Source organism: Desmodus rotundus, chromosome 10, assembly GCF_022682495.2.
Source record: "Desmodus rotundus isolate HL8 chromosome 10, HLdesRot8A.1, whole genome shotgun sequence".
Classification (NCBI taxonomy): Eukaryota; Metazoa; Chordata; class Mammalia; order Chiroptera; family Phyllostomidae; genus Desmodus; species Desmodus rotundus.
The window spans coordinates 25,744,940-25,886,982 of NC_071396.1; the positions used below are offsets into that span (position 1 = coordinate 25,744,940).

The following is a 142,043-nucleotide window of genomic DNA, read 5'->3' on the forward strand; positions in this document are numbered from 1 at the left end:
CAAGATCTAGAGCACCTTCACAGGGAATAAAAGTTTCGGTAGCCCTCAGCCACAGGAAAAGATAAGCAGTATCACTCAGAACAGGAGTAGTACAAATGAAAGCCAAACGGAGATGCTGCTTTTGGCCTCCCGGGGGGGACAAAAAGACAAAAGCGTGGGAAAACGAGGCGGCTGGAGAGGCTCTGAGCAAGCAGATGCTCTCAGATACCGGAGGTGATTGTGCCAGAGACGAGATGCAGCAACGTCCGCCAAACCACAGCGCTTGCTCAGTCTTCGACTCCACAATCACGTGTCTAGGAATCCAGCTGAAAGGCACGCTTGCCAGAATGTGCAAGGATGTGGGCCAAAGGGTATCATCATTGCAGCACAGAGCAGACTGAGCCCGAGCCCACGTGTCAGAAGAGCAGGAGGCTGACTATACTTCACGTACCATGAAATGGTAGGAAAGGAGGAAGCACTGGGCAGTGGTTATGTTAGTTATGTTAGGGTTGGCAGGTTATTCTCTCTCTCCTTTTCTAAATTGATTTTGAGAGAGAGAGAGAGAGAGAGAGAGAGAAACATTGATTTGTTGTTCCACGTATTGTGGTTGAGCCTGACTGGGAATTGAACCCACAACCTTGGCGTATCGGGACGCCGCTCTCACCAACTCAGCCACCTGGCCAAGGCTGTCTGTGTTCTTCTCTAGACTTCTGTATTTGCTTAAAAAAAAATTTAATCATAAAATGTTAAGCACTGCCCTCCCCCCTTCCCTCTGAAATGAGCCCTGGGGGAAGCTCAGTAGATGATTTGGGGATTATTCACCCCAAGGACCTCTTTCATTAAATCAAACACCTGAGCATGGCTTGGGCCTCTTCAGGAACCGACAAGGGCCCTCAGCGTAGGGACCACTGAGGGTTTCCAGAGCCTGAAAGCCATCGCTGTCTGAGACGCGCACCTGGCCGCTCCACAGAGAAATATTTTGTTGCTGTCCCAGTCCCTTCCCTCTATTCAGTGTATGAGCCCGGCTGCCCTGCAGGCTCCCACTGGCTGCAGGCACTGCTGTCGGCATTGGCCAGGGCTGTCTGCACACGACCCTGTGAGACCAGCTGGCTGTGGCTCGCTCTAGCTCTCACTTTTCAGCACTCCACAGCCACAAAGTCTGTCTTTCCGGGCCCCTCGGCAGCAGTGCCCCAGGGAGAGGACATTGCAAGCTTCGATGGGACTGTTCTACACCCCTTCAACAGCCCAAACCTGCACCCCACCCCCCACGCAACTCTAGAAAGCAACTTTGCCAACACATCAATCAAACGAAACAAGATTGTGTTTATAAATAGAAAAGTGCCAGGGGAGTTAACTGCTAATCAAAGCAGGGGGCAGGGGGGTGTCATATAAAAATGCCAGCCACATACTTTCACCACCCTGAGATTTTTAATTCCTATAAAGGCTGGCTTGGCTTAGAGCTTGGTCCTCCCACCTCGTCACCAGTGTGAATAAACATTTCCATTCCTGCCCAAATACCTTTCCCTCATGCTTCCTAATTCTTTATGTCCTCCCCCAGCTCAGGAGGAAATACAAGGTAACAATGTTAGCATCCGAGACGAATTTCCCTTCTAAGGCTTTAAAAAATTTTTTTTAAATATTTTTATTGATTCCAGAGAGAGAGTGAGGAGAGAGAGAAACATTGATTGGTTGCCGCCCTCATGAGCCCGGATTGGGAACCGAACCTGCAACCCAGGCATGTGCCCTGACCAGGAATTGAACCCGGGACCTTTCGGTGTACAAGGCAATGCTGTAACCAGCTCAGCTACCCAGCCAGGGCCCAGCCTTGTGATCGTGGTGGTTATTACAGTGTGACATATAGTAAGCACCTAGTAATTATTTACGCACGTTGTGATATAGTTGTTGCCTGGCCTGGCTGACCTGGAGAAAAATCCTAATAGGACTCCAGCCTTCTTGGAAAGCAATTTTTCTTTCTTATTAGACAATAACTTTCCTCTCAACAATTCCTTCAAACGGCACAATGTTATCTAGATCTACCACCAATCAATCAATTTATTATCTATCATATTTTCCCAACTGTAAATGCAGTTACTCTGTGAGGTAAGATGGCATGTCCCCATTCCTCCCCAGCCCATCCCCTCACAGCCTGGCCATAGCAACAATTTCCTCGATAAATCACCTAATGAATAAATTAATCTTAAGTAATAACTTAATCTTAGGGATTGCTAGAGGTTGAATTGTGGCCCCCACCCCCGCCCTGCACCACCAACTCATATGTTGAAGTCCTGACCCCCCCGTACCTCAGAATGTGGCCTTGCTTGGAAATAGCCACAGAAATTGTGACCCATTAAGTTATATGAGGTCACACAGAGCAGAGGACCTAATCCAAGGGACCTGGTGTCCTTACGAAAAGGGCAGTTTGGAGACAGACACTTCCCTGGGGAGAACACCCCACCCCCTGAAGATGAGGGCAGACCTGTACCCAGGGGGACATCCGAAGGGGTTGGCAAAGCGCCGCAGTGAGGAGGGGGCCTGGGACAGAGGCCTTGGCAGCCCCGGAGGGAACCAGCCCTGCTGGATGGCACTGGATCTCGGACTTCCGGCCCCCAGGATGGAAGACAGCACCTTGGTGCTGCCTCAGCCCCCCAGTTTGCGTGCTTTGTTCCCCCCGGCCTAGCAGACTACTGCAGGGAATGCTCCCTTCTACGCTGTTCGTGTCGCACGAAGGAGGCCTAACACGTATTGTTACCACCGTCTTCCACTTCCTTTTTCATGCATCATGGAAATAATGTAGGAGATTGAATATCTTTCTTCACCAGCACATTCAATACCCCCTCATTAAAAAAAAAAAAAAAATAGCTGTATAGCCCTGGCTGGCATGGCTCAGTGGATTGAGCACCAGCCTGTGAACCAAACGGTCTCAGGTTCAATTCCCAGCAGGGCACCTGCCTGGGTTGCGGGCCAGGTCCCCAGTAGGGGGCACATGAGAGACAACCACACATTGATGTTTCTCTCCCTCTCTTCCTCCCTCCCTTCCCCTCTTGCTAAGAATGGATAGATAGAATGTTTTAATAAATAAAGAAATAGCTGTATAGTATAAACATATCTTTTCTCTGGTACAATGTTATTCCCCTTTAATGTGTTAGGATGTTAGGGTTTCATAGCACAAGAATATTAATGTATGGAGTTGATATTGTCCTTTGGGGCTTCTGGGTTTTGTTCTGATTTAGAAAGACCTTCCCATGACAACATTGAAAACATAGTATAATTTCTGTGATATTTTTTATTTTAAATAAGTTTAAATAATCAATCCACCTAGAATTTAGTTTATGGTGTGACATTAGAATTTGGGGATCTTTTATCCCCAAATAATCAATTTTTTCAATGCCATAAACTCAGTAGGTCTTTCTTCCTTCGATGTGAAATTTCACATTTACCCCAGACTAAATTTTCATACATACAGAAATTTGTTACTGGCTCTTTATTTTTGTCTCTGTTGCGCATGCCTGCCTGAAAGTGCCAGAAATCTACCTTTAAGTGGCATCTATTAGGATGCGTACGCCCCTTTTTGGCAGTGAAGTGTACAGTGTTTGTGTGTGGGTGTATCACTTGATATTCAAACATTACGTGTTAGTCATGAAGCATAATGATATGCATGAACAACTGTTATCAATCACTGCAAAACAAATTACCCAATGTGGTGGCTTAAAACAACGACCATCATTTCTCCTCTCTGAGTTTCTCTGGGTCAGAAATTCAGAACCCACCTCGCCAGTGGTTCCGACTTGGGGTCCTTCAAGACCGTAAGGTCCACCCAGAAGCTGGCCAAGGCTGCATCCCCTGAAATGTGTGACTGGGGCTGAGGGGCCCACTTCCGGGTGGCTGACAGTGGGCAGGAGGCCTCAGCAATTTGCCACATGGGTGAAACATCAAGAGTCACACACATGAGGGACCTCACAGCACGGCAGCTCAAGTGACTGAGAAGGAAGGCAGAAGCTGCGGTGTTTTATGACCAGGCCTGGGAGGTCGCTCACAGACATTTCCCAGGGTCCCATCGCTCACACACAGCATCTCCATTCAGTGTGGACGTGGGGGGCTGCCCCAGGGGTGATGGCGGTTACTGGGGGCCACAGCATCGGACACCCATAAACCCACCGCCCAGGCCATGCCCCTAACTCACATCTACCCCGGGCATCCTCTGTTATCCCAGAGCCCTGCTCCCCTTTGCTATTTATCATTCCACCCTGCTTTTTTAACGTAGGCAAAAAAAACTTTGTCTTTTCACCCAGAATGGCTCATGCTGCCAGGCCGGCTCTCAGATTTGGGGCTTCCTCAGCGGATCTGTCTGGAGAATTCATCTTTTCTCAAAGTGCCTAGGCTACGTAATTATAAAATGTATTTTCCTATATTTATTAGGCTTCCTCACCAACCCTCTCTCAGACATGCCTTGCGGGCTTCTCAAGAAACTTCTTTCATCTTCTAAAGATACATTCCCAGTTTCCTAGCACGAGTAGATGTTTATCCTTTACAAAAATATCTTGTCTCGTGAAAGGGAATTTAGTTTGGAGAAGAGCTGAATGATTGTGTTCAGGCAGGCGTCCTAAAGTGGAAGTCGTTACTTCAGTCTCCAGAACTTGCCATTTCTTGGATTTGGGACATTACCATGGATTCAGATCACTGGATCATTAGCCAATTAATCTAGCCTGATTTTTCACAGCTCTCTAGTCTGATAATTTTTAAATGACTCTTACGGCCTTATTAATTAATGGACGGCATCTGTGCCTCATTTTATACATGACAAATTCCAGAATCTCTTATGCTTTTTTAAAAAAATCAGGGACAATTATGCCTTGGCCAGTAGCTTAGTGGGTTAGAGCATCATCCCAATACACCAAGGTTGCAGGTTCGATCCCCAGTCAGGGCACATACAAGAAGCAACCAATGAGTGTATCACTAAGTGGAACAATTAATCAGTGTTTCTCAATCTCTGTCTCAAATCAATAATTTTTTTTTAATTATAAATTAAGGACAATCACAAGTGTAAACATTGGGCAAATGTTGTCTGGGTAAGATGCTGCAGAATGTGATTCTTACCCATTCATGGGCATTTACTAAGCCAGCTTCACCCCATCAAAGGCGCTGATTCTTAGCCCTGGCTGGTGTAGCTCAGTGGATTGAGTGCGGGCTATGAACTAAAGTGTCGCCAATTTGATTCCCGATCAGGGCACATGCCTGGGTTTTGGGGCAGGTCTCCAGTAGGGGGTGTGCAAGAGGCAACCACACATTGATGTTTCTCTCCCTCTTTCTCCTTCCCTTCTATCTAAAAATAGTGGAAGCAGCACAGAACTGCTGCCACGAGAAAAAGTAACTTCCAGAGTCTCTCTCCCATGCCCTCTACCTGCAGAGGATGGGAGTCACAGTTGGCCTCAGCTGGGAGTCACAGGTAGCTCCTGACAGTCCCCCAGTGTGGCCTCTCCTGTCACGTTGAGACTTTGCTTGATGTTGAACAGACACCTCAAACATTACATGGCTTCATGCTGGCTCAAAGGACAACTTCTAACCCCGCCCCCACTCCCCACCCCGCGCCAGGTCCAGGAGGGTCTCCTTCACATTGAAGATGAATCTCTTGCTCTTGGGGACAAAGGAGGGTCAGCAGGTCCTCCTTTTAGCTCTGGCTGTTTCTCAAGCACCTTTAATTCAAAATAATCAATAATTTGCCCACGTGGCATATTTTAGTGGCGTGTCTGGCTCCACTTCATCCCAAAGTGATTAACTCAACTCTTTTTAAAATTGATTTGAGAGAGAGAGAGAGATTGTTCCACTTATGTATGCGTTCCTTGACTCATTCTTGCATGTGCCCTGACCAGGGATCGAACCCGCCACCTTGGCATATCTAGATAGCGCTCTAACCCACTGAGCTACTGGGCCAGAGCCTCAATTTTTGACTGTCATCCTCGACCCACCACTTCTTTCTCTCATGCGAACATTCCCCCCCACCTTTGGCCAAGCCTGCTGAGTCTACCTGGGAAAGTGCTTCCAGTTTTCCACTGCCCATCACTGCCAGGACTAAGCCCCTTTCCAGTTCATTCACCTAGCGGTTCCCACGGCCCCAAACCCATCTTCCACTCAAAGGGAAACCAGACCCTCATCTCGAGCTCTGCCCGGGGCAACCCACGGCTTCCTGTTGCATTTGGAGCAAATCCAGAGGCCAGCTCCTTCCAAAGGCCACAGCAGCCTGTCCACTGGCCCCTCTGCCTAGGGCCCATTCTGGTCATGCTCTTCTCCACCCATACAGAGCTGCTCTGTGACCCCAGACAGCCCTCCCTCTGCAGGGTCACCCCTCTGAGCTCAGACTCAGGCCCCAGCCTCCCAGCGCTGCCTCTGGCCTGCCCCTCCCCTTGCCTCTGCCTTAGCAACTCCCTTTTGCAGCTGCCTGGCTGTCTCTGACTTGGTTTCTTGAATGGGCCACCGTGTCCTTCCCCCACTGCTGTGGCCTCTTCCTGCCTCCCTGCCTGCTGCTTACGCAGCAGCCCATGAGCCTGGCCAACAGCTCCAAGACTGCCCTTGTCCCACAGCTAAAGGCTAAATCTGAGCCCCTGCAGTCTTCGTCTGTGCTTCCCACTGCCTGGGCCTGAGACCCACTGTCCCCCCAGACGTCTGTGTGGCTCGATTTCTTAGGCCTCTACTCAGGGCTGCCTATATCACAGGACACTGATTGTGCTGAGTGTGGTGACAAGGGAGTGGCTTCCCCACACGACACACTTTTCTGTCACCAGCCCAGCTGCCTACAGCACTGGTCCACCCTGACATGACCCCGGGGTGGGCAGGGAGTGGGCAGGGGTCAAGGGCTCCGTCCCCCCACTTCAGGGGCCAATCACAAGTTCAGGTCGTCACCTGTGCTGTGACCAACAGGGATATAATTGGAGGATCCCATGTCCCCCTCCTCGGGTTCCAGTAACTTCCTAGAGGGACTCACAGGACTCAGAGATAGGTCACCTACAGGACCATCAGTTTGTTACAGAAGGCTGTCCCTCAGGAATGGCCACGTGTGAGGAGACGGGTGAGGAGCTCCCAAACCCGCCCTGAGCCCACGACTCTCCATGTGGCAGCTCTTCAAATCCTGTTACACGGGCATGATCCATTACATCATCGTCTTTGGTGATTGATTCAACCCTCCCAGGAGGTCAGGGGGTGGGACGGAAAGTTCTAAACCTCTAATCACCTGCTTGGTTCCCCTGGCAACCAGCCCCCATCCTTAGGTACCTGAGGACCAAAGGTATACTCCTTACCACGAATCACGATACCACACTGCCTCTTCCTACCAAAATGTTAGATCCACGTTGTCGTGGCTGGTTCTCCCGCATGTCCCCAGGACCTGTGACAGGCCAGGCACACAGGAAATGACGAATAAGTATTTCAGTGTGAAAGTGACTTGCCCAGGGCCCCGTGGTGGGACCTCCTTAGAGCTCAGTGGTGCAGATGGCCAGCCCAGAGTCCATCCCAGCCTGCCCTGGCCCCGGGCAGTCAAGAGTATCCAAGTTCAGCTGGCAGAAAGCACCCAAGCTCAGTCCCCCATGGGGCAGTCTAAGGAGGTTCTCATCCCACAGCCCGTCGGTCAGAGCAGAAGTCATTCCACGCGGGTCAGTGGATCGTGCAGTGTGGAAACCCTCTAGAAGGCTGGCTGAGCCAGGCTGCAGCGGGGGAATGGGGCCGGCGAAGAGCTGGGTGGCAGGTTCCAGCCCTGAGAAGCAGTGTGACGCGTGGAACCTTAGAACCTTCGAGCGGAATGCGGAGGGGCGCGAACAAGGCCTGTTCTGAGGGGGGTAAGGAGACCTCTCACCCTGGGGCTGGGCTGGGCGTGGTGGGGGTGGAGTGAGAACTGCCAGTTGGTGCCAGTCCCCTGAGGGCCTCAAGGGACCTCTGCGGAGCCAGCCTTCGACTGTGTAAGCAACGGGGGACACGTGGGGCCTCCAGGGTAAGAACGTGAAAGGGTCTTGTAACCACTTGGGCAACACGCAGACTGGCTGAAGCGAGGAGGCAGGGAGGCAGGCAGATGCATCCAGAGGCCCCGGGGCACCCTGGGGATACCCGCAGGGACGCAGGAGCCAGCAGACCCCAGGCCTCCTCACTGGGTTGATGATGGAGGGAAACCAGGGAGGCTGTGGCCCTTCACGCACTGCTATCCTCAGTCTGGGATGCCTGCTGGGATGTCCGCTGTGAGATCTGATTCCCTTCTCTGGAAAGGCAGGGACTTGGGCCAAACCTTCCTCTGCTCTGGGCCTCCGCACACCAACGTCACACCCCTAGGAACGGCAGGGGTTAGGGAAGCTGGACCTGGGGCGTGGGTCATTTTCTTAGTAACTGACACTCTCCCCTCCTCACGCTGGATTTTGGTAAACACTGCGGTGTGTGGCACAAAGCTCCCGGTAGTGATGGGAGACCCTTGCATGGCCACTGGATGGGGTGGGAGACAGGGTACAGGAGGTGAGGGCCACCCCCAGAGAGGGTCAGGGCCACGTTAGAAAAGTGACTTATCAGCAGGTACCCTGGGAGGGATTCCAGGCCCGCAGGGGCTGTGGGGCTGCTGAGATGATAGGGGGTCCCCATGTGGGAAGAGAAATGAGGTGCTGGGCTGTCCTGGGGATGGGGGGAGGAGGCCGACCACTCCCTCAATCCAGACTGGTACCCCAAATTGTGGCTTTTGCCAAAATCCCCAGCCATGGTCTCCAGGGCAATAAATCCCAGGGCAATAAATCCCTGTGTTTCATTGATACACTCATTGGTTGCTGCTTGGATGTGCCCTGACCAGGGATTGAACCCGCAACCTTGGGAATCCAGACGATGCTCTAACCAACTGAGCTACCGGTCAGGGCTCATCTCTGTACTTCTAAAGTGGGGGGCTCTTTAAAGTGGGGGACCTAACCTCAGAGCTGTGGCACAGCTGCAGGCTCTTACTCTGGGACACAGGACCCCCTCACCCCTTCTGCCATGCGGGCACATGCTCCACACACTCCCCTTCTCTAGCTGCCCGTGAATAGTGAGGAGAGTCGTTGCCTCGACAATCATTTCCGTCACTTGTGAGATACTCTCCTGGTCCCTCCTCTCTTCCCAACATGCACCCTAAATTCCCTGTCCCTGTCCCGGTCCGGAAGCCCCCTCAGCCCCACAGCACACAAGGGCTATTCTGTCCCTCAAAGTTTACCCGACAGGAAGAGAGGCCGCCTTTGCCACAGCTACACACTCTTCCCTTAAAAAAAAAAAAAATCGTATTTGGAGAAGTAAGGAAGGCGGCATGCTTATGGGAAGGAAAAAGTCTACTTCATCCAAAAAGTGAATCTTCAAGCAGGCGGAGGCGAGGCAGGGGTAGGGAGGGGAGTAGAGGGAAGGCGGGGCACGGCGCCCGCTGGGGGTGTCCCCGGAGCAGATGGCCTGGGTAGAGAAGGTATGCGTGAGTCATTCGGATTCCCGTTCTGGCTGATTCCAGGAGGGGGCTCCTAACCCGGGGTCCCCAGCTCGCGCCCGTCCAGGAAGCCGGGCTGCCCGGGAGGAGCCTGGTCTCCGACCCTCTGCAGCGCCCCCTCTCCGGCCGGGGTCCGCGTGCAGCCACATTGGCGCGCACTGGGAAACGAAACTGAGCCGCTCTCAAGTTTGCTGCCGGGCTCTTTGTGCTTCCCGCGTCCCGCGGGGCGGGGCGGGCGAGCGGCGGAAGCGGCCTCGAGCGGTGGGGCGGGGGGGCGGGGGGCGGACTGGCCATGGGCCGGGCGGGGCGCGCTGACCGTCGTCTCCGTGCGTCCTGCAGGCGTGGAACCCGCGCCGCCGCGCCCCGGCCGCGGGCGATGATCACCTAGGAGGCTGGCGCGGGCGGGCGCGAGCGGCGGAGGAGAGGGGCGCGGCGACACGCGGCCATGGAGCGGGAGCCGGCGGCGGCCGAGGAGCCCGCGCCCCCGGGCAGGCGGCGGCGGCGGCGGCGGCGGCGGCGGCGCCGGGAGGGCAGGACGCGCACGGTGCGCTCCAACCTGCTGCCACCCCCGGGCGCCGAGGACCCCGCGGCGGGCGCGGCCAAGGGCGCGCGACACGTGGCCGACAACCGGCTCAAGACCACCAAGTACACGCTGCTGTCCTTCCTGCCCAAAAACCTGTTCGAGCAGTTCCACCGCCTGGCCAACGTGTACTTCGTGTTCATCGCGCTGCTCAACTTCGTGCCGGCGGTGAACGCCTTCCAGCCCGGCCTGGCGCTGGCACCAGTGCTCTTCATCCTGGCGGTCACGGCCTTCAAGGACCTGTGGGAGGACTACAGCCGCCACCGCTCCGACCACGAGATCAACCACCTGGGCTGCCTCGTCTTCAGCAGGTGAGCCGGTGGGCCGGGCAGGGGGCCCTGGGTGGGGGTGGCCAGGAGAGTGGCTGGACTCTGGACAGAGTGTCTGGCTTCGAGGGGCCGGCGGGACTGAGAGAATGTTGCGGCGCCGGAGGCCCCTGTGCGCTCAGGGATGAGGAGCAGGAATCTTTTGATGCTGGGGCGCACGGGGTCCCCTGACCCGAATTGTCACTCAGACCTCGCCTCTGAGCCAGAATGACCCCAAGGCTGGAATCCAGGGCTGCTGGGCGTTCTCACCCTCAGCCGCTCCCGCCTTATAAGTAAAAAGGAGAGAAATGTATTCCCAGGCGCCCTGGCCTGAAAGTTCCTGCCTCTCTTTGGCCAGACTCCGTGGACCAGGGCGTTTAATAACTGTAACAACCAACGCAGGAATGTAAGCCTCAATCTTCGGTGGCATCTCATTTCAGGACAGCAGAGTGAAAGTGCCACCAGGTTCTGCTGCGGGGCACACGCTGGGTACAGGGCAGGGGTTGTCACAGCGGCATCTGCGCCCCGACCTGAGCTGTGAGCCGATCGCCTCACAGGCCTCAGCCCAGAGTTGGTTCTTTGATTTTCTTTGCCTTAACTCGTTTCCAGATGGAAAGACTGAGGCTCTAGAAGATTGGTGCGTCATGCCCATGGTTAGTACCAGGGAGCATTACCCCTCCTCTCTGCCTGCACCTCCCCAGAGGCCTGTCCAGGAGGCCCGCTGTCCCTTTTTCCTTTATTCCCACCTGAAAGGAGCCACTTGGCTGCAGGTCCGTTCAGGAGCCCACCTGCAGGCCATGCCCCTCAGGGAAGGGCGTGGTCTTAGCCTCCCTGCAAAGCTCAGCCGCATCTCCCTCCTGGTTACTTGGCTTGAGTCCTGGTGTATCAGCTGATAGGAACCTCCAAGGTGGAGGACGTGAGTTTTGTCACCTCCCTCATGTGCGAAGGGGCTCTAGGAAGTCCCTTGCATTCTCTGTGTCAGACTGTACCCTCCACTCCAAAAGATGGGGGTCGCAGTTGTTCATGCCTACTAGCATAGCTTGCAGCGGTATCCAACCTTTTGGTGTCTCTGGGCCACCATGGAAGAAGAAGACTTGTCTTGGGGCCACCCATGAAATACATGCAACACATAATCACAAAAGTCATGTTTTAAGTAAATGTACAATTTTGTGTTGGGCCGCATTCACAGCCTTGCTGGGCTGCATGCGGCCCACGGGCTGCAGGTGGGACACCCCTGATTGGAAATGAAGACCATGAATATCTCTTCCTGCCTTTGAGTACCTCCAGCCCTCCTAGCCATGCCACGTGGGCTTCATGTGCAAACAGAGGCTCAGAGAGGTTCTGTAGCTTCCCAAGGCCACACAGCTGCTGGGGAGCGGGCCTGGAATTTGAACCAGGTCTTCCGAGCTGCACAGCTTTTCCGATATTCCTGCGCTGGTGCTTCTCCAGTTTCTCTAAGACTCACTGGAGAGGCTTGTTAAAACTGACAAGTGTCAGGCTCCATCCCCAAGGGTTCTGACCTGGCTCTTCGGAGACTGGGCCCAGGAGTCGGAATCTTTGATTCACACCCAGGTGCTGCTTCTCCGGCAGCTCCTGCCTGGAGTAGTCGGGGCGCCCAGGTAGTCAGCATACATGACGTGGCTGGACAGGGCTGTGGGATTTCCTGGCTGCTGTTCACCAGACGCGTGAAGCCAAGAAGGGAGGGGGGACCCCCCTAACACAAACGTCCTCAGTGTCCCCCGGGGCAGGGACTCCAGGCAGCTGGGTGTGTGCCTTCTGCACCCAGGTTTCAGTCTTCACACATGTACCACTTCCTGTTACCACCCAGCCAGCCGCTCCCGTGGCCTCCTTTTACAAAGACTGGGGCCTCAGGAAATACACTTCATTTTCTTTCACTTGACAAAGCGCTTTCGAACCAGTGTGTCTTTGACCCTTATGGCAGCTGTCACTCCCCACACACGCCGGTGGGAAACCTGAGAACGGGGACCCAGGGTAGTTGTCTTGATTCTGTGACCTTGAAAGTCTTCCTGAGGCTTTGAAAGCTTCATCTTCCTGTGGGACCACACCTGCCCAGCATCTCTCCTTCCCGCTCTGACCCGACCTGGGTTCTCCAAGGGTCCAAACAACCCTCGGGGCAGGTATTCAGGACTAAGGGTGCTTTCAGGAGCTCCTGACACCTCCCAACTTCCAAGTCAAATTCCTCAGATGCTTTCCCAGGGAGAGACAGCCTTCTCCCTGGGCTGGGTCCGTGGGCGTGTCTGCCTAAGTGACAAAGGGGGAGAGAAAGACCATCTGGGGGCCGGTCATCCCTTCCCAGAAGCCAAGTCAAACTCCTCCAGGCCCAGAAAGTCTGACTTCGGTGGTGTGTTCAGGGCTGGGCTCTAGGAGACGGTGTCTGAGCCCTGCCCTGTCCTCTAGGGACAACAAGTGACTTGTGTACCTGTGGCAGGCCAGGCCGCTTGTAGCTGCCTCCCAGACCCTGCCCGGTGGCTCGGTGCCCTGAGCTAGTTGTCACGGAGCCAGGCCACAGAGATGGAAATGAGGAAGCTAGGTGTCTCGAGGAGCTTACCTTGGGGACTGACTGCACCGTGGGGTGTGTCTGCAGGGAGCCCTGGCCAGCCCCTGGTTGCAGGATGCAGGGAGGAGAGCCTTTGCAGACGAGGGCATGAGGCGGAAGACCAGGGAGGATGTGGACAGAGACCGTGGGAAGCCCGGTTGCAAACAGTCAGTGTCTATTCTGTGTCATGCCATTGCCTTGGTGGGCATACAGTGGGCTGTTCCGTCAAAGCCGGGGGACGCGCAGATGAGAGCGCCCTTTGGCTGGGGCAGCCTTGGCCACTGACACCATCTCTGCATGGTGGCTTCTCCCAGGCAGTGACTGTTTATGCCACTGTAGCCTGACATGGTGTTTCTGATCTGTGTGGGCTTTGGGTCCCCTCTCCGTGGGAATCCCCCGTCCAGCTGGCTAGAGATTCGGCCTCTCCAGGCCCCACCTGCGGCCCTGCCGCTGAACCTCTGGCGGTGGGAGCTGGTGTCTACATCTCGGCTTCATTCGCACCCGGGGGTTCGAGAAGCTGCCTTCTATTTCCACGGCCTATGTTTAGGAAGGTTCTCTGAGCCCTGCCCAGTCGGGGGAGAGAGCACCGTGAGTGATCCTGGGGGGTCAGGTCCAGCCTGCGTCCCCCACCTGGTGGGGGGGGGGGTCAGCCTGAGTGTCCCTCGGCTGTGGTGTAGCCTGTGGGGCAGGTGGGGAAGCCCTTTTTGGTCACGTGGACCTCCTGGGAAAGGCTGGTGGGAGAAGCCACCTCCCCACGGGCCACAGGTGGAAAAAAAGGGGGCATCTGAGTCGGATCCCACCCACCCCCAGCCCTCCTGATGCTCCCAGGCAGGGGGTTGAGGGGGATGGGGCTCAGGTTTCTGTTGTGGGGGGGCTGGGACCTCCCTTGACTGATAGGCTGCAGCCTCCGGGGGATCAGGCCGGCAGGGTGGATGAGCAGCGAGTGACCGCTGGCCCAAGGCTGATGAGGCTGGAAGAGGAGAGGGACAGGAACAGGGTGGCTCTGGTGGTGGGAAAGTGGAGAACAGTCACCGGAGGACATCGATGAAGAACTGGGGGGACGTGCGTCACGGAGAGCACCATCTTGCGCCTCTTTAACCTCAGGGGCTAGCCGGGAACCCGTAAACCAGCAAACCTGCCTCTGTGCCCAGAAGCAGGCAGCCTCTTGGAAGTGCCCCGGGCTGAGGGGGGCTGGGCCCAGGCCTGCCCAGTGGGGACCCTGCACAAGCCCCTGCCTCAGTTTCCTAACTTGTTAAGCAATTGCTGGGCCCAGGTCCACACACCCCTCCTGGCCTTGATCCCGTGGCCCCAAGAGTGGCCAGCATCCTTGTGCCCCCGCCTGCCTGCTCCCTCTGTCCCAAGCCCCGCCTGCATTGCTGTGTGATGTTTTCCCTTTGGCTTCAGGAGCTTCATGTTGACACCTATCTTTCAGTGCCCCCGAGAGTATGGGGACAATAGCGTTTGTTTGTGAAGTAACCCGCAGTGACTTTGCCCTTGACCTTCTGGGCTCCAGATGTGGATGCGAGTGTGGCACCTTGTGCCCTTCATCACCTTTGGGGAAAACAGGCCGTCTGGGGCGCTGTCCTGCTTATCTTGGAGTGACTGTCCTTCTCGTCCCTGCCCCTTCCTGTGATTCTCAGTTTGTTTCCCAGGCTCCCCGGGGTTATCGCTCCAACCTGCTGGATTGCCCTGAGCTTCGTGGGTGTTGTTTTTTTTTTTTTCCTTTATTCCCAGAAGAGCCTGAAATGAGACCCAACAAAGTTCCCCTTTTGAGGTCTGTTCCTATCTCTGCTCTCCTCTCCCGCCTGCCCTCCCTTTGCTGGAGAGCCCTGGGTCCCTCCGGCCAGCAGCAGCGCGCCTTCCAGCGGGAGGCTTGGCGTCTCTGTGTCTCTGGGACTAAAGGACTTGCACACAAAGACATCAGGACAGGACCTGAGACATGGGGACACGCAGGGACCAGATAGGTCCTTGGGTGTGCCGGGCCTGGGGTATTGCCATTCACGTGGTTTTTGGAAATAATTGGTTTTTGATACCTGTCATGTGACTTGTATGACTTGGCCCACGGGGTGCAGCTGTAGCAAAAGAATCTTTTTCTTCCTAAACACTTGATTGCCCTCTGAAGGTAGGCCTGGGGCTAGCTTTTTTTTTTTTTTTTTTTTTTTGGTTTCTTTGTTTTTAATCCTCACCCAAGGATATGTTTATTGATTTTAGACAGAGGAAGGGAGGGAGAGAGAGAGAGAGAGAGAAACATTGATGTGAGAGAGAAACATCGGTGGGTTGCCTCCCGTACATGCCCTGACCAGGGACTGAACCCTCAACCCTTGCTTGCACCCCGACTGGGAATCGAACCCGCAACCTTTTGTTGCACAGGACGATGCTCCGACCAACAGAGCCACCCAGCCAGGGCCGGGCTGTTGTTTTTATTGCCGGTGTGAGCCAAGCATTGTATATGTTCCATTCTGTCTTAACTCCCCAACAGCCCGTTCATTCTCACGTCCCCATTTCACAGATGAGGAATTGGAGGCTTCCACACCCCGCCGCCTGCCTGTCAGGAGCCGGCGGTGCCGGACTGGACCCGGTGGTGTTCTGCTCTGACCCCACCTTCGTAGTTTTCCTTCTGCTGGTCCCCACCACTGCTTCACCCCCACTCCCATGCCCACCAAGAGCACTAGGCTTCATTTTTTAATTCAAACATTTAAAATTGCATTCATCTCAAAAGATGTTCTCATTTCCCTTGTGCCTTTAGGTATGAGAAAAGGTTTTTTCTTTGTGATGAGGACTTTTAGGGTTTCCTCTCCTCCAACCATGAGCAAATACCACACAGCCCTGTTTGATCCGGTCGCCATGTCATATAGGATGTCCCCAGGACTTATTTGGCTTTTTTAAAAGATTTTATTTATTTATTTTTAGAGAGAGGGGAAGGGCGGGAGGCAAAGAGGGAGAGAAACATCAATGTGTGGTTGCCTCTCACATGCCCCCTACTGGGGACCTGGCTCGAAACCCAGGCATATGCCCTGACTGGGAATCGAACCGACGACCCTTCGGTTCACAGGCTGGCACTCAGCCTGCTGAGCCACACCAGCCGGGGCCCCAGGTCTTATTTATCTTACAGCCGGAAGTTTGTCCCCTTTGACTGCTGTTATCTAGTTCCGCGACCCATCTACCTGTGGTAATCACAAATCTTCTCTGTTTTTCTGGGGGTTTTTTGGGTTTTTTTGGTCGATACCGCATAAGTGACATCATACAGTGTATCATTTACTGTCTGACTTATTTCACTTAGCATCAGGCCTCGTAGAGGCACACATTTTGTCACCAATGGCAGGGTCTTTTCTTCTGTATGGCTGAGTAATATTCCATTGCAGAATATTAATATATCATGTGAAATCATGTGAAACAGACACATCACTCGTCCATCAGCAGATGGAGTTGCTCACCTGGCTTGCTCACATGGAGCGGATGGAGTTGCTCACATGTCTCGGCTATTGTAAATAAAGCTGCAATAAGCACGGGGGTGCGGACGTGTCTTTGAGCATTTTAGTTTCCTTTGGACAGATACCCAGAGGTGGGACCGCTGGACCACGGGGTCGCTCTATTTTTAATGTCTGGAGAAACCCCTATACTGTCCCATCAACAGGGACTGCCGTTTCCTTTCCCCACGTCCTCCCCAAAGCCTGTCACCTCTTGTCTTTTGGATGGTGGCCATCCCCACAGGCGTGCCATGGCACCTCATTGTGGTTTTGACTCCCTGCTTGCTGATTAGCGATGTTCAGCATCTTTTCATTCATATGTTCTTTGAAAAACGTCTACTGAGGTCCTTCGCCCAATTCTGGATTGGATCAGAAACCTAGCTGTTTGTAATGCCGCTCCTTCATCACTTTCTGTGACCTTCGAGGCCCAGCGTGCCTGTCACCACGCGGGGGTCTAGCTGGGTTCTCACCCGGTGGCCGTTTGCTGTGGAAATCCTGCTTCCACAGGTGGCGTCTCTCCTGGAAGGGGCAGGCGTGTCCTAGGTGGTGGGGGCCTGCCTGCAGGCGGGACACAGAGTCATCACAGCAACTGCTGGTCTTCATGGTCCTTGATGCTCCTGGCCAGCCACCAAGTGTTCGGTGATGGCCTGGACCTGCTCTGGACCTGGACAGTCCCCATGAAGAACTGCCCTGTCCCCAAGGCCCTCATTGAAAAGCGCTTTTTGGAAGTCCATTTAAAGTCAAAGCTTACCCACGTTTCCGGACTTCCCGACTTGGGGATTTTGAGAAGGGGCTCCGTGCCCTTCGCCGTGGGGTGGCCCGGCTTCTTGTTGAGTTTCCCCCACAGGGGACCCCCACGCACTTGTTTGTAGGGGGCTTCTCTTGCTATATATAGTGCATCGAAAGAACTCAAAGGGGGCAGACGGAGAGGCTATTTTGATTTCTGCTGTTGTAGACTCCTCCCAGCTTGGCGTTCCAGGATCGTTTTGCATGTTCCCAGAATACAGTTTGTATACATAGCCCCTGGCATACCCTCTGGTTATTTTCCCACCAGGGACCCTGGATTTTGAACCACTTTGCCTACCGACCTATTTTCGTTAGGTAATAACGAAGTCCTCTGCTCATTCGAAGTGACTCCGAGACCACCGAAACCTCTCGGTGAGGCTGGATGCCGGGCAGGCGGCGGCGGTCCTCAGCCCTGTCCCCTCATTGGAGCAGGAGGGAGGACAGCAGCTTCTGAGGTTGACACGATGCGCAGAAAGGCGGAGCAGAGCCAGCCAGGCCAGCAGGGGTCTGACCAGGTGCGCCGCGCTCGTTATTATGTCTGTTTCTGCTATGGTTGCTACCATCTTTTGGTCAAAATGTTTCTTAATATTGCTACGCCAAGGAAGTCCTACTTCCACCTGAAGCAAAGCCATTTCTGTCACTGGGCCTGTGTCCCTTGACTATGGGTTAAGAGACGGTCTTTGAAACGCAGTTTCGAAATAGGGAAAACATCCCATCGCTAAGTTTGCAAACCCCTGATAAGCCAAAGATACCCTTAGGTGACTCATCACTAGAAAAGCACTCTAGGGAAATGGTAAAACTAAGGCACTGTTTGTTTATTCGAAAGCAGCGTTGGTGTATTTTATAAATCCAGGTGGATTTGGCAAATAACCTTGTTTTTAAGCGTCAAGTGAGTTTAATTCATTGACCCATGTCGTGGTGTCTTTGGAATTCTCAATTTCACTTATCAACTGCTATTTAAAAAAAAAAGTAAAGTGTTTGGTTTTCTTTTTTTTTTTTTTTTTTTTAAGATTTAGTTATTTTTAGAGAGAGGGGAAGGGAGGGAGAAAGAGAGGGAGAGAAATGTCGATGTCAGAGAGAAACATCCATCGGTTGCCTCAGAAAACAGCACGTTCCACAGATCAACCCAGGAAGACAGGAGGAGGAAGCAGCTTGTGGCTCTCGGGACGCCCTCAGATCTGCCCCTCCCTGAGCAAACGAGCCACGGTTACACGCAAATCCACGTGGTTCGTTTCAGACAAGCAAGGGCCACCAGCTTCCCTCTGCATTCAGCCGTCTTCAAACACACGAGGCATTTGTGGACTCCCTGAGAAAGAGTGCGTTTGTTAAACCGCCTGAACACTTACCAGGAAGGGCTTGCAGATCGTGATGCGTTGGTAGAAACCTAGGCGGTGACGTTCATTCACACTGTGCCTGGCGTCATCGCCCTCCTTTTCCCGTTTGATTCCTGTGGCCATGACAGGTGACAGTCCAGTCTGATGCGTGTGCCTTTTCCTGGTGCGTCCCTGGCATGGTGGCTTCTGCTGTCACATGTTGCGTGCACGATTTTGGAAAGAAAATCGTGGCTTTGAAGTGCAATGGGAAGTTTGATTTTTCATGCTGAAATTAGGTGGCCAGCCGTCTGTCACCCCGTGGTGAGCGCGCTGTGGCTGGGCCCTGAAGCAGTCACGGGGCTGAGAAGTGGGAGCGGGGCGGAAATTGTTATATTGATTTTTAGAGAGAGGGAGAGAGAAACATCGGTTTGTTGTTCCATGATTCCTTCATTCCTTGGTTGCTTCTTGTACGTGCCCTGACCGGGGATCGAACCCACAACCTTGGTACATCCGGCTGTTTCCCATCCTGCTGATTGCTCTGTGAATTGCCTCATGGGACTTTACGGGGATTCCTTCCCTGTGCCACCACCCGCCTGTGGGGCCAGGAGAAGGGCATGTGGACCAGCTAGGGAGCTGTGTGTGACTCTTGGCCCTGTCCCCAACCAGCGCACACGGTGACATCTTAAATCTGCTCTGGCACCGTCGGTCCTGTGCCAACCTCATCTTTTTCTTGTCTGTGTTGCTTGGACACCCAGGGCCCTGCTGACCGTGGACAGATGTCCCCTCCCAGGACTAGCTACTTCCTAGAGATAGTAAAGGCCTCACCTGTGAGTGTACCTGTCACGTGCTTACCAGCCAACCCAGAGCCCTCACCCCCAAATGCCCCTTTATCGGGCTCCCACACCCAGGGCCACTGTCCTTGCCCTCATCACCCCAGGGCCGTGTACCGGACAGCTGGGACAGCCCCTGTGCCCCAGAGCCACTGAAATTACTCCGTCATTCTCACTGTGTGAAGCTGAAGGTCCCATGGGAAGAGGCTGGTTTTCACTCTGCATTTTAAAAGCTTTCAGGAACACAGAAATTGTTACCTATTTCCTTCTGATTACCCGAGAACTTAAGTTTCATTAAAAATAAGACATCCTCAAAGTGAGTATATCAGGAATGTGAGCTCAGGTCGAAAAACATCTCTTCGAACTTCATGCCCCTGGAGCGGATCTTTGGTTCGGAAGACCCCTGAACGTGCCTTTTGTCTGTGTCTTGTGTGAACTTGAGGTTGCTATTGACGAGGCTGCGCTTTTGTAGAGGGTCCAGCTGGCCCAGCTGGGTGGGAGGCGGCGAGAATCCCAAGTCTCCTTATCTCAAGGTCGTTTCCATGGAATGACAGACTCTTGTCTCGCCCCTTGTTTTGAAAACGTTCAAATTGCTATGGAATGACAGAGGGCCAGCGGGGAATAATAAGCATTATCGAAGCGTACGACCAAGGCAGTTCAGTTCCTGTGCGCTTGGGGACGTCTCGCCGTTTGTTGCTGATGTTTGGGCTCCTCCCTGTCATTGGGTGGGATAGTCCAGGAATGTGTCAGCTCTGCTTGATGGACTGCGACAGAGGTTGATTGATTGGTTGAGTGAGAGAGAGAGAAATACCCGTCTGTTGTTCCACTTATTGATGCATTCATTGGTTGATTCTTGTATGTGCTGTGACGGGGAATCGAACCCGCCACCTTGGCATGTTGGGATGACACTCTGACCAACTGAGCCACCCAGCCAGGGCCACAGAAGTTTCCAGGGTGATGGGGCTTTCACCCCGTTGGGAGAGGGTGATGTTGTCGTCTTAGGCACACACCGCAGAACTGGGCCCGGAGACCATGGGAGGAGGGGACAGAGCCAGGGACGCCGGCCCTTCCCGACAGTGCTTGCCTGTTGGGCGTTCTGGAATTCCGAGTTTCTTGTATCCACCAGCAAGAGCTTTGAGAAATAGCTTCTAGGATGCGGCATGGGATCTGTGGTGATAGCCGTGGGCGTGGTGTGATTTACCCAAATGGCTCAAATGTTAGGGTTTCCCGTTGGGTGGCCACGCACGTGGCCTTATTTTGGGGGTGAGCTCCCCTTGAATTTCCACAAAGGACCTTTTCTATTCTGCGTCCTGGGTGAGCTCTGAAGGGATGGGGATCCGGGAGGCTGAGGGAGGGGGGTTGAGAGAAGAGCATTCGTTCAGAGATGTCTAAAAGAGCCGCGTGTGTGTGCGTGTGCATATGTGTGTACGTGCGTGATGTTGCCCACAGGCTCTGCCGGATATTCACGGGGATGGAGGCTCGGTGGAGGGCGCCTGGCACCTCCCTTACATGTCTTGGCAACTTCCTGTGAATCTATCATTATTTCAAAATGAAAAGTAAAAAAAAACTCACTTCTGTTATGCAGTACCGTCATTATTAAATAAGCAAGGGGGTCACAGAACATCAATGTGTGTGGCGCCTGGGCAATGGGGAGGGGGCTGCCAGGACCCCGGTCTGAGGAGGGAGCCTGGCTGTGCCCCCCACCCACCCCGGCAGGACTCTCTGTCAAACGGCCCCCGCCGGTAAGCCTGGGAGAAAAGACGCACCTTCATTTTTCTGGGGAGACAGAGCCTCCGAGGCTTCCCCGTTTCGGCACCAATGATGTGCTTGGGAAACTTGTGGTATGGGTGTGGCCCTTGGCGTATAAACTGTGTGAATCACTGCATTTAAGGACAAACACACGATCTTATTGCAGGCCTGACTTTAAGGAGACTTGGTCCTCTGGTTAGAAGGGATATTCAAAAGGCTTGGGGCTCTTAGCGTAAGTTAATGCCTGGCAATGCCCACCCGTATTTTATTTTAATGTGCCTGCATCTTATGAGGGATTCAGGTGGTTGCAGTCGAAAGGGACGCACTGAGCGCATGCCCTGGAGTGTGTTCCTGTCCTCCTCTGAACCCTGGGAGTGCCCCGGCCTTTGCCTCTGAAATCGGGACTGTGACTGGATCCCGAAAGACAGCCACAGTCTTCTAGAAAGAGTGGGGATTGCATCAAAGTGCACTGTTACGTCATAGCTGACACCTCAGTAAAGATGCATTTTTAACCCATTACAAGAAATGGATACTGTAGAGAAATACTGCAGTGTTCCAGAATGTTTCTAAATAAACAAGCCTGGGGTCAGAGATAGTCACTCCCACGAGACAAGGCAGGTGTCTCCCGACCCTGTGGGAAGGTGGGACAGTGTTCAGTGGGAAAGGCTTCTGAAAATACACTGACAGCTGCCCTGGCTGGGTAGCTCCATTGTTTAGAGCATCATCCCAATACTCCAAGGTTGAGGGTTCGATCCCCGGTCACAGCACATACAAGAAACAACCAATGAATGTATCAAAAATAAGTGGAACAACAAATCAGTGTTTCTCTCTCTCTCTTCCTCTCTCTAAAAATCAATGAATTAAAAACAGCTTTTTTAAGATACACGGATGGTTCACCCTAAGGAGGGGCTGCTTCTAGAACTGAACTGGTACCTGGACTCATGCCCGCCCTTTCCCGCTCACTCTAGGGAACAAACTTTCCGGGAATGCCACAGGCAGCTGTGTGACCAGGAGCCTGAACTCACAAAGGGACGTGTCCCTAATAAAAGCAAAGGATATGGTCACCACCCTAAGTCACCTCAGAAGGCATTTAATGTCAAATCACTGTGTTGCCCCCCTGAAACTAACACTGTATGCCAGCTATACTTTGATTTAAAAAATGAATTAATTTTTTAAAAAGCGGCGAGGGACGACGATGCGGAACGAGTTTGAGGAGGCAGAAAATCAAAACTTGATGTTCAGCTGAGTTCTGACACACAGTAATTGGTTTGGTGACACGTGCTGGAGAGGGTGGGGTCACGGGCAGGCAGGGGCCAGGCCCAGAGGCAGCGCCCCGGATGCTGGACTGCACATGGGCTCCCTGGCCGTTCACACGAGCAGCATGGCTGGGGAGGTTCCAGCCAAGAGTGGCCGTGCCAGGGCTATGGCTTGTCACCGCATCTCCTTGAAGAACGTCTGGCGTGTTTGCTGCCCGGCTCCTTTGGCTCCGACAGTCCCGGGCACTTCATTCGCTCTGGCTCCAGGAGCACGTGCAGGGTGTCTGTCCGCTGCCTGTGTCTCGTGCCTGTGCCGTGCAGGCAGGCGACCGAGACGAGGGTGACCACGTCCTAAAGCCTCAGGCCGCCAAGGGGCTCACTGCTGAGTAATAAGGACTGTACTTTAGAGTGTGTTGATGGCACACTGAAAAACTGAACTTTCCCAGTTTCTGTCCCAGTGAAGTCTGGATCAGGTCACACCAATTCCTGCTGAAGCTCGGGGAAGCGGGGAAGCCAGACCTGGACGGGGCACGCACTTCCAGAAAGGGGCCATCCTGCGGGGCAGGTGCTATGCCATGGACAGGCCTTCTGGTCGACCCCGAGGCTGGGCAAAGGGGTCTTTCACGCCGCTCTCAGGAGCGCCGGTCAGAAGGAACTGCCCCGGCCATCTGGCCTTGGGTAGCCGCAGCTGGTCCAGCATGACCTCAACTTAGCTCGGCTAATATCTGCAAAGACCCGTTTCCAAATAAGGTCAGGCGCCGAGGCTCCAGGTGGACGTGAGTTTTGTGGGATGTTGTCCTTCCTTCCTTCCTCCCCTCCTCCTTCCTTCCTTCCTTCTCTTCCTTCCTTCTCTTCCTTCCTTCCTTCTTCCTTCCCTCTTCCTTCCCTGTTCTTCCCTCTTCCTTCCTTCCCTCCCTTCTCTCCTTCCTTCCTTCTTTCCCTCCTTCCTTCCCTCTTTCCCTCCTTCCTTCCCTCTTTCCCTCCTTCCCTCCTTCCCTCTTCTTCCTTCCTTCCTTCCTTCCTTCCTTTCTTTCTTTCCTTCTTTCTTTCTTAGGATTCCACTTTGATGCTGAATAGTGAGTTACTAACAAAAGAAGGTTACGTGGCTCTTCAGAAATCCATGCCAATGCATGTTTTCTAGATGTTTCCCCCAGAGCGGGCAGTGAGGTGGTGCCCACGGGAGCCTCTGTGAGTGCAGACACTGTGTCCTGTTTTTGGGTGACATCTTCCCATGCCTGTCACCATGCCTGGCCCATCACTGGAGCTCAGTTAGAGTTTGTGGATAAGGAGAAACTCAGAAAACATAGTACATTAATCCATACAGAATTTGGGGGGAAATATACTTGAAGACACTAACTGATTGCCAAGAACTTTGAGACTGTTGTTAGATCAACACCGGTCATTTCAACTCTGTGAGCCGCAGCCAGTGTGGCTCAGTTGGTTGGGCATCATCCTGCAAACCAAAAGGTCGCCGGTTTGATTCCCTATTAGGGCACATGCCTCGGTTTCCGGTCCGGTCCCCAGGCAGCGGTGCCTACAGAAGTACCAAAAGCAACCAGTAGATAGATGTTCCTCTCCCTCTCTTTTTCCCTCCTTTCCTCTCTCTAGAGTCATAAACTAAAAATAAAATTTAAAAAAATGAACTCTGTGAAAGCTTGACTTACTCATCTCTGCCCACTGAACATCCAGAGAATTCCCAGCTGTGGGGCCTTCCCCTGCGAGGAGCTGCCCGCCCGCAGTGTTCCCTGGAAAACGCCCTTCGGGAGAGACACTGTGTCCGTGAACAACGCCAGCCTGCCTCCGAGGCAACATCAGCAGGCAGAATTTGTTACAGTAACAGCCCCCTACCACGAGGAGGACCTCGCGTGGCAGGAGCCTGAGGCGGCCCCAGCCACACACGCCTTTGGGATGACTGGGCTCCTTGGAGGGGACAGGGTGTGGGCAGAGATGGCAGAGATTCCAGACATTGAGACGGAGTGGAAGGGGTGTGGGGCCAGCCCGTCTGCGGAGGGTGGGGCCGGGTGGCATGGGGGGAGCTAGGTGGGTGGCTGGGAGTTCTGTTTGCATTTCATGGCGATTCGTCACTCACCCCAAATATAATTTTGGCTTTGAGTAACGCGGATGGGCAGCCAGATGAGAGAAGCGTGCACAGCCCGAGGCTGTGAGGCCAGAGCAGCCTGAGAGCCCTGGGACCCTGGTGTCTTTTGTGAGTCTGAGGACCTGGATGGATCTCTCCTAATCGGAATAGTGATTGCCATATGCTGTTCAATATTGAAAGTGACGCATGTCCCAAAGATATTTTTTTTAAAGGTCTAATCACTGCAGTGAAGAGAAAGAATCTTGACGTGGCAGGCCTTCCTGGGACAGCTCTGGGCTGGGAAAATTAGCTCTAATCCTAGAGTTTTGGACTAAAGAGCCCCAGACCACAGAGAGAAGGAGCTTAAAGAAGAAAATAACAAAGTTGCCCCTTTTCTGCCACTCAGAGATACTGTTGCCGTGGTGTGTCTAGAGTTCTGTATTGTTCGTCACTTCGATATGTTTCCTACGTCAAGAAATATTCTGCAAAAATAGGATTTTTTAAAAGATTTTATTTATTTATTTTTAGAGAAGGGAAGGGAAGGAGAAAGAGAGGGACAGAAACATCAGTATGTGGTTGCCTCTCGCGCGCCCCCTACTGGGGACCTGTCCTGCTACCCAGGTGTGTGCCCTGACTGGGAATCGAACCTGCGACCCTTTGTTTCACAGGGCGGCGTTCCATCCACTGAGCCACACAAGGCAACAAACTTTCTTTTACTTTCCCAGCATGCAGGTCCGCCTGTGATGAATTCTTCCCATTTTTCTAAGCCTGAAAAAAACTATATTTCCTTTGTTTTCAAAATAATATTTTCACTAGCTGTAAGAGTGTAGGGGGACATTTTTTTTTCTTTTAGTACTGAAAGGCACTGCTTTTTTTTTTTTTTGTGATCACGCTGATCTTTGCTTCTCTGTGTATGCAGGAATCTCTTTGTTCTCTGTTTTTCTGATTCTCTCTGTCATTGATCTGAAGCAGTTTGAATATGATGAGCCTGGATGTCATTTTCTTCTCGTTTCCTTTGCTTGGGTTTTATTGCGCATTCGGAATCTGTGGTTGTATAGTTGTCCTCAGATTTGGGAAAATTTGGGTCGTTATTTCTTCAACCGTTTTCCTCTGCCCCACCCACAGGCACAAGTAACAGACACATTAATTAGGCTCCCACGGGGTGACTGACCCCTTTCTCACTTCCCCCCATTTTTTGAAATCTTCGTTTCCTATTGAATAGTTTCTATTGCTGGGTATAAGTTCACTTTTTTTTTTTTTTTTTTAAACAAGATCTGATCAGCCTTTAATGCCACCGAGTGTGTTTTTCATCCCACACTTGGTGGTTTTCAACTCTTCGCGGTTTGATTTGGGTCTTGATTTTTGAAATGCCTTCCCCAGCCTTAAAGATGTCATCTTTCCTGAATGCAGAGGTTACAGTTATTGGAATGGTTTTCACGTCACATTCATTCTGTCGTCTGCATCGTTTCAGGGTCTGTTTGTATTGGTTGGTTTTTTTCCTGCTTCTTTGTGGGTTATTTTTTCCTGGTCGTTTTTTACCTCAACGCTGTTGGATGTTGCTGTGTTCCTGGAAATACTCCTGAGCTCCATTCTCAGTGCAGTGAAGTTCTCAGAAGCAGTTCGGAGCCATCGAGTCTCATCCGTGGCCTTTGGGAGTCAGGCTGCATGCAGCTTTCTGTCTGGGACTTGCCGTCTCTCCGGGGCGGAGCTAACTAGCCTCATCATTTCACTCTACCTGGTGCGCCGTGAAGCAAGAGATAGGGTACCCAGGATGCTGAGCCCATGGCTCTTCCTGGACCCCCACGAGCTCCAAGATCTTTGCTTTGTTTTCATTTCAAGTGGCTCTTTCCCTGGCCGTGGGGGACCCTCTGATGACCTCCAGTGTTTGCCTGCTCTCCCTGGGTCTCCCCAGTCTGGGACTCTGCCCTGTAAGCTGTGGCTGCCTTTTCTGCCTGGACGCTGGGCTCTGTCGCCTCCCCTGGGGAGGCCTGAGGCTCTGCCTGGTCCCCATCCTGCCTGCAGCCTGCTGATGTTCTCCAGACAAGTACAGGGCTCCCTGTCCTTGTTCCCCTCGGCTTCTGCTGTCCAGATTCTGAAAGGCATTTTTTTAAATGTATTTTGGCCCCGGCCAAGTGGCTCAGTGGGTTGGAGGGTCATCCCAGACACCGAAAAGCTGTGGGTTCGATCCCCAGTCAGGGCGTACCCCTGGATTGTGCATTCAGTCCCTGGCAGGGGCACGTAGGGGAGGCAACTGATCAATGTTTCTCTGTCATATCGATGTTTCTCTCCCTCCCTTCTCCCTCTCTAAAAACTGATAAACATATACAAGTGAAGATTTTTAAGAAATGCATCTTGCTTCTTTTAGAAAATGCAATTATAGCTTGCAGTGTCTAGAACTCCAACTCAGGGAGAGTAGTGTGTGGCTGCCCTTCCACAGCCGAGAGAGGAGAATCGTGCATGATGTCAGACCTGTGTGTGCCCCTGTGGTCCAAGAAAAATAGAGACAAGCCCAGTAACCAAAAAAGAGCTTGTTTGAATTTAAGGTGGAACAAAATGAGTATTTTTTCCTCTGTGTTCAAGTCAGGTCGATGGCAGATAAGGGGGGAGACTTTGATACCACGGGCCGAGCATCCTGCCAGCCCAGGGCCAAACACAAGTGTTCTTGGAAAAGGTTTTCTTTTGGGGGGGTGGGAGAGGGGAGGGTGCTGCGGGCATCCTTGTTATGTTCCTGGCCTTTGAATGAAAAGAGAAACTTATTTATTTGTGTAGTAAGGTTGCCTCACAGTGACTAAGCAGCTGCGACAGAAGCGAATGCTCCATACCCTGCGCGCCAAAGCAGGAAGAAGCGAAGCTTTGTCCTCGGCCTGGGGCTGGGACCCGCCGGACAAAAGGGTTCTGTGACCCGGGAAGAGCAGAGCGGGGCTCCTGTTTCCTGATGTGCTATTTTTAGGTGTGGTTGATTCCACGCTCCTCACGGGAGAGCTGTCGAAAGGGTCAGACACGAAGGAAATGTTACCCACCCCCCAAAAAAAGCTGAAACTCAGAGGCCCTTTGGTTTTAACTGCTAGGCTCCAGGGTCTTCGAGGCCACGTGGGACCTCGTCATCTTGCTGTGTCTGCACTCTGAGCGTGGGTGCATTTCAAGGGCTCCCAGGGGCTGAAGCACAGAGCATGCTCTCCTGGGGCCTGTGTGACGCGGTGTGCTGCCCAGTGGCACTCTGCCTGCTGCCAGCTTCCAGACCCATGCCTCAGTTTCCCCAGCCACCGGGCGGGGCTTGCGGAGCGGAGGGCAGCACGACGCAGCAGGTGGTACTGACACGGAGACTGGGGGGGCCGCCCACAGTCAGGCTGGGCTGGGTGCGAGCAGGCCCCCCCAGTGTCTGAAGGCTGGAGTGTGGTGTCCCTTCCCTCCCACAGGGTTACGAGGGTTTTCATTTCCTCCCTGGTCAGGGGTCAGATCCCTTTTCACATCTGACTGGTCTGGCCGCAGACACTTGAGACGGGACATAGGGCCTCTGGTAGGAGCTCCTCCTCTTTGGGTTGGGTGACCTGTCTGTTTAAAGTCGCAGCAGGCCCCCCCATCTGCGGACAGTGTCCCCAGGGGGCAAATTGGGGCACTCCCAGTGTGTCGCACTGGTTCCTTTAATCTGTCTTCCCTCTTGGGCATCGTCTCCTGCTTCTTGGCTTCTTCCTCTCCTTTCCTGCCCCAGCTCCACTTCATGTCTTCTGTCCTGGGGGGCCAGCGACCCGCCCTCAGCAAAGTCCACCTCGGTCTTCTTCTTCCTCTTAGTCCCTCAATTCTGAGAGCCTGCAGGCGCCCAAGGCTGCCTGAGTCTGCGGGAGATGTCCCCACACCTGCCTTCTGGGCCCTGCGTGTCCCTGATGCTGAAGGTGGTCCCCACACACTGACCCACCGAGCACTTGTTTTTTTCTGGTGGTTAATGGGTTGTGACCAATCTAGGGAAGTGAAAATGCCCACTGAGGCCCTGGCTGGGTGGCTTCATCAGTGGGAGTGTCAGCCTGTGCACCATAAGGTTGTGGGTTCCATCCCTGGTCAGGACACATACGGGCGGCAACCGGTTGATGTTTCTCTCTCTCTCCCCCCCTCCCACCTGCCTCTGTCTCTCAAACCGTGGGGTGAGGATGAGAAAACACGCCCACTAAAGTGTTGTCAAGGTGGCCTGTCACCCCTGCTGGACATCACGGTCGCTGGACCTCCCTGCCACACAAACACAGTCACCAAGCATTGGGATCTCAGATCAGGGCGCTGTTCTTTCCGCTCGACTTCGGATGAGATTGAGGTCAGAGTGAAGCCTTCCTCTTGGCTTCCAGCCCCAGTTTACGGGTCTCTGCAGCCCCTCGCCTTCCTGGCTCTGGCGACACAGTGCCAGCTGCCCCGTGGTCCCGCCCGTGAACTCCCAGATCTGGTACTTCCTGCGGGAGGTTTTGGCATCAGACCGCAGGCCGCCCTTGCATTGCGCATCCTGCCCAGGGCCACCTGCCCAGTTCCCAGGCGGTGCAATGTGGAGTTTGTGCCCATTGTGGGCAGGTGTAAGGCAGAGCCCTGGAGGTTTAGTTTGGCTGCTCTTATCTCTGCCCGTCTTTCTCCGTGTATTTTTAACTTTTGCAAACAGTCTTTGTGCCCAGAGCCCTCTGGCATCGCAGCACTTTGAAAAGAAAGAATTAGGTGCATCAGTGTCCAGTGCCCATAACATCCTCAGGTTTCAGGGAACCAGGAACTAAGCCGGCGGCGAGGGGATGGGCCCGGGCCGGCGGCACTGGAACTGCCCCTGAGGAGCTGCGGGTGCTGAGCGCTGAGGCCACATCGGACCCTCCAGGTCAGATCCACAGCACGCTCACCTGAGCCTTCCTCCCCGCTCCATCGCCTGGCAACCGCCTGGTTTTTGTGGCAGCTGTCTTGCTGGTGACAAGGGACTGGAAAGTTGGGGACACTCGACTCTCACCGCTCCCCTTCTGCTCCCCAGTGGCTCACCAAGCAGCCCTCACAGCTGCGGGGGGAGCTCATTCATTTGGCAGAAATGTGGGTTGAGGTAAAAGTCATGGTCAGAACTGGAGACAAACATGTGCCTGCCCTTTGGTTTTTTCTGGAGAAAGGATGAATTATGGTTGGAATGAGCGGGCATGTGTAGGGGGGAGGAGAGAACAGTCTAGGGCAGTAGTTTCCCGGGCCCGGGGAACGAGTGAGAAGTCGCTGGTTCCTCGGGCGGCCTGGAGGACGTTTAATCTTCTGAATTCGAGACTCACCACCGTCCGTGGGTCACTGGTGCTTCTCAGAACAGGAGCAATAATGAAGGCGCATGACTTGGGAAAACATCATTCGAAATAAACAGCACATGAGCTTCTCATCCTTAATTCTAAAATACCTTTTCTCCATAATTCTCTGTGTGGGAATTGCTGGCTTTCTTTTTTTTTCCCTCTTTGATTTGAGGTAAAGGTAGAAACTTGTTTTCATGAAGCAAACTGTGAAATGTTTGAAGGAGGTGAACTCAGGAAAGTAGCCCAGCTTGCTTGCTTGCTTTTTTTTTTTTTTTTTTTTTTGAGAGAGAGAGAGAGAGGGAAAGGGAAATATCAAAGAGAAACATCGATGTGAGAGAGAAACATCAATCGGTTGCCTCCCATAGGTGCCGCAACTGGGGATCAAACCCGCCACCTAGGTATGTGCCTGACCAGGAATCGAACCCATGACCTTCTGGTGCACAGGATGACACTGCAACCCGCTGAGCCACACTGACCAGGGCCCAGCCTTTGTTGTTTATGAACCAAGTTAGCATTGCCTGCGTCCTGCCCCTAGAAGAGACGCATGACCCTCCAATCTGTGGCCCAAGAAGGTGATGAATAGAACTACATGCCGCATTTGTTGGGTTTTCATCTGAGGCTGACTTGTCTTTAATGCACTGTCTTCCCCAGTAAAACCTATGAATAGCCCATTCATTCCTGTTCTAGCTTGGAGATGATGCAAAGGTTGGGTCCTTTTTTTTCTTTCTTCTTCTTTTTCTTTTTCTAAATGCCACCATTGAACTAATCGTGAGAAAGGACTTTGTCTTTTAAGGAAAGTGACGTCTCTTCTCCTGGGTCCCCAGCCTTAGGCTTCCAGAATGAACAAGAAGCCCTACTGTGGGCGGTCGTTTCAGCCCCTGGTGAGGTCCTGGCTCCACGGCCCGTGTGTGGCCGGGGAGACCAAGTCCCCCTGCATGGTGGCTCCGTCATTCAAAAGCAGGCTTGGGAGTATCGTGGAGTCTCCAGCAGGTTCGCTGGTTCAATTTCCAGTCAGGGCACATGCCTGGGTTGCAGGACAGGTCCCCAGTAGGGGGCGTGCAAGAGGCAACCACACATGGATGTTTCTCTTCCTCTCTTTCTCCTTCCCTTCCCCTGTCCAAAAATGAATAATTTTTTATTTTATTTATAAATATTTATTATTTTATTTATATATTTATTTAAAAAAATAAAAAACACGCATTTACGCACCCAGCCTGCTGAACATCACGGGTTCGCCCAGCCCACCTTAAACGTGTTCAGACACTCACTGAGCCCTCAGGTGGGCGGAATCATGTCACACAAGGAGCACACTGTAGGGCGTCGGTTTGGATGCCTGGGACCTCGGGGCTGATGGGAGTGGCACTCGCTGTGGTGGTCCAGCATCCGGACGGAGTATCTGCCGCGTATCTGTGGCCCCCCAGCCCGGCAGCGGTCCGGCATTCAGAATTCCAAGTACGCTGTCTGCTGAGCTCGTATCGCTTCTGCACCAATGTAAAGCTGAAAAATCCTAAGTCGAACTGTATAGAGTGAGTTAGGGACCGTCAGCCTTTAAAAGGGAGTTCTTCCTTTTCCCCATTCCCACCTTGCTGTTTTCCAAACCAAGAGTGTCTGCCTCCCCAGGGTTCATGGCAACTGAAGCAAATCTAAACCGCCAATGCTCACAGTTCCTAAAGTTCCTATCATACTTGGGCTTACACTTCTCAAAGAAATTTGACACACAGCACTTATTTGAGGGCGCGTATTCCCTACTCAGCAAGTGCCGCTATGGCTGGAGCGCCTCCGATTTGCGTCTCCGGGACAGTTCCAAGAGGCGGACTCGCCCCGTCCTCAGCCACGTTTTGCAGACAGGGTGCCTCACGTTCCCGTCCACAGATGTTAGATGCTGAGCCGGGCGCATGGGTGACGGCAGAGGTGGACTTGAACCCTCGCTGTGTGTTTTAGGCTCATGCTCTTTCCAGTCTGCTTGGACGCCTCCCTGTCAGGTGTCCGTGGTGTCTGTACCCACATGCACGGCTCGGTGCATGCACGTGCACCCCCCCACAGGTATGCACACAGATGCACAACACTCACATGCATATGCCACACGCACCATATGTACATGCATGCATACACCACACATGCACACATGCACCGATGACACTTGTGTACATATACCACACACAGTCACACACACACATGCACACACATCTTGCGCAGTAGCACGGGGTGGTGTGCGAGGCGCGCATGCCCAGATCTGGGAGCAAAGCCGTTGCCCCAGTTCCTCACATGGAGAAGCTGAGGCCTGCGGAGATCGGGCACTGCCCAGCGTGGTCACGACTGAGCGCATCCACCCTCGGGTTTTCTGAGTCCCCTGTCTGGCTCACCGGGTGCGGCTGGCTGGCATGTCCGTGGTGAGCCGTCCTGGAGACACATACAGGACAGCAACTTGCAGCGGAGCCTTGGGAACCCATGTACTTGGGGGGAGTACATGCTGGAAACACAGGCTCGTGGGACTAGGGACTGGGTTTTGCCTGCCTGGGATCAAAGGGCCGCCCAGGAGTGGCTCAGCCCTGAGGGACCAACCCAGATGGAGCAGCCTATTGTGCTTGTCACTCTCTTTGAAGGCCCCCTGAGAGTGGGCAAGTCAATGGTACGTCCTTGTGCCTCAGAAGAGAGAGAGGAGCCAAACCCAGAGGCGGTGAGGACGCGGCAGGCCCCCTGGCTCCCCGCTGTGTTTAGCAGCTAGCGTGTGCTGGGAGAGCCACCAGACACTTGCTGAGTAGATGGCTGGACGGATGGATGGACGGATGAATGAATGCACACAGAACGAGCCTAGCTGGCAATGTGTAAGCCAGGCATTGGCAGGAACAGTGTGATAGAAGTGTCTGAGAGACAGGGAAGGTGGGACCCCATACTTCACGGGTCCCCAGCCCCCTGGGCTGCACAAGCAAGCAGGAGGTGAACAGCCGGCGAGCCAGCAAAAGCTTCACTCGCATTACCGCCTCAGCTCCACCTCCTGCCACCCCATCCCAGAAGTCTGGAAAAATTGTCTTCCACAAAACCAATCCCTGGGGCCAAAAAGGTTGGGGACCACTGCCACATAGGACATAGTACCCCAACCGCCTTCCTGCTAAGGAGTCATGTGCTCTCAAACCCCCAGAGATGGCCGTATCCAGGGATCAGATGAGGGGGTATTCCTGTGGCCTGGCCTGGCCTTGGCCAGGAATTACCACCCCTCACAATGACCCCTCGGTCATGGGAGCCCAGGTGAGAGCTGAGTGCTGGGTGAAATGCCACCAAGTGCTAGCCACATCCGTCTCATTTATAAAATTCAGCTTACTAACTTCGGTTTGTGGTTTGTTTCAATTTTTTTTATTTTTTATTTACTGATTTTTTTTTTGAGAGAGAGAAACATCAACTTTTTGTTCCACTTACTGATGCATTCATTGGTTGCCTCTGGTATATGCCCTGACTGGGGATCGAAGCTACAACCTTGGTGGATCAGGACAACCCTCTAACCCATTGAGCAACCCGGCCAGGGCTGCGATTCCTTTTAGAATCAGGGGCTCCTCAGAGACGTCCACGCCCTAACCCTCTGAACCAGTGACTATTTTAGGTCACATGGGAAAGCAGGGTTAACGTGGCTTATTAAATGACCTTAAAATAAGGAGCTTATCTTGGATTATTATTAAGGTGGTAATAATAGTCTTACACGGACCTTACTGTGTAAGAAGGAAGCAGAAGGAGGGGATGTGAGAGACGCCACTCAGAGAGAATGTCGTGGCTGACATCCTTGGCTTTGAAGGTGGAAGGAGAGGCCATGAGCCAAAGAATGCGGTTCTACCCTTGAACCTCCAGAAAGGGCCGCAGCCCCCCGAGACTTGACTTTAGCTCGGTGAGGCACTCTGACCTCCCAAACGATAGCATAGCAAATCCGTGGGGGTGATGAGCCTCTGAATGTGGGTGACCTGCTGCAGTAGCTATAGAAAAAGGCTCACGGTTCTCGGGATTTGACTCAGCAGACTGTCCACAGAGCTGGCGGGCCTGTGAGAACCTGCGTGGGCCCTCGTGGGCGCCGCCACCACGGCGTTCAGTTGGAAAAGCGAGCCCTGGGTCCGAGATGCTAAGACAGCCCAGTCTGGACTGCGGGGCACAGGCCATGACAGTGTTTCCACGGCGCCCTGTGCCCAGTTGCTGTCCTAAGAAGGAAAGCATTCAGATGGATCACTTACAAATAAGGCCTTCGTCCAAAAGCAACATTTTCCTGACTTAAAACAGGAGAAAAATTGAGAGAGTCTCTCTGGTGAACAAAGATGGCTTTGTACACGGTGCCGAGCGTATGCAGACCACATGCCCGCATCCCGGGGAGCGCGTGTTCCCTGCACTGGTGGCAGACAGTGGTGAGGCCCCGCCCTTTGGAAGTGGGGAGGATTCAGCCCCCGGCCCCAGGGCACCGTGGCTAGCTCGCGCCCTGGGGTCAGGCAGTTATCAGAGCGGTGCAGTGACGACGGGGATTTACTGTACGTGGCTGTGTTCAGCTGGGCACGTCGCGGTTCACGGGTTAGCACGGGGTTTCCCCAGGGGGACTGTGGCGCCGTCCTGCCCGGTGGTGGGAAAGGACAGCGGGCCAGGCGAGCCTCAGGGGGCAGCCGCAGCAGGAGCAGGAGGCTTCCCGGCGCTGAAACATGTGTGCACTGAAAAGAAGGCTGTTCTGTGCCAGAGTGAAAAACTGTCCCAAGATGAGCACGCTGCGGCTGGGTGAGCAGGGAGCTCAGGATGATACCGGTCAGCACCCCCAGGCTGGGTGCTTGCACCTTCCAAGCACCCGAGACTCCTTCACAGCAGCTGGCAGCCCATCACCCACTCTCCGCTGCGCCCACCACACCCCCACGAGGCGGGTACTGTCGCTGTTCCACCCACTTTGCAGATGGGAATGCTGAGGTTCAGAGACAAGACTGGCTGCGGAGCTGGTCCGTGCCCACCCTGAGGTTGTAGCCTGAGGGTCTGTCCCCTGCCTGGGCTCCTTTATGCAGCTCACCTGCCTCTTGTCATCCGTGCGCCCAGGAACCCCCGAGTGTTGCCCAGGTGCCCCGCTAGCTGCACATGAGCTCCGGCCTCGGGGGTGCAGGCTCGGCGGCCCCCTCAAATCCCAGTGTGTGCGCGACAGCTGTGGGTCAGAAGCGTGGGCCGAGTCCCCAAATGCACCCTCCCCCTTGCGAGGACGCTGGACGGACTGCCCTCCTCCGCTGATGGGGTTTGGGGGGCGCTGACACCCCATAAGGGCTTTCTTTTTCTCAACTTAGTTACCTGGAGGTAAACACATTTTCCTGGAGCAACTCACCAAACCCCGCGCACAAGGCGGAAGCCCCAAAGGGGGTGACAGCGGTGGGCAAACAGTCTCCAGTGTGGTCCCAATGCTGGTAATAAAATAAGACAGAGAAAAAGCCAATGAGATAAGAAGAAGGTGGTTCAGGTGGTCCTCGTGAGGGTTAGTTTTGGAGATTAAGTGGGTTTCGCACACTTTTCCACACTGAACTGATCAGGGCTCAGGGTGCCAGCCCATTGGGACTGCACCTTTGGGGGTGGCCACCCTGCGATTCTGAGTGGGGGGGCAGGTGGTCACAGAGGCAGGGACCGGGCTGTGACCCCCTTGGCCTGGAGAGTGTTATTTTGTTCCGTTCTTGGTTGTCACCCCAGTGCCTGTGGCACTGGAGGCTGCAGGCTGCCCCACCCGATGGTCATCTGACACTTTGCAGGAAGCAGAAAAGCCTTTTTTCTCCTGCGATTGGAATCTTCTCATTGTTCGGTGCTTCCTTCCTGTGCCCCCTCCACCTTTCTCAGGACGGACAGGCCCCGGTAGGTGACCTGACCCCCCCCCAGCACATTCTGAGAGTCATTGTGGTTCCAGGTGTCCACCCAGTCACCGCATGGGCATTCGGGGTAGGCGCCCTTTTCTGTGGTACAGGAGGTGGTGCAGCTGGGGACCTGTCTGCCCGTTAACCAAGTCCTGTCCCAGACTGTGGCACTGACATACTTCTCCAGGGTTCTCTGTAATTTTAGAGAGAGGGAGGAATGCAGAGAAGGAGAGAGAGGGAGAGAAACATTGATTTGTTGTTCCACTTACTGATGCATTCATTGGTTGATTCTTGTATGTGCCCTGACTGGGGATCGAACCCACAACCTTGACGAATCGGGGGGGCAGAGGTTCTGACCACTGGACCACCCAGCCGGGGCTCCAGGGTTCCATCCTGAAGAAGCATAAACCCAGGTTGGCCACAGCCACGGAAGTCATCTGTAACGCCATCATCACGGCTCTTGCTGCGCTGAGGATGACCTCTGTTTGTGACTCATGCTGGGCCTGGCCCTGGGCACGCGACCTAGTGAGGAGCCGGCCAACGGGGAGGTCAGGCAGTGTGTCTGGTCCCGGCTGCCGTCTTTGTCCCTTGCCCCGCGGACAGCGTCTCTTACTAGGGCATTTCTGCCCCAGAAGGTGCAGATTCCGTCCCTGGCCCCCAGACGGGAGGTGGGCGGCCCTGGACCTGGCTGAGCTGTGTGGATGTCCCCACCAGAGGGGCCACAACACCCCGCACACTCCCAGAAGGACATCCTGTGGCCGTTGTGACAGAGTCCCTGATATAAATGACAACTCCCAGCACAAAGGAGAAGTCGGAGAGAGCCCGGAGTCCGGAGGGGCCACGGGGCCCCTGGAAGGTGGTCAGCGAGGACAGGCAGCGAGCAGGCGGCCACCCCAGTCCTGGCTTCCGTCCCTCCTGCTCAGAGGGCTGCCTTTCCTCACTCCTCTGATGAGTCCTCACAGGCAGGCCTCCTGCTCTGTGAATTCCGTCCTGAAAAAGTCCCATTGCCTACTTCCTCAAGTTTCCACAGCCGCTGAAGGAGTCGAAGGCCCCTCTGAGGTGAGTTCGAATTACGGTGGCCGTTGCCATCTGCCCAGGGACACGTTGTCCTGTGGCCCTGTCGGCCCTTCCCCGGGGACACCAGGCAGGTTCCGGGCGGAGGATGCCTGTCCAGGCCACGTGTGGCTCTGGCCACGCCCAGGACGCCCGCCTATGTGTGGATCTGTCACTCTGGGTCTGTCCCCCAGTGGGAAGATGCCACCGCATAAAGAGGGATCACTGTTCTGTGGTCACTGTCAGCACCCAGTGTGTGCATGAGCAAAAGCATCTTTTTTTTAATCCTCACCCAAGGATGTATTTATTGATTTTATATTTATTGTCTTTAGAAAGACAAGAAGAGAAAAAAAGAGAGAGAGAGAGAAATATCGACTAGTTGCCTCCTGTACACACCCTGACCTGGGATCGAACCTGCAACCCAGGCATGTGCCCTGACTGGGAATCGAACCCGCAGCCTTTTCGTGTACAGGACGACACCCTACCCACTGGGTAACCCAGTTGGCCAGGGCGAACAAAGGCATCTGTTAAACTCCCCAGTGGCATCCTGCCGTGGGAACCTCCAGGACCACGGCAGACTGACCCTCGGTCACATTCGTTAGCTCAGACACCACACTGTTTGCGCAGGTCACTTTTTTTCCCAGTGGATTTCCCGACACACGGCTCCAGAGTTAAGGGATAAAATGTCTAAAGAAATACGTTCACGCAGCCAGTTCGAGTGCTGGTGCCTCTCTGGCACCTTTGGGAAAATAAATACTATTTCTACTGATAGGTACTACTTCTACCTTAAACCAAAGTCGGAACTCTAAGTCAGCAGTGTTTAGATTGTTAGCAACGGAAAGAGAAACCCAAAAACATTAAAGTGTTTCTTTCTTCTTTTCAATCCCTAACGACCAGGAGAGTTCAGTCGTCCCAGGGGACCACAGGGAGGGCCCAGAGTTGTCATCATTATGCGTGGGAAATTGGTCCCGAGGTGGCAGGTCCGAGCAGCGGGGCCCTGAGTGACAGGCAGTCCCCCTGTGGCATCCAGGCCTTGTAGTGGGGCTCCGTGAACCCCCTGGCCAATTCAGTTCCTCCACAGGGGCTCGCTTTCTATCTTTACATATTTCTGTGGCGACAAGGACACGTAACCGGGTCGATTTCCCAAAAAAGAAAAAAAATGTTTTTGTTTCCCTAAATTATTACAGGCAAGAATGTCTACAATTTAGCATTTCCCATGTCTCAGCAGTTTCCCCAAGTAATCCAAAACTGGAAGCATGAGTAGTTTGGGGCCGTCCTTCCATGCCAGGTTTCAGAACAGCCTGGGAGACGTTGGGCATTGAATAAACCTACGCGGACCCTCAGTATCTTCATCCTTAAAATGGGAATGGTGCCCTGGCAGGTGTGGCTCAGTGGATTGAGCACTGTCCTGCAAACCAAAGGGTCGCCGGTTTGATTCCCAGTCAGGGCACATGTCTGGGTTGCAGGCAGGTCCCCAGTAGGGGGCGTGCGAGAGGCAACCACACATGGATGTTTCTCTCCCTCTCTGTCTCCCGCCCTTCCCCTCTCTAAAAATAAGTACCTAATAAAAGGAATGGCACCACCTCACGGGGCACTGAGAAGGCACAATGGAAATGCTGACCACAGTGGCCGTTGTGGAGTGAGAGTCAGCCTGACTGGTCTCCCTGTGGAAGCGAAGAGTTCATTGTTTGTTCCGAATCCCAGCCTCGTGGGTCGTTCTCAGCAAATGGGGGTTGGGATGCAGTCAGTATTCCTGAGGTTCCTGCTGCTGTCACCACTTCCTTGGAGAAACACGGGATGCGACTCCCCCACTGCGAATACACAGGGTGCCTTACGTCACCACAGAAGCTACAGCAAAAAAAGTCACCACCGCTTCGTTTGTTCCAGATTTTAACATTCCTGCTACTCCGGGGGCTCCGGCTTCTGTGACAGCGAGCCTCAGGCAGACTTCCCAGCTGTATGGGGTCTGCTGCTCCCAGTGAGTGAGAAAACTCTCTGCTTTTCTTTTTCTTTTTTTTTAAATTTTTTCTTCAGACCCCTCCCTCCCATACAGTCCTCTTTGCTTTTCTGGCTCCTCATTTCTTTAGGATGTAAAACAAGAGGGAGGGACCTGGTCAGCAGTGAAGGCTTTGCCTCCCCAGTTCTGATTCCAAGGAGGCAGCCCTTCCCCGCTCCTACCCCATACACCTGAGTGGAGTGGCTGCCGCTGGCATCTCTGGACATCTGGATGCAGCCTTGCATTTCATCTGGGTCCCACGGGGCCACAGGCACCTCGAGAATGGCATCAGAGAGCCATAGTCGGGGTGCGGGGTAAGATGCCCCCCAAACCAGATCCTCTGGGAAATTGGCCTGGGCCTGCACAGGTCCCCGGGCCTCCCATGGGGATGGTGGCCATCGGTGCATGCACAGGTGACCAGACACTCTGGCCCTGAGGTGATCTTTGCTCATCCACGCTGCTGGGAGAGTCCGCTAGGGACAGACAGATGGGTGAAGCTTTGCGCTCCCCACTATCTTGCGGGACCCACTTCACCTTCCAGAGCAGAGCTCCCACATGCTAACCAAGAACGGTAACCATTTCCTCCCCAGGGGCCTGGCCTCCCAGGGGAAAGGTTGTTTGAGCAAAGGGAACTCCTACCCCAAGAAGCGGAGTGGCTGAGGAAGACGGGACCACAGGGAGGGGAAGCGCTCACTGCCCCTTGAGGAGCACCGATCACCTGCAAGGGGAAGCTGGCAAGGTCGGCCCCTGAAAACGGGAACGAAAACTGCTCACGACCTAGGCATGCGTTGAGGACGGCCCAGCACCTTCGGGAAGAAAAGGGAGCGTAACCAGGGGCAGCCGCTGTGGCAAACAGCATGGCGGTTCCTCAAAACATGAAGACTAGAGCTACCCTGTGACCCAGCCGTCCCAGTTCTGAATGTCAACCCCCCAAATTTGAAAACATTCACTCACAATGATACACCCACCCCTGTGTTCATCACAGCGTTACTTACGGTGGCCAAGACATGGATACAGCCAAACAGCACTTGGGTAGAGGACCAGATGAAGCAGATATGATGGAACAGTACTCAGTCATAAGAAAAGGTGATGCCCTGGCTGGTGTGGCTCAGTGGAATGAGTGCCGGCCTTGGAACCAAAGGGTTCTGAGTTCAATTCCCAGTCCCGGCACATGCCTGCATTGTGGGCCAGGTTCCCAGCAGGGGGCGTGCGAGAGGCAACCACACATGGATGTTTCTCCCTCTCTTTCTCCCTCCCTTCCCCTCTGTCTAAAGCTAAATAAAATCTTTAAAAATAAAAGAGGGAAAGAAGCAGCTATCGCTTACAGAAACGAGGGGTGTGGATTATTAGATACCATGAAGAAATGAGAACATCTTAGGAAAACTTCTTAAGAACACAGAACCTCTCCGAGGTCTAAGGCATCACCTGTACACGTGGGGGTCACATTATGTACATTCTGCCTATGCAGTGAGAACATCATACCGAGTGATTTCACATACAAAAAGTTACCCTGAAAACTAAAAGCACCCCCAAAGGGTTTTCTCTGCTTCACAAATGTTGAGAGTGTCCCATCCAGAAGAGACTGCAGTAGAGATGATTTATCCCAAAAATTAGGTTAAAAGTCACAGAGATCCCTGGCCATTGTGGCTCCATTGGTTGGATGGAGCATTGTCTGATACCCAAAAGGTTGTGGGTTCCATTCCTGGTCCGAACACATATGATCCCTAGCCTGGGCCTATGCGAGAGGTAACCCAATTGATGTTTCCTTCTTGCATCAGTGTTTCTCTCCCTCTAAAAGCAATGCAAAAAAAAATGTCCTCAGTCGAGGGTAAAAAAAAGTCACAAAGAGGTTTCTACGTTGTCTCCGTTGGGTGTCATTTTGCTCTGGCAGCTGGCCAGTTCTGGGGACATCGGTTCTCCAGTGTGCTGTGCTGAGTAGTGGTGTGGTCCTAGCAGAGGACGAGGTGGGCTGGGGGCCTGGACCTCATTCTAAAGAAGCCAGAGGCCCTGGAATCCAGGGAGGGCTCCGCCAGCACCACGCACGGCGCTCTGTGATATTCTCCACCATCCTGACCCACGGGGCGGGGGGGGGGCGGTCTCCCGCATACACACAGGCCTCCCACACACATCAGGTCGTTTCTTCCAGTGCGGGTAACTTTTAGGAAACATCTGGAACAGAAAGTACTTTAGAAGACACACTCGTGCTTGTGGTTTCAACCACCAAACCTTCGGTCATTTTGTTACGGTAAGCTCCACCCCTACCCAGTTGCTCCGACGTCCTCTCTCAGTGCCTCTGACTTTCGGCGTTGGCTTCAGGAGCCACTGGCCTGTGTCAGTGAAGACACATGTTTCGGTTTAGGGGGAGAAATAAGACACATCGGGGACGTTGCGCAACATTTCTGGGGCGAGTTCGTGCTGCAGATTTTGCCGTTTCTGATTCGGTGCTGAGTTCCCACCTAACAAGATTTTACAAATCTGTTGGCCCCGTACACGTGCGCTTTTGAAACATTCCTTTTTCTGCGAATGTTTGTCATGGGCGCTTTAAAGCATCTGTCCCCAACCTGGGGCCATGTGGGCCACCCCCCACCCCCCTCAGGAAGCACTTGGCAACGTTGGAGCCCTGTCTGGCTGTGTCAGCCTGTGGGGAGGGGCAGGCTGCAGGCATCTCCCGCATGGGCCAGAAATGCTGTTCCACATCTTGGAATACGAGACAGCCAGCCCTCCACGAGGAAGAACGGGCCCCCCTCGGGTGTGCCAGGGTTGAGAAACCTTGCTTTAAAGCTATTGTTTCTGCTTGTTGTATGAGTGTGTATGAAATTGGGGGTCATTTTAGAGTCTCAGTGGGTCTTTTTCAGGTGCTGTGATTCCCTGTCCCTCTCTCTCTTTCTCTCTCTCTGCCCCCACATCCCCCTGCCTTTGTCTACAGTCTGAAAAACAGGCCTTGGCACTATGGACCATTCCAGGAGAGCCTTGGCTCTCTTGCCTAAACCTCCCACTCAGGGTTTGCCTCATCGCGTCCTGGTTTCTCCCCAGTTCTGTTTGCTTAGAAAAGTGTGGTGCACGCTCCGTTTCGTGAGCCAAGGGTGTTCTTCAGTCTGTCAGTGCCTGGGAGGTCTCAGTGCCGTCAGTTTGCCTGGGAGGTCACTTCTGCGTTTTTCCTTTCATTGTGTCCTGTGGATCTTTCTAGATTCTTTACATTGTGCACCTTCCTTGACCTTGAACCACTTAGAGGAAAAGAGCATGCATTCAGCTGCCCTGCGTGTAAGACAGAAAGCGTCCAGAGGTTTCTGGCCAGGGCTCTGTTGGTGTAGAAATGATGAAACCCAATTTTAGCTGGAACATGCCTGACTTAGCCAGGGGAAGTTTTGGCAACGGGACATGTGGTCAGCCGACAGATAGGCCAGAAGCACTTGATGTTCGGAAAAGAGTGTTTCTTTTTCTTTTTTTTTTAAGATTTTATTTAATTTTAGACAGAGGGGAAGGGAGGGATGAAGAGAGGGAGAGAAACATCAATGTGTGGTTGCCTCTTGTGCACCCCCTACTGGGGACCTGGCCTGCAACCCGGGCATGTGCCCCGACTAAGAATCGAACCAGTGACCCTTTGGTTTGCAGTCTGGTGCTCAATCCACTGAGCCACACCAGCCAGGGCAAAAGAGGGTTTCTCTTCGCAGGGAGTAACTGTCCCCTGCCGTGAAACAGTATGGTTGGTCCACGAAACCCCGCGCGCCCCGCACTCTTTCACCAAACTGCTGTAAACAATTACGCCGTTTTCCTAAGTTACAAAAACAAAGTAGCTGCTGTTGCTTTCATTCCAAACCGCAAGTCACATGGCAGATGGAACTTGCTGTTCGTCTGTGGTGCAGTCACGTGCTGCCTGGCCATGGGAAGACCTTCAGAGACACACATCCTTAAGCGATTTCCTGTCACACCAACATCCCAAAGCAGCGCGCGTACAGAAACCTGGACACTGCAGCCCACCGCACACCAGGGCACAGGCCCCTAGGACGCAAGACAGTGCAAAACAACTCGAGGTTACATCACGTGCGAGAGGAAATGGTGTGATCCGGGCCCGTGGTATAAACATGCGTGGGCGAGGCTGCCCCCTGCACAACGCAGCTGCCGTGTTAGAGCAAACTTTTCTCTGTAAGTAGAAACAGTACTCTCTAAAGTAACGATGAAAAGTGTAGTGCAGTGAATACATAAACCAGTCATGTAGTCAATTATCATCAAGTATCACGCACACATGATTGTACTTTTTTTATATGACTGGCAGTGCGGTGGGTGTGCTCACACCGATGTCACCATAGACACGTGAGCAATGCGTGCACTACGACAGCATAACAGCTACGATGTCACCAGGCCATAGGCGTTTTTCAGCTCCGTGATAATCTCCTGGGGCCAAGTTCTGTATGTGGTCCATCGTGGACCGAAATGTCGTTCATTACATGGCGCTTGACTGTATTTCTGAGTGTATGAGTCAAAGTCGAAACACTCACTTCAAAAAAACAAACATAGTGGGGAGAAATCATGCCCCACAAAATGAAAGGGGAGAGAAAGCAGAGACCGGGGCCTTACTGGGTTGAGGGCCCTGTGGGCAGTCAGCAGCCTGCTGAGAGCGGGAAGAGCTGCTGGCGGTTCTCTCTGAACAGGGCCCACTGGAGGAGCCTGGAGAGGTTGCTCAGGACCCCGAGATGTTGCAGCGGAGGCCCGGGGCCCGGGGCCCGGAGCCCGGAGCCCGGAGCCCTCTCCTGCTGGACCTCTTTCTGAGCGGGACTCATTAACTCAGTGGGACCATGAATGTCCCCTGGGTTGTGACCCTCAGCGAGAGATGGCCAGATGGGAAGCATCATCGCTAACTATCCATCATTCCAGAACCAGCCTCTTAGTGCTGTTTGTGAATGTTTTCCGGGGGAGGGATTTTTTGAAAAAGGGCAGGGCAGCTTTGCACAGAAGTGACCCACACAACACCTGCAGCCTGAAGCCGCCGGGTCTGCAAACAGGCCAGTTGGTGCATAGCCTTGCCTCCAGAAGTGTCAGGTGTACCCTGCCCAAGCTGGGAGCGCTTCTCCGAGCTTCCAGGTCATCCTGAAGCCCTAAGAATAAACTGCCCAGCCCAGCTGCCCATCAGCCCCAGAAGGAGGCCCGAGGGCCTCAGGCCTGAGGCTGGTGGTGTCACTTGGCTGCAGCTCAGAGGCCCCAGCTGCAGGTGGCCTCCCTGAGCTCCTGGCTGGTTCAGGGCCCACTTCCCCGTTTGTAGCAAAACCACGGCTGGATTACTTCTGACCTTGGGCGTGGCCCCTGCAGTTTGCAAATCCGCAGGTGTTGTGGCACACAGACCAAAGTTGGCAGTGCCACGTCCATGTCAGACAGGGCACCGGTCTGGAACTGCCCGCCTCCCCACCCTTTTTCAGCCAAGCGGTGTTTTATTTTCAGACCACAGTGGTGTCTGGGATGCATGATTTCAAAGGGAAAAAAGGAAGAGTCTTTAGCTCGCGTTTGCCGAGGTGACCTCTTGCAGACCACGGGATCAGCTGTACTTGATCTGGCCCTCACTGGGCACCTTCCAGGATGCGACTGAGGAACGAGTGGCTGAGCTCTCTCTGTCAGTCTCCACATCAGTGAATGGGACTATGGCGTGAGGGAGAGTGAGGATTTTGCTGACGTAAACGAGGTCCATGCTCTGCACAGGGCTGGCCCCTTGTCCGCTGTGAGCAGCACCTGGGGAATCTGCCCTTTGCTCTGATGTCGTCTCCACACTGCCAGGGAAATGGTGTCCAGACGTCCTGCGGCTGTGGAACCGTGTACAGGAGGCCCACTTCTGGAAAACATTCCTGCCTTTCAAATGACTGAGCTGGACAGGCAGTGTGCTTGAAGGGTGCACAGGTCCTCAGGGAGAGGAAGAAGGACCAGGGATGTTTGGGGAGGTGACCTTTGATCTTAATGGGTGTGCGTTTTGAAGTGTGGGTCACGGGAAGTTGCCGTTTCAAAAAGGGAAGTAAAAGTGCGGTGGTCGTGCACGCAACCCAGGGATCAGGTCACTCGGAAACAGACGGGTGAACGGGTGAACAGAGAGGGTTGAAGCAGGAGGTGTGGCACCGTAGGTCCGAGCCTGTGCCGGCATCCCTGGGCCCCGCCCACGTGCCCGTGCCCCACCCACGCCCCGCCCCAGACCCCGTCTGGTTGGCTCCCCGCCCAGAGCCCGGACCCGCCCATCTGGCTCCCCACCCCTCTCATCCCTCAGTCCCTGCTCAGCTGTCAACCGCCGCTTTCCTTCCTGCCTGATGGATAAACTAACCACACATTTCTGAGCAGTAACTTTTAAACTCTGCTTTCGTGAAGAGCTACAAAAGTAACTCCTGGAAATTCCCTACATCAGCTACCTCCTCGTAACGGAATGCTTTGCGTAAAAATGTTAACTACTACGAATACACAGTTCAACTCGGCCTAAACAAGCGGCCACAAATGATTCATTGAAGGGGTGTGAAAATTCCTGTTTACTGCTTGTCTTTCCATAAAATCTCTCTCTCTGTGATGTTTCCTTTTTCTGGCACCCCTGCATGGTGGTGTTTTGGACCAAAAAGACTCAGGTAAGAACTTCAAAGCTTAGCGTGAGGAATTGTAAAATGTTGTGAACGCATTTTCCCAGAAAAGGAAAGTTAATCATAGGAGCCATACATTGGCCTAAGAAAAGACCTTCAGAATTTTGAGGGGTTTTTTCCTCCTCCTGTGTCGGAAGTGTCCCACTTTTTCCACCTGTGACCTCTGACCTTCTGGATCAGTGTTTGGCATCTAGAACTTTCCAGACCCTGAGCAGGTGTCATTTTTGTGGAGAAACCATGGATGTGACTTGCAATATCTGTGCCAGCCCGTATTTCCAGAACAAACACCCTCGGGGTTTAATGCATCCCTCAGACCCTCAGGGGGGCTTCCAGTCCGTGCGGAAGAAAAAATGTGTCTTGTTCTGCATTCTTTTCTTGTGGCGTAGTTCCCGTCGGGTATGTGTGTTATACACCCAAGAGCCGGGAGACTTTGTGTGTGGCACCCTATGGGAGATGGAGCTGCGGGGATGGGAGAGGCATCGAGCTCCTGCCTCTGTGCAGAAATCAGAAACGCCGCGTGTTAGTCTTCTATTGCTCGGCAGTAAATCACTGCAGATGCAGCTGCTAAAAACAACACAGACGTTTTTGCTCACAGTTCCCGGGGGCCTGGAGTGCAGGCACGCTTGGCTGGGTCTGCCTAGGCCTCCCTAGGCTGCATTTGAGGTTGGGCCTGGGCTCAGACGCTCTTCCAGCTCCTCCAGGCTCTTGGTGGGACTCAGTTCCAGGGGTGGTCAGACCGCGACCCGGTGCTCCTGTTGGCTGAAGGCCAGAGGCCACTCTGGGCTCCTAGCCCTGGCCACATGGCCCCTCCTCTGCCCTCTGACACTTCCTGTGTGTGACTTCCTGCCTGTGTCCTTAGGCCCCGATTTATGGGGCTGCTGTGGCTCTGTCAGGCCCACCCGGTGGTCTCCCTGCTCCTTAGCTCCTAGTGCACTGGTTGGTCACCTTAGTCCTGCTGCAGGAGTGACCCCCACTGTGCCCAGCCCCCACCTCACTCAGGGCTGGGGATCTCGGGCCATCTCAGAATCAGCCACCACTTGGGGTGGCACCTGTCCTGGAAGGAATATCACGTGGGCAAACTGAACAGTGCTCCTTCCTAACATTTCTGTGAACAAGCCCATAGTATCCAGGACCAGGACGATTTTAAACCTGACAATAAATAACACAACCTGGGCGTCTCAGGAGAAGCCTGCGGATCCTGCAGGAGGCCGGCGTCCCCCCGGGTGGGGCTAGAACTCGACAGGCCTCAAGGTGACCCTGGAGACTGCCCCATGGAGAGAAGAGTCCCCTGTCCTGTCCACCCTGAAGTGTATTCTCAGAGACCCAAGGAGACGGCACGCGCTCAAATCACTGGAGTATGGAAACCGAGAGACGACTGGGACCGGGAGGCCGCATCAGTGTTGTATCGGTAGGGTTTAGTCCTGTCTTCAGTCCCACCTTTCTCCGTGCCCCCGGCGGGCAGGGAGAGTGTGGGGCCTGCCAGGCACCATGACCCTCGGCCCCCCCTCCCTCGGCTGCCACCATTCTCTCTGGAGCCGCTCCTTCCAGCCGGACCTGTATGAAATGAAGTCCAAGGTCGAGGTGCCGGAGGGCTGGTGTCTCTCGAGATCTCTGTCTCCAGCCTGCGGTCGTCACATGGTCTTCCCTCCACAGCCGCCTTCCTGGGGCCTTTGCCTCCTCTTCAAAGGACACCAGTCCCACTGGGAGAGGGCCCCCCCACCACTCCCTTCTGTAAAGTCCCTCCATCCAAATGCAGGGAACAAATGCATTTTCTGGGGGAACAATAAATAGAATGCCCTCCCATATAACATATGCTATATGTAATATATACTATATTTAATAATTGTATTGGTATAACTAGTATATATAATCACAAAATATTTTTATCAACATATGCTATTTATAACTTACGTAGAATTATTATAGGTTACATATAATACTGTATAACCTGTATTGTATATATGTACCGTATTTTGCTGTGTATAACGTGCACTCTTTACCCAACTGTTTGAGGGAAAAAATAAGGATGTGCATTATATGTGGGAGTACTAATTCCGCATCTGCCTTCTATGATGCATAAATACCGTAAATTTGTTACCGGGCCATAAAGTTGTATTGTCCCTGGTATCTGCTCTTGTGTGGTTTGTAATTATTTGCTCCATAAAATTTCTTGTACCATAACATATTCAAAAATAAAGGCTAAAATTCCTTCATGATACAAAAAGCAAGTGTCCAAATTTAAATGCATGAAAACTGAATTAAAAAATTAAAACGAAAGGGTTTTTTTTTTCCTGGACGTTTGGGCCAAAATGTGGGTGCACCTGATACACAGAAAAATACGGTACCTATGTAACAGTGTGTGTATAATAGAGTATGTGAGATACACATGACACACTTAATAGAATAAATATTAATCTCACCTAATAAAAACAAATAAGAGAGAGGCAAGCGGGGTCGCTGTAGCGATGGGTGTGGGGCCCAGACCCGCGCAGAGTGGTGGGGGGCGATGCGGGGGGGTTACCTGTGGAATCTGTGATCTCTTCAGGCCACAACAGGGTTCCATCTTGTCCTTTCCCAAGTGATCCCTGAACCTGGGTCTCCGAGGGCCCAGCGTCTGTAGGCATCCCTGCGAGCTGTGGGTCTTTTCACAGGCTCCAGGCCTCACTCAGTGCCAAATACAGAACTTTCCGCTGCCTGCACTTCCTGCTGCTCCCCTGCGTCCTCACCCACGCTGTCCCCAGAGCCTCCTCAACTGTCACTTGAGGTCTCTAGGCGAATCCGGATCTGTGGAGGGGTCTCTTTGGGGCTGCAATGCCTGCACCAAAGTTAACTTTAAAAACACGCTCTGATTAGCATGGCTCACTGGGTTGGGCGTCTCTCACAAAGCGAAAGGTCGTCGCCAGCTGAATTCCTAGTCAGGGCATATGCCTGCGTTGTGGGTTCCATCCCCAGTTGGAGCATGTCCGAGAAGCAACCAATCGATGATGTTTCCCTCCCTCCCTTCCCCTGTCTCTAAAAGTCAATACATAAAATCTTTTTTAAAATGGAAGCTGAAGGGTCAGGGGAGCTAATGTTTCAACACTGCAGGCCACTGGGAAGCGCCCCTATTTTCGGTGAGTTCCAACAGTGGCATGCAGTTGACACAGGCAGTGCCGGGTGTCTCTCCTCTGTCCCTATCATCACCTCCCTCTGCCTGTCCCCGCACCCATCGGGTCCACCGGTCTCCTGGCAGCTCCTGACACACCCAAGCCTGTCCAGCTCACGCTCAGAGTGCCCACTGCCCTCCTCTGTGACGAACGGTGATTTAGCTTCAGGCAACTTCGGACTATTTCCGGTGGGCACCCAACCAATGGTCAGGAGAAGACTAAGGAGCTGTTGTTTCCAATGTTACAAGGTCAAGGTCTGACCTTCAGAAAAGGGAACACGGCTGAGCGTCCACGGTGGAGACGTAGGGCTGTGCCTTATCTCAGAGCTAGGTGACCTCAGGCGGGAGCCTGACCGGACTTTGTCGCAGCTGGAAAGCACCCTTCCAGGACACCCGACCTTGAGGGGCATGTCGGGTTGGCCTGGGGAAGAATGTTTCTGTGCTCACACTGGGGGCCTAATTCTGCAGCCCCCACGGGGTGCTGCCACCTAGTGCTTTGGTCTTGCCTTGTATTGATCTCTGAGGACAGAGTCACATCCAATTTACCTTTGGTGGCCCTGGCAACCGGAGCCTGCTTTGCGTGTTATTAATTGGTGGATCTTGAATTAGGGGAATACAAGAAAATAGAGGCTTAAAATAGAAGGGGATACTACTTCTCTCTCAGCATCTGCGGCAGCAGCTGCTGAGGAGCCTTTAGGAGTTTGCCCGGGTTCCCTCAAACCCACAGCGTGGGATAAACAGGTGTATGAAACTGACTTGGTCCCTGAGACCCAAACTCACTGCCTGAATTTGGGTTCTTAGGAACTTTGTTTTATGGAGTGGGGACCGGACCGGTTAGAAGGTGGTGGTTGGAGTGAAATGTTTTTCGTTGCATTATTTTTTCCTCAACAGTATCACCCAGGGGATTTTTTTAAACTTTATTTATGAATGTTTAGAGAGAGAAAAAGAAAGAAAAAAGCAGCGATTTGTTGTTCCACTCATTCATGCATTTATCCGTTGCTTTTTGTACGTGCCCTGACCAGGGATTGAACCCACGACCTTAGCGTATCAGGATAACGCTCTAACCAATAATCAACCTCGTGTCTCCGTGGATTTGCCTATTCCTGTTATTTCATGTAAATGGAGTCATACTACTCGTGGCCTCTGTGCATGTTCTGTTTAAAACACTTTCTATTATGGAAATGTTCAACGTACCAGGAAGTGGTCAGAATTGTTCAGTGAGCTTCACGTGCCCACCAGTCTCGGCCATTCGGCCTCCTGCCGGCTGTGCTAATGACCGTGTCCTCCGCAGGGAAGAAAAGCAGTACGTGAGCCGATTCTGGAAGGACCTCCGCGTGGGCGACTTTGTGCGCCTCCGCTGCAACGAGATCATCCCCGCGGACATTCTCCTGCTGTCCTCCAGTGACCCCGATGGGCTCTGCCACATCGAGACCGCCAACCTGGACGGGGAGACCAATCTGAAGCGGCGGCAGGTGGTCCGTGGCTTCTCTGAGCTCGTAAGTGACCCCGGGCCCCCGGGAATCCCAGGCACCGAGGCCACGAGCTGGCCCTCAGGGCCCCAGAGCTCCTGCACCCCTTCCATTAGGCCGAGCTGCTTTTCCTAGGTGACAAAGGTGGGACCGAGGGTCTGAGAGGACCCCTGACATGCCCGAGCCCTTGACTGAGCTGTGGCTATGGGGAACGGGACTCCATTTATTTTTTTTTTAATCTTCACCCAAGGATGATTTTTTTAGTTGATTTTAGAGAGAGAGGATGGGATTGAGAGAGAAACATCCATATGTAAAGAGAAACATCAATCAGTTGCCTACCGTACACGCCCCAAACAGGAATCGAACCAGTGACCTTTTCAGTGTACAGGACTGATGCTCCAACCACCTGAGCCACCTGGCCAGGGCAGGACTCGGTTTTTATGATTCCGATTTCCACTGTGCACCTTTTGATTTTCTCAGACCTGTGTTTGGAGTCCCTTTAAAGTTGCCAGGAACACTGTGACCCGCTGGCTGCTGGCGCTGACCCAGCTGTTGCCCGCAAACAGCCTGTTCCCAGCACGCCGCGGCTCCTCCAGGGCGTTCCTGGCCTCAGCATCCCTGAGTTCCATGACAGAGGAGCGTCAACCACAGCCCCGACGCACACACCCTGTGCAGCGTGATGAAGAAGGGAAGCAGGCTCTGACCACCTGCACTCCCCAGCCGCCTTTCAGCCGGAAACTCGAACCCTTGTCAGGGTTTCTAACCACCTGTCCCTGCCCTGCCCCTCGCCAGGTCTGTGCAGGGTGCAAGGGAGCAAACTCCAGTAGCGTGGCCCTTGGGGATCCAGCAGTGTCTGGAAGGGATGTGGGCTGGTCCTCATGGTTGCTCCCAACTCCTTCTCTGTCCTGACTCCTCAGTCCACACGGAAGGAAGCTTTAAGAAATGCCCAAGGGTCAGGGCACACACCTGGGCTGCAGGTTTGGTCCCCTGTCAGGGCACGTACTGGATGTCGATGTTTCTGTCCCTCTCTCTCTCATTCTCCTCTTCACTGGCTCTAAAATCAATTTAAGAAAACATATATATATATCCCAGGGCAAGGATTAAAAAAAGAAGAAATGCCTGAGACCATGGGCTTTTGTGGTTCAGAAAAGATGTGACTGGGGAGGGTCTTCCAATGTCACCTGCTGTGTATCAATCAGTGCTACCCATTAGGGGTGTCCTCCCTCTGCTGTGGAGCCTCTGAGCTCCCACAGGGGAGCCGGGCCTGGAGACAGGACACTGCTGGCATTTGGGGTGAGCGGTTCGTTTGGCAGGAGTGTTGGGGGGCTAGCACCCCTGCCTGTCCGGGTACCTTGCCCCGGGTGTCCGTGACGGCCAGCATGTCCCACCTGTGGGGCTCTCCCAGCCTTGGCCCCTGGGATGTCTCAGCTGTCACTCATCTGCCTCTGTCTGGCCATGTGCTTGGACTCACGGCCAGCTTCTGGCTTATGCCCCTGTGCCTCACTCACTTCCACCACAATTCCCTCATTTTAACCTTCTTTGGCGCTAAGTATATGCTTGTGAGCTTCCTCAAATCTTTCTTGGAATGAGGCAAATCATGCCAAAAGTCAAAGTGTGTTTTTTTTCAATGGGACAACTCTCCCCCTAGATTAGGGAAGCTGGTGAAGTGTTGGTTAGGGACCCTCAAGGCCAAGTGCAGGCGGTTTCCAGCTTCCCCGTTGATGTGCTCCAGGGTCTGGTAATGAACGTGGCCTGCTGTTCACTGCCCTCTCCGCCCCCCAGCCCACCTGCCACATGGCCTTCTAAGGTCAGCCTCACGCCCCGGTTCACCGGGAGTGTCCCAGAACAAACAGCGGCCACACGTCAAAGCTCAGTGGCGCTGTATACCAACGCAGTTTGGAAGTTGCACGTACAACATTCACGGATAGCTGCAGACCGACACCTCCTGCGATGTCAAGAAGTAGATGGAGTTGAGCTGTCAAAATGGCCAAAATTAACATCCAAAGCAATTCGGATTTCAAAAGATAAATTCTTAGCACCCATAGTCTTCAGTATGCACACCCATTCTATAGTCTGTTATTGGTCTATTTTTTCACTTTGCTTTTTCCTCTTTCTCTAAATGTCTAAAGACATCGGTATAGTACCCCTTCACATATTGTTCTGAAATGTGTTGTTGTTATTATTTTATTAAATACATGAACCACCCCAGGGGAAATAAAAAGATGCTCCGGCTTCCAGAAGCCCAGCGATTGGAAGGCCAGGGCTCTGCCCCTCTGCGCACACAGCGTGGGGTCAGCTGGTGTCCCCGGCAGGGGCAGAGCCACCCCGGTGACACTCAGAGCCCCATGTGGCCACTGTGATGAGTGGGGGCGCCTGGGGGGACTTCGGCATGATTTGCACAACTGAGGAGACAACTAAGGGCGGCCTCAGCATTAATGGGGGGACTGGGTGCGTCCCTCCGGGTCCGGTGGGAAGGAGAAACCACCCATGATGCATCCAGGGTGAGTGATCTGACGAACTCTGGGGGGGGCGGGGGGGCTGGGCAGTAAGAAGTAAAGGGGCTGAGCTAGCCCCAAGGGTGCAGTGCTCCCCGCCACAACTGACTCTGTGTCCACGGCAGGGCAGAGAAGCTACAGCCAGAAGTGGGCCCTGAGGGGCGCGGGGAAGCCACCCACAGGGAGGTGCCAGGCGGGGGAACCTGGGAGATGTCAGGGCCAACTGCTGGCCACCAGGTACTGCTGGAGCCAGCCCTAGGGATGCCACCCTCTGTGTGTGACCTTGGCTGCTGCCGTGGACAGAGGCCGGGGTGGATCAGGGTTCTACAAGCCCTGGAGAAAATTGAGGGAGTAAAGAATAAAGCCACATACCCCTCTGCTGGAAGGGCAGCCCCTTCCTCCAGCCGCGTCCCTCTAGCGCCCTCTGCTGACAAGGTACAACATAACTGCTCTTTCCACCTCCTCTCCTGACCAGCCTGTTCGCTTAGGGAATGATGCTGAGAAACAAACCAAGCACCCGGCCCCGGAGGAAGGGGTGGGGATGGGGGGTGGGGGTGGGGGGTGGGGATGGAGGGTGGTGGGGAGCTTCTGGAAGGAGGGGCAGAGTCATATTGTGAAGTCCAGGATGGGGAAGGCTTGGGTGCAACCTACTGAAGGCAGTCACACAGGTCAGAACTGATTGATGTTTCTCTCTTCCCCCTCCCCACTTCCTCTGTCTCTAAAACCTCGATAAACATTTGAAAAGTTGGAGCTGAACGCCAGACATGCAACTATCACAGTAATAACTCATGGGTGTCCACACTGCGTCATGCCTCACATCTGCAGTAGCACAAACATTTAAAAACACTCTATGTATTTCTGTATACAGATCTTGGAGGTCAACATTTTCACACCCTTGTAGAGATGAGAAACAGAGAAAGTGAAGTGAGGAGATTCGGCCCAGGTGTCCTGCCCACCCCCCTTGTCCCCTGAATCAGGGCAGATGCAGGAGCCAGTTCCGGGTTCAGCCACCTCCTCAGGTGGCATCGGTGGGGGGTGAGGGGGGGTGTCCTTCAGCATCCGGGTCTTCTGTGTGACACCAGGCATGCTCTTGGATGCACAGCCTTGCGTGTGAGGCTGCATGTGTTTAGCCCCGACGTGGGTGAAGAAGTTTCTAGTTCATCTGTAACAGCTGGGCAGTCATTTCTGCAGAATTAGGAGCTTTCTAGGTGGCTAATTTTACTTTTAAATCATTTTTTCCCAAGAGACTCATTTTTGTGATTTTTTTTTCATTCTTTTAACCACTGTGTGTTGAATACCTACTGTGCTTCAGATGCAGTTCTGGGCACCGTATTGATGAAAACAGGCAAGCACCGTGGGGCCCCCTGTGTGGGGCGCGGACGACCCGTGTAAATAAGTTAGGCAGAAGGTGGACGGGTCATAGATGCTGAGGAGTAAACAGTAAAGCAGAAGCAGGAATGTGAAATGCCAGGTGGGTGTTGGTATTTCAGATGGGGGTGGGGCAGGTAGACCTCCCTGGAAACAGCCAGAGTCCAGACCCGAGGCCCTGAAAGCCAGTCGGGAGTCCAGGAGGTAACTTCTGTGTTGGTTAATTTGCTGACCAAAAATGACCCTCCAGGCCTTGGCTGGGTAAGCACAGGTGTCCCGATACACCAAGGTTGCAGGTTCGATCCCCAGTCAGGGCACATGCAAGAAGTTACCAATGAATGCATCAGTAAGTGGAACAACAAATCGATGTCTCTCCGTCTTTCTTTCTCTCTCTCTCACAATCAATAAAGTTTTTAAAAAGTCCCTCCAGTTTCTCTCTTGGATGGACCTTTGGGATTAGTGCCCACACCCCAGCGACAGACACCCACAGGGCCATCTGCTCCTCGTTGGTGAGGTTTGCAGGAAGAGCTGCCACCACGAGGCTGCCAAAGCCAGCTGTTCCCAGGCCGTGTGGGCGTGTGCACGCTTGTGCGTGCGTGCCTGCTGCACACTCCTGCTGAGGAAGAAGGACCAGACTCGCCAAACTCAAGGGGCTCGCAGCCTGGGGTGCTCTGTTCAAACACAAGGTGTGGGGGGTCCCACGGTGATTTTACTTCTTTGCAGCAAAGAAAGGAGATAGGATTCACATCCAAAGCTCTGCCCCGCTAGGAAGGGAGGCTTAAGCTGCAGCTTAGATACACTATTCAGTCAATTACATGTTGAATTCTTCTTTGCAGTAGGCTGCACTTCCTCCTTGAGTTCCTGTCAGGCTCATCCTCTTCCCAGCTGGTCTGCAAAATACTGGGCTACATCTTCACATTTCTAACAAGACTCGTGTGGAATCTCTCCTGGGCCGGAAGGAGTCTGAGAAGCCTTTTTCTCAAAGATGTAGCCAGGGTCCAGACCTGCACCAACTCTGAGACTTCACGTCTGCTCACACAGACATTTTTAAACACATTTTAATTGGTTTTAGAGAGAGGAGAAGGGAGGGAGAAAGAGAGGGCGAGAAGCATGGATGTGAGAGAGAAACATCGATTGATTGCCTGTGGTATGCATCCTGACCGGGCACCAAACCTGCAACCCAAGCCTGTGCCCTGACTGGGGATTGAACCTGTGACCTTTCGCTTTGCGGGTGGACACCCAACCCACTGAACCACACTAGTCAGGGGTGTGCAGACGGTTTACCGCATTCCAGCCAGGCGATCGGGGAAATGACAAAGCACAATTTCCTTTATGAGGGAGTGGCGGTCCTCCCCCCAAGTTACTTGATAGAATTCAAGGAGCTCAGAAAAACAACTTTAACATTTCAACGATGTAGGAGGAAAAAAAATACTATTTTTTTTGTTTCTACCTGCCCACACTCCCGACGTGATCTCTACCACTGGAAAAACGGGAGGTGAAAAAGTAACAGCCTGCAAGATCATTCTTTTTCCTTAAGCTTTTCAGGTTGTTAGTCTTTAATTAAATTAGCTACCTTCTCTGCTGCGGAATGGAGGGAGGAAACCATTTATCATCCAACTGCCAAACAAGGACAGCTGGTGGGTCTGTTCATTGGAACCGCCTCTCTCGAGCCTGCACAGAAATATCACGGTTTTCTTGGACGGGTTGAAGCTGGGTCCCGAAAGCCCCCATCCTTTATACGGTGGAGCATTTTCATTGTCAGATTTCGCAACCACTTACTTCTGTAGCAGGATACGAAATGTGAAACAGGAAAGACTGGGAGAAAGAAAACGCCTTGGAGGATACTCTGTTTAGAGAAAAATTTTAATTTCAGCAGGCGCGGACGGATGTCCAGCAATTGGTTGGTTAGGTGATGTGCTTGTAATATCAGCTGTGTTCACTTCCTGGGGATGCGATTTTTGGTTGTATAATACAATTTTTTTTGTTTGTTTCTAATCCTAGTGGCTTTGCCAGATTCTTTTCGTTGAGCCTATGGAATTGCCAATAAATGCCGTGGTCCTTCTGCAATCAGCTCGATGCCACGAACTTGGTAATACCAGGCTAGCCCGAAGCATTTATCCAAAAATATTTTATTACGGGATATGAAAACTTGAAAACGCTTTCTGTGAGTTTCACTTCACGTAGTTCGTGTGGCTGAAAGTGTTTTTTTTTTTCCTATTTGTGGTGGTGTACAATGGGAAATGCTATTTTCCTTTGTATTTTCATTGTTAAAAACAAAGAACTTACTCAACTTCCAATTTTTCCAAATGTCGTTGAATTGCATTACCAACTACAAAGGGTGTGAGTCTCTGAATTTACCAGCAGGAAGCGTCGACAATGAGAAATCTCCAGGCGACCCTGTTCCTCTCAACAATTGCATACGTGGGCGTTTATGTTCCCAAATTCAAGGGGTTCACCATTTGGGGTGCAGTATTTAAGAACGAGACCACCGAGCTGTGGGTGTCGCAGGTAGTTTTATTTACTCGAGGACCAGGCAAATAAACAAGATGTAGTTTCACACCCAAAGCTCCTTCTCTGGGACTGAAAGGGACCACAGCTTATATGTACAATTTGGTCAATGACATAGTGATTTCTCTCTGGAGTTTGCTACACTTACCATCCTTCTCATCCTGTTTACAGCTGAGTCTGCATCCTGTTTACTGCTGAGTCTGCAAAATGCTGTGCTACATTGTAACATTTAGCAAGAATGGCCCAGACTTGGAGACCCCGGCCTCTCTAACACTGGTGTGTTGCAGGCACGTGGGTGTAAGAAGTATGGGTGAGAAGCAAAATGAAAGCCAAAGCAAGTGATGCTGCTTTAGGAAGTTCTCTGGCTCTGTCATCTTTACATGTAGGAGAGGTGACGAGGCTTCCCTGGGCTAAGACACACTGCTCCAGAACCTGAGGTGCAAGGGGACGTCTGGGGGATCAGGAACCTTCCATCTGGTTACCAAGCACCTACTGTGCACCTCGTGCGCTAGGTGACAGGTGGCCCAGTCTGTGCTCAGGGGACCGAGGGACACTTGACTCCACGACGGGGTGTCTGTGCCTGGTGTTTCATCCCACCTGTCTTGTGAGCAGAGCCCACCCCCACGAGAAAGTGTCCCCACAGCCACGTCACGAGGCCAGGAGCCACACCCATGTCCACGGCATTTGAATTCTTTGAGGTTCCCTCACCTGGTTTCTGAATTCTTGAGTCTGTTTCCCCGTTGTACCCAGAAGGACTAAGGAGGTTATCTGACGCTTTCAGTTTGCATGTGTTCCCGCCACGAGGGCAGAGAAGTCCGTGTGCATGTTTGCACACTCGTCCTATTCACCAAAGCCAGACCTCACAGGGGGAGCTGCCTGTAGGGGAAGCAAACGTCAGTAAACACTCTTAACAGGAGTGTGCATGAAACCATGCTGTCCGGCAGTTCTACACTTTAACCCCAAATTAGGTTAAAACTGTACTGAGCCTTGGCCAGGTGGCTCAGTTGCTTGGAGTGTGGTCCAGTGCACCAAAAGGTGGAAGGTTCGATTCCTGGTCAGGGCACCTACAGGAGGCAACAGCTTGATGTTTCTCTCTCTCTCTCAAATCGGTAAACATATCCTCAGGTGAGGGTTTAAAAGAAAACAAACCTGTATTGGAATAAGTTCAGGGCCTTTTCACCGTGGCGAAGGAATAATCCACATGGTGAAAAGTGCAGAGGAAGTGACCGAAGGGGCCGATGGGAGTTTTCGCCCAACCGAGATCAGACTGGGAGCAAACTGCTCTAGTTTGTTGGTTTTCAGTGGAGTTCTTTCCCAGATCTGTCTGTCCGAGTGCCTTCCACTCCCCACTCCCCACTCCCCGCTATAGAAGGGGGGTCATTGCCAGGGAGGACAGGCCTTCCCGTGGGTTCCAGAGAGTTCCAGAGAGCAGACGTGTAGGCGCACCTCGGCGGGGTTTTGTCAGTCAAGAATCGGGCCAGAGCTCAAACACCGTTCTCTGTCACTTACATGCACACCAGACTCCCCCAAACAAAATCATCTATCTGTGACTCTTGTGTCTTTGAGGAAAAAAGGGTAAAAATCCTTCTCACTCATCCGTGAGGACCGACTTTTCGACAGGCGCACCTGCTGCCCCTGGCTGAAAACAGGAGCCCTTCCGCTGGGGTGATGACGGAGACCAGCTTCAAAGGACTCTGGGTTTACGTTTGTTTTGGATGGAACTTCAAATGGCTGGTGTGCTCGTCCGGCCTTTATCCGGCGCTCTGGAGCCTTGAGTGCCCGGCAGGAAGTGTGTGAGGACGGACCTTGTGAGAGTTCTGTCTCCACCTCGGCCCTGTGAGACCAGTGTGGCCCGTGAGAACCCGCTCTCGTGTTCGAGGGTCGGCCTTTCTGGGTGGCGGGTGCAGAGACCGCTTTGGTGCAGGGCTGGGTTTTTAGCTGAGATTGGTGTGTAGGTCTCAGGCATCCAGACTGGAGGCTCAGGGTAGGGGGTGAAGATGGGGGTGTCAACCAATGGGGAGCCTTCATTCATGCCTGGTCTTCTTTTAAATATTTTCCTTACCCGAGGACACTTTTTTTTTCCATTGCTCTTAGAGAGAGAGGGAGGGAGGGAGAGGAATATCGATGTGAGAGAGAAACAAGGTTGCCTCTTGCATGCGCCCAGACTGGGGCTCAACCCCAAAACCTAGGTATGTGCCCTGACCGGGAATCGAACCTGCAGTCTTTCAGGGCGACACTCCAGCCCACTGAGCCACCCGGCCAGGGTGAGCGTTCCTGCATGCTGTGCACCCTTGTAACAGGCTGCCTGGAAATGACACCCTGACGGCAGATCTGGGGACCTAGAACCTGGGGCAGGCGGGGGTCCTGTGTCAGTGTTGAGAAAGCACATTGCCCTCTTGGTATAAATAATGGGACCTCCCACACACACCAAGGTGGGGGGATGAAGGGGCCTGGGAGAGGCATGCTGCCTCCAGTCGGCTAGGCTTCCTGCTGCATTGGCCGGGGCCAGTCCCATGCCTCTGGGTCCTACTGTCTTTATCTCTGTCCCCTGGATGAGAAAGTAGTGCTGCTGCAAAGCTTGAGGGAAAATTAAGAATGGTTCCGGGCCCTGAGTAGTGTGGCTCAGTGGGTTGGGCGTCGTCCTGCAAAGCAGAAGTTTGAGGGTTCAATTACCGGTCAGGGCGCATGCCTGGGTTGTGGGTTTGTTCCCTGGTCGTGGGCCCGTGTGACAACACATGTTCCTCACTCACATCCATATTTCTCTCCTTCTCTTTCTGTCTCCCATCCCTTCTCTCTAAAAATAAATAAAGAAAAACATTTAAAATACCTAAGAATGGTTCCCATGCGCAGTAAGAGACAGTTCTGTATTCCGTGGCCCGTGGGCCTGCCACCCACGCGCTGGCGTGTAGGATGATCGCGGCTCATCAGTTGTCACCGTTCAGGAGACAAGCCGATGCGAAATTGATGATCTAGGATTAAAAAGACGCCGAGTCCCCGTGGAAGTAATTTATTTCAAGAATTCCCTGCACAAGCGTCAGCTTGTAAAAGCAAAGCCCTTCCACTGGGCAGATTAATTTTGCTCGAGAAGGAACTCAGCACAGGTGGAGGTGTCCTTATTTTCCTGCAGAAATAAGTTTCTCATCTCCTAAGGTGAAAATAGCTGCGGGGAGGTCAGGTGACAGCCAGCTCCCTAAAGGATGGGCAATTCTTTATGCGGTTGTTTTTAGCTGTTCTGTAAGAATTGTTTTAAAAAATGAAGACTTGGGGAAAATTAGTGTCACGAGGAAAGGAGAAAAAAAAAAGCTTGCTAGTCCATTATCAGGTGCCAACTTTACCCAGCCTTTTATTATTTTAAACCGTCTAGTGGAGTTCTGGCTGGGTTGCTCAGTGGGTTGGAGTGTCATCCCATACACCAAAAGTTCATAGGTTTGATTCCTGGTCAGGGCACATACCTGGATTGAGGGTTCAATCCCCCGTTGGGGCACATACAGGAGGCAGCTGATCAATGTTTCTCTCTCTCTCTCTCCCCCCGTTCTAAAATCAATAAAACATATCCCCTGGTGAAGATTGAAACAATTTAAACTGCATCAAGGAGATGTAATTGATAGACAATAAGCTGTGCGTATTTTAACGGGACAATTTGATGAGTTTCGACATAGCTACCCCACACCCCTAAGCTTGTAAGCCCTCTCTCCCACCGTCCTTGGGTCCTCAGACAACCACTGACCATTTTTGGTCACTGTAGATAATTTTGGATTTTTGTAGAAGTTTCTAGAAATGGAATCCTACAATACGGTATTTAGGCGTTTTATTTTTTGTTTTGTTTTGTTTGTTTTGGTCTGGCTTCTTTCAGTACAAATAGTTTGAGACTCATCCAAATTGTTACCTGTATCAATAGTTTGTTTCTTTTTATTGCTGGTACGAATCCGTTATTACAGATTTTACCCCAGCTGTATGCCTTGTGATACATTCAGCTATTGGGAGACATTCGGTTTGTCGAATGGTTTTTTTTGGCTGTTAAAAATAAAGGCGCCGGGGAAATTCATGTATAGGTCCTTGTATGCAAATTAGCTTTCGTTTCTCTCGGAGAAGCAAAAAAAATTCCCTGGGAATATAATGGCTGGATTATATTATGGTTTCTGTTTAACTTTCTGAGAAACTGCCACCTGCCGTCCAAAGTGGCCGCACCATTCTGCATCCCCGTGGCTTCTTGTCCGGGAGAGACCTAGCCGCCCCACCATGGGGGTCCCTGGGAACAAGGAAGGGGCTTTTCTACACCTTTTAAACTTCACCAGGGAACGCCGGGCAGCGTACTCACCAGCAGAGGCTGAGAGCCCACCGCCCAGTCCGCCCTCACTCGGTGCTTTCTCTGTTACCGGGGTCCGCAGACGGGTACGTGGAGGTCAACCTCTCTGGTTGACCGTGAACTTCCCTGATGACCAGCGATATGGAACGTGACCTTCCTTTAACTTCCTTGAGATTTCCTGTACTGTTTTCTTATCTTTAAGAGGGACTCGGAGCTCCTCAATTTCATCTTTTAATATATTTAACATGGGCGGATAGCTCTTAATATCCCTGACAGCCAGCCGTATCTCAACAGGTTTTGGATACATAGAATATTTAACAGTATTTAGGTAAATGTACGGTCCTCACTGCTCAGGTGACTGTTGCCTTCCACTAGTTGAAATTTCCTCATTTGGAATTGCATTCCCTAACTTCAAAGCAAATGGTTACAATGTTCGTATTGCTAGTTCTGGGGTTGGGTTGAATTCTGTCTTCCTCCATCTGTTTTGTGTTATTTGCTTGATGGCCCAGGATGCCGCCACTGTTTGTAAATGTGCGTGCTGCACGCAGAGGGCTGCGGGGGCCGCAGGGGCTGAGTGCGGTGAGTCCGTATACCTGTGAGGCTGGGTTTGTTAGCACAGAAGTTGGGTGTGCCTTCCTGGCTTTTCGACTGTTCTCCAGGTCATTCCCCAAGCAAGCACAAGAGCGCCTGGGCTGACCTCTTCGCTCCCCATTCTCCACCCTGATTCTCTTCTCACACCAGCCGTCTGCCTCTCTCCTGCGTGGGTGCCATGGGACCCTTATCATAAATGCACCTGAGGCTCGAGTTCCTTCCATGCACCTGGTAGGAAGGCATCGCCGTTTCCCTCAGTGATTTCCGAGACGTGACAGGTTTGCCCCCACAGCCCTGTCTTTGTTCGGGGCCACTGAGCCGCCCACAGTGGTGGAGGAGGGACGACGTGGCCCGTGGCCATGAACCAGACAGGCTGGCGCGGAACCTGGCGGCTGCTGCAACTTAGCTCAGTGCTGTGGACAGTTGGCACCATGTTGCATTAGGTCCAAGTCCTTTTAAGAGGCTATTTTCAAGACCAGCTCTCACTTAGGTTTTGAAGTCATTTTTCTGTAAAACAGCTCTTACTGCCTGGCACCTGAATGCACAAGCCAGTCCTCAGATTCTCTCAAACATCCGATCAAAGAGAACGGGGGGGGGGGGGGGGGGGGGGGGCGGCGGCGGCCAGCGGGCAGTCACACCACCCTCCAAGGCAGCGCCAAGCACTGGGCGCCCAGAGGGAAGGAACAGTGTTTGATTTTGCGAATTCAAGCTCAAACCCTGCAGTCTGAGCCTTTGAATTGTTTTGCCATCATCCGAACTAAAGGTTTGAGGCTTTTTGGCTGAAACAGCAAGAAGGCAGGGGAACAAAGGATGAGAAAGCAGGGAAAGGGAGGGGGAGCCGGCTTTTTCCTTTTCAGGTCTGATTTCACGAGAGCAAGGCTGGCTTTTCTGCCATCAATCAGCGAGAGGTCTGCTTGATCTCTGATGATGCCTGTTCTTAGGATGGGCAAGTGTGCCATTAGGAAGATAAGGCAGCAACCAAACACACTCTGCTCAGTTTCCCCTCTGATCTGTCAAAGGCGTGGAGCCTCCAGATGCCTCCCTCAAGTCCCGCCGGGGCCCCCGACGCCCATCCCGTGGTCTCTGACACACCGTCCCCCTGGAAATGGTGATGGCATCAGAGGTGGCCATCCAGTGGTTTGTCCTAGCCTGCTGTGGGCTAAGTAATACACCTACTTACTTACTTAATACAACCGCACCTACTGCAACTGTAGATTAAAGAGTTAAGACTTAAGTGTCTTTTGTAACCACTTCTCTTCTAGGTCTGTTTGCACAGGGCACAAACTCCCAGTGTACCACTGCATCCAAGGAACCGACTGGAGAAAAGATACTTTTGACTTACGGCTTCTTGCACTTAAGTGTAGCGGTCTCCCATCACCAGTACCAAAGTACCTGCAGTGCCATTTGGGTTTTTATTTATCTAATAAATACTCTGAGCCAGTGTCCTTCCCATTCAGGTTAACTAATCAAAAGTATCGGTTTGGCGACGCGGTCTTTGCAGTAAGTAAGTAACTGCACGCGTCTGTTCACAGAGTACTACCCTGTCTGCTAAATGCTTTGCCTAAGATGAGTCAGATATTGTTCACTCTTTGTCAATAAAGGAGCAGCTAGATCAGACGCTAGGAGGAAATCATTGTATTGTGCCACCAGGTAGGATGTGCTTACCTGGTAAATGAGGAACTGTGCCTTCTGGAACATCAGAGAAGCCCTCGTGGCCCGGTGGCAGTCCCATCTGCCCCAGCAGTGGTGAGGGGCACGCAGCAAGTGGGAGGTCTGGGTGCCCCCGAGATCCCAGCCTGGAGCTCTGGGACCACTCCTTGGGACACAGGAGATTATGGGGAAATGAGCATCCCTCAGCCCTGGGGTGTCCATGCCCCAGGCTCCGGGCTGGTCTCCGGGAACCGGAGGTCTAGTGCAGAGCGGCGGGGTCGCTGTGGCCAGAAATGGGTTTGTGAGGGCCGTGCAATCTCAGGGCAGCGGTGGCCCCTACCTGTCCCACCTAGGCCAGGGGCTGTCACGACCTGACGTGCAGGGGACGATTGGCCAGGTGGACTGGGGTTGGGGAGGGGAGCAAAGGAAGCGGGTGGGAAAGTGCTCGCCTCTCTGTGGCTGCCCACGTGGCCAGAATCGTGCTGGGAGCTGGGTGGAAACGCACCTCCCAAGACGATCCGCCTCCCGGGGGCCAGTGTGTGGCGGGGCGATGACGCTGGGCTGCAGGTGGAGGGAACTCCGAGTCCCCTGTGACCTGGAACGCCTTGACAGGTGAGGAAAAGGGCATTTTCAGATGCGGGGGCCAGCGGGGTGTGGTGTTGGGGGAGGAAGGAGCGTGCAAGTTTCCCTGTTGTGTCTCGGGTGACGGCAGCACCATTGGGCTTCATGCCTTCTCTCACCGGGGCCCGGGGATGTGGTCCCAACCTCGCCGTGGAGGGGTTATCTCGTCTGCAAAGCAACGTACACGGTTTTATTTCGCTTTTTTCATGATTCAAAAAACAATGGGGTCTGCGTTAATGGGTTGTCAGTGCCCTTTCAGACATCGCTGCATCGGTGCTTCTGTCTGGGGGATGGAGGAGGCCCGCTTGTGATTTTAGTGAACACGTGCTAGTAATTCAGGTGATGCTAAAGTGAAAGGCGAGGCTGGTCACAGCATCTTCCCTATGATTCATTCAGACTTTCATTCAGAGACCAGCCTGGGCACCGCGGAATCACACACCGCGCCTGCACGCAAACCTGTTCTACCTGTTCCCCCTGGAGGGTATGCCGAGCGTGGACGTGGCGGAGCTGGGCATCCTTGGAGGGAGGAAGGACGCGGCATCCGCTGGGGACCACTCAGCTCACAGTTCTCTGGGCTGCTGCATTTTCTAGCGGAAGTGCAAGTTCAAGGGTAGGGCCGGGGGCTCTCCAGGGTGTCCCCACCTGGCCTCTTCCTTCCTGCCCGTCGTCACACTTCATCCAGGGAAGCTGGAGAAGCATTTGGAGTAGAGCCGCGGAGAGGGTGAGCATTTTAGTGCCGGGGACATGCCTGCTCTGCAGTGGGGGACATCCCAGCTCTGCGTCATTGGCCAGTGTTGCTCTGCATGCCATGGAATTGTGGGTTCACAGGGCTCCGCAGACCTGGGAGATTCAAGTTCAAGTGCCCCCGCTTCACCATTTTGGGTGACCATGCTAACCGCACACCCACAGACATTGCCGAAAGTGGGAGGGGTACTGACAGTCCAGCCAGGATGCACCGACTTGTTCCGGGAAACATGAACACCTTAAGATGTTTTTAAGTTTCTCTGGAAATTTCCGTAGAATCAATTTTCCACTTTCTGGCTTATTAAACATAGCGTCCTCTTTTCCTGTTAATGCAGGATCGTCTCCGTGAGTGAAGGCAGGAAGCTGAAAAACATTTTTCCCAAGTGCAACCTTCTATTCTTCACAGAAATAACCCCCTAGCTACGCAGGTACCTGTGGTCCCGCAGCATCTGCTTCCCCAGGGATAACTGGAGATAAGTAATAACTTATGGGAGTCAGATGTTGAAACACATTCCTAGCACAGGCTCTCATTTCTTGGGCCCTGACCCGTGTGGCTCATTTGGTTGGGCATCGTCCTGCAAAGCAAAAGGTCTCAGGTTCTATTCCCGGTCAGGACACATGCCTGGGTTGCAGGTTCGGTCCTCTGTTGCGGAGCATATGAGAGGCAACGGATCGATGTTTCTCTCTCACGTTGATGTTTCTCTTCTTCTCTTTCTCCCTCCTTCCCCCTCTCTCGAGCTACACGATGCCCAGTAGCCAAAGAAAACCTGTTTCTTGTCTCTAACATCTTTTCTGCAGCACGATGAGTTATTACTATAAATAATTAGTGGTAACTGGTATATAGGTAACTTATTTCTAGAAGAAATAGAGGGAAGTGGAATAACTAGTTAAATCTCGGGATTTGAGAAACAAATATAATATTATATTCCCCAATATAAATTCTTATTTATCTTCATTACGGTGAGTCACTGGTATAGGTACACACTTGTGCTTCTATGATTACATTACTCAGGGTGGTAAAAGGGAAAAAAAGGAATTACTGACTCAGGAGCCACCTTGCGTTTGTGCTGGGAGCTGCTGGGATTCTGGGCTGTGTTCTGCTTGGTGATTAATCACTTTCCTCACAGCCGGGTCTCCGTGTGTGTTTAGAACGGCTTTCTTTCGCTTGATTTTTTTGTTGTGGTAAAGTGTGCATACGTTTTAACCATTTTTAAGCTCTAGGGTTCTGTGGTGTTGATTTCACTGGTGTACAGCCATCGCCGCCATCCTCTCCAGAACTTCTTTGTCTTCCCCAACTGTGTATCTGTGGAAAAGTAAAGGGAGCTGGCCCTGGCCGGTGTGGCTCAGTTGGTTGGAGCATCATTCCATACACCAAAGGGTTGCAGGTTCGATTTCCAGTCAGGGCACGTGCCTGGGTTATAGGTTTAGTCCCCAGTCGGGGGCTCGTACAAGAGGCAACCGATCGATGTCTCTCTCACCTCGATGTTTCTCTCACATTGACGTTTCTTTCCCTCTCTCTCCAGGCAATAACCATGTCCTCAGGTGAGGGTAAAAAATAAAATAAAATAAAATCCATGCAGTTAGCATGCTCAGAGTAGAAGGCTGCACTGGACCCTCTTGCTGTGTCCAGGCTACGGGAGGCAGGGTTGGCCGTTGGGTAACAAAGTCCTGACCTTGACCTTGAAGCCGGTTTAGAATGCAGCAGACAGGGAGCCGAGCAGACGGACGGCTATCTAAACCTATTTCATACGTGGGGGTGTTGTTATTCCATTGCCAAGTAAGTCAGAAACAACTGATACGGTTAGGATTTTCTCATTCAAAAGGCGTGCCCCAGCTGGGAAGGCCTTTTAAATTAAAAAAAAACTCAGAGGTGGCTGCTGTGTCCGTTGCTCGGGCTCCCATAACAAAACCCCTCAGACCCGGGGGGCGCTTAACCCTCAAACGCCTCCCCCGTGCCAGAGGAGGCGGCCGAAGCCAGGCGTCCCGGGCACGGACCCACGTCCCTGAGGCACGTGGTTGTTGGTTGCACATCGCAGCCCGCGCGGCGCTCCAGTTCCAGAGACAGCATGTCCTACCGCTTCTGAGCCATACGCGTTACATTTTTCTCAGAACGAATAAACTGAGATGGATTGTTTTTCCGGCTCCCCTCCTTGTCTGCCAAGAACAGTTCTACTGTGCTCTGGAGCTTGCCTTGTTCACGGCCATCCTGGACGTGCTGTCCGCCCTGCAGACAGCAGCCAGCTGGCTTCAGGGTCGCCCACACAGCTTGCAGTAGACACAGGGCAGCTCCAAGCAAAGCCTCGCTGTGGGAAGAGCCAGGGAGGCCACAGCAGTCCAAGGAGAGAGGAGCGGATGGCTAATCAAAATTCAAGAAGAGCCGCCCTGGCTAGATGGCTCAGTTGGTTGGAGCATCATCCGAGCACCAAAGGGTTGTGGGTTCAAACCCTGGTCGGGACACGTATAAGAGACGACTGACAAAGGTTTCTTTCTCACATCGGTGCTTCTCTTTCTCTATCTCCTCTTTTCTCTCTCTTTCCCTTTCCCTCTCTCTAAAATCAATAAAACATATCCTCGGGCGAGAATTAAAAACAAAATAAAATAGGCCCTGGCTGATGTGGCTCAGTGGATTGATCGTGGGCCTGCAAACCACAGGGTCGCTGGTTCAATTCCCTGTCAGGGCACATGCCGAGGTTGCAGGCCAGGTCCCCAGTAGGGGGCGCTCAAGAGGCAACCAATCTACGTATCTCTCGAACATTGATGCTTTTCTCTCTCTTTCTCCCTCCTTTTCCCTCTCTCTAAGAACTAAATAAAATATTTTTAAAAACGAAGGTGCCCTGGGACAGAGCACTCTGAACCCTGATTTCTGTAACGTGCCCGTGCTGTCATTTCAGGTCTCCGAGTTCAACCCTTTGACCTTCACCAGCGTCATCGAGTGTGAGAAGCCAAACAACGACCTGAGTAGGTTCCGTGGTTGCATGTGAGTATCCTCCGTCGGCCTGCGCTTGACCTCCCGTTTGACAGACGCTACACAGAGTCCGCAGTTGACCTTGAACAACGCGGGGTTAGGGGCCCTGACCACCACCACGTAACCAAAAGCCCGCATATAACTTTGACTCCCCCAAAACTTAAGCAGTAATGGCCAGCTGTTGACCTTACCGATAACATAAACAGCAGGTCGACACATATGTTGTATGTTATATGTGTTGTGATACTGCATTCTTATAATAAAGTAAGCTGGAGAAAAGCAATGCTGTAAGAAAATCATACAGACGAGAAAATAAATTTACGGTATTTATTGAAAAAAACCCATGAATAAGTGAAGTCACACATTTCCAGTCCGTGTTGTTCAAGAGTCACCTGTTTACACACACACAGAGCTCTAAAACAAGCATTTACTATTCTTCGCCATGTTCATAGCCCTTTAGGAATGTTGCCCAGCACCTGCGCATCTTGGTGGCTTACAGGACTAGTTGGTAAGATTGTGTCCACAGTAGAAACTTACCAAATGCCTGCAGTGAGAAGGCTTCACTGGCTTCACTCCCTCTGCAGCCCTGGGAAGGGGCAGGGGCGGGGAGGGCCGGGCGGACCACGTAGGGGCCCCATGAGTGGAAACACAGGGGCCAGACTTGAGGAGCCTGAGTGGAAGTTCATTCATTCATTTATTCATCCATCCATCCACACAGTCATTGAATAAGCATTTATTGAGCACCTACCGTGTGCTCGGCTCTGTTCAAAGCTCCGAAGGATAACGGAGTGGACACAATAGACAAAAAGTCCTGCCTTCGCGTTTATTTTATTCTAGTTAGGGGGAAAGAGAGAACATAAACAAGTGAATGAAAAAATACAGCATATAGTATGTCAAATTGTCTGGCCCCTTGCTCCAAATCGGAAAGACACAAACAGGTTGGCACTTGCTGAAGCCGGGCTGTGGTCGATGGGAGGTAATTATTCTATTCTGTGTTCACATGCAGTTGAAATTCCAACAACGACGACAATAATAATAATAATAGAGTGTGTGGGGGCCAAGATAACATGGAAAAGAATGGGGAGTGTCTGTGAGTCAGGGGGCGTCTCACAGAGAACAAATGAGACCTGGGAGCAAAACCTCAGGGATGAAGGATGGACCTGCCTCATCACAGCTTGACCCCATGGGTGACCGCGAGTGCTGCCAGGCTTGGCTGTCCCATCTAGAGAACGGGGGCTCTGCTTCTCAGAGCTCTGGGTGTGTGTTCGCACCTCTGATTTACTGGCACAGCCAGCATCGGGGTGCAGTGGAGCCAAGATGTGAGGAGCTGTAGTGACAAGTCTGGACAAGGAAGAACAAAGGACACTGCAGAGTCCTGGCTGCCGGCCAGGGGGCTGGGCCCAGAGCTTCTACCTCCCTAATACACCGGAGCCCAGGTACGTGGCCGGGCGCCCCCAGGCAGAGAGGCCGGCACAGGCTGCTCTGGGGCAAGCGAAGTCGGGGGAGCAGGCTGTACAGCGCACGGTGGCTGGAGCCAAAAGCCTGAAGAGCGGGCCAGGGATGCCACGTGCAGGAAGTGAGCAGCTCACATGGGATGCTCCCAGGAGAACTTGACATTCAGATGGCAGGAGGGACCGAGACTGGTGGCCTCAGGGCCAGCAAGGGGGGTGTGGCAGATGAGTCCAGCTCTGCAGGGAAAGAGCAAGGAGGAGGAAGACTCAGAGACAGCCTGCGAGGAGGGGAGGATTGAGGACTGCTGTTTGAATGGATATAAAAACAAGGGAGGAGGGGTCAGAAGGACCCTAGGGATGCTGGTCCTGGTGGCTGGGGGGACAGCAGAGCCCACCCAGGTGCTGGAGGCGACACGACTGCCCGGGAGAGGGCCAGCTGCAGGTGGCTGACCAAGGTCGCTGGAAATCTACAGTGCAGCCCGTGGCCCTGCAGGGGACCCAGTCGCAGCGAGCACACCTTGCGCCTCGTGTTTAAACCGATGGCTCGCTCCTGCTCGCCGTCACCTGCGGCTGCTGTCAGCACCTGCGCGTGCCAGGACTCAAACAGACAGGCACCGACGTGCAGGACCTGTCACAAAGAGCAGCTGCCGCCAGGGAGACTCAGCATCTCTGAGAAAAGAACAGCCCGGCCGGCCGCAGGCTGCCCTGTATCAGCTGAACTCTGCCACTTCCCCGTGGGCCTGCGTGTGGCATTTGCCAGCGGCCAGGACATGCCTCCAGAGAGCCCTGTCGTCACTGACGCTGTACTTCTGGACAGTCTTGATTTAGAAGGGCTTGGTCTGAGGCGTCCAGAGGCCTGCAGAATTGAACTAGAGGAGGCCTCTCACTGGCTCGGGTAAAACGTGAAAGGTTTTACCCATTTGCTCAGGCTGACCATAGACTGAGCAGCTTAAACCACAGAAATTTATTGTCTCGGTTCCAGAGGCTGGAAGTCCAAGGTCAAGGTGTCAGCAGGGCAGGTGTCTCCGGAGGCCCCTCTCCTAGGCTTCCAGACGTCCATCTTCTTCCTGCATCTTCACGTCGTTACAACCTCTACGCTCGTCTGTCTCTTTGTCCAAATTTCTCCTCCTTATAAGGACCCCAGTCATATGGGATCAGGGCTTTTCATTGACCTCATTTTAAGCTACTTGCCTCTTCAAAGACCTACCCACAAATACAGTTATTTACTGAGGTACCTGGGATTCATTGTCCACATAGGGATTCTGCGTGGCAGACACAGGTCGGTCCCTAAGAAAGGGGTAGGCAGCTCGATGGCTTTATATTCTCCTGTGCGTCTTTCTGGGATCTGCTCATGGCATGCTTGGTCTGGGCCCTCGGCGGGACTCAGCCGTCACAAGTTCAAGGTGCTGCTCAGCTGCCGAGCACCTGCTGGGTGCCTCAGTTCCTCAGCCGTCTTGCTGAGGCTCAGGCTCCTTCCCTTCTGCTTCTGACACGGGGCCTTTCCCTCGGGGCTGTGACCCCGGGAGCCGTGGTTGTGCCCCCTGGCATCTGCTGCCTGCCCCAGCGGCGGTGGCCCTCTTCGAGGCTGCTGCCCCTGCTGGCACTGAGTTCCGTTGTGACTCCATCTGAATAAGAAGCGCTGTGGCAGTGCAGACATGTGTCATCTCAGAGAAAGCTTAACATAACAGCTTCCCAGTTTCTGTCGGGTCTGTCTCTTGTTCCGAGTGTGCGCGACTAGAACTTTGATGGAGAGGATATGTCCTTTGCTGAGAAATAATTTTCAGGTCTGGTTGTCACGGAGAAATAATTATCCGCCCCTGAGAAGCAATTTTCACGTCTGGTTGTCACACAGCAAGAGCTGTGGTGGCGGGCAGTCTGGCACTCCAGACAAAGGAGCGGGGTCTCAAGTCCAACGCCACGTAGGCTGGTCTTTCAAGGCTTTTCGCCGGTCATGAGCTGTTCGGGCTTGAATGCTTTGGGAATCAAATCCTGACTCTGTCCAGACTGCCAACGGGGGTCGTTGATGGTGTTGAGAGGACACCCCTGCATGGTCCTTCGTGTACCTTGCATAGAGGAATGAACATGGAGGTGCTACGTGGCAGGCTTGCAGGAGACGCGTCCCCAGCAGCCTTCTGGCCTTGACTTTAGCTTCTCCTCTGCGCTGGGAAATACATTCATTTCCCTGGTTGTGAAGAACACGAGTTGTGTCTGAGGCTGGGAGTCCGACCTGCCCTCATGCCGGTGACCAGGCGCTGGATGTGACAGGAAGTGCTGCTCCCCGGACCTGCTCTGGGGCCCAGGCCCATGGCACCGCACTGGGAGCTGGTGAGCTTCAAGGACCACAGAGCAGCTCTGGCTGGTGTGGCTCAGTGGATTGAGCACCAGCCTGCAAACCCAAGGGTCTCAGGTTTGATTCCCAGTCAGGGCACATACCTGGGTTGCATGTCAGGTCCCCAGCAGGGGGTGCGCAAGAGGCAGCCACACTTTGATGTTTCTCTCCCTCTCTTTCTCCTTCCCTTCCCCTCTCTCTAAAAATAAATAAAATGTTTATAAAGACACACAGCGGAGGCATTGAGGCTGTGGTGTGTGGGAAGGGTGGCCAGGACTATCCCACTGAAGGTTCGAGAAGGTGGTTTCTTGAAAGGGCCCCTTGGTGTAGGTTAAGCTGGGCCCCGATTTCAGAAGTCTCCTGGGCCTTCCACTGTGACCGGCTCCTGGGGCCACGCCTGCCCCAGCATGGCCTAGCACACGTGGTCCTGGCCAGCACGGTGACAATGTGGCCGTCCCTCATGGGCCAGGAGGAGGAGTTGCAAATCCAGTGGCTTAAATGGGGACTGTCCCTCTGACACTAAATCGCCATGAAACCAAATTTAGAAAATCATCTCATGGAATTTATGACATTTCAAATTTAATGCTTTAACATTTCCGACAACGTTATGACTTTGTAGAAGAAAAAGATTGTGTGTAGAAAATGTTGCTGAAGCCAATCCCGTTCTGCCTTCTGGAGGAATATTTGTATGTCTGTGACTGGGGTACTGAGGAGCGGGGATGCTCTCCGCAGTGGGCGGGCAGTCAGCTTCCCAGTCAGCCCCACATTCCCGGGCCTGCCTCTCTGGCCGTGGCATGTCCCCGAGGCCACAGCAAGACGAAATCCTGACACCCAGTTCTGATGTGGGGTTTCCCCACACCAAGCAGTTCTGCGACCCCAGCTGGGTGGCGTGTGATTGAACTCAGCCCTGACACCATCTACCTAGAGTTGCACAGACCAGACAAGTTTGGGCTCAGTCCGACATGCTGCCCCCGCCCGAGATGCCAGTGTGAGTGTCTAATCCAGCTTGTCCCCTGTGCTTCTGACCAATCAGAGGTCCCCACGACCTCCTCGGTTTCAATTAATTCGCGAGACTGGCTCACAGAACACAGGAAACCAGTTTACTGTTTGACACTATTATGAAAGGATGTGATAAAGGGTTTAGGGAGGGAGACGTGTAGGGCGAGGTGCGTAGGAAAAGACGAGCAGCCCCCCACTCTCCAGCTCCAGCCTGTGTTTCATAGAGGTCTTTCTGCTGAGCAGCCCCCACCCACGAGCCCACCCAGAGTCACCTTATTAGAACAAAAGACACTCCCATCACCCAGGAAATTCCAGGGCGTCTTGTGTTCTGTGTCAGGAACAACCAGGGTCAAAGGCCAAGCATTACAACAGAAGGGGCCCGGGGTGCTGCTATCACTCAGGAAATGACGAGGGTTTGAGTCGCTCTGTTCTGGGATCAAAGACTAAACATTAGAACAAAAGCTCTTCCTCACACCCCTGTTTACAAGCGTTTCAAGAGCCCTGCGTCAAGGAACCTGGGCAGGGACCGATACGCCCACCTCTTAAGATTTCCCAAAGCCCATTGGCACAGTAAACAGCAGGCTCTGGAGATGCTTCTAGAAGCCTGGTGACCAGTGGGCACAAGCTCCATGCTAGCTCTTGTCGAAGCCACTGAGGCAAGCGGTCCCCTCCAGGGTCCCCATTCCCCTTTCCAGCCCGGCGTCCAGCCTTCCCTCCCCAATGCAGTGCTACTTGGGATGGGAGGCGCATGGAGGTGTAGAGTGATGAGTGACAGACATTCCTCAACAGCGTGCACGACAACGGGAAGAAGGCCGGGCTGCACAAGGAGAACCTGCTGCTTCGCGGCTGCACCATCAGGAACACGGAGGCCGTCGTCGGCATTGTCATCTACGCAGGTAGGCGCCTGGTCTGGGACAGTGCGGGCTTGCCACATTGTCCCATACTTTCTCAAGCATGGCTCCTTGCGTATTTATTTTTTTTTTTTTCTGATTATAAAAGTAGCAGCCCTGGCTGGTATGGCTCAGTGGATTGAGTGCCGGTCTGTGAACCAAAGGGTCGCCAGTTCAATTCTCAGTCAGGGCACATGCCTGGGTTATGGGCCAGGTCCCCAGTAGGGGGCGCACAAGAGGCAACCACACATTGATGTTTCTCCCCCTCTCTTTCTCTCTTCCTTCCCCTCTGTCTAAAAATAAATAAATAAAATCTTTAAGAAAGAAAAAAGTAGCATAGACCCATTGTGGAAAACTTGGAAAACCGAGGAATGGGAAAGATGCCCAATATGTAACGATATCTTGACCGACAGTGTTCCCTTAGCCACGTGTCTTATTCCACGCGTCTCCATGGTTGTCACTTATTTCAGGTTATTTTTATACCCTGCTCTCTTGACTGATCCTGCCCCATAAGTATTCTTGGATGCCAGTGTTGTGTTTCGATTCCAGGCGTCAGCACCACACGGCCCCCTCACTGCAGGGCTCTGACTCCACGCACTCCTCCCACTCCCCCACAGGACACGAGACGAAGGCGCTGCTGAACAACAGCGGACCTCGCTACAAGCGCAGCCAGCTGGAGAGGCAGATGAACTGTGACGTGCTCTGGTGCGTCCTCCTCCTCATTTGCATGTCTCTGACCTCGGCAGTTGGTAAGTCTCCTCCCTGGGACAGCCTCCGGTGAGCCTGGTGGGCTTCCCGTAACTCACTTCTATGCCCTGAAGTTAAATGGCACCGGCCTAGACCCAGGGGCTGTTTGCACCAGCAAGGGCCCCATCGAGATGTCTAGACGAGTGGGCTTGGCCCCATGGGCTACTTTTCCAGTTGGAAACTTCCTGAGTGGAAGAATGGTCCAGCCACTGCAGTCGTAAGGAGTCTAGTGGACGGAGTGTCCAGAACTTGGTGATGAAGCAGGAGTCATCGGAGCGGGCGAAACCTAAATGCTACTGAATGGGAATTCCGTGAAAAGTGAAGAAAAATTCCTCGGAGGCTGAGGCGGGGCGGGGCTGGCTGTTAGTTTGGGTGCAGGCTCTGGGGCTCTGCAGCCCACGACGGCCTCAGACCTGGCCTTGGGAGCGCCTCCCAGGGAAGGGTGTCGGGCCTTGGGGTGTATGAGCCCCACCACGCCCAGGCAGGTGGGTTTGATGTGGCCTCGGCGCTCCGTGATGACAGACATGGGCATATGGGACGTGTAAAGGGCTCCTGCTATCCGATAGCTGTGGGACCAGTTGATGGAGTAGTGTGCTTTGCCCTGGGCTTCCCGGAGTCTAAGAGCTGTGACTTGAATCTCCAAGGAGGACAATTGTGGGCAGTGTTCAGAGCCCGCTGACGAGGCTGGGATTTTGTGAGGCACATGCTGCACTGGGAAATTCCTTTCTGGAAGGTTCTCACTGGCAGCTATCAGCAACCCTCTCATTCCTGCGCCCTGACTGGTGGTGCATCCAGAGCCAACAGTGGGAAACCGGATGTGAGCAGGAGCCCCTGTCCCCCAGAGCCCCCCAGCAGTCTGCTTGTGGGCGCCAACAGTGCCACGTGCTTTGCTTTCTTAGCTGACAAGCAGGCGCCTATGGCCCCGTGTACCTGCGCCAAGTCCTCGTCTTCGAGTTTCGCTTTAATTTGCACTTTGCAGGGTTCGTATGTTGCCCTTGGCTAAATGACGTTTCTCGTTGAACGTACTACAGGGCACGGATTGTGGGTACAGCGGTATCAAGAGAAGAAAGCCTTGTTTGAAGTCCCCGAGTCTGACGGCAGCTCTCTGTCCCCCGTCACAGCCGCGGTGTACTCGTTTCTCACCATGGTCATAGTTCTGCAGGTAACGGTGCTAAAGCGCCACACGGCCCAGCTTGGCTTTGCTGGCAAGCACTTCCTGTCGTCACACTGCGCTAAGACTTGCCTGTAATCTCCGCGTCGGAAGGGACACAAATGTACTTTCCTAACGTGTTGCATTTTAGCTTGACTTCTGATTTTTTGAGAGGGTGCGTTCTTGGGTGATTTTCAAGTTCAAATTCTTAAGATGCTGTGCTGTTCCTAAGATGCTTAGGGTTTGAGGGGTTGGTTGGGATTTTTTTTTTTTAAGATTTTATTCAATTATCTTTAGACAAAGGGGAAGGGTGGGAGAGAGGGAGAGAAACATCAACGTGTGGTTGCCTCTCGCGAGCCCCCTACTGGGGATCTGGCCCGAAACCCAGGCATGTGCCCTGACTGGGAATCGAACTGGCGACCCTTTGGTTCACAGGCTGGTGCTCAATCCACTGAGCCACACCAGCCAGGGCAGTTGTGATCATTTTTATTGTTTTGTTTTTCCATTCAATTACTTCTAAAAAAGTCTAAATTTTTAGAATTTTTTTTCAATCACACTTGACATTTTGTACTGGTTTCAGGTGTATGGCAATGTGGTTGGCCAATCATATACTTAAAAAGTGTTCTCCCTGATTATTTCCAGTCCCCATCCGGCACCATACACAGTCATTACAATATTATTGGCTCTATTCCCTATGCTGTGCTTTACATCCCCGTGACTACTTTGTAACTACAAGTGTGGAATAATTTTAAGATTTAGAGACAACTGGCAAAAAATAGTACGGAGAGGTCCCCTGGGTCCCTCACCACTTTCCCTAATGTGCACGTAGCACATCATTAGAGCTAAGAAACCAGCTCTCGTCCTTTGCCCTGAACTGAACTCCAGACCTCATTCCGATTCCACTAGTTTCTCCCAACAATGTGGTTTTTCTGTTTCAGAGCTCGAGTCACAGTATCGCATTGCATTTAGCGGCATTGTTGTTTATTGCCATTACGATTACTATTACTGTTATTATTGTTCATTCACATGCTCCCTCCATGACTTCCAGTCACTAACTGAGAATCTGTGCCCAGGAGGAGAGGGGACAGTGAGTGTCACAGCCAGCCTTCTTGGGACACTCAGTGACCACAGGGCATTTGCTTCACCTTTATCTTCGGACACACGTGCTTCATACACTGGAAAACAGCCTTGCTCAACTTTCCAAATTAGCAGGGCTTTCTTGGAACTCAATGTGTCAATTTACCTCCCTGGCTGGTGTAGCCCAGTGGATTGAACACTGGCCCGCAAACCAAAGGGGTCTCCAGTTCGATTCCCAGTCAGGGCACATGCCTGGGTTGCAGGCCAGGCCCCTGGTGGGGGGTGCGGAGAAGCAACCACACATTGATGTTTCTCTCCCTATTTTTCTCCTTCCCTTCCCCTGTGTCTAAAAAATAAATAAGTAAAATCTTTTAAAAAAACTTTGATGGAAAAAATAAGTTGAAACTATAATGGTGTCTAAGAGGTTAAAACTGTTATGGTGACTCTGTGCATTATTCAAAGAATTTTTAAAAGTTATTCTTTTTTTCCTATAACACTTTTTCCAATCTTGAAATGAAATTGACACACTTCATATGTCAATGGTCATATTTGTATTAATCTCGGGTGTGCAACATGATAATTGGATACTCCTATATATTGCAAAATGATCACCACAGTAAGTTTAGTTAATATCCATCATTCACAGTTATATTTCAGGATCTATTCTCGTAGCAGATGTCAAATATCCAATAGAATATTGTTAACTATGGTCACCATGCGGTCCATGACATCCCCAGGACTGATTTATCTTATACTGGGAGTGTTTGTACCTGCTGACGCCCCCTCCTTCCATTTTTCGCCCCCACACCCTGCCTTCGGCAACCACCAGTCTGTTCTCCGTTTCTGAGAGTTGGGTTTTGTTTCAATGCCACGTACACGTGAGATCATCGCGCTGCAGGTAACAGGACTTGTCTTTCTCTGTCTGACCTATTTCACTTACTCCATTTTATAACTGCCGATTTTGTTCGAGCCTAGAGTTAGTCCTAGAGTACGCGTGGCATTAACACAAATTACCAAGAGCACCAGTTTCATCTGAATAATAGTCTGAGCCCGTAAACATCGGTTCGATACTGTTACTCCCTGAAACAAGAAAAAAATTAGATGTGGATTTCATGGAGATTGTTCTTCAATTGTCACGGCGTAACTGAGTAATTTTCGTGGCGCCTTCTTTGCTCTGTATGGTACATCACAGAAACTCTCCTTCCACGCAAACCCAGCCTCTGAAAAGACTGTGGGGTGATTGTGGCCGAGGGCTGGGCCACCAGGAGCCTGGGGACAGCCTGGGGGCCCCGTGCCGTTGTGGCATGAGGTGACTTTGCTTACGAGGACTCTGACTGTGCTGTGTGTTTTTCTCTTTCTCTCTTTCCTCTCCTAGCCTTTCTCAAGCACAACTTAGTAAGGAAAATGCTTGCTTCTCTCCAAGCCATGGCTCCATACTGCCAGACACCATAGTGGATTTCCGCTCCGCAGGGACACCGTAGGCTGCCCTAGTTTAAACTCTTTGCCAATATCCTAATACTTTTCCAATAGTGACTCTAAGCCAACCTATGTAAGCTCTTAAAGGTACAGTATAGTCCCTGTTTACTTGTGGTTGTAGTCATTTCAGTAGATCAGACTGATTCCACAGCATCCTGGTCCTCAGGGCTGCTCATTCCGTGTGCCTGGTGTCTTCTAGATCCTGATCCCCATTTCGCTCTACGTCTCCATCGAGATCGTTAAAGTGTGCCAGGTGTACTTCATCAACCAGGACCTGGAGCTGTACGATGAGGAGACCGACTCCCAGCTGCAGTGCCGGGCTCTGAACATCACGGAGGACTTGGGGCAGATCCAGTATATCTTCTCGGATAAAACTGGCACTTTGACAGAGAATAAGATGGTTTTCCGAAGGTGCACTGTGTCTGGCGTAGAATATTCTCACGATGCGAACGGTGAGTCCTGGGACAGGTGAGTCCCGGGACCGGGGCCGGTGGGGGCTGGACCAGAGCGTTGCTCTGTCCAACGCTGCGCGTATGCGCGTCTGCACGTGTGCGCATGCGCGCCTGCATGTGTGCACATGCTCACGCAGTGTACACACGCGCACACTCCCCTTAAGGACTGCTCATTTTTGCGGGAGCCTAAAATGAAATTGAGTACCCCTTACAGAAAAGGGGCTTCTGTGCACTGCACTATCACAGCTTTGAGGGCATCCTGGAGGAGCTCACTTCTGAGGTGCCCGGTGTCTGAGCCACACCAACAGGCGAGAGATGTTTCTGGGGTCATCCATGGTGGTCTTGTTATCAGCCGAAAATTCTCAGAATTTGTGCCAAATTCGCTGGACTACGATGTCATGGGATCTAGGAAGAAGCGAGTCACCTCATGTTGGTTATTTTAGGCAGCCTCTTCTCCCACCAGACCTTTCCTTATCCCTTGCTGCCTCCGTTCTATTCAACACGGCCCAGGGAGCGACCGGCTTCGTAAGCGGAGGGTGTGACTGGAGCCAGGTGCCCGTCTGAGCCAGCAGAGGGCGCCTTGTCGTGTTTCTGGGGTTGAGAGGGAGACCTCGTCAACAAGCAGGAGTCCCCTTCCTTCCTGGAACAGCATCCGTGAACATCCAAGAGACCTTGCCACGAAACAGAAGCAAATGCAACATGAGGGACACCATAGAAAACTGTCCTTCAGGAAGACTCATAGGAACCATCTGCCGGAACACAAGTTCTATGAGTTTTATAAAACGAAGAATTGCTATGATGTCCACAAACGTTCTCCATGTAAAATTAAAGCCATCATAGTAAACAGAAGGCCTAAGAATTTATCCACTTTATGTAATGTTTTATGTGCCATCCAGAATAAACTGGCCGCATCCCGTCCACCCCTGTCCCCGCTCTCTCCTCCTGGAACTCCTCAGCCTCCGTGCAGAAGAGCCCCGCTGCCCACCAGCAGAGCTCAGCCTGTCTGCAAAGAACTCAGGGACCCAGCCCGGCAGGTCAGCGGCAGCTCTGAAACTTGGACCTGAAGCTCCACGGGCAGAATCCCAGCTCAGACTCCAAATTTTGACAGTTCTTGGCTGCTTACTACAAAACCCAGGGCTCCCGTTGCCTCTGGAAGACCCAGGGAAGCATTTCTGGTGGCGACGGAGACAACCAGGCATCTGTGTAGCATTTGAAAGCTGTGCTGTGATCAGTCATCGAGCATCTTCCAAGGTTTTTCCCCTTACTTTGACCTCTCAAGATCTCGTTAGAAAAACGGGCTCAGAGCCCAGCTCACCTATACCCGACCGGGCCACACCGACCTCAGGTGCTGGTGCTGGTGTGTGCCCAGGGCCAGGTGTTACCTGCTCCTGACCTTCATCCTCCCCCCAGGCCATCACAGAGGTCACTGCTGGTCAGACTCTCCAGTGTGGTCACAGGTCACCGGCCTGCCAGCACTGGCCTGAGGACGGCTATTTTCAGGCCAGCATCTGACCCCAGGTGGCTGGGCCCAGCAGGTGTGCCCTTCGGGAAGCTGACGCCAAGCTCCCAACACACACATTTAGAAGCTGACAGTCCTGTGTCCGGGCTTTGTTCTTGCTTATGGAGCACCCCGAGCAGGATCCTGGCTTTGGGGCTCCTGCGCCTTGTGGCTGTGGACAGGCGACTCCCCCTTTCTTGTCTCTGTCTTACTCCTCTCTAAAGAAAGATGCTGACTGTAACGCCTGGTCCATAGGACAGATCTATGCCTGGGACATCCCGAGGCCAAAGGCCTTGTCTCGGCTCCTCTCACGAGCGCCACCTTGTGGCAGGACCCCTGCACTGCCGCCTGGCACCAAGCTGCCCTTGCTGTTCTGGGTGCAGTAACCGCTTGTTTTGAATGAGTAAGGGCTTGTGGTTGGTGTCCTGGTTGCTCCTCCGTGATGACACAGCCGCCCTAACTGGGCAAAGCCAGGAAAATGTGTTCAGAGCCATTCTCGATGCCAGAACAGTAGTGTGGACACATTTCCCTGATTACTGAGCACCACACGGCTGGTACTCGCAGCGCCCCCTAAGGGCCGAAGAGGAATCACGGTCAGATCTCCAGGGCAGCTTTGCTGGTGGCGCTGGATTCCTGGGGACACCAGTCCATGCTAGGCACCCTCGCAAGGAACGCAAGTCTTCAGGCTGCCCAGCAGTGTGTCTGCACCAGCTGAGGGCGGAGAGGTCTCCCTGGGCCTGAACAAGGAGCCCTCCCTTGCCCGGGGGAGAAAATCCTCAATACAACATTGTCACTTCTGTGAGACTACAAGGTTCAGTGGCATCTGTCACGAGGCCCCCAGTGAGCCAGGTGCGCCCTCGACCCCAGATACTCTGTCGGCCAGGCCTTTCCATCTGTCCCCCAGGCCACACTCCCACATAAGCTTCCCCTGAATAGAGGAGCACGGTGTAAACCCATCCTGGCTGACTCAGGGCCTGTTTGCATGCCACAAAGAACAGGACCCAAACTGTGGCACCCCACGGGCCTGGGCTCCACTCTACCGCCCACCCCTGCATCCTGTGACCTTAGCAAGCTCTCAAATTCTCTGAGATCAGTTTCCTCATCTGTGGAATGGGTCAAGAATATCAACCGTGGCAGCGTCCTCCATCCCTCATTAAAGGCGGCCTCGCCATGGACGGCGGGGTGGCCGGGGCTCTGCACACCCACTTCCTCAGCCCAGCCTCCCCTTGACGTGTCACCCATATCCCTCTCCCCACAGCGCAGCGTCTGGCAAGGTACCAGGAGGCTGACTCGGACTCGGAGGAGGCGGTGCCCAGAGGGGGCTCGCTGTCCCAGCGCGGCAGCATCGGGAGCCACCAGAGCGTCCGAGGGCTACCCAGGATGCACAGCACCAAGTCACACCGGCGCACCGGCAGCCGGGTTGAGGCCAAGCGGGCCAGCATGCTGTCCAAGCACACGGCCTTCAGCAGTCCCATGGTGAGTCCCAGAGCGTGGCCACCTCTCCCCTGTCTGTCATTTCCCCCATCCATCAGAGCCCTCTGCGGTCAATCACACACAGGCTGTTGTGGGCGAGGTTGGCTCTGCTCAGAGAGCACAAGGGCTCCTGGCCACCACCTCCTCCCCACAGGGGCCGACACCGCCCCTTTGCCACCACGGCCCCACGGCTGGGGGACCTCCAGTGCGCGCCCAGATGGGTGACGGAAGAGGAAGCCTGTCTTGCCAAATGAAACAAATAAACCATAGAGCAAGATGACAACTGTGAAAAAGCAAAGCCAAATGGAAAAATATATAGTTTTAATTAGACGAGCCCAAAGCCAATAAAACTTGTCTTTCCCCGGTCTGGTCAGCTGCCCAAACGTTTCCGGAAGTGAGCCAGCGGCAGCTTCTGAGAGATCCTTTCGCTTCTAAAATGGTTCGGGAACAGAGAGGGAGAATCCATCTTGCTCAGTCTGGGCTGGCCTCCTTTTAGGTGGCTGCTGGGTGGGTTTATGTGGGGCACATGGGGGGGGCGCTGTCACACTTGGCAGGAGGGAGATTGTGTTGGAACAGGTTTTCCTGACGTCTATTTAGCAACATGGGATCTGAAGATTTATAGGAACAGAAGTTTATGAGTGCACTATTTACGTCAGCCAAGCGGTGAAAAAATGGATCTAGCGATAAAGGAATGGTCAAATAAAGTGCATCTATTTTGAAATTGTCAAAAGCCGTGTTTCCAAAAACAACAGTCCTCCCCCCTCCCTGCCCTGTTATCCGTAATTTCACTTTAGCTCAACTGTGGTCCGAAGCTATTAAATGGAAAATTCCAGAATTACATTGCAAGCCATTCTGAGCTGAGTAGGGTGATAAAATCTCGCATCATCCAGCTCCATCCTGCTTCAGACGTGAATCGCCTTTCCTTGTCATCTGCGCGCTCCGCGCTGTTAGTCACTGAGTAGCCGTATGGGTCATCAGGCCTGTTCTCACGGTAGCGCGGGGCGTGCATTCAAGTCGCCCTTCCTTTACTTCATCGATGGCCCCCGAGCACCACAGCAGCAATGCTGGCATTGGACATGCCTCCAAGATGCCTGCGAGTGCTTCCTTTAAGTGAAAAGATGTGTATGTAGAGGAAAAGACACAGTAAGGCCTGCTTGAGTGTGGTTGGCAGGGTAATAATACGGGTGTAGTGATTTATAGTTGTAATTTGAACGTTTCACTTTGAAACGTGTGCTGTTCAATTTCACGTTCAATTTGAACGTGTGCTGTTGTTATGTTACAGAATGACACACTTATGGTTTTGTAATAAAAAGGGGCGTTGCTTGTGCCGGACCCTGTATGATAAGGGTCTGTGGTTTCAGGCATCCACTGGGGGTCTGGAACGTGTCCATGAATACAGGGGGGACGACTGTCATTCCAAACGGCCTGGAAAGGTGCACATAATATAGTGTTTAGGGGAGAATGGGAACTGCCAGTTGATGCATAACTTTCTATTGAGATGTAACTGACATATCACAGTGGGTAAGTCGAGGTTGGGGAATGCAGGTCGGACAAACCATAAGGAGGTCATCCCCTACCTGTTAGAGTGGCTGTCCTCAAAGAGACAGCAGGCAGCGAGTGTCGGTGGAGAAATCGGGACCCTTCAGCACTGCCGGTGGGAAGGCAAATTGGTTCAGCCACTATGACAAAAACAGTAAGGAGGCTCCTCAAAAAGTTAAAAATGTGCCCTGGCTGGTGTGGCTCAGTGGATTGAGCACTGGCCTGCGAACCAAAAGGTCACGGGTTCGATTCCCTGTCAGGGCACGTGCCTGGGTTGCAGGTTGCTGGTTGGGGGCAGGGGGGTGCGCGTGTGAGAGGCAACCAATCGATGTATCTCTCACCATCAATGTTTCTGCCTCTCTCTTTCTCCCTCCCTTCCTAGCTCTCTAAAATAAATAAGTAGTCTTTTTAAAAATATTTCTTAAAATTAAAAATGTAATACAAGGTTGAGCATCCTCACTTCCAGGTGTATAGCCAAAGGAATGTATAAATATTTTTTTAAGGTTTTATTTATTTTTTCTAGGAGGGGAAGGGAGAGAGAGAGAGAAACATCAATATGTGGTTGCCCCTTGCGCGCCCCCTACTGGGGACCTGACCCTCAACCCAGGCACGTGCTCTGACTGGGAATCAAACCGGCTACCCTTTGGTTCGCAGCCCATGCTCAATCCACTGAGCTACACCAGCCAGAGCTGTATAAAATATTTTGATGGTGGACAATGTAAATGTATAGAAAAAAGCCTGGAAGAAAACACAAAGCACAAGTTTCAAAAAGTATACACAGGGTGGGGCAAAAGTAGGTTTACAGTGTGTGTGGAAATTAGTATGATGATTAATAAACAATACACAAGAATACCTCTATTTTGCACGCTCACAACTGTAAACCTACTTTGCCCCATCCTGTATTACCATGAGGTTGTGTGATACAGATTTATTATGTTTTTTCTATTCTTCTCTGCTCTGTCCAAGTCTTTCTGAGTAAGATAGGTGACTTTATAATAATGTATATCCTTAGATGTATTGTTATGTGATAAGAACATGTATATCTTATATAAGAACATACGCTTTTCATTTCACCTGTTATACATTCTTGTGCAATTAAACTTATGCATAATTATCATTATAAAATGACATGTGTACGTGTGAGATGAAGGAGTGTTTACAGCTTATAAATAAGGTCAGGGTGCCTTAAACAGTAAGCCACGAAGACACTTAGTCGGTCCCGGGGTCAGACTCACCTGCCAGCCTCTGGTTTCCTCCAGGAGAAAGACATCACGCCCGACCCGAAGCTGTTGGAGAAGGTGAGTGAGTGCGACAGGTGCCTGGCCGTCACGAGGCACCAGGAGCAGCCGCTGGCCCGCCTGTCGCCTGAGCTGTCTGACGTGTTCGACTTCTTCATTGCGCTTACCGTCTGCAACACGGTAGTGGTCACGTCCCCAGATCAGCCACGACAAAAGGCAGGTGCCCCTCCACCCCGCCCCCGCCACCCTGCCCTTCTAGAGCCCACAATGCCCTTGACCTTTGGCACATTGTCAGTCTTCTGGCTTCTCCTTTCCTGCGGGAGCTCAGCACCTCCTGTCACGGTTAAGGGCATGCAGCAGGGGGCTTCCGGCAGGCCAGCCAGCTGCTGGCGTTGCGGTGCCATCCTCAGGCTGCAGTGCAGCAGCTGGGTGCCAGCTAGGGGCCAAGTGGGAGAGGACAGATACCCTCTGAGCCCGGGACAGGAGGGGTGGGGCACAAGGGTAGGTGCCCTACATGACCTACCCGGAGCCCAGCTTCACAGAGGAGAGAGAGGACAGCACAGACTGGGGACCCAAACTCTGGGACAAGCCCGCAGGACTTGAACCCTGACTTCACCACCCAGCTGAGCAGCTTGTCATTTGTTTAGAAAGTTTCTTTGGCGGTTGGGAATGTTCTTTGTGTGTCTAAGTTTTTTATGGACGTAATTCAGAGAAATGTATAAACCAGTCTTTTGTTAAGTGGCAGGGGGAGGGGGAAAGGCTGGACTTGGTGGCAGGCCATGACAAGCCCGTGCCTCCAAAGCTGTTCTGCAAAGCAATGGGACATTCTCAAAGCCAGCACCAGCAGCCACACTACCCCCAAGTCCATCGGGGCCTCCGGGACAGTGACCCAGGCCACCGCACCTGGAAAGGATGCACATGGCGTTACCTTTAAGGGAAGAAGCCAAAGGATGGGCTCAAGAAAGAGACGCTGGCTCTGGTTGCAGCTTTCACCATCCGCCCCGAAATGTGGGGGTTGGCAAGTACAGGAGCGCCCAGTGGCAGCCTGGGTGGGGCCTCGTGGGGACACAGCTCGCCTGTCTCCTGCAGGTGCGGGTGAGGTTGGAGCTGAAGTCGCCGGTGAAGACCATAGAAGACTTCCTGCGGAGGTTTTCGCCCAGCCGCCTGGCCTCGAGCTGCAGCAGCACCGGGAACCTGAGCAACAGCAAGTCCAACCACCGGTCGGGGTCCGGCCTGCTGTCGGCCGTGTCTGCGGACAGCGCGCTGCTCCGGCTGGAGGAGAGGCTGTGCCAGCCGGCCCCTGCGGTGGGCGGCAAGGACTACAGCGGCGGCGGTGGCAGCGAGGCGGACGGCTGGGCCCCCGGGTGCGCCCCTGCGCGGGAGCCCGAGGCCGAGCTGCGCTACGAGGCCGAGAGCCCCGACGAGGCCGCGCTGGTGTACGCCGCCCGCGCCTACAAGTGCGCCCTGGTGCACCGGCTGCACGACCAGGTGGCGGTGGAGCTGCCCCACCTGGGCAGGCTCACCTTCGAGCTCCTGCACACGCTGGGCTTCGATTCCATCCGCAAGAGGATGTCCGTGGTGATCCGGCACCCGCTCACCGACGAGATCAATGTGTACACCAAGGGGGCCGACTCGGTGGTCATGGACCTGCTGGTGCCCTGCTCCTCAGGTACCCCGCCCCTCCCAACGCCCCCAAAACTAGCCCCGCCCCAGCCCCTTCCACGGGGAAGTGATTTTCACCGGGGGGAGTGAGAGAGAGAGAGAAGCATGGATGTGAGACAAACATCACCTGTTGTTTCTGGTATGCACCCCAACTGGGGATCGACCTCGAAACATTGATGGTGTCGGGGGCCACATTCCAACCAACTGAGCCATCCAGCCAGGGCCTCGAATGTCCCTTTACAGTCATGGCCATTAGTCCTGCCTCCTGCCTCCCCATATCCTCGGGACTAGACTGCGGTGTGTGTGCCGGGGGGGGGGGGGACCACTCTCCTGGAACAGAGGGGTTGGGGGTCACCCAGTGAGACCTGGCATCAGGTTTCAAATCTGGACAACGAAGGTTAAGGACGTTTAGATGAGCCATTCTGGAAGGTTCCTTCCTGTCCTGTGTTGGCCACAATTTTTAGCCCCTTTGTGGAGCTGGCTCAGGCTCGCCCCCTGTAGGGGCCCGGGAGTGGGGGCTGCCGGCCCCTGGCTGGGCCCTCTGTCCTGAGTTTGGGCAGAGCCACTCCATCTTGGCTCACATAACTTCGGGACTTAAAAAAAAAGAAAGATTCAAAAACCACTGGTGTGGAGACTGGGACCTGTTTGCACATCTTTGCAGATATAAGCTGATGGGGCTGGGGCCAGGGCCGGGGCTGGGATGGGGACAGGGGCCTGGGCCCCCCTAGTAAACCTCCGACCTATAAGGGGGAGAGCGGATGGAGGTGAGGATGCAGCTGGCAGGTAGAGGGGACCCACCCGGCTCCTGTCCCCCACGGCCTCCAGAGCCACCGCGTGCTGGAAACGCCTCTGGTTCGAGATGCCGTGGAGCCCTGTAGTCTGGGAGCACCCTTCCTGAACTCCAGGACAGAGTTCCTTCCCGGCACCCTCTCGCCTTCAGCGCAGTGCCCGGAGACGGGCGGGACTGCTGGCTGGGAAAGCAGGGGCCACGCCTCTGTGGGAAAGTGCGCCCCAGCGGCTCTGCCCACAGAGACCCTTTCCCATCACAGACCTGTCACCTCCCAAAGGCCACCTACCTGAAGGGGCTAGAAAGAGTTTGAATGGCCTCTCGGGGGTAGCCCACCTAAAGTCCGGGTTTTGCCTCTGCATACCGGCAGGGGCGCTACCCTAGGGTGGGCCAGGCATCCAGTCTGTGGGAGGAGCGTGCATTCCAAGAGGCTTCTTCATTGGAAAATCGGATTTTGCACCCACAGAAAAGGGAAGCAGCTATAGAATTAGCTGTGCAGATTTCCTTGTAGTGCAAAAAAATAAAAGTGATTTGTGTCCTATTCCACCGCTTTGCAGTAAAGACAAGGTAGTGGACCGTGGTGTTTCAGGTTTTACCTCTTAGGGCCTGGGCGGGGGTGGGAGGCAGGCCTGCTGAGCTCTGCAAGGGACACGCCAGCCGCTGAGAAGGCAGCAGTGGCCACCCTTGAACTTCGCTGCCACTGCACTTTTTGAATGAGTAAAACGTCTCAAATTTGTATGTAAGCACAAATGAAATTCTTATCACTGCGAGTCGGGCGTGCAGGACCCCGGGCGCAGGCAAGGGCCACAGAAGCGTTGCTGTAACTGTCGCGATGCCCGTTGAAGGGGAGAATTCAAAACAAGCAGTTGCTGCGGCTCCCTGCCCTTCTCCGGGAATTTCCAAGCCGTGCGTGGTTCTGACGGGTTTGCACCCGGAAGACTCGCGGGGAGACGCCAGGCAACTAAGATTTGGCACGTTCAGAGATCCCAGCGGCTTTTCAAGAGCAGGACTTGTAAGATGGCTTTGGGGTCACCTCGAGTTAGGCACAAGGGACACCTGGCGTTAGTCTAAATCATTCCCCTTTGACTTTCGGGGGGTGGGCGGGGGTGGAGAAGAGCAGAGGCTGCCTGTGCCTGGGAAGCAGCGTGGCGGCCAAGCTGCTATACCTGTGTGCAGGTGATGACGTGAGGAAGGCACGTGGAGTCACCTGCGAGACGTAATGCAACGTTTTCTTCCAAGCGCTCACGATGCTTTTACCAAAACATGCACAAGGAGGCTAAGCCGGTGGACTGGACGGTGTTAGAGAGAGTCGCAGTCCCAGGAAGTTGTGTGGGACCAGGTAGCGAGCAGGGGCCTCACTGCTCCCCCCCTAGTACTTACAGACTCCATTCCAATCCCGGGATGGGGCGGCCCTGGACAAGTCGCTCAGTCTGTGTGTGCCTCAGTTTGCCCCCTGTGGAAAGGAAATCAGGACGCTGACATCACAGGAAGCCCCGGGCACAAGGCCTGGTGTCCTGTGGGCGTAAAGCATAAGTTGTGCCCTTTTTCCTTCTCTCTGGTTCCTTCCCCTTGAGATTCCCTTGCTGTGAGTCAGGACCATGGCCTCTATGTGTGGTCCCCGGGGCCTGCTCCTCCCCTAAGTCGACTGGGGAGCAGGGCGCCACCTAGTGGGCCTCCCATGTTGCTGCTTGCCGGCTGGTTAATCAAAGTCTGTATGAACCAAGGACAGACCTTACTTCCTTCCTTTACCGCCTTACTAAGATGACACTCCTACGGAGAAATACATTTCTCTAAAGCACAGAGGAAAGGGGCACATCACTTCGAGCAATTCCAAAGCATGCCTTGAAATCAGGAGTAGCCGGGACATCTTTCTCTGGGGGAATGCCCAGGGCCCTGAGGCCCACAGCCCTGCACAGAGTGGGTGCCTGTGGACCCAGCCTTCGTCCAAGGCAGCAGGGGTCCAGAGCGGCCCAGCCGCCTTCTCCTCCTCAGGCAGCTTTGTTCTGGTGAATGCGGTCCATGGCAGCTTCTAGCCACTGTGCAGCTCCGACTGCCTGAGGCGACCCTCCCCTCCCACCTCTGGACCATTGGTGTGGGAGAGGGAGGAAAGCAGACAGAGTGAGAGAGAGAAAGGTTGATAGGCTGCCTCCCATGGTGCCCCAACTGGGACACAAACCCACAACCTAGGTACGGGTCCTGACCAGGGATCGAACCCGCAACCTTTTGGGGCACAGGAAGATGCTCCAACCGACTGAGCCCCCTAACCTTTGTTATTATTACTTTAACTCCCAAGTCCCTCAGGTAGTCATACCTTTACTCAAAGAATAGGCAGAATCTGAAATAAGGTTACTACCCTCACCTGCTAAGAACGACGTTGTCACAGCGCCAGGAGGAAATGGTAGTCCAGTCAAGGTGACTTCGTGATCTCCTCAGGAAATTTAAATTCCTAAAGCAAAGTAATGGGAGCAGAGTTTCCCATTTTCCACCTCTTTGCTTTTTCATTGTCGCCCCGACTCAGTCATTTTGCAATATTACAGATTCTTTTTAGACTTTTTGTTTCTAACTGTCCTCCCCGTGACATTTTTTAATTGATTTTAAAGAGAGAGAGGAAGTAGAGAGGGGGAAAGAGAGAAACATCAATTTGTTGTTCCACTTATTGACATACTCATTGGTTCCTTCTTGTAAGTGCTCTGACCTAGGACTGAACCCGCAACCTTGGTGTATCAGGATGATGTTCTAACCAACTGAGCGACCTGGCTAGGGCCACCCCCATGACATTTTAATGCCACAGATATGCTGTGTCTTTGTTTGAGTACTGTATGTATACCTCTACTGGGTATATAAAAAAAAATTTTGGCCTTGAAGAACCAATCTTCGGTCCCTGGACGCGGTGTGGGAGGCACAGGGTAATGTTTCCCAGGTCCCATCTGTCACGGGGTGACTTGGGAGCAGACAGCCCTCCTCACGTCTGGTCAGTAGGGTTGCCAGATTTAGCAAAGAAAATACATTGAATGTCCAGTTAAATATACATTCCAGAAGAACAACAGCTAATATTTTTAGTAAACGTACATCCTATGCAATATTTGGCCATCTTATTTCTGTCTGGCAGTGGAAACAGATGTAAGGGCTATTCTGGGGATAGAAACTGGACTTTCTATGCAGGACGATTTTTCATAAACAGGAAGAGTACACACCTCCATTCAGGGGACTGGACAGGCGATGCCAGGACACTCTTAATGGGGCTTTTGTCCATGTGAGTGTGTCATTTCAAGCAGCGCTATTAGGAACAGCCCAAAACACATGTTTTGATGAGACTTTTTTTTTTTTTAAGTAACAGCCTCTCCCATGAATGTTATATGAAAAGTGCCCTGTATAAGGGGTGGGCTGACTGACCCCAGCGGCGGGGGCAGGCGTTTCCCAGCAGCCCCACCGGAGGTGGCTGGAGCCCGCTCCAGTGGGAAGACGCTCTTGTGACATTCCTGCTTAATGAGGGGTGAGGGGACAAAATCCCAAGATCACTGTCACTGACAGGTTCGGGTTCTTGTCTCCTGATATTAAAGAATTTAGACCAGGGCCCTGACCCCAAAGTAGCTCAGTGGGCTGGGTGGCGTCCTGCAAAGCAAAAGGTTGCTGGTTCGATTCCTGGTGCCTGGGTTGTGGGGTTCGGTCCCTATAAATAATTTTTTTTTTAAGAATTTAGACCAGAGACACTGGTAAAAGCAAAGGGAGGTTTATGGAGGCTCTGCAGAGGGCGAGAACACTGAGATAGCGCCCCAGGTTCTACACCCCAAATGTGGGATTTAAGGGTTTTTAATGCTTGAGAACACAGAACCCGCTGGGGTTAACCAATCCAAGTGTAGATTACCAGGCTTTTTCTGTTTTTGGAACACTGACATCTGGGTATACGTCCGCGAAGCAAAGCACTCTGGGATTGTGCAGGACCTATTATGGGTGCAGGAAGGGACCTTCCCAACCAAGTATTGAGTTGGTCTGTGTGGCTTGGCTTTAGATCTGACAAGTTGACTTCAAAGAAGTCCGGGTAGCTCCTGGACCATTGTTTTGTGGCTGCCTTTTGATAAGCCCCACGGCTCCCGCAGGGCGTGGCTCGATGGAGCGTTTCTGGGAATATTCTACCCGTTTCACTGCCAGCTAGAGCGAGGCAGAAAGGCGAGGACCCCTTATGACCCCATGGCCCGAAAACACACTCACTGACCACATACTGTCGTCTCGCACAAAGGGAAGAAAGAGCCTTCTGCCTTCCTGCTCATAGGTGTTGGCCCACGAGGGCGCTCCCCGCTGCGGATTCCACAGCTGGGAGAGGCTCTGGGTCAGCACTTCGGCACCTTGGGAATAAACAGCAAGTCCGCTCCTCGTCTTTATCCACGGAAAACAGAAAAGGGCAGATGTGTGGAGAACTCTCACCAGCTAACAGCTGATTTCTTTCTTGTGTGGTTTTTTTTTTAAGTTGTGGTTAAAAATAAATAAGTTACCATCTTGCCCTGGCTGGTGTGGCCCAGTGGGTCGTTGCGTCGTCTTGTAGACTGAAAGGTTGTGGGTTCGATCCCCAGTGGCAGTGCGTACAGGAGGCAACCAATCAATGTTTCTCTCTCACATCGATATTTCTCTTTCTCTCTCTCTCTCTCTCTCTCTCTGTCTCCCCCTTCTTCTCTCTCTAAAAACAAGGAAAAATATGTCCTCAGGTGAGGATTAAAGACAGTCACGGGGATGTAAAGTACAGCACAGGGAATATAGTCTATAATATCGGCATAACTATGTGTGATGCCAGGCGGGCACTGCAAATGTCCGGGGAAACGCTTTGTAAAGTATACGATTGTGTAACCAGCATGCAGCACACCGGAAACTAATACAAAATAGTATTGAATGTAAACTGTGATTGGAAAATTAAATTTTTAAATTTTTAAATAAATCAATAAAGAGAACACCGTGCAGAAGTAGGTCCCCAAGGCCCCGGCCTGGCTCCGGGGCCTCCCACCGGGCTCTGTTTTCTTGCCCATCCCCCTCTCTGCTTCTGCTCCAACCTAGATGACGTCAGAGGAAGGCATCAAAAAAGAATCCGCAGCCAGACCCAGAATTACCTCAACCTGTATGCGGTGGAAGGCCTGCGCACCTTATGCATCGCCAAGAGGGTGAGTGGGGTCGCCGCCTGCGCACTCGCGCACTCCCAGGCGCGCTCACGGGCGGGCGCTCAGCAGGCCATCTCGCGCAGGTCCTGAGTCAAGAAGAGTACGCCTGCTGGCTGAAGGGCCACTTGGAGGCGGAATCCTCCGTGGACAACCGCGAGGAGCTCCTCTTCCAGTCGGCCATTCGCCTGGAGACGGATCTGCACCTCTTGGGTGAGTATGCTCAGAGTGCACGTTGCGTGGGCGGGGTCTGAGCGTGTGGAGATGGCCCCCGAGCGGGAGGTGACTTGACTCTAGGTAGTAGGGGCGTCTCTGCATGTGCTGGCTGGCTTAAGGAGCCTCCTGAGGCTAGAAGGGCCCTCAGGTGGGACCGTCCTTGATGGAAGGCTTTCCCCGTGGCCCAGTTCTGTGGGGTTCCCTGTGTGCTCCACCAGGCACTCCTCCCCGTTCCCTGACTTGCCTGCCCTGCAACCCTGCTTTCCCACCAGAAATAGAAGCCATGCTTCTCCACAACTGATGCTTAAAAGGATCTGCTCATTACCCACCCCCTGCCCCCACCCAGAAACCAAAAAGAAATTGGTTGAGCCCCAGAAATGGCTATATTTTACATGTTAAGGATATTTCCAAGTTGTCTGTGAAGTTCAAAGTCAGCTGCGTGTTAGGAAGAGTTGCAGGTGCTTTGTTATAGGTTCAGAGGACTCTGGTGGGGGGGGGCTTCCAACTCACCCTTGGACTCAGCCACTGACAGTGTCCCCCACTGTCCCGAGATGACCACCCTTCCCCGACGAGTGCGGCCACAGGGGGCAGACCCTCAGTGGGTCCCCGTCTGCAGGTCACGCAGCAGCTGGCGTGTGGGGGTCTGGGGCCAGGAAGGATGGGGCCCACACACTGCCGCGCCCCTGCCCAGGTGCCACCGGGATCGAAGACCGTCTGCAGGATGGCGTTCCCGAAACCATAGCTAAACTGCGGCAGGCCGGCCTGCAAATTTGGGTCCTCACTGGCGACAAACAAGAAACCGCTGTCAACATCGCCTACGCCTGCAAGCTGCTGGACCACGACGAGGAAGTCATCACCCTGAACGCCGAGTCCCAGGTAGGGGCATTCTGGGGACACGCTGTCGGCCAGCCCGCAGCAGCTGCACACCAAGGGCCCTGGGCCAAGCTCAGTGAGATGCACCAGGAGCCTCTGCGGCTGCGGCTGCTGCACCCAGCTGCTCTCCCCGCGATCTCCCCCTCCCCACCTCCCTCTGCTCCTGTGCTGTTTCCAGCGCTGAGCCCGCCCGTGCTTGTCATGGCCTTGGAAAATCCACTGGGGTTTCTTAGTCTCAAAGGAGTGCCCACCTGGGCTTTATTTTCTTTTATTTCTAATTTCTATGTATTGACTCTACAGAGAGAGGAAGGGAGAGAGAAACATCAATTTGCTGCTCCACTTACTCGTGCATTCCCGGTCAGGGCACAGAACCCGCAACCCTGGCACGTTGGGACAACGCCACCCAGCCAGGGCCACCTGGGCGTTATTAATGCAAAGTTCAACCTGCTCTTTCCTGACAGACTGCCCAGGTTATCAGTGTCAGAGGATTTTTTGGGGAGGTCACGAGGAGGCAGGGCAGCAGGTTCATCAGCGCCGACATCCCCAAGGCGGTGTGGGCTGTCTCAGGCACGGAGGGTTTTCATCCAGTCCCATTTATGTATTTTTGATCCTCACCAGAGGACACTGTTTTCCTTTGCTTTTAGAGAGGAAGGGTTAGAGAGAAACATGGATATGCGAGAGAAGCATCAATAGGTTGCTGTACATATACATCCGGACGAGGAATCGAACCTGCAACCCTTCACTTACAGAGTGATGCTCCCAACTACCTGAGCCACAGCGGCCAGGGCCAGTCCTATTCTGTGTTTCAACCCCTGAGTGTGCAGGGAGTATCTATGACCCGTAGGGCCGTCTCTGTGACACCCTTGCACATCCTGGTCTGTGAGCAGCTGTGGTCACCAGGCTGTATGTGTCTGTGTGGCCACCCACCTTTCGCCCCAGGCCAGCAGCTGGGCCTTCTCAGCCTTTTTCCCCCATTCTCGCTCACTTTTCTAAACATAAAAGGTCCCCCATAAGTGTGGGTTGAACACAGCTAGATCCCCAGTGCGCATGGCAGGAGCCTGGTCACAAAGCAGAGGACCGGGAGCTGCTGGAGCTCCGCGGACGGAGCGTGTTTGTTCCTGGAAATCGTCGTCCCTGCTACACCCGTCCCCTGACTCACAGGCTCCCCAGCAGGTCTTCCTGCTCGCTCTGGAATCAGATCCTGTTCGGGAAGAGCATTGCCAGTGAAAAGTCTCAGAGATTATGCCTCTTTTGAAAAACTTTATTTTCCTGGTCAACAGGAAAGCTTAGGAAGAACACTGATAATCGTATTTCTTTCGGTTATCGGCTTCGAACGAGCTTTGTGCCCGGTCCTCTGTGCCTTCCCAGGAAACAGGAGGGGCTCGGCAAGGGCTCCCTCAGTCCCACCAACCGGCAACTTCGCCACAGGACAGCCCGGCCCCCCGAAGCGAGCAGTCCCTTCCCACACTCTGTGCATAAAAGTGGAAATTGATAGAAACTGTAGACCAGCTCGTTCTCTTCTGTGTGGAAAGTCATCTTCTTCCTCCCAGTTTCAGCAGGGCCCCCCGGGTGGATCCTGCAGCCTGGTACCCGGAGAAGACCAGACCCAGATGTGTCCCCAATGTGTTTGGGGGCCAGAGGGGTAACCTGGGCTGTGGTGGGACCAAGCCGACCGCACCACCCTCTCACGTGCGTTTCAGGAGGCGTGCGCAGCCCTGCTGGACCAGTGCCTCCACTACGTGCAGGCCAGGGGCCTCTGCCGCACCCCGCCAGACAAGAGCATGGGCAGCGTGACCTTGGGCTTCTTCTCCCCTGTCTGCCCGCCCGCTGAGCCTACCACCCCCGGCCCCTGCCCGAGCCTCGTGATCGACGGGAGAAGCCTGGCCTATGCCCTCGACAAAAACCTGGAGGACAAGTTTCTCTTCCTCGCGAAGCAGTGCCGATCAGTCCTTTGCTGTCGCTCAACACCCCTGCAGAAGAGCATGGTGGTGAAGCTGGTCAGAAACAAGCTCAAGGCCATGACCTTGGCCATAGGTAAGTAGGCAGGCCTGTATCTGCTTCCTCTCTTCGCTTCCTAAAGTTCCTAGTGACGACTGTGAGATGTGAGAATGCTTCCTTGCTCTTTTTTCTATGTAGACAGTCACCCCCAGTGCAACAAAGCAGCAGCCTGTGCAAACAGGACTCGTGGATTAGAAAGCCACGAGTATGTAGTGGCAACAGTCATAGCCACACGTTAGGTCAGTGATACAGTAGCGGTTGAAGAAGACAGAGCTTGCCATGCTGTTTCCTGGGAGGCAGGTTAGCGACCCGCCCGTCCCCAGCGGTCAGGGCCGCAGCGGAGGACCCTGCACGCTCTGCATCCACCCACGCCAGCTCAGGGAGAAGGGTCTCTGCAGGTGGCTCTGGTCCCTGAGCGGCCAAGGCTCCATCCTGCCAGAAGGACCCAGAGACTTGGGGTGACGGGACCCGTGTGGCTGCTTGTCCGCTGAACTTGACTGTTTACTCCAAGACAAGCATCTAATTAAATACATCCATCCTGAGATAGGAATAGTTGCTAAAATGTACATGGTTTCCTTAGGGACAGCGCATCTGGTTTTTCCTTGCAGACTGTCAGCCTGGTGAGCCTTCTAGGCTCTCCTCCTGAGCTTCTCCGTGCTCACCTGCCTCCTCCCAGGGCGGCATCCTGCCCACTTCAGGTTTAGGTCCAACCTCCTGCCAGGTCCAGGGACTCGGCAGCTCCACCTGCTGGTGACGGCTGGGAAATACCTGATGTTGCTTAGAGAAGCGGGTGACTCTCCCTGACTCCAGGCATCCGTTTGGTTTTCCTGAGTATAGAACCCACCCCTAGATGAGAGTTGGCTCTGCAATAAAGCATCCTCACCCATCCGTGCTAATTCGAGTATTTTCTGCAAAAGGTCTATGACAGCTGTCCTTGGTGACATGGGGATGGCCTCCCTGTCACGCAGAGTTGAGGCCAGTAGACAGCCTGGGTCTGAAGAGGGCTGTGGCCTGACCGTGGTTGTCATGGAGACTGTCCCTCACACCCTGAGGGCTTCTGTAACCTCTTAAGGGGAGGGGGCGGTGCTGAGAGTGTCTCCCTGGCCCAGGCCCGGGGAAGACAGGCGGCTCCTCCCAGGGGAGACTGTCTCAGAACCCCCTCATCCCCATGTTCCGGGAGGGCCCTTCTGATGCCCCTGAGCAGTGTCGGAGGCAGGAGCCTGGGAATCTGCAGGCTGGGGCTGCACACTCTCCACTAACCTCGCTCCTTGGAGCATCTTCAGGGAAGGCTGGTATATACCTCAGATGTCAGACCATGTTTGTACAGCCTGGCGGGTGCCTGGCTCAGCCGAGTCACCTATGGGAGTGTTTGTTTAAGAAAATGCATCCCTGGCTGTGGTGGCTCAGTGGATTGAGCGTCAGGCCTGTGAACCAAAGGGTTGCCAGTTTGATTCCCAGTCAGGGCACATGGCTGGCTTGCAGTCCAGGTCCCCAGTAGGGGGTGCGTGAGAGGCAACCACACATTGATGTTTCTCTCCTTCCCTTCCTCTCTCCCTCAAAATATTTCGAAAGAAAAAAAAGAAAATGCAGATAAAGCCTTGGCTGGTTAAACAGAAAAGCAAAAAACAAAAGAGAATTTCAAAAGAGAAAGTAGGGACCCACGGAAACGTCAGCTCATTTCTTTGACTGGGAGTTGAAGCGTCAATGTGACCGAGTCACGGGTGTCCAAAGATGAATAACAGAACAGTGTTACCCATTATCTCTCGTTTTGAATGGGACATTCTGGGAAAAGCTGCAGCGAGTGTTACTGCTTCATAGAATTTCAGTTCGATCCATGCTGGTTAATCACCCATGTCGGGCCCAGAGCAATAAAGAACAGAAAAATCACAGGAGAGAGACGGCCACTTGATGAGTCACTTGGACTTGGCCTGTCTGCACCACTGTGTATTTGAAACTTGTACTCTGTGACTTGGGTCCATCTGGTGTCCCGTTCGGGGAACGGTCACTGTCGCTGAGTGACCATGACAGAGTCTCTGCTTGCCTGTCCCTGAAAGTATGAGCAGCTCTTGCGCATGCCTTGTGTGGCTAAACATTTCCTATGAGCAGCACCTTGGCTCAGTGAGTAGAAGTTCCCCTTGACGGGAGCCTCGGAGGGTGCAGTGGCCAGCATGGTGCTGTTGAGCTCACAGGTAGGGTACAAAAAGATCTCAGCTGTGTCCTGGGCAGAATTTGCGCTCCATTCAGTGTAGGGAAGCACCCAGGTGCGTGTGCCCTGGGAGAGCCATGAGGTGCTATCCCTGTGATAAAGACTGGGGCGGTTCGGGAAATAACGCTGATGCAGGTGAGAGCATCTTGCACGGCCAAACACCACTGTGTGGAGGGCTCTACCCACGTAGGAGCCAGTAATGCAGACTGAATGGCAAATAAAACAATAGCCACTCCAGCCTTCTGTCCGGAACCCCTCTCGGCGTGGCTGGTAGTCCCAGACCTCACACCATGGCGGTTCTGCCTGCCTGACTCACTTCTCCTGCAGCCTGTCCTCGCTCTTCTGGGGACCCTTTCACGGGACTCAGCCCAGTGGGGCCCCCGTGAAGATCCGTCCAGCTGATTTCGTTCTGTGCATCTGAGCTCAACCGATCCTCCCCGCCCGTGCCATTTCTAGGAGACGGGGCCAATGACGTCAGCATGATCCAGGTGGCCGACGTAGGTGTGGGAATCTCAGGCCAGGAGGGCATGCAGGTAAAGACCCATGGGGGCGGGGGGCTGTCCTGGGTGACCCTGCGGCTCACTGTCATGTCTTCCCGGGGGGCTCTGTCCAGCAGAGCTGAAGGACTGGCCTTCAGCGCAACTGACGCTCGCCCTCTGCTGAGACAGTTGTAAGAGATAAGGTGTGGGTGACTCCATATTTGTGAGTCCAGGTGCAGGAGATATTTTTGCAAAGCAAGGAGAACCCAGGGTCAGAGTGAGTCGCAGTGAGTGCATGAATTACTGGAACAACAAATCAGTGCTTCTCTCCCTCCCTCTCTCTCTCTCTCTCTCTTTCTCTCTCTCTCTCTCTCTCTCTTAAATCAATACATACAAATTTTGTTAAAGAATTTTTTAATTAAAAAAAGATAGTATGAGAAATAAAAAGCAAACATTTTTAAAAATCCATCTACATGTATTTGAAATCCTACCTGAGTCCTACCAGTGATACCTCTGAACTACATACAGCACTTGATGGAATAGAACCCATCAAGTAATGGGTCGATTGACAGAGATAATGAGAGAGACCGGTGAAACGAACTTGGCCAGCCGCACGCCGAGCAACACGCCGGCTTTCTCCGCCCGCGCTCCGCCTTGGGGTTGGGGGCATAAGACAGACGTTGGGGAGAGGAGCCCCCAGTGATGGAAGTCCTCTCCCTTTCAAGGCAGTGATGGCCAGCGACTTCGCGGTGCCCAGGTTCCGCTACCTTGAGAGACTCTTAATTGTTCACGGGCACTGGTGTTACTCCCGGCTCGCCAACATGGTCCTCTACTTCTTCTACAAAAACACGGTAGGTGTCGGACACCGCCGGTGTCTGAGCATTTGCGTTCCAAGGCCTGACCTGAGACTTCGGGGACCGTTCCGCAAACGCGGCCAGCAGGCCGGCTCGCAGCCACCCCGCGGCCCCCCATGGGTGCCGTCCTCCTTGAACTTCACCAGTGAACCTCCTCCAGGCCTGGCCGGGCCTCTTGGCTCAGACGTCTGTCTCTCTGGCACACAAGGGCGGCAGCATCTGGGAGGGAGACGGTTGTGGAAATAGGTAGATCGTTCGAGCGTGTCCGCTTTGTAATGAGAAGTGGAGTGACCCTGAGGTCCGGGGGTCTGCACCAGGTTGCATGGCTAGTAGACCAAGGCCACGCTCATCCACAGTCCCTGGGACTCCACCTCCTGAGCTCCTAACCACCCTGGTGATGCGTTTCTCAGGAGCAGGACGCCGAAGTGACCGCAGACAGGATTGCCCCGGTCAGTGCTTTCTGTAGAGCAGGCGGGGGCTTCTGACTGGCAGGAGTATGCCCGGTGGTCCTGGATTCAGCTCCAGAGCACTCAGTCACGCTGCTACCGTCAGGTTGAACGGCACACCCACAGCAGGCTGGGAGTTCGAGTACCCCCAGGCAGGGCGCAGGCTCGGCTCTGGAAGGAAGGGGGCCCCCCCCCCCCGCAGGATCTGGTCATGCTGTCTCCTTCCGGCCAGCTCAGTCAGAGGGGACCCTTCCGTGAGGTCGTGCCCAGCCAGGCTCGCGGAGGACAGCTCTGTGTGCAGGGCCTGTGCCCCAGGGCCTGGTCCAGTTCACGTTGGCCCACGTGACTCCGGGGCCCTGCATTACTGAGCCCTGGGCAGACGGTCACCATCCTCCGCAGCCCCTGGGAGCGACATGTGGCCAGTCCAGAACCCTGTTGTGCTTGTAAGGAGGGACAGACAGTCAGCTGAGGAGCTGGTGAGTGGCTCCCTGACCTCTAGCCCCTGATCTCTGTGGCCGAACGGACAAACCAGGAGACAGAATAAGTAAACTCGTAGGAGAGTGTGCCTTCCAGGGTAGCCCCACAGACCCACCCCTGCAGGCTGGAGACTACGGCGTGTTGTCTTCTGAGAAAGAATCGAGTGCAGTACGTGGAAAGGCCTATTTCTTATTTTATTTTTGTGATTCCGGGAAAAACAGCATGCTAATAACTCTAGACTGCCGTCAGTTCACCTCTTGTTCGTGTCCTTAATTCTTTGTCCTGGGGGTTTAGACCTATTTCTCTCCTTCCTTCAACCCCTGTGCCCTCTCCCCTGCACCCGCCCGTTTTCTGAAAGGTCTTCTAGCCAATGACTACAGACATTCAGGACCAACCAGGGCATGTCTAACTGGACAGCTGGGTTCTGGAAATTAATTCCAATTAGCTTCTGCCCGGACTCTGTCCAAGGAAGGCCGTCCTGTCGTTGGCTGGTGACACCCCTCTCCCGAGGCTCGCGCACACAGCTGCAGACCTCAGGGTCCCCAGCTCCCGGGGGGTGGGGGATGGGTGCTTTGAATGAGGATGAGTGGGACCGGGGGGTGGAAGCCCAACCCCATTTCTGTCGCTCATTATTTCTACAATCTTGAGCAAGTCGTTGGCAGTTGATAGATTTGGGGTTTTCTTAATCCGAAAACAAATCAAAACATGGGAGTTGAGCTCTGCACTCCGTAATTCCTAATGAAAGTGGCCCAGACTGCAGGGAAGGGCAGCCAGTGCTTCAGATGCAACTGGAGAGGCAGCGGGCAGCAGGCACGACAGGGCTGTCCTCGAGGAGGGCACAGGGGCAGGAACGACAAGGCCCCCAGTTTTATTCCGCAGACGATGCAAGGCCTGTGTTAACAAGCACTTAATCTGCTTGAGAAGTTCAAGGATAATCAGTGTGCCTCCCGAAGTGAGGAATTCACTCGTTTTGGGAACAAGTCGGCCTTCTTTTCGAATAAAGAAGAGAGAAGTTTCCATAGCAACAGTGGCTTGGGAAGAGAGCTCCTGGTACCGCAGGAAAGAAAAACCTCAATTACCTTGGTACTTTTTCTTCTTTCTCTCGGTGCCGCCTGCTCTCCGATGACTCGTGAGGCCACCGAGCCTGTGGTTGTGGGTGGGAGAAAGGCGGGCGCAGGAGTGAGGCCAGGAAGAAAGTCAATGAGAAAGCCACGTCTGTCTGTCCGTCTTCAGCATAGAAGGGCAAGGGTGCATCCCGTCGTAGGTGGGACCAGGGCTCAGATGGGTGTGTCGTAGTCGGTCACTCCATACACAGGCTGTCCTGTTGTCTGACCTTCAGGGCAGGCCTTCAGTCCGTCTGGTCAACATGTAGAAGCTCGGACAGGTCAAGTGACTGGGTCAAGGTCAACCCAGTAGGCGGTGGCAGCTCCAGACCAAAGCCCCGGCCGTGGTCTGTAGTAGCCAGCCAAGAATTTCCTTTCACCGTCCCCCCTCCCTCTTGGGCCAGGTCACACCCTCCAGGTGGAACAGATTGGGTGTGTTATCCATACAACAGCCACAGTCAAGTCATTTAAGAAGAGGGACCTCAATTTCCTTTTCTCTAAACTGGGTGGGGATGGGGGGGTGACCACACGGCCCTACGGGAGCCTCAGAGGAAATGACGGTACTGCTACCAGTAAGAACAGAAAGAAAGCGTGGGTCAGCTCCCACTGGGTGCAAGGGCCTCTGTGAGGCCTTTAAACGCACTTGCTCATTAATCCTCAAGGGAGCCGAGGGGCGCTGCTCTGTGTCTGGCCCACGGATAGGGACACCAAAGCAGGGGGTGTCCAGTGACCTGGGCCAAGCTGCAGAATCCATGGCGGTTGCAATGTTTTTCAATCGCTGGACTGCTGTGCGAGCCCCTCCTATAAAAGCGTCAGGCCACTGGCGTTCAGTGGTCAGGCAGCGGTGGGAAGAGACCCGTCCAAGCCCTGCTCTGCGGAGCGTGGGCTGGAGGGGGCTGTGGAGGCTCCCCGACCCTCACTTTCAGGCTGGCAAAGCCTGGGGGTGGGGGGGAGCATAAGGCCCACAGCTCACCCGCCAGCCGAGGGTACGGTGGATACCAGCGCTCAGTCGTGGTCAGCCACGTTGCTGTCATCGGCTTTGCTGCCATGCCTGTGTAGGTGTCCCCACAATAGGAGTCCACGATTACTCGCTCTTCCACCTCCCAGGGGTACATCGCTGCAGAGGGAGGCAGCATCTCCGGGATGTGGCACAGGGGCTCAGTTCAGGGCCACGGCGGAGGAGTAGGAGGGAAGAAGCCCAAGGTGACTCCCGTGGTCCCCTGCAAGTATGAGCAACCCCAGACCTGGCCAGACCTTTGTTTTCTTTTCAATGAGTGACCTGTGGCTCTTCTGTCACAAGGCCTCAGTGCCCCAAGGGCCGTTCCTGGGGATTCCTGGCACCCACGACGGACACCTTGTGCTCAAGGGCATGCAGAGGGCCCTGGAGGAGGGAGAGGGGGTGCTGAGGGCACCAAGTTAGAGCCGCCTTGGAGGAAACCACTGCCCGCAAATTAGCAGCCTTTGCAGTCTGGCCCTGCAGACTCCGCGAGGACACCTGTGAATTGCCCGCTCCCCTTCCTCCACTCTTGGTTTCAGATGTTCGTGGGCCTGCTGTTTTGGTTCCAGTTCTACTGTGGCTTCTCCGCGTCCGCCATGATCGACCAGTGGTACCTGATCTTCTTTAACCTGCTCTTCTCGTCGCTCCCCCAGCTCGTGACTGGGGTGCTGGACAAGGACGTGCCGGCGCACGTGCTGCTGGCGGAGCCGTGGCTCTACCGGAGTGGCCAGAGCATGGAGGTGAGGGCCTCTCGCCCCGCCTCCCCGCCCTTCCTTCACCTTCCGGGATGCGCAAGTCCCCGGCCTCCCTGGGACCAATTCTTCAAGCTCCATGTCATCGTAAAAAACAGTCAGACCTGTAGGGAATTTTTATTTGAGCCCAACCGACGGCAGTTGCCGGGAGGAAAAACCTCGACGAGTTGAGAAAATGCTCCGGACAATAGCAGTTTTGCACCTTATTTTGCACATTAGAATCAAAGGCGGGGGTGCAGAAGAGGGTTACATGAAGTGCACTGGTGAGAGAGTAGGGAGGCGGGCCAAAGCAGAGGGGAAACTTCTCAGATTGGATAAAACAGTGACATGACGGACACACACTTCTTTCACACAGGAGGCACAGGACAGTTAGCAGTCAGCAGTGAGCGTGATAACAATATGGGGGTGTGTGGTCTCCCTCTGGTGAGGTGGCTGTGGGCGGTGGTTTCTGGGAAAAGGGACATTACCTTGGCATCCCAGAGGTTTGTCACTGTAGGTGCAAAAGGACAGTAGACGGCTCGGTTAAGGTAAAGATGGAGGACCTTTGCCAGGGGAGATTCCAGCCTGGACCGTGACTGCCTGACATAAGCCGCTTTTAGTTGCTAAGTTTTCATTTCAGACCACCCTGTGTGGTTGCATTAGGTCTGTGTGGTTTGCAGGCCGGCTCGCGGCAGGCCTCCCCTGAGCAGGGCAGGCTTAGCGTGGGGCCCCTTTCTGCCACGTCCAGACTCTAACCAACAAGAGGAGAGAAAGAATTCTGGCCACTTGACTGTGCTTTGTGATGAGGGGAACGAGGTGATGGGCGTGGTGGTGGTGTGGGGTTTGTGCGTGTGCGTCTAGCCTCATCCAGATGGGTACGCCGAATGTACGCAGGTTTGTGTAGCTGTTGATCTCAATAAAGCTTTTATTAAAAAGGAGGGTTTTTTTTTTAAGTATAAAGGAGTGAAAACTATCTCCACCCTGGAGTTTCCAGTCAAACGGACTTGAGAAGAACAGCAGTGATTTTAGCTCAGGACTTCCCATCTCATTGTTATTTTATTTATTTTTTTAAAGATATTGCCTATTTATTTTTTAGACAATGAGGAAGAGAGAGAGAGAAACTAGATTGCCTCTTGCAGGCTCCCAACCCGGGCGCCCCCCCCCCAACCCCGCCCGCAACCCAGGCACGGGTCCCAAGCAGGAATCTAACCCGTGACCCTTCGGCCAAGGCAACTTGGCCACACTCGCCAGGGCGCTCTGCCTGTTATTTTAACGCCAAGTAATCTAAGTCAGTCGCTGTGATAGCTGCTGCCTGAGCAGGGAATTTTTTCCCAAAACAGCCCCTCCAAAATGGGACTGATTTTGCAAGGGAATTCACAAGACAAACCCACAGGGAAACTTGAAAGAACCAGTGAATACAAACATGTAAATATACGTAAATATGCCACACAGATCGACACGCATGGATTGACAGCTACTCCTAGCCAGCCGTCAGAGTGAGCCTTGGAAGGGCTTCTCGTCAGCTGGCCAGAAGGGTCACGTGTGTGCAAAGGGACAGGGCTCCACAGCGCCCCCAACAGTCTCTGATTCAGAATTTGTTTATGAACTGGCTGACTTCCCCTGGTCACTTCTGCTGACTGTGGCTTCCCGACCGAAGCCAGCAGCATGGGGTGAGGGCGACTGGTGACAGGGAGATGAGGATGACCCCGCGTGTAGCTGTCACCTGGGGGGAGTTCCAGTGCTCGGGTGGGCCTCGTCTGCTTCACTGTGGGACCAAGACGGGGAGTTGGTCCTGTGGACTTAGGCCAACAGGAAGGGCCCAGGCAGCACCTTCCCAGGTGCTCAGGACGTGCCCCTCCTGTCTGCTCTGGAAGTCACAGGGTCAAGTCCACGTGGTCACCCAGATAATGAAGAAACATTGAATTCATAATCAAGGTCATTTTTGCCCTTGGTGTACAGCTTTGCCATTTTGATGTTAGGAAACCCCCATGATCGAATTCTAAGAGATCACTTTGAAGGGACATAGGGGAGCCCTGGTTGCTGTGGCTCAGGTGGTTGGAGTGTCATCCTATGTACCAAAAGGTTGTGGGTTCGATTCCTGGTCAGGACGTGTATGTAGGTTTTGGGGCACATTTGGAAGATACTTCTTACGTCGATAGTTCTCTCTCTGTAAGATCAAAAAACACATATCCTCAGATGAGGATTTAAAAAAAAAGAAACCTAGGGAAGAAAAAGGCTGACAAAGGAGGAGCAAACTTCAGATTGGGAAGGGTGCCCTGGAAGGTCCGCGGAGACGCACATGTGCCTGTAACCGCTGCGCTTGTTCTCGTGTCTCAGGAATACCGGCCCCGGACCTTCTGGTTAAACATGGGCGACGCCACCTTCCAGAGCCTGGTGTGCTTTTTCATCCCGTACCTGGTAAGTGGGCGCCTGGCACAGTGGCCCCCTCGGCTCCCTGGGCGACCGGCAAACCCAGGAGGCCGCTGTCTTTCAGGCCTACTACGACTCAGACGCAGACGTGTTCACCTGGGGTACCCCCATCACCGCCGTGGCGCTCTTCACCTTCCTGCTGCACTTGGGCATTGAGACTAAGACCTGGGTAAGAGCTCTGGGCCCCTCGTGTCCACGCAGGTCCGAGAGGTCTAGAAGGTTCTGAGCAAACAGGACTGTAAAGCCAGCCTCGCTGGGGCAAGAGGGGAGATGGGCCCACGGGCGGCCGTGGGTGTAGAGCCCACGCCCCGCACTCCTGGGCAACCCGTAGCTCCTTCCTTGCCTCTTCCCCCTCCGTCACCATCTGCTCCCCTTCCCCTGACGCCCCGACTTCCGTCTCCCCACCTGTATCCAGGCCAGTCCGCAGGCTCCCAGAGCCCTGTCCCCACGAAGCCATTAGATTCCAAGGGATGTCCCACCCGCGGCCCGTGGGCTGCACGCAGACCAGGCTGGCTGTGAAGGCGGCCCAACGCAAAATCATAAATGTACTTAAAACATTGTGAGATGTTTGTGTGTGTGATTAAGTGTCGCAGTGTATTTAACGTGTGGCCCTAGACACCTCCTCTTCGTCCAATGTGGTCCAGAGATGCCCACAGGTCAGCCAGCCCTGCCCAGGGCTGCGGCAGCGGCCACGGCCCCTGATGACCGGCTGTTTCTTTCCCATCCCCCCCCTCAGACCTGGCTCAACTGGACAGCTTGTGGCTTCAGCGCCCTCTTGTTCTTCTCCGTGGCTTTCGTCTACAACGCGTCCTGTGCGACGTGCTACCCTCCGTCCAACCCGTACTGGACCGTGCAGACGCTACTGGGCGACCCTGTGTTCTACTTGACCTGTCTTTTAGCGCCCATCACCGCGCTGCTGCCCAGGTGGGTGTCAGGGATGCTGCCCCCCTCCGAGTCCTCCAGGAGCTCGGGGGGCATTTTCACGGCTGTGTGTCACACCGTGCAAGTCTCAGAAAGCGCCTCCGAGGCAAAACCCCGCAGCAGTGGCTGACTGTGCTGTGTGTACCCGTTACAGGTTGTTTTTCAAAACCCTGCAAGGCAGCCTGTTCCCCACCCAGCTTCAGCTGGCTCGCCAGTTGGCCAAGAGGTCCCCCAAGAAACTCAGCGCTCCCCAAGAGACTCAGGGACCCCTCTCGGGAGAAGCAAGGCCTGAACCCTCAGAGCAGAGTTGCATCAGCATCTCGGGGCCCGTCTCCCAGAACTGCACCCCACAGGAGTCTTGGCACACGCCCTGGCCCCCCAGCTCCCCAGAGGCCGGCGAGGCGGCCACTGCGGCGCACGTGAGCGTGCCTTTGAGGGGCGCGTTGGACGGTCAGGCCTCGGGGTCCTCCGGGCTTCAGGAGGCTGCTCTGCGAACGTGCCCTGGGGACCCCAGGACGAAACCCCCCAGCAGCAGCAGGGCAGCCGCCCTCTCGTCCATCTTCAGCTCGCTCAACTGGATTTCCTCCCTGCCTCTGGTCAACGGCCTGGGAAGCGTCTTCCAGTTCTCCCGGAGTGGTTTGCAGACGGACAAGCGGGAGGCCGAGTTCCTGCCCCGGGCCCCACAGCCGGACCAGGACCTGTGTGGCTTGGGCAAGCAGGCCACCGACTACTTCTAGGGGCCCATCTGGGGCGGTGAAAACCGTAAAATGGCCTTTTTTTTTTTTTTTTTATAACATAGATACTAATTTTATTTATGTTTCTTATTTGCACAGAGGAGTTCTAGCGAGATGTATTTTATATGTTTCCAGGGCTCGTGCTGGAAACGAGAGGTACCAAAAAAATCCCAAAACACCAAAGTTTATTTTTTAAAAGTTCTAAGTAGAGTATATTGAAAAAGAAAAGTCAGAGTTTTATCGTATATAAAAGTTGAAAGAGTAACCCTCGAAAAGTGTGTTTAATTATTTTTTATCATCTCATTTTGTGAGAAAACATCGTGTGGTTGGTTTGGTTCCTCAGATGTGACCTCGGCTGCTCCCGCGTGTGAGAGTGAGCACAGAGGGGGTCACCAGGTGGGTGTGGACAGCAGTGAGGGGAGGGGACAGGGCCAGCTCCTGACCCTGGCAGCAGGTCCCCTACAGTCCATCGCTGGACTCCGCGTCACCCACAAAAGGGAAAGTGAGACTTCAAAAAAAAAAAAAAAAAACACGCCCAAATGAAGTTCACTGCCACGTTCAATCCTACACGGGCATTTCGTAAAGATTGCCTTGAGGGTACCCCAGCCCTACGCGGGGCCTGGCCTGTCAGAATCATCACAAGCAATAAACAAGCTTCACTTTGCAGAAAGAGCGTGTCCCGTCCACTGCTGTGTGGAATTCTGACTGCGCGACCCAACAGAGCATGGCTGAACGCCGAGGGGCACGTCGTCACCAAGTAGCCTTTCAGACGCCCGGCAGGAACGGCCTTGCTCCAAAGCCGCAGGCCACGCTCTAGCTGGCCTTTTGTGCTTCCTGCAAGGCCAAGCAAATTCTTTTTTTACCACTGAAATTAATATTTCCTAGCCAATAATTTTAGAAGTGGCTGATTTTTTGCCCTGGCTGGTATGACTTAGTGGATTGACTGCCGGCCGGCGAACCAAAGGGTTGCCAATTCTAGTCCCAGTCAGGGAACATGCCTGGGTTGCAGGCCAGGTCCCCAGTAGGGGGCGTGTGAGAGTTTCCCTTTCTCCCTCCTTTCCCCTCTCTCTACAAATAAATAAAATAAAAGTGGTTGATTTTTAATTTTAGGGATTTTTGACTCTGCATCTCACCTTTTGAAGCTAAGTAACAAGAAATAATAATAATAAATGACACATGATACACTAGCTCCAGCAAATAATCCACATACAGAGAAATGCAAAAATGTTCAGGCAGTTGGTGTTAAGCCATTATACTTCTGGGGTAAAGCCGTGAGTTTTAAGGAGAACTGACCAAGGGCCAGGGTTAGTGTGTCTCTAATTTGAGGTCAGAAGTTGTTATTTTAACTTTTTTATTGATTTTTTTAAAGAGAGAAACAGGGATTATTGCTCCACTTGTTGATGCGCTCATTGGTTGATTCTAATATGTGCCCTGACCAGGGATCGAACCTGCAACCTTGGTGGATCAAGACTGTACTCTAGCCCACTGAGCTGCCCGGCCAGGGCTTCATCAGTTGTTATTTTGAACAAAAGTGCACACACTGGGAGGCATGTCAGGTGTGTAGAAATACTTAACCAGCTTCTTCCTCTTCCTGGATTCCACTCTGTACGACAACGCAGGGTCTGGGACCCAGACCCTGGGCTTTGGGGGTGCAGTTGGCTGCCGTTGTTTCTCTGGAAAACATTCTTGAGTACTGACCCCAAGTGAGGGACAGCTGCGCCTCAGCAGCCCTGGGGGACACCTGCCACCTCCTCTGTGCACCCCCCCAGACTTGCTGATGGGTCAGGGCTCAAACACAAACTCAACAGCTTCTACAGAGAGCGTCCCAGGCCAGGGGTCATGGGCTGAGGCCAGTTTGTCACTGCGTTTGTTTGTTTTTTTTCATCAATCTAATAAGACTGACATCCCGGGGACAGGTGACCTCCCTGTCCTTGCATCACACCTCTCAGGCTAAAAAACACAATGTTGCCGGCATGCGTGATATCGCTCAACCGCAAGCCCGAGACGCCTGGTGGACCGTCCCGCCCCCAACGCCTCCCTCTGCACCTGCGCGGGAAGGTGACTTCAGGACAGCTCTGCTCCGATGGAGCGGCCCGGCCGCCGCGCACGGGCTGAGGATCCCAAGGGAAATAAATGTTGCATTTCGCAGAAGGGCGCTCAGAGAGAAGCGTGGCCGCCCACCTCCTTTCTTTAAATACCAGGAAAAGAGCTCTCACTATTTTAAGCGCTTACTATTCTCGAGACTTTGCAGTGTGGCGACCACCAAAATGAACCAAGGCAGCAAGCGAGGGGCTGCCAGCCGTTGCCAGGGCGACAGTCACAAAGGGCAAAGCAGGCCCTCGAAAGGCTCTGCACCCCAACCTCGAGGAGCCCCAGCACGTGCCGGGCCAGGAAGGTGCAGTCCCCCTGTCCTGCCGCGGCCGCGTGGTCCTAAAAGTCACATGGAAACTGAGGTCTGAAGGGACGTCAGAGTTCTTGGAAGCGGGAGAAGGGGTCAAGTGCAGAGGGGGCAGCTTGGACTGCAGTGTATCTCTCTTGCCACTGACGTGTAGCCGTGACCCCTTGGGGTGGCCCAGAAGTGGAAGACTGGACAAGCAGACCCCACGATCCTCCATCTCTGCTCTGTTGGTAATGTCCCCGGGGAGTGAGGCATTCCTGTTGAAGTGCTGGAAGGGTGGGCTCTTCACCTCCCCCCAGAGCCGAGGTGGGGCATGAGCATGAACTGCCTGTGCCCTCCTGGCTCGGGAGCAGCCGCCTCTCCACAGCCCACCCTAAATCCAGGGGGATTGCGAGGTCCCCCTGGTGGCTGAATGCTGACTGCAGGGTGCAGACAGCCTACCCTAAACACCTGGAGAACCACCAGTGGGCTGCTTGCCTTTGCCCCTGGTTCCCACAGAGAGAGGATGTCTCCTTTGCAATAATCTGACAGACAGACAGAGTAAGCACATAGATATTTCTCAGGCTTTGACTTTTTTAAAAGATTTTATTTATTTGTAGAGAGAGGGAAAGGGAGGGAGAAAGAGAAACATCAATGAGTGGTTGCCTCTCACGCGCCCCCTACTGGGGACCTGGCCCACAACCCAAGCATGTGCCCTGACTGGGAATCCACCCGTGACCCTGTGGTTTGTAGGTCGACGCTCAATCCACTGAGCCACACCAGCCAGGGAAGGCTTTGACTTTTTAAAAGAAACAAACAAAAAAAAACCAGAGGCACCAATTCCACCAGCTTCCTGGTGTGGAAAATGAGAGCCGTTCCAAACACACGCAATTCACTCGAGCATTTATAAGCACATACCGAAAATGGAACTCCATGTGGGGTGTCCCTTGAAAACTCACGTTTTTAGAGATTACAGAAAAGTCCTTATTTTGGTCTTTTCTGATTGAATCATGCCCTGGAATCCAATCATGCAATTCTACTGCTGAAAATAATATACTCATATTTTTAAAAAGGAAGTGTAACATTACATTGCACTGTGTGAAGAAGGAATGGAATTCTGGGCTACACCTAAAAATTCAGCCGCATAGTTATTCCTTACAAGGAGCCACAGTGACACGCGACCCTTCTGCTGGGTGCAACAGAGCCCGGCCACCTGTCCTGGGCTCTCGGGGACAGGTCCTGGCAGCCTCACACCCCACCCGAGCCCGGGGAGGACACCTGGCGTCCCCCACTTGCACATGCAGATTGCATCAGAAATCATTCGGCATTTTCCACTGCGCAGGTCAGAACCGAGCAAAGCCGCTGGTGCTCACGATGCGCTGCGGGCTGTCATCTCAGAGCTTCGCGGAGTGCGGGACTCTGAGCTATTTTTGGCTCTGGCCCGCTGCTGCTGCTGCTGCTGCTGCTCACAGCTTCCCGCTGCAGATCCTGCAGAAGTAATCAAGGTAACCCGCCTCTCCCGCGGGCTCCTTGTCCCTCTCTCTGCTCTGATGGGGATTCCCAACCCGGGCCAGCGGTCAGAATCAAGGAGACCCCAACCCAGGGCTACGGAGAGATTTCTTTAAATAAGGATGCAGCCTTGAAGATAATAGCCCCTGATAATTTTCCTGAGTATAAATACAGTGTTGCAGATATCATAATCACCTTTTACAAAAGCATTTCCTCACATTCTTAAATTACAAAGCACAGCAGAATAGTAAGCCAATTCCAGGAAAATGAGGAAGAGGGGGTGTCCCAGGCACGAAGGTGCATATGAGCAACCCCTGGGAAGGCTTTTCAAAACTGTCCCCCAGCCCAAACACACACACAGGACAGTAAATGCTCTGTTGTGTGGCTTTAATGGTTTAAAATGCACATGATACTAATGTGGTTGTCTTGAAACAGAGGCACCACATTTTGACCATGCAGCAACCTGCTACTGTCCTGGCCGGGTGGCTCAGCTGGTTGGAGCATCCTCCTGGACACCAAAAGGTTGCGGGATTGATTCCCCATCGGGACACATCCCTGGGTTTCAGGTTCAATTCCTGGTCGGGTCCTCGGTGTTGGAGAGCAGCAGCATCTAAGTAAATTTTACAAACGTTTTTCATCCCTCTACATCTCTAAGCTTGGAAGCCCACCGACTGGGAGGAGGGGATAGGAATCCCAGGTCCCCTGGCGGGGGGGGGAATCAAGAAGAAAAGGATGTTGTGCTTTGCACTGGAGCACAGAGATACTTGGGCCGTCACTATCGTGGACCAGAAGAGCTCAGGGGGCTGGAAGGGGAACGAAGCTCACTGTAGCCTTCTAGTCTAAGGTTCTCGCCGCCTGCCTTATTGTCTGTCTCCCGCTGCTGTTCTAAAGTCATCTTTGGTCCCGCTGTGTATAACACCAAGAACCGCTCACCGCAATTACTCAGTTTGCAGATATTGTCCCCGCGGTGTGACGGGGGGCTTTGTGAGAGAGAGACACACACACAGGAATTCAGCCCTCCGAAGGGGCGCGGGATCGAAAGGGAACGGGAGACACAAAGGGTGGGTGACGTCACCGTGGCTGCCTCTGTCCTTGGGAGCCGGGAGGCAGGGGGCGGAGAGCAGCTTCCAGCACACCCCAGATTCTAGCCCTGGCGGGAGGGTCCTCACCCTGCCTCCCCTCCAAGCCGTGACCTTCTTTCTCCCTCCTGCCAATTGTAGCGGGGCCAGTCTGGGTGGGTGTTCACAAAGGGAAAAAGGGGCCCAAGTGCCACCCTGGCCCGTTTCCCTAGTAACACAGGCAGGCCTGGGAGAAGCCCCCCTCCCACGGGTCTCTCCACGCCCCTCCCACCAGTAATTACCACGCCCCTCTATTGTCATTTCCACACCCCTTCCACTAGTAATCGCCACGCCCCTCCCTTCAGTGGGCCAAGGACCCAAGGCCAGAGTTGCTGGGTTTCCTTGAAGTCACCCCTACAAAAGTCACATGGTCTCTACTCTCCCTGCCACTTGCTGGTGACTGTCCCTGAGCTGAGCAGGTGCAGCCAAGTCCCACCCCTGTCAAGGGCTGCAGGTGACACAGGACCCTTTGGGTTAGTGTCTGCATCACGCTCTTTTCTCTCTCCTCTCCTCCACAGTCCTCATCTGCTTCTGATGTTTTAGGGAAAGGGTTATACTTGTGCATTCTGCATTTAATAAGGTTTTTCTCCTTTTAATAGTAGTATTTAATTTTATCCTCACAAAGCATCTGTGAGGTAAGAAGTAAGGACTCTCACCCCATTTCCAGAGTAGGGAACCTAAAACCAGCCAGCAGGCAAAAATGCTCACATTCAGGCCTCGACTCTTGCTTCTAAATCTGGAAAGAAGCCCCCAGGAAGCTGCGGAATTTCAAAAGGACTTCACGTGAGGTGTTTCATGCAGTCCCATCGTCTCTAACATAACGCCCTGCATTCTGAATTCAGCGTGGCTTCGTCCTTATGCATTTTCTCAATTGGCAGATACCGTGTAGGGGAAGTCCATGGAATTCTTTTTTTTTTTTTTTTTGAGAGAGAGAGAGAGAAACATCGACCTGTTTATTTATGCATTCATTAGTTGATTCTTGTATGTACCCTGAGCTAGGTGGCTAGGGCTGGAATTCTTGTCTTTTCATTCAAAAGGGCACCTTATGAAGTGTTAGGAATCCCAGAGGGGTGGGCAGACATACCAATCACCATTTCCCAAAGTGCCTTCCACTCACTGCCGCACAGGGTAATTTTAGGGGCTCGATGGAGAACATTTTTAAAAATCTATTTATTTTTTAAAATATTTGTTTGTTTTTAGAGAGAGGGGATGGGAGGGAGGAAAAGAGGGAGAGAAACATCAGTGCGTGGTTGCCTCTTGCACGCCCCCTACTCGGGACCTGGCCCACAACCCAGGCATGCGCCCTGACTGGGAATCGAACCAGTGACTCTTTGGTTCGCAGGCCGCACTCAATCCACTGAGCCACACCAGCCAGGGCTAAATATTTATTTTTTCATTACAGTTGATGTATAGTATTATATTAGTTTCAGGTGTGCCGCCCACTGATAAGCCTTTATGTAGCTTATGAAAGGATTCCCCCCAGTAAGTGTAGTACTCATCTGACGCCATATACAGTAATTACAGTAATACTGACTATGTTCCCTGTGCTATACGTCACGTCCTTGTGACCGCTTTTATTTGTGGCCATTTGCACATCTTCACCCCTTTCATCTTTTGTGCCCATCCCCCAGCCCCTGTCCCATCTAGCGACCATCACTCTGTTCCCTGTGTCCTTGACTTCGCGTCCGTTTCCTATGGACGTAACTTAATTGAATGTGTTTGCTTCCACTGGTGACAGTACCATCAATTCTTTGTTTCTAACAAATGTTCAAGTAGAAAAGAGACCGATGTGAGGAAAAGGCTGGTTGGTGAGGCTGGGAGGTTTGGGGGAAGTGCTCGCTGCAGGGGTTGGGGGGCGTTGTCCAGCCCCACAAGGTGCTGAGTCAGGCACGAGGGACACTGAGGCAGGAGGAGCCGGTGAAATGAATCCGTGACCAGCCATCGGGTGAAACATGCTGAGCGCAAGCCCATCAGGGCCGAGCAGGTGCAGCTCCCACGATTCTCGCAGCCTCGAGCGGGAGGCCCCCATGAGGACAGAGGCAGCCAAGAAAAGCTGCGGGACACCTGGCAGTTATTCACCATCTCAAAACACACCTGTTCTTTGCATGTCCCTCCCCACTGCTGCAGGCCAAAGCCCCTGGAACAACCCCCTGGCGGGAGCCAGCAGCTCATCCCCAGGTCCCCACATGCAGGGCCCCAAAGCCATACCATGTCACCATCATCAGGCTTCCAAATCCCAGATGCCATCTTGGAACTTCTATCCCTGCCGGAGACTCACTTTTCCCTGTTTTAAAAGGGCTGTAGCCTTCTGAGCGATTCTGAGTATGAGTTCGGGGCTCCAATGGTCCCGGTGGATTTCGTTCACAAGCCCAACCTGATGTTGGAGGGAAGAAAGCAAGCTAGAGGAAGGATTCGATGAAACAGACAGAAACAAGGAAAGCAGCAATGTCCCGCCAACGCCTCGCATGCACAGGTGTGGGTGCAAATAGTTCCAAAGGTCCAACCCAAGGAGCACAGCGAGTAACCTGGCAGGCTCCTGTGCCCCGTGGTGAGAGAAGGAAGCCCGGCGGAGCAGAAGGGGGCACTTGACGGGTGTCAGAAAGCCAGGAGAGAAGACACACAAAAACGTCACCAGGAAGAAGATGTAGGGAGACACAGGGAGGAGACGGACATCTGCAAGCCAAGGAGAGAGCCTCAAAAGAAACCAGCCCCGCTCACGCCTTGGTCTTGGACTTCCAGCCTCCAGAAGTGTGAGAAAACAACTTTTGGTTGTTGGTAAACACCCAGCTTATGGCCGAAACTAATATAAGCTTTATGAAAATTCTCTATGCTCTATAGGAAGAAAAAAAATGTTCTTTTCATTCCGATCAGAAAAACAAGCCCAGCAGCCCTGGATCAGACACGCCTTTTCAACAGTTTATTCAGGCACAATCGGCATTCCAAGATGCCACACTTATACGAAGTATTCAGTTTTTTTACTGTATCCATATAAATGTTATCCACAAACACATCTCTGTTTTTCTGTTTATAAAATGTACCAGTCCACGGGCTTTGCCGTATCTGCACACCTGTGACACCTTCAGCACCACCGGGGCACTGAACACACTCATCGCCTCCAGAAGTTTCCTCAGTCCCCTCCGTCATCCTGATCTCCTCCTCCCTCCACCTCCCAGCCCCAAGGCAGCCGTGATCTGCTTTCTGTCACTGGACTGGTTTGTCTTTTCTAGAATTTCATATCAATAAAACCAGTGTGTCATTTCACAAATTCGCCTTGCTGCTTGCACTCAGCAGAATTATTTGGGGATGGTCCGCCCCCAGGCGGCTGTATCAGTAACCAAGCAGTAGTCTCGGGTGTGGACGAAGGGTGTGTGGATCTGCTCACCCAATGGACAGGAGGTGGCGTCTGGTTTTCAGCCGTTAGCAATGTGCTGCTGTGAACATCTGTGTGTGGGCGTCTGCGTGGCCATACCCTTGGCTCTCTCTTGGGTAAACACCTGGGAGTGGAACTGGCTGGATGATATGATAGGTCTCTGTGTAACTTTGTAACTTTTTTTAAATCTTTACCCAAGAATATGTTCATTGATTTTTAGACAGAGAGGAAGGGAGAGAGAGAGACATTGATGTGAGAGAGAAACGTGGATCGGTTGTCACCTGTATGTGCCCCGATTGGAGACTGAACCTGGAACCTTTTGGTGTTCAGGGATGATGCTCCAACCAACTGAGCCACCCAGCCAGGGCTCCTCTGTTTTAATTACATTCGGGGGCCCTGCACATGGGCCGCAGCTGGACTCAGACAGAGCAGCTGCGGCTCACACAGAGGCCGCCAACCAGCAGGCCACGCCCACACCACCCTTCCCACTGCACGGAGTCAGCAACGGAGAGCCAAAGGTTCCAGCACCTCCTTCCAACACAAGTAGACACGCTTTCGTCTAACCATTACCGCCCTCCACCCCTCTCCGAGTCCACATTCCCGTTCGGCCTTGCCGACCATCAGAGCGTGGGAGTTCAAGTCCAGAAGACGAGACGGCATCCACTGCTGGAGTCCCCCATGCCCAGGGTGCTCGCAGGAACAGAGGGGCCAAGGTCAGAGTCGAGGGCTGGTGTCAGTCTGTTCTCATGGTGTTTTGTTCCCTGTACAGCGACAATTCCTGACGATAGCTTTCGGCTCTCCTGGGAGCAGCCCCTCTGCACCGTGGGGTTCACGCCTTCACCCCTTCACTGTCCCAGCCACTAGTGAACTGGATGAAGGGCCTTTCTGCTCAGGTCCTTTATCCATTTTTTTTTTAATCTAGAGTGACAGCATATCCGGAAAACAGCCTTAGCGTGGAAAATGAGGCACACGACCATGACATTCTAGTCCAATTTAAATCGTCTTTGGTGTTGCCCTAGCTGATGCAGCTCAGAGGGTGGGAGCATCATCCTGTAGATGGAAAGGTTGTGGGTTCGATTCCCGGTCAGGGCACATACCCACGTTGCAGGTAATAAATTGCCTCAGTGGCCGGCCACTCAGGTCACAAGTCTGGAATGTACGTGGGCACCTTATCAAGCTCAGATTCAGAAACAACAGACCCTTGGCTTGTTCACTGATGTGGTCAGCCTTTCATTTATCAGTTAATTTCCTCCCTTCTTATCACATATTACGTCTTTATTAGAGGTGTCTTCACGAGTGTCGCTCCCTCAGCTTGGGATAATGAGACTTAGGTGTGCTGGAGAGGCATCTTTAAAAAGATCTGCCTTATGGCCCTGGCTGGGCAGCTCTGTTGGTTAGAGCATCGTCCTGATTCACCAAGGTTGCAGGTTCGATCCCCAGTCAGGGCACATACAAGAAGCAACCAATGAATGCATGGATGGCTGGAACAAATTGATCTCTCTCTCTCTCTCTCTCTCATCAATAAATAAAAAATTAGAAGATCTGCATTATGTTTCTACCAATCAGGGTCCATCAACCTAGAACTGCTTCTGGAACGTTCTGAGATACACAGAGAAGCTTCATCTGAAGAGGTGCTGAGGCTTCTGCTACTGCAAAGAACATTGTATTCGGGAAAGCGACAAAGTGCTGACGTGATTATTTGCCCCAGTATCCGTAAGTCAAGCCGGACACTGAGAACCCAGATAAGCGTGGAAGTTTCTTTTACATTTTTCTCCCCAAATATGAAAGTAACAAATGGTTCCATTAGTGGCAGGCTGAGAGTAATTCAGACCAACTCTGGCTCTGAGGAAAACAAAATATCTGGATAACGTGGAAATGTATCATCTTAAAAGCATCCAAGAGCTAACAAAAGCGTGAAGAATCACCACACCGCACTTTGACTAAAAAAAAAAAAACAAAAAAAAAACAAAAAAACGAGAACCCGAAAAGAGAAAGTGAAGGCTCAGGGCAAGTTTTGCCCCCGGGGCTTCCTCTCTAAGCAAAGAAAAAGCAGGAAAACGGGTGAAGTTTGTGTGGAAGTCAAATCTCCAGGCCTCCTGAATGGGGCTGCAGAAAAACTACATCCGCCTGAAGCTGGAACTCTAAGGGCAACCTGGCTTTGACTTCATTTGATTTATGATTTAAATCGGACCTCTGTGGTCCAGGGAGCCACAGGCTTTGAACTTGAATTTACATACTCCCAACTGAGTGGTGCACCCAGCTCTGGATGCATAAATTATGGTTCATCTAGAATCTGCAGTTCCACACAGCTTTTGAAAAGAATACCACTGCCCTGGCTGGTGTGGCTCAGTGGGTTGGGCGTCGTCCTGCAAACCAAAGGTCGCCGGTTCGATTCCCAGTCAGGGCATGTGCCTGGGTTGCAGGCCAGGTCCCTAGCTGGGGGCTTGTGAGAGGCGGCCAAATGATGTTTGTCTCTCACTTCAATATTTCTCTCCCTGTCTTCCTCCTCTCTAAAAATCAATAAATAAATAAAGGTAAGAATGCCACAGGCTGAAACACATTGACTCTGTTAAAGGCCATGGACTGAAACCAGCAACAGCAGCAACACCACTCTGGTCTAATTTTGTTGGTATTGAGAGGCCAATTCATTATTTTGAGATAAGGGGAAGAGAATGAATTCTTTTCATTTGCCTTTCTTCTTCCAATTGCCCACGAGGGTCACCCGACGGGAGATGAGAACAGTGCCTTTATAGACACTTCCGTCTGGTGTGTGAAGGAGAAGAGATACAATTAGACCCTCACCCAACTGTGTCATCCCTAGCAGGTCACAAGAGGACTAGACAGCGGTGCCCATCGATGGGAGCCTGTGGCGACCTGTTCCTGCCAAAAATCGGAACCCGAACCTCATCGGGATTACAAATCTGACCACAGGGGAACAGGGAGCAGGGACAGACAGAGCAGCGTGTTCAACTTGGCCTACCCTTAACCATTCCAGAAATCGCATCGGAAATTTACAAAACGTCCAACCTGACGAACATTTCTGCCATCGGTGGGAACTAGTCTTCTCAACTCATACCACATAGTACAGAGATAGTCAGAACCTGCGAGCTTCAGACGTCATTTTGAGTTGCTGACATAAACAATACCCAAATAGAACAAGCGCAGAGCCTGAAAGGGACGCAGCGGGTGAGTCTCACTTGGCAACAAAACAGTAGCCAAAAAACACAGAAATAGAGAGAAAGGATCACCTGTCATGGGCGACTGGGCTTATGTCCGAAACGCAAGGTTGCTTTGAGTATTTGAAAATGAATAAATGCAATTCACCTGCCATGGTCGATCAGGTGACACCAAGCAGTCACCTGTCTAGAAAGGGCATGGTGTTAAGTACTAACATTGCCTGTCACTCCATCTGACCGCCAGGCTCTTGCTCGAGCCCTCACCCCCATTCATAGTCTAGGAAGCTAGAAGATGCATGTATGTGTTTATTTTCAACCAGAAGGATCCCCTCTCAGAATTGCAGCGATTGCTACCATTTTCATTCAGAGGGTGGAGAAATTTCTCAAAACACCAACAGCTCAGCTGGGAAGCCGTTTCTAGATTCTCACGCAGGGAGGAAACCCAGCCACCATGGGACTGGCAATGGCCCCGAGCCAGCACCATCTGCAGGTCACAGCGCCGACCTTGGAACAGAACCCCGGCATCCAGAAATACACAGCCCAGGCCATGGGAAGCGTGGGGTCCTTCCAAAGTCCCCTCAGACGGGGCTGGCCGGCGCCCACAGTGGCCTATTCTGAGCCATGTTTTAAATAAAGTCTTGGCGGCAGGCCCTTGAGCTTCAGAAATAGACACCCGTTCCCCCAATCCGTCACTCTCCTGTCTCTCAGAAGCCCTCCCGTCTCAGCACATCAGTAGTTTTGCACACCAGCTTTTTAAATGTGAGCAGCCAAGGAATCAAACTTTCCAAATCGAGATCTAGAAGGCGCCCCTGCGGTGGGGGCTGGAGGTTCCACCGAGACTGCCCGAAAAGGCCCCCGGGCCCACTGTCCACCCACCTGTGCGCACGCCGGGGCTCGCTCCTACCCATGGGCCCAAGGGTCTGGGTGCTGTCTCGTCCTGGGAACAGCTCTGGCTCCGAGTGGACACAGTCTTCACAAAGTCACCGAGGAAATGCACAGCAGGGAGCACGAGGAAGTGTCTTCTGGAGTTCTCCTGCTATAGTAGGCAGCGAGACAGGAGCAGAGCAGGGGCGACAGGCCAGGTACCAAAGGTCACCAGGGCCCAAAGCCCCGGGTGCCTAGCAACAGACAACTGTGAGTCCCCCAGGGGGACCTTTCCTCCCCTAGCACATCGCTGGCCATGTAGCTTTAGACCCCCCGTCGCTAGGCATGGGTAGACCCCCTGAGAGGGGAGCAAGGGGGCTGGAGAACAGCCTCATCCAACTCCCGCACAAGCCCCTGCATGACCACTCCCTTCAGGGTTCAGCCCTCAGAACGATGAGGTTCCCACCCTCATCCAACAATCTCAGGAACAAAGCCTCACGTCTGCTGACCACAGAGAGAGTTCTGGTCAACCTGGAGGTGACATCTAGGCCTCAGTGAGTTCCAGCGCCAGGCCCAGAACAGCAGCGAGGCCAGGCCAGGCCAGGCCAGGCGGGCCACACCCTGGCTGACATCAGGACCAGCCGTGATGACCGACGACCCCGTGCCCTGGCTCTGACCAATCAGTGGGGACCTGACCCTGAGGAGACACCCCTGGAAAGCTGATGAAGGTTCTATGGGGATCCTCCCCTGACGCTTCCAGATAAAAACCCTGAGGCTGGAGGACCCAGTGCACTCTCTCTACAGCACGCCCCCGCCCCCACCCCCTCCCCCAGGTGCGTTTTCTTTGCCTCTGTCTTTCTCCTAAACTCCAAGGGCCCTTCTTTCGCCTCTGTAAGTTGTTTTCTGAGTGCACTCTGCCCAGCTGGCTCCCTTCTTATATGGCTCACTTCCTCTACCTCCGCGACTTCCTAAATAGACTTTTGCTGGTATTTGAGTCTTGGCTCTGAATTCTTTCTTAGCCCAAAATGAAGGACAAGGTCTAACATCTGGTACCGTTCGCCACTAACATTCCCATATGTCCTTTCTTTCCACTGAGCTTCAAAATGTGTGTAGGCACATGCAAACCTCCTTAAACGGGGCGAGATCCTGTGACGTGCTGTCCAGATGGTGCATGAAGTAATGGGTTGTGGTGGAGTTCAGCCCGTACTTTCACAAAGTAGCAAATTAACAGAGGAGAAGCTTTTCATTCTGCCAGTAAAATTTTTTTTAAAGAATTTGAATGTTTAGCCCTGGCTGGTGTGGCTCAGTGGATTGAACACCACTGCCAACCAAAGGGTCGCCGGCTTGATTCCCAGTCAGGGCACATGTCTGGGTTTCAGGCCAGGTCCTCAGTAACGGGCGTGTGAGAAGCAACCACACATTGATGTTTCTCTCCCTCTCTTTCTCCCTCCCTTTCCCTCTCTCTAAAAATAAATAAATTCTTTAAATCCATTTTTTAATTTTTTTTAAATATCATTTCTTGTCACCATCATTTGATTAAAGAAAAATAGCTTGAGATCAACAAAGTAAGAAGGGCATGATCTCAAATTGATTATATTTTGCTTTTAAAAAACTCACTGTCCTGCTTTATGCTTTGACAGAGGCCAGCGAGAGAGAACCTCACCCATGCCAGGAAATGTGCAGGGGCGGGCACCTGGGCGCTATTGCTTTGGAGAACTTCTTTAAAAAGATTTTATTTATTTATTTTTAGAGAGCAGGGAAGGGAAAGGGAAAAAGAGGGAGAGAAACATCGATGTGTGGCTGCCTCTTGCGCGCCCCCTACTGAGGACCTGGCCCACAACCCAGGCATGTGCTCTGACTGGGAATTGAACCAGTGACCTTTGCTTTGCAGGCTGGCACTCAATCCACTGAGCCACACCAGCCAGGGCAACTTTGGAGAATTTTTTAATTAAAAAAATACAAGTGGCTATCTCCGGGTCAGGTGACAGAAAAAGACCATGGTCCCAGCAGGGTTCCTTGTCATGCCAAAGTCTATCTATCGGGAGTCTTCAGGGATCTCAGCACTCCCTGCATGCACCATGCATGTTGCTGTATAGTACGCTGTGTGCCCACCCACGAGGTGACCCGTATGCTCTCTAAGACACGTGTGTGGCCACACCCCAGGCCCCTGTGTCCCCGTGCCCCAGAGGCACATTGTCCTGTAGATGTGGCGAACACAGCCATGGGACACAGCCCTCTCTGCAGGCTGGGTGGCCTCCCGGCGCTCGGGCACCTCCTCTTGAAATGGGAGACCCCTACACTCCTGGAGTCTTTCTTGTGAGTGCAGAGCAGGACCTGCCACTGCCGTTGACAGCACACCCCTCCAGCTGGGAGGGAATCGGAATGATTCCTGGGGAAAGGCAGCTGGCCACGGCCATTTGAATTCTGCCTTCCACGCAGGGCTGGTTTCCCCCGCCTGCCCAGCCCCTTAGGAGAAGAGTAGGAGAAACAGGGGCACCAAACTGCTGACCACGGCCAAGAACAGGAACTGGGCAGAGGGATGGTGTCCAAGCCATGGCAGAGGTTGGACTCAGCAGGAAATTGAGGCCAGCACCCGCACCCTCGTGGTTCCGGGGAGCATGGGAGGCCACAGCAGGGGATGGCGGGCAGCGCGCTGGAAGGGGGCAGCTGGGCTGCGAGGCTCAGGGACCTAGAAGGGGCTTTGACGTCACCTCCTCACGCCCCTCGTTGATGGTCCAGCGGGCCGTTTGGCATCTGCCCACACCTGCTCCTTTGTGAAGCAGTCCTTGACCTCCCTGGGCAGAAGCGAGGTCCCCTGACCACGCCTCATGCCCACCGTCGCGCCCTTCCCCCAGGTTTCCGAGCACCCCCCAACCCGTGTACTAGCCAACCTTGGCCTTGGGAAGCAATGCCCCAACCTTAGTGTCACGTGTCACTGGACACCTTTCTTGTCCTTACGGTGCCAGATAGACATTCTTTTTCTTTTTTGCCGTGGCTCCTCCATCAGCGGTCCCCAGCCCTTCCTTCTTCTGCTCTAGGCTGCTTGAAAAGCATGATGGTTCACAGGAAGACACTCCAGCCAACCGAGCCACACTAGCCAGGGCGACAAGTGGCTTTTTTATTGCCCTTTACATCCCCGTCCATCAGAATGACATCCCTCATGACCCTGTAATGAGATCAATACGGGAAATAGCTCGTTCCAGGCCACACACGCCCACAGGTTTTGCCGTCTGAAACCAGATGCAAGCTTTCTAAGCAACCACGTGTTGGGAGGAGAGCCTTTCTCTTCGAGAACCTGGGGCTGAGATGAGAGTGCTCCAGCCAAGGTCAAGATCAAACAGGAGGAAGGTCACAAGGACTGACCTCGTAAAGGCGGGGGGTGGGGAGGTGCTGGGCTGGGGAGCCAGAATACCAGGTGATGGCCGACTCTCAGCCTTTCAGCGGCAGGCTTTGTGAACATACATGAACAGCAACCACGTGAGAAACTCGAAGGCTATTGATTCCCAGCTGGCTGGGGCAACGGGGTCAGCCACCATCGCTTGAACTTGGCAGAGGCTCAAAGGCAAGCAGGGGAGGAGGAAAGCTGTGAAATGGAAAAGAAGGGTTTGGGGGTGCCCTGATTGGAGGCCCTGGGCCCAGGGGTTGAGGGGGCGGCTGGCGGTGGGCTAACCAGAGTGGGGCGTCCTACATGACTGGTTAGGGCAAAAAACTGGGGAAGCTGTTAGCTGGTAATCAGGTCTGGGCGATCCAGCTGATTGTCACAAAAACGACTGTTTGGCCTCCGGGGTTTTCATGGTGACTCGAGGTTGCTCTCTGACTTGCGGTGGGTCTGGCTGCCAGCAGGCTGGCTTCCTGGGCTGGTCATTGTAGATAAGGCCGCTGGCTGGTCAGCTTGCCGCGTTCTATTTTTGCCTGCGGTCTGGTCACTGTCCCTTTGCATAGTCAGTCTCTCTGTGAGGAACCACTGCTGTGACGATGCTGTTCAGAGCCATAGAGGTGGCAGCTGTAGAAAAAGCTAGAATCCTGTGCTCCAGCCCTAAGTGGCATACATACACACACATGCATACAAACATGCATGCATATACATGGGTACCCATATGCACAGATACACACAGGCACACACATGCACACACAGAGAGAGACGCATCTATAAGCACACAAACACACCCATCTCTGTCTCGGCTGGCTGCTTGGGGGATGTCTCCACAAACAGCCCCTCTTGCTGAAACCCCACAAAGTCCCCTCCCACCGCTGGGCCTTCTTCTCTCACTCCGTGTCCCATCCAGTGCAATCAACATTTAAATCCCGCTGCCTCTCTGGGGTGCCCTGTGTCTGTCCCAATTGTCCCCAGCACGTCTCAGAAGTAAGACAGTGGCTGCCTTCCACCGCTGGCATCGGTGTTTGGGAAGTGTGTGCAGACCATCAGCCCAGGAGGTTCTCAAAGGAGTAACCCGTTAGTCTCGTAAAACCAAGCTACAGGGCTCCAGAGTCCCTTAATGTTTTTTTTAATTTTTATTTGTTGATTTTTAGAGGTGATGGCGGGGGTGGAGAGAGAGAGAGAGAGAAAGAGAGAGAGAGAGAGAGAGACTTTGTTGTCCAGGTATTCATGCATCCTCGCATATGCCCTGACCTGGCACAAACTTGGCGCCTGGGGAAGATGCTCTTAAACAACTGAGCTACGGGGGGGGGGGGGGGGGGGGGGGGGCAGGACCCGGATTCCCTTCATTAAGGAAGGTTGTGGCTCCCCAAAGAGCTCAGAAAGCAAGGCCGAGCGCGTGCAACACCCACACAGCCCCGCGTGCGGTGGGTGGCAGCCGCGGGGTAACCTGCGCGCGCGCCTGGCGGGAGCGCCCCGGCCAGGCCTCCGGAGCGCGCGCCCGCTGCGCGGCTATTTTTAGCCTCCCCCGCGGGCAGCAGCGGTGACGCAGAGCCCGCCTCCCAGGGCATCCCGCCCACACGCTGCGGGACCGCAGCCGCCTTGCAGCCCTGGCCGCGGACCATCTGTGGGCCCCGGGCAAAATGCAACGTGCCTAGAACGTCGTGGTTGTTGCCACTAGAGCTTAAAGTGATTTAATCAGAATCGGAGGGAGAGGCGTCAGGGAAAGGGAGGGCTCCCCCATCCCCACCTTGGGAGCGGGGCCCTGTCCACCCTGCTGTGTAGGTTCCAGCGTTTCCACAAAGGCTCAGCACTGGGGGTTCGCCCTCCCCAGCCAAGGGCCCCCATTTTTTCCACGACTCTACTAACTTCCCTCCTGCAAGTGGAGTCACTGGAGACCCACCGGGAGGGGGAGGCGTCCTTCAGACCCTTGCTGTGGTGGACACTGAGCCCTGGCGTCCTGGGGTCGTCCCTCCTCTGTCTGGAGCGCCCTCCCAAAGCTCACGTCGGCCCAGCACAGCCCCGGGCCGCCCCACACCCGCTTTTGGGATGTGGTATTCACAGGCATCCAAAAATATATCATTTTAAACCATCCCCATTTCTTTTTTTTTTTTCAGGATCTACCGTTCAAAATGACTTTCATTCATGCCTTGTTGCATCAACCGTATCTCATTCATGATCTGGTCAAATGACAGGGTGGGTGTGGAATTACTGGGCAGCGAGGGTACGCCGGGGGACGGTAATCTGCAAAGCAGGGCCTGAGGCACTTCTGATTCAAAGGATCGGGAGGTATGGAACTGGGAGCTGAGAGTTTGAATTTCTTTCTTTCTTTTTTTAATCCTCACCAGAGGATATGTTTGTTGATTTCAGAGAGAGGAAGGAGAGAGAGAGAGAGAGAAACATCCATCTGTTGCCTTCCCTCCGCACCCTGACTGGGGATCCCACGTGCAACCTAGGTAGGTGCCCCCACCGGGAATTGAACTCAAAACCTTTTGGTGTACAAAACGGCCTCTCCGACCAACCGAGCCATGCGGCCAGGGCTTTATTATTATTATTTTCAAACACTCTATTTACCTTTTTTAAATAGGTGGGACTGGATTTTTACTTTAGTTACAGTTTTGCAATTATAACCTCAGTGAACAGAGAAGTATACAAGTTAGGAATGAGCTGAAATAATCCCTGGCCCAGTGGCTCAGCTGGCTGTAGCATACACTGAAAGGTTGTGGGTTCGATCCCTGGTCAGGGTGTGGATAGGAGGCAACCGATCGATGTTTCTTTTCTCTCTCTCCCTCTTCCTCTCTCTAAAATCAGTAACCATATTTTTGTAAAAGAATGATTTAAAATGGAAAACTATGGTTGGAAAAACAAGTGTGTTTTCTTTGATATAAATAATGCAATATAGGATCCAACTCAAACAAAGCCCCTTTTTTATTATAAAATCTTTTATTACAAAATCATAAATATGTCATTCTGTAACATAACCATATCACACTCAAGCACACCCTAGGACATTTTAGGTGAAATGTTCACATTAAGACTCTAAATTATTACATCCATATTATTACCCTGCCAACCACACTCAACACGCATTAACTTCTGTTGGACTCTGTATATGCCTATTAACTCTCTCCCTATATATATATAGCTTCACTTATTGGCATTTATCCCAGGAAGTCAATAAAGCCCATGGGGACATGGCTTCTCCTTGGCCATCTCTGACACCCCAGTAAGGAAAAGGGGTACGACATAAATGGGAAAGTCTACCCTCTTTATTCTGGATTTGCTGGGGAGGGTAGGAGGGGGCCTCATTTTGTTTTTTTTGTCACGTGTGGTTGCTGTGGAGTATTTACTGTCTAAAGTCTTTGATCTGGCTTGGTTGCCTCTTTCCTAATCCTCTGCCTAGAAATAAAGCTTTTGGCGGGAAGGTTTGTTCGTCTCCTGAGTTTTCTGAGTTCCCAGTGTCTCTGCTTTCTAGTCTGGGATCTTTGAGCCAAAAATAAAACCAGGGATCTCAGCACCAGGCCATGTTTCCAACGTTCTAAGATGCACTTACCTGGAGAAGAAATACAGAAATGTACATCTGTTCCATCACTTACTGAGATTGATCAATCCACGCTGACTACGTAATTCAATAGGAAAAAGATAATCTTTCAACAAAGGGTGCCAAAAAAAATGAAAATCTGAAAAAAAAAAAACTTTGGCGCTTACTACATCATATACAAGAATTAACTCAAAGTGAATCTTAGACCTACACATAAGAGTTCAAACTGGAAAGCTTTTCGAAGAAAACATTTTTAAAAAATCCTAGTGGATTTGGCAAAGACTTATTAGCTGTAACCCAAAAGTCCAACTACAAAAGAAAAGAAACACAATACATTGGATTTATTCAAAATAAAAATATTTTTGCCCTTCAAAGTCACAGTCACAAAAATGGCATCCAAGTCTATGCAGAAGCTGTATCTAACAAAAATTTTTAAAAAAACTTTTATTTAGAATAGATAAGGATCTCTTTAACTTAAGAAAAAAAAAAACCAACCCAATTAAAAATGAGCAAAATATTTGAGCAAATGCTTCACCGAAGAAGATACGCAAAAGGCCAACAAACATGTGAAAATATGCTCAACATCCGAAGCCAGTAGGAAAATACTGATCAAGGCCACATACTCAGTAGAAGAACAAAAATGAGGAGGTCTGACCATAGTGAGCATAGGCAAGAACTCGAAGCAACCACGATGACGTTGCTGGTTAGAATGAAAAATGCAACAGACACTCTGGGAAACACGGCTGTTTTTTCACAACGTAAATATTCACCAACCCTGTGACCCGGCAGTCCAGCTCCTCGGCATCTACCCAAGAGAAGCCAGAGCATATGTTCGCACAAAGACTTTGCAGGCAAACATTTAGAGCAGCTTATTTGTACCAGCCTCAAACTGGAAACCGTCCAAGTGTCCATGAAGACACGCACAAATAAACAAGTCGTGGTCCATGCAGACAACAAAATATTACTCAACAAGAGAAATGAATACATAGTGCCCTGGCTGGTGTGGCTCAGTTGGTTGGAGGGTTGTCCCCTATACCCAAAGGTTGTGGGTTCGATCCCCATTTGGGGCGAGTATGAGAGGCAGCCAATTGAAGTTTCTCTCTCACACCTATGTTTCTGTCTCTGTTACTCTCTCTGTCTTCCTCTGTTTCTGTCTTCCTCTCTCTCTTTAAACACAATGGAAAAATGTCTTTGGGTGAGGGAAAAAAAATGAATGCATTCAGTAACCTGGATACATCTCGAAATACTTATGCTGATTTTAAAAGCCACCCCGCACCCCAATACATATAGTACGCTTCTATTTATGCAGAATCCTAGACAATACAAATCAATCTATAGTGACAAAAAGAAGAAATTTGCCTGGGGAAGGGGGAAATGGTTGTCAGAAGAGGCAAGAAGGGGATTGCCGTGAAATGTAGAGAGATTTTTGTGGATAATGGATATATTCATTGTCTTGATGGGGGTACTGTCTTACCAGCCTCATCAAATGGTGCAGTTTCAATTGGTACAGTTGAGTATCCACAACGATACCTCAGTTACGCCAACTACAAAATAGCTCATGGGCTTAGGTTGAGGGTTGAACAAGATACCATGCAAAGAAACGATTATAGCTAAATGCTTGGTGGCTGTTTAGGTTTCTAGTTTCCCCTTCTTCTGTCTCTTACTCCCCCTGGCCCCTCTATTGGAGACTGTGTGAGTGAATGACAAGAAAAGTGGGCTTTCCTTCCGAGCCACAGAGCAAGCAGCCAATCGCCACCAGGACGTAGCTTTTCACGCAAGTATTTTCATTCAAGAACGTTCCAGTCCCCTTTATTCTTCCTGTGAATTCCTTTCTGCTGACTTAACTTCTGTAAGTCCTCATCTTCATTTCTCTTTCCATTTCTGCACCTACTCTGTCGGGATTTGTCTTGAAATCCTTTTAAATTCCCTGTTTCTGATCTATTTTCCATGGGCCTGCCACAGAAGACTTTGAGCTAATCACATGGAATTTTAAAACACAGTGCTGGCCGGCATTCACTATGTTAGCATTTTTTTTTTTACCGTAACTGAACATCATTCTCTTTCTCCAACCCTGGCCTTTCCCTGGGGACCCTCGCTTTCCTAGCAGAGCGTTAGCTTTGCCTTTCTGACAATGGCAGGACAGACGCATGGGAGGAAGGACGGACGCCTGGTCCGTGCGGAGTGAGTTCTGAAACATGAGATGCGTGGCACACAGGTGGGAGTGTAATCAATGTTATTAGAAAGTGATTCCATGTCATTAAGTGATGCATCAGGGAGAGGCCACCACCCACGCTTGGTAATGACCTGCTCGAGATGAGGCGGGCGCTGTGACGCTCTCCAGAGTATGTGCCTTAGAATCTTCCGTTTGTTTACCTGTGCTTCCCCTCCTGAGATGGGAGCTCCTTTTTAAAAATTTTGTAGTTATTGATTTGAGAGAGAGAGTCAGAAAAAGAGAGAGAGAGAATGATTTGTTGTTCCACTTATCGATGCGTTCATTGGTTGACTCTCGTATGTGCTCTGACCGGGGATCGAACCTGCAACCTTGGCACATCAGGACAACACTGAACCACCCAGCCAAGGGCACCTTAGAATCTTAACATGTTCATGGTGTCAAGGAGGATGCACATTAAACAGTAGTCTTAACCCTTGTCTGCACCATCGGAACCTGAAGTGATAGTTGAAGGGGACGGATGGTAACACCGTTTTCCAGCAAAATCAGTAATTTTATGGATTTCCAAAGCAAAACATGGAAACAGAGCCACTGTGTTGATTTTGCTGGAGAGTCCACTGATGTGACTGCACTACTTCATACGCTCCTTGGTAAAGAGAGGAAGGGGAATCCTGGCAAATTGCCGCTAGGATGTACACCGTGCTTATGGTGGAAATAATGTAACGAGTTAATTAAAGCATTTAAAAACTGTCATCTCTGCAAGTATAGCAGGGCCACCCAATGCCAGGCTTCACCTCAGACCTTATTCTGAAATTTCTTTCACAAGACGGATAAAGATTTTGCCATATGTTTGTTTAGTGACGTGTGGAAAGCCTTAGCTCATTCTAAAAAAGTCATTTAAAGAATTTTATGTAAATCTCTGAAGGCGGCCTTAGATGACAATTCAGCTGGGACACAACCCAGATCTTGTCTACCCTAATTTCATTGTGAACTTTTGGGCCTAGACCGGTTTTTTGTTGCTTGGGGTATTGATTGACTTACTGAGCACTGGGTGAAATCTTTTAATGGCTGTGTCTGTGCCACTGTGATATCCCACAGCTGTCACTCTTCTTTATAGATGAAGCAGGAGGGCCTTGGCTGGTGTGGCTCAGTGGATTGAGTGCTAGCTTGCCAACCAAAAGGTTGAAGGTTAGATTCCCAGGCAGGGCACAGGGCTTGGCCAGAGCCAATGTTCCCCGGTAGGGGGCGTGCGAGAAGCAACCAATCAATGTACCTCTTGCACGTTGATGTTTTTCTCCCTTCCTTCCCCTCTCTCTAAAAAAGAAAATAAATGTTTTAAAAATCTAAAAAAGCAGGAGGATCACTGGACAACTCTGGGAGAAAGGCCGTAACAACAGACTGATTCTTTTGGGCGGAAGTAGCAGCTTCGTGTCTGCACAGAGTGCCTGATACAGTAGGTGGAGGGGGCGGGCACTCCGTCAACAGCGGGTAAGAGAATGGATGAACAAATGACCCTCTTGACTTCCTTCTGGTCACGATCTTTCCGGGGCCTGTGTCCATGGTGCTGATCTGGGTTTTGTGAGCTTTGGTCCCGGTTCCCAGGCACCAAGTAGAGGCTGCTGAATTCTTCAGTTCTAGAGGGCCCTTCCTATTCTGAGATTCGTCATTCCCTTTGAGGTCGGGGAATGATACCAGTGGTTGTAGGCACAAGCACAGGGAAAGATCAAAGAGAAAACGAAAAGAAGAGAGAGAGAGAAAGAGAGAGAGAGAGAGAGAAGGACAGGGGAAGAAAAGGGGGCTGACTGGGAGAGGCCGACGGCAAGAGGAGAGAAAAGGGGAAAATAGGAAAGACACTGGCTTGACAGGCGAGAAGGTGAACCTTGACAGGAGGTGGGGGAAGTAAAAAATCAGGGAAGGAGCTTGGGGACACACGGGTGGATGACTGGGGTGAGCGGAACGTCCCATTGGCTCCTGAGCAGACGAAGGTCCCGCGTCAGCTCTGTTTCAGAGCCCAGCAATGGAGTGGATAAATGCGCGTCCTCTTTGCCTGAGATGCCGCCTACCGCCTGACCCAGATGAAATGGAAGGGAGGAGACTCTTCCCCACCCCCCACCCTCACCCCCCCCCCCCCCCCCGCCCCCGGAGGTGCACTTGACCAAACCTTGGCTCGCAGCCCAGATCTTGGAACTAGGCCATCTGTGATGGAGCGCTGCAGCCCGCAGCTGCAGAACAGGTCTGGGCGTCTGGCTGGACGAGGGAGGCACTGGCAGAGGTAATGGGAATCTGCAGTCGATAGACAGAGGGATAGACGGAGAGGATAGATGGACAGATAAGTGAATAGTTGGACGGACAGATACATGGTAGATAGATAGATACAGAAATGATAGGTGATAGATAAATTGAGGGATACATGATAGATAATGATAATGATAGATGGATAGATATATAGGTAGATATCCCTTCAAGGAGTTCAGAGCATTGGAACCCTTGGGATAAATTCAGAGAGAAGAGCTCTTGTTCCTCTTTCACCTCGGACATTGGCAGATGCAACGCCCTGCCTGAAGGCCGTATAATCAGTGAAGAAAGGAGGAAAGGAAGCCAGGGGTCCTCAATTCCAAGCTTTTTTGTTCGTTTGCTTTTTCTTCCCTCCCTCCCTCCCTTCCAAATCAATCAACTCTCCCTCCCCATCACAAACACACGTGTGGATTAAATTCACCGTGACCAATCACCCACCGTGGAAGAACTCAGGGGACTTTGAGGGAATGCCCTGACTTGCGAGCCCCACCCGGCAAAGACTGCAGTCTCTGCCTCTGTGCAATGTGCAGTCACCTTTGTGCTCCCTGCGTGGGTAAGAAATGTGCATCGAACAACGCACGTGAGTGGGCCACACCAACCCTGCATCCCCACACTCCCTCTCTCTGAAGGAAAGACTATTTGGGTCAGGGCTGCTCCTGGGACCACATTTTGTTTTGTTTTGTTTTGTTTTTAAGATTTTATTTATTTATTTTTAGAGAGAGGAAGGGAGGGAGAAAGAGAGGGAGAGAAACAACAAGGTGTGGTTGCCTCTTGCACTCCCCCTACTGGGGACCTGGTCCACAACCCAGGAATGCACCCCGACTGGGAATCATACAGGCGACCTTTTGGTTCGCAAGCCAGCGCTCAATTCACTGAGTCACACCAGCCAGGGCTATTTATTAATTTTTACAGAGAGAAAGAGACCAATGTGTTGCTCCACTCATTGATGCACTCATTGGTTGCATCTTGTATGTGCACTGACCGGGGATCGAACCCACACACAACCTTGGTGTACAGGATGATGCTCTAACCCACTGAGCTATCAGGCCAGAGTTGCTCTCTCTCTATTTTGGCGCTCAAAAAAGAATTGGGGACTATATCATCTAGGACCTACGTAGAGAAGAATGTGCTAGCAATGAGTTCCTCTAAGCACTTCAGTCCGAAAGAAAAAAAGTCCTCTTTTATACTCACTGTACACTCAGACTACACAGTAACTTGCCAAAGGACAAGAGGACATGGTAGGCTCCAGTTAGCAGAGGCGCCCATAAATATGTTCACACTGTTTTCTGTGGGGAAATGAAGAGCAGACAAGTTTCCACACCCCTGTCCAGAGCAGCTTCCTGCTCACCCTCTCTATCCAATGGCCTGCGTTGGGTTTTGTTGACTTGTGTTGTAGCTAATGGCTTGATTACCTTCGGGAAATTAGGGGCAGAGTGTGGAGGATGGGGAACGAATCAGTCAATATGCCAGCAAAATGTCTACTGCCAGCTTTCTCCTGAGAGCAGTGAGCAAGAGCATGAATCCAAAAGGAAGAAGCTCAGGCCCTGTCTGGTGTGGCTCAGTGGATTGAGTGCAGGCCTGAGAACCAAAGGGTCGCTAGTTCGATTCCCAGTCAGGGTACATGCCTGGGTTGCCAGCCAGGTCCCCAGTAGGGGGCGCCACGAGAGGCAACCACACATTGATGTTTCTCTCCCTCTCTTTCTCCTTTCCTTCCTTTTTCTCTGAAAATAAATAAATCTTTTTAATTATAACAAAAAAATTAAAAAAAAAAAAAGAAAGGAAGAAGTTTCAAGAAAGGAAGGCAGGAGCATGGGCCAGGCCAGCACGGCAGCGTCCACTGTGGAAGCTCCCAACAAGCCAAAGCTGTGGCCCTCAGGAACTTGGACTGAGCCCTCGGCACCTATGGGGCTTGGTCAAGACTGTCTCTTTAAAGCCACCTCTGGGTTCTCCCCAGGAGCCAAGTCTATTTCTATGGAAGGATGCGGGTTTCCTTTTTGTTTGTTTTGCCCTCACTAGAGGATATGTTTTATTGGTTTTAGAGAGAGAAGAAGGGAGGGAGGGAGGAAGGGAGAGAGAGAGAGTGAGAGAGAGAGAGAAACATTAATAAGTTGCCTCCCATATGCACCCAATCAGAGATCAAGCCCACAACGCAGGCATGTGCCCTGACTGGGAATCGAACCAGCGGCCCTTTGGTTCGCAGGCCAGTGCTCAATCCACTGAGCCACACCAGCCAGGGCTCTGCAGATATTTCTAACACCCACCTGGCTCCATACATAGTTATTTCAATATTATTGACCATGTACCCTATGCTGTACTTTACATCCCCATGACTATTCTGTAACTCCTAATTCTTTTTTTTTTTTAACTTTCTAATGCTTTTTAAAATTTTCCATGAGACTTCCTTTTTGACCCAGGGACTATGGAGGATTATGCTTAGAGATTTTTCTGGTATTCTACTGTATCTATTTTCCTGCTATAGGTCTAGTGTGATTACTTGTGATTGCAGAATCTCTCTGTGTGGCTTCACTTCTTTTAAATTGGTTAAGATTTATCTTATTTTGCAGGTTATTGTCTCTCTTGGTATATCTTCCACAGTCACTTTAAATTCTGCTATTTTGGGGTGCAGAGTTCTATTCTGTTTGTTGATAGTTATTAATATACTTTATTTATTCAGAGGGGGAAGGGAGGGAGAAAGAGAGGGAAACATCAGCGTGTGGTTGCCTCTCATGTGCCCCCCACTGGGGACCTGGCCCACAACCCAGGCATGTGCCCCGACTGGGAATCGAACTGGCGACCCTTTGGTTCGCAGGCCAGCACTCAATCCCCTGAGCCACACCAGCCAGGGCTTATTGATAGTTTTCTTGAGTTCTCTTATATCCAACTCCTCTTCTGTATAAGCCATTCTATCAATTGCTAAGAGAGGAGTGTTAAATCCCTCTAAATATAAGTGTGGATTTTTCTACTTCTCATTTCACTTTTTTCCTTTATGTATTTTACAGCTCTGTTGTTTGGTGTTAAGACCGCTGTATCTTCATGATGGATTGGACCATTTGTTATTTATGTAATATTCTTCTCTGTCCTTGGCCATCTTCTTTGTCCTGATGTCTACTTTGTCCCATATTAACGTAGCCATTCTCGCTTGTCTTTGACTAATGTTTTCATTATACATCTTATTCCACCCTTTTATTTTCCACTTGCTTATATTGTTATATATTTGAAATGGCTTTCTTATGGACAACAGAGAGGTAGGTCATTTTTAAAATCCCCTTTCTGCTCTGGAACTAGTATACTTAGACCATTTACATTTAATGTGATGATTTATATGGTAGGCCTAACTTCTCTCCCTCTCTTTCTTCCTCCCTTCCCCTCTGTCTAAAAATAAATAAATAAAATATTTTTAAAAATAATGAATATATAAAAATGCATGCAGGGCAGCCCCAGCCAGGAGGTGGGGGTGGCTGAGTTGGTGGCAGCATTGCCTGTGCACCAAAGGGCTGCAGGTTTGATCCTCTGTCAGGGAAGATACCTAGGCTGTGGGTTCCATCCCTGGTCAGTTCCGTGCAGGAGGTAACCGATCCACCCGTGTTTCGATCTTTCCTATGTCGCTGTTTCTCTCTCTCTCTAGAAAATCAATAGACATATTCTCAAGTGAGGATTTTTTTTAATGTACGTGGGGTAGAACTAGTAGAAATGGACCTGCATTTCCCATAAACTGAGAGCAAACAGGAGGTGCAGAAATAAGGCTGAGGTGCAGAAACAAGGCTGGCCTGGCCCAGTCCTTTCAAATTTCACACTCGCCAAGTTTTGTCCACTCTTGGGGGAGCAGGCAAGCATCACCCTCACACTTAGCATCAACCAGCTAAGACACTGGACCTGCACCATTGGTCCTGGGGCAGGACCTGGGGCAGACGCCCCCCCAACCCACCCCCGGACCAAGGTGGGCATTTGCGGCTGGACATAGCTTACTCCATTGTCCTGTCACGTGGAACTCCACGCAAAGTATTGACTGCAGGCCCCTGATTCCAATGTCACTGTCTTTTCCAACAAGTGCAGCTTGGGCTTGACAAGCGACAGAAAAGCCAAGTTAATCTGGGGCATCTGCTCATTAGCATATTCTTCCTGTAATTACTGGACGAGGCAGCAGGCAGCTGCCCAATCCCTCCCCCTGGCCCCCCGCAGGGCAAGTGCGAGTGGGAGGACGCTGGGGAGGGGGAATGGTTGGCTCCCAGGCAGGAGGCCTCTCTGCACTCCTCCTGAACCAAAGACAATGCCCTGGACCAAAGACAATGCCCAGGAATCAGGTACGTCTGCTTGGCATCAGTTCCATGAGAAGTAGTTGCCCCTCCTGTGCAGCAAGGCTGAGGGAGAGGGAGAGAGAGAGATCCAGTCTCCACTTCCACCTGTGTTTGCCATTCCTGGGAGCCAGCGTGCACCGGTTCTCTTGGTCGCCAAGGAAGCCAACCTCACCTGTGACCTCCCACGCGTGTCGTTTGGTTAAGAACCCGCCCAGCCACCCAGACCTGGCTGGCAACCCAGGCATGTGCCTTGACTGGGAATCGAACCTGAGACCCTTTGGTTCCCAGGCCAGTGCTCAATGCACTGAGCCACACCAGCCAGGGCTAGATTTTTTTGATTTAACTGAAAACTAAAACACAAAGCAAATACCTTACCAAAGTGTTTGTGTACAATGAGCGTGTTTGACATCACCTAGTCGCCTGTAAAAGTGAGCCGGCCATGCCCTGAGCCCCCTTCCCAGGGCTGCTGCAATCCCATTGCCCACCCTGCAGGGGCCGGCCAATACTAGCAACCTGGGTCTAAAACCCGCAAACACTCAGAGCTCATGCACTCTCGTGAGGTTTGTATCTCATCTGAGAGACCGCTGTAGGAACACTTCTCTGTGAAAAGCAACAAAAGAAGCAAGCCCTGAAAGGGGTCTGTTATCTGCTTAGCAACAGTTAGCTATAAATAAAAGTGGCCTGTTTTGCTAGGTTATGATTAATAGCTCAACCAGCTCACAAAAACATTGGCCTTGCTGGCATGGCTATTCCTGGTTTGCAGGGACCTGGAACTTCCCATGTGTGACCTTTCTCTGAATGCAAATTAAGTGCACGGCATTTCAAACAAAAGAAACACCGACAGGTATGGCGTTGGTGCCCGTAAATTTCTTATCTCTGCTCCCGTAACTCATCGATTATGCCAACAGAAGGGGACTCACTGTGGGCTCTGGCATTTGCTTCCTTCTGTCGTTTACAAACACCCGACCTCTCCCCGAACCCACCCCATGTGAAAATCCCAGGACCAGTGCTGATAGGCACAACCAGCCACTCCCCAGGCACCCCGTGGGGCCCTGTGCTCCGCCCTGAGAGGTAGGCGTTGTTCTCCCCGTTCTGCAGCTGAGTAAACGGAGGCACAGACCTATTTAGAGGCGTGTTCGGTTCAGAGAGCACGTCCGAGGGAAATGCAGGATTTCAGCCAGAGTTCAACCCAGTTCTGTCTGTCTGACTTGAAGGCCAGCTTTTCACCTGTCAGCCCTTACTGCTCCATCACCAGCGGCCACAGAGCCCAGGGCATGAGATTGTCGGCTTTCGATAAGAACAAGGAAATGGAGATGGGAGCAAATATGATGCTCCTCACGCCCTGAGGGGGCTAAATATTCTTTTTTAAAGAGAGGGGAAAGGAGGGAGAGAAACATCAATGTGTGGTTGCCTCTCTTGTTGCAACCCAGGCATGTGCCCTGATTGGGAATCAAACCAGGGACCCTTTGGTTCGCAGGCCAGCACTCAGTCCACTGAGCCACACCAGCCAGGGTGGAAGAATGTTCTTATAAGGAAATATGACTGGTGCTCCATGAATACTGATCACAGCCAATGTATTATTTCAGGAAGTCTTCATAGTCCTCAGAATAAAAACCCAGGGTATAACTAGAAAATTATGAGTGATTTTTTTTGTGGGGGGCAGGGGGTGGCGCAGGCAGCTGACATTACCTTTGCATCTTGTAGGCGTTAACTAACGCTGATTAAAAAGCAGCGCCCTTCCCAACAACAGTCAGGGCCTGGTAACCACGGGTACAGGACAGGGACAGGGGTGGGGATGGGGTGGCCATCAAGGCACTTACGTGTCTGCCCAATCATATTCTGGGCCCTGCTTCTCTGGGACAGGACCAGATTCGGGGCATCTCCCTGCCTGTCTGTGGGTGTTGTTAATTCACGTTCAAATAAGGGAAGACAACAGCATGGCCTCCGGGGAAATAGAACCAAAAATAGTACAAAAATAAAAAGAGTATTTCCTTGTAGGATTCGAGATGTAAACTGTCTTAATTACGAGAGGAATGGACCTTCGAACTGGTATTCTGTGTAGCTCACGGGTTCTCTCTGCACGTGAATCACCCAAGCCTCACTGAGGAGCTTCCGACGGCGTGAAGACTTGGGTGACTTCGTTCAACAGGTACCTGCTGACCGTCGGTCAGCCCCATGCCTCCCGTTCGGCAATGAACAGTGGTGCCTTTCTCCAGTGAGGTTATTGCTGAGGGGTGGAGATGGGGTAGGGGGCACGCTCTCTCTGCTCTGTTAGAAACCAAGGCCAGGTTCGAAATAGGAATATTTACTTACTTTTAGAGAGGGGAAGGGAGGGAGGAAGAGGGGAAGAGAAACATCAATGTTTCACTGCCTCTCACGTGCTCCCTACTGGGGACCTGACCGGGAATTGAACCGGCAACCCTTTGGTTCACAATCCACAGAGCCACACCAGCCAGGGCTCACTGTTCCTATACTGTTAACGTGGAGTAGAGCTTAAGTCTCAGGCCTCCAGAGACAAACCACCTGCCCACGTTCGGGTTCTGTCACGTACTGGTGTGACGTGACTTCCGTTGCTGCACCTCTCTCAGCCTCTTCTGTGACGGGGTCATCATAATGTCTACACTGTAAGGACCAATGTAAGAAAATCATCCAGCTCTGCTTTCTGTTGGTCTCGGTCTATGGATAGTGGTGCTATCGGCTAGGAATGCCTGGGGCACTCCCTGGGCTCAATGCCCCCGGTTTACAGTGCAAGCCCTTGCCCCGTGCCAGACAGGGAATCATTATAAGGTTAGTTCTCTCTATTAACAGTGGCCAGGTGGAGTTGGTGACACTTTCATGAATGTGAGTTTTCCTGCATCGTGCATGACTAGGTCGTCTAATGCTGGGCTCCAGGAAAGCTGGCACACCCAGCCTTCTCTCCAAGGCGGCTGAGGTCTGGGGGGGCGGCGAGTGTCGCAGAGGTCCTCAGACAGTGGCAGCTGATCTGTGACTCAGGGCTCTGAGAGGTGGAATGAGCCTGCTGGACCGTGCTCCACATTCCAGAAGGACTTGCACAGCGACACCCACGAGGCCCACACCAGGGCGGCTCTTGGCAGGCGGGGATGGCGGGCCATCTGGTAAATGGAGCAATTAGAAAACAGTGACGGCAGCCTCCACGGTCGTGGTCCTGGTGGTCAAACCTCACGGAGAGACTTGCAGAAAGATCCCGCCTGCTCCACAGCAGGCCGTGTTGTCCACAAAATACCGCCAATGTCATCGTGGACGTCATAATTACAAGAGGGTCCAACCCACGGCCCGCGGGTCACATGCGGCCTGGGATGGCTAGGAAGGCGGCCCAACACAAAATCGTAAATTTTCTTAAAACCTTTGTTTTGCTCATCAGTTTTCGTTAGTGTTTGTGCACTGAATGTGTGGCCCAAGACAACTCTTTTTCTTCCGGTGTGGCCCAGAGACGCCCAAAGGTTGGATGCCCCCCAAGGGCCCAATGCACGCCGGGAGTATTTTGGAGCTGCTAAATTATAATGGCTGGTCCAGCAGCGTGCAAAGCATGCTCACGAAGAGCATCTCGTCTGGTTTCCACAATCAGCTTTAACTGAGGGTCCAGTAGCAGAGAGCTGCTTTCCCGTTTCTTCTCCCTTCCTCCTGGATGCCAAGTTCAACAGAAGTAGTCTTGGCTCTTGGCCCCGTTTTATCATGGACCCGCCGGGGTGTCAACACTTACCAGTGTGAGCACATGCAGTCAGCTCGCAAGGCGCATAGACGCCAGGGGAACCCAAGGTCAGGGCCCAAGCTGTCATGACCTTAAAGTCTTCAGAAACAGTGGCTGCTGCTATCACTTCAGTCCACAAGCAAGACCAACCTTTGGCCCATGAGGTATACATCCAAGGTTCACACTGTACACCTGCAGTCTTGGGAAAGACCGTAACTGGCATTCTGATCAAGCTCCTCGTTAAAGTCAAAGCATCTGCCCTGGCTGGTGTGGCTCAGTGGATTGAGTGCTGGCCTGTGAATCAAAAGATCACCGGTTCGATTCCCAGTCAGGGCACATGCTTGGGTTGCAGGCCAGGTCCCCAGTAGGGGGCGCGTGAGAAGCAACCACACATTGATGTTTCCCTCCCCTTCTTCCTCACTTCCACTCTATCCAAAAATAAAGTCAAGGCATTCTTGGCCTCAGAGCACTTAATTCAGAGTTGGAAGGAACCTAAGCTACTATTGGATGGAGACCCTTTGCAATATTTAAACGCTCTTGGGCATTCATACCTGGGAGGCGAGTGGCCAATTGTAACCAAGGTTATATGAAGTCGACCGGAATTTTCCCATCCTGTCGAATGGCCTTAGGGTGGTCTCTGGCTCTTCGGTTCTCCCCGAGGTCCTTATTAGTCCTAATTTCGTTCCTGACACAGTCCCCTGCCTCTTCATTGTCCTTAGGCTTCATGGCCTGATTCACTGTCTCTTTTCCAACTTCATCTCCTAGCTGTGGGTGTTTGCCAAGACCTGGCGCCTTCCAACCAGTCCTGACAGTTCCCACTCCTAGGTCGGTGATTCCTTCAGGAAGTCTCGCACAGTACCCAGGTCTGGTCCAGCTTCCAGCTCCTTGATCTTCACGCCTCCCGACCTCTGCTGGCGTGACCCACAATGTGTGGTTCCAACAACGTGGCCCAGAATGGACCCCATCCCCCCATCCAAGCCGACCTTCCTCCCCAGCTTCTCTGTGTCCATCAACGACATCCCCGCTTCCCACTGGTCGCCCAAGATCAAAAGACACACGATTCCCTCTTCTCCAGGTGCTTGTTTGGCTCCAGATCTCCGCGTTTCTGGAAACCTCTCTGATCTCAGTTCTTTGGTCTTCTTGTCCAGCCCTGACCCTTCCTCCCTGACCTGGGACCAGGAGGACAGGACGCTGCAGTGACTGTGCTGTGCACATGCTGAGGTGGTGGCCCATCCCTTCCCTTGTGTTTTCTGGGTCTCAGTCTGATTTCTAGAAACCACCGCACGAGTTTCTGTCCCCACTCCCAGATTCCATAATAATGTCACCCCCGTCCATCTCACCTGTCACATCTCCACCAAACGAATCTTACAAATCTTCCAAAAATACTTTTCTCTTTTTAGTCTCAGGAAAAAAAAAAAACAAAAACAAAAAACACCACAATACCTTTTATCACCAAGCAAATGAAGTTCCCTCTTGTCTTGAGGCTTCCTGCTGTACAGTATTCTGCCTGCTCCAGTCCACTCTGCCCCCCCAAGTCCCCGAAATAAAATCTGAGATACTATCACACTCGTTTTGAGTTTCAGCACTTACCTTCCCAGGCCTTAAGTTACTTTATCATTTATGTCTTGTCTCCAAAAGAGTTTTAAGACCCTTGAAGAGCAGGGTCTTAATCTTTTGGGGTGCCCGGGTCCCATAAGCTGGTTTCAATCAAATCGTAAGGGCTCAACAGCTGATTTTTAATGGAGTTTCACAGTATGGCTTACTATATGAAATGTTTGTGTGTGTCTCTTGTAAGTCTGTCCCTGTGCACGTACAGTTTTTCTTTAAAAGGATGAACAATATCTTTCTTCTCCAGAACCCAAATGACCTTGTGATAAGGCTTTATGGGGGAAAAAAACATGGAGGAGCTTATCTTGTTTTAGAATAAGAAAAGGGGGGGGCGCTGTCTGTGAAGGTAACTTTTCCTATTTCATATGCAAACAGTGACATCTGCTGGTAAGCAGGTGGAAGCACTTATTTCCCCAGGATCTGGAAATGTTTCCGAGGGGCTTGAATTTCTTTGTCTTTTCATCAAGGCCTTCTTCCAGCCCTTGGACACCCAGAGGCCCCTTGGGAGAATCCCCGCCCCCAGGATAGAAGTTCATACCTGAAGTCCGTACAGGTGTTATTCTGGAGCATCACACAATTTGGGGGGGTTGCTTATTTTTATTTTTATTTTTTAATTTTTACTGACTATATTGGGTTGACATGGGTTAATAAACTTATATAGGTTTCAGGTGTACTATTCTATATCTGTATATTGTATTGTGTGTTCACCACCCCGAGTCCAGTCTCCTTCTGTCACCATTTGTCCCCCCTTTACCCTCTTCTTCCTCCCTCCACCCTCTTCCCTCTGCTCATCACCGTGCTGTTGTCTGTGTCTGTGAGGGTTTTTTTTCCTTTTGCTTAATCCCTCCCCCCTTTTCACCCAGCCCCCCCACAACTCCCCTCCCCTCTGACAGCTGTCACACTCTTCAGTATCTTTTAATCTGTTTCTATTTTTGTCTGTTAATTTTGTTCATTAGATTCCACATATGAGGGAAATCACGTGGTGTTTGTCTTTCACTGACCGGCTTATTTCACTTAGCATAATGCTCTCCAGGTCCATCCATGTTGTCGCAAAACGTAAGATTTCCTTCCTTTTTATGGCTAAGTAGTATCTATCCCTTTGGAGCGTCCCACAATTTAATAAGACAACATATTTACACTTCCTTTAGCAGATTCATTGGCCTAAATTCAGCATTTTTTTAAAGATTTTATTTATTTGTTTTTAGAGAGAGAGGAAAGGAGGGAGAAGAGAGAGAGAGAGAAGCATCAATGTGAGAGAGAAATATCAATCGGTTGCCTCTTGTTCGTTCCCCAGTGGGGAACCGAACCCAGGCATATGCCCTGACCAGGAATCAAACCAGCGACCTTTTGCTTTTCTCGGCACCCAACCAGCCGGTCTCATAGAGCCCCAGCGGTCAGGGATAGGTTGAACTTTTCACTGTCTTTTCTTGGGTGTCCTCCTGCAAAGGAAAACTCTCCACACTCTCCAGGGAGTAGAAGTCTCCTTAGTTCCCCTGGGGGAGGCGCTTCTGTGCATGCGTCTCATCGCCATTCCGCGACCGTGAGTTAATTGTGTCCCCTAATTCTGTTTTTCTGGCGGGGTTGTAAACAATGCCATCAGGAAACAAAGTGTTTGAAGCTGAGGCCTCACGTCCCAATGCGCAGGACTCTGCCCGCTGAGGAGCGCTTCCAAGGGCGCCCCCACCAGGGCCTCGCGCCAAGATGCAGCTCCGCTCTTGGGGGAAAGTAAAGGTCAGGAGCTACGCAGCCGCCTGCGGCCCATTCAAAGCCAGACCACTTGGCCTGCCCGCTGGGGAGGAAGCCAAGCAGAGTCCCGGGCTGTAGCCCTAAGGAGAACAGAACACAGAGGCCTTTGGCGACGCAAGCTCTAAATCTGGCCCCAGACGTCACAGTGGGGAGTGAAAATAGGGGCCCCTGGAATTCCCAGTGGTTTGAAAGGCCAAGTCCAGCCCCACAGGACTGTTCTGAGTCCACAGCCCCACCAGGCCGCTATTTCCAGATGCCATCGGCCTTGTCCATTCTTCCTTGGGTCTCAGATCTGTCCCTGCTTTTGTTTCTGCTGCCACTTCCTTGGGCGTCAGGCCACTGTGGGTTTATTAACCGGGCTGCCCCCCTTGCCCCCCCACCTCTACGGCGAGATGTCCGCAAGCAGGGGTGTCCCAGCCCCATCAGAGCGCCCCGTCGTTGGGCACCCAGCACAGCGATTGCACTGGGGCGCCCAAACAGGACTGCCGCGCCAGCACGGAGCCTCCGTCTTTCCCGACCAGTCCTGCACCTTTGCAGACAGGGGCGGCCCCGGGGGCAGCACAGACCGGAGGACAAGTGTCAGCGTCACGCGGGCTCCCGCGCGCTGTGGCCTCCGCGTTCGCTTCCTGGGCGGCAGCCGAGGAAAATGATAGCCAGTCGCCACCCACCCACAGGCGCCACAGAACAGAGCACACCGCAAGCAAGAGTTACGCCTCTCGGAACCGGAACCGGGAGGTAGGACCCAGGGCTGTGGGTCCCACCCAACCGGCCTGGCCAAGGTGAGCACGTGCGCCCTTGCGAGGAGGTCTGCTCCGGGCAGGCTCGCTCTGTCTGCTGTCAAATCATTAAACACAGGCGCACCCCTTCCTCAGGCAAAGCTGGGAGACCACTTTGTTGACATATTGGAGCATTCTTTCCTTTCTTTTTAAAGATTTTATTTCTTTATTTTTAGAGAGAGGGGAAGGGAGGGCCAAAGAGAGGGAGAGAAACACCCATCTGTTGCCTTTGGCATGCACCCCAACCAGGAACCAGGCCGCAACCCAGGCGTGTGCCCTGACTGGGAATTGAACCGGGGATCTTAGGCTTTGTAGGATGACACCCAACCCACTGAGCCATATTGTGCCCTTTTTAACCAGTTTACTCAGCCATAGGCCCCGGAGTTGTGTCATGAGTGGGTCGAAGGCCCTTGCAGGTGGGAGCTAGCTATCGGTATGTGCTTTCCGCCTCTCCGGCCTCCCAGGACCAACACACAGCCTGTGGGTCCCTCCTCGTTCAGCTTCGCCGTCCACCCCTCACCTCGCAGAAGGGGCTACTTCTTCAAGAAACTGGGAGACCCAAGGGGCTCCGGGAGGCGCTGAGAACCGAGACAGCCCAGTAAATGCACATTGAAGACAAAATATCCCGCAAGTCCACCTCTCTCACTGTCTTATGGAGAAGATAAAAACCACACACTCTCCCATCCGTAGAAAGCATTTCAAGTTCTGAAGTGAAAGGTGCCCCCCCACCACCACAGAAGACGCTCCTGAACTAAAGTAG

General features: G+C 52.6%; 1 protein-coding gene across 4 annotated transcripts; it reads left to right on the forward strand.

Moving 5' to 3' along the window:
- The first annotated feature begins 9,731 nt into the window (after positions 1-9,731).
- ATP10A (ATPase phospholipid transporting 10A (putative)) lies at positions 9,732-106,409 on the forward strand. Of its 4 annotated transcripts, none has more exons than XM_053913254.2 (21): positions 9,732-10,330; positions 49,554-49,758; positions 66,906-66,991; positions 72,548-72,654; positions 73,266-73,397; positions 74,427-74,557; positions 77,298-77,550; positions 80,307-80,524; positions 83,320-83,514; positions 84,388-84,967; positions 90,791-90,894; positions 90,975-91,101; positions 91,721-91,980; positions 93,678-94,011; positions 96,638-96,714; positions 97,386-97,511; positions 101,077-101,277; positions 103,606-103,686; positions 103,763-103,867; positions 104,435-104,622; positions 104,774-106,409. In XM_053913254.2, the coding sequence occupies exons 1-21, from the start codon at positions 9,885-9,887 to the stop codon at positions 105,354-105,356; spliced, it is 4,539 nt and encodes a 1,512-aa protein (XP_053769229.1). In that variant the 5' UTR covers positions 9,732-9,884; the 3' UTR covers positions 105,357-106,409. The 4 variants fall into 4 exon arrangements, with proteins under 4 accessions (XP_053769229.1, XP_045052306.2, XP_053769231.1 ...); XM_045196371.3 differs by having other exon boundaries at positions 91,796-91,980; XM_053913256.2 differs by lacking the exon at positions 101,077-101,277.
- Positions 106,410-142,043: the final 35,634 nt, after the last annotated feature.

Coding starts and splice junctions, on each gene's coding strand:
- ATP10A (XM_053913254.2), top strand. CDS start 9,885: ATGGAGCGGGAGCCGGCGGCGGCCGAGGAGCCCGCGCCCCCGGGCAGG. Junction 91,981..93,677: donor CCCTGAACGCCGAGTCCCAG/GTAGGGGCATTC, acceptor CGTGCGTTTCAG/GAGGCGTGCGCAGCCCTGCT. Junction 103,687..103,762: donor GCTTTTTCATCCCGTACCTG/GTAAGTGGGCGC, acceptor GCTGTCTTTCAG/GCCTACTACGACTCAGACGC.